This window comes from Peromyscus californicus, unplaced genomic scaffold, assembly GCF_007827085.1.
Source record: "Peromyscus californicus insignis strain IS unplaced genomic scaffold, ASM782708v3 Scaffold_6__1_contigs__length_162567912, whole genome shotgun sequence".
In the NCBI taxonomy this organism is placed as follows: Eukaryota; Metazoa; Chordata; class Mammalia; order Rodentia; family Cricetidae; genus Peromyscus; species Peromyscus californicus.
Window position 1 is genome coordinate 102,858,960 of NW_026294584.1, and position 144,179 is coordinate 103,003,138.

General features: G+C 48.4%; 2 protein-coding genes across 3 annotated transcripts; both read right to left on the reverse strand.

Annotated features, from left to right (window-relative positions):
• Positions 1–1,188: 1,188 nt before the first annotated feature.
• On the reverse strand, positions 1,189–106,161 carry Add2 (adducin 2). 2 transcript variants are annotated; one of them, XM_052722055.1, is made up of 16 exons: positions 105,904–106,161; positions 46,800–46,895; positions 43,489–43,705; positions 41,667–41,805; positions 35,468–35,619; positions 34,947–35,027; positions 31,811–31,960; positions 29,855–29,998; positions 27,144–27,242; positions 22,532–22,708; positions 20,365–20,622; positions 19,203–19,322; positions 18,684–18,773; positions 16,733–16,886; positions 15,536–15,661; positions 1,189–6,964 (listed from the first exon to the last, which is right to left on the reverse strand). In XM_052722055.1, the coding sequence occupies exons 3-16, from the start codon at positions 43,669–43,671 to the stop codon at positions 6,660–6,662; spliced, it is 2,178 nt and encodes a 725-aa protein (XP_052578015.1). In that variant the 5' UTR covers positions 43,672–43,705; positions 46,800–46,895; positions 105,904–106,161; the 3' UTR covers positions 1,189–6,659. The 2 variants fall into 2 exon arrangements, with proteins under 2 accessions (XP_052578015.1, XP_052578016.1); XM_052722056.1 differs by lacking the exon at positions 105,904–106,161 and adding an exon at positions 49,282–49,395.
• An 8,306-nt stretch (positions 106,162–114,467) lies between these two features.
• Positions 114,468–118,612, reverse strand: Figla (folliculogenesis specific bHLH transcription factor). Its single transcript, XM_052721549.1, is given in 4 exon segments — positions 114,468–114,703; positions 116,050–116,062; positions 116,716–116,868; positions 118,400–118,612. Coding segments are annotated over 4 exon segments (615 nt in total).
• Positions 118,613–144,179: the final 25,567 nt, after the last annotated feature.

The window sequence follows — 144,179 nt, forward strand, 5'->3', positions numbered from 1 at the left end:
GCCCCCTTGTTCGACCTGCTCAGGGTGATTTCTGCACAGGTGCACTTGACAGCTTTGGAGCAGGAGAGGGCCTGGGTGTCCTGCTCTCAGGTCCATAGGAGCCGGGGGAGGGGAGCTTTAGGATACCCAGATGGGAACAGAGGAAGATGGGACTCTGGTGTGGATGCTGAATGTGGGATAGACCTGCCTGGAGCATCTTCTGTACAGCATGGCTCGGGGTCCTGGGACCATGGATACAGTGGGAATAGCAAGGCTTCTGTTTGCATCTGGGCTTCACCAGGTGTGAACTTGAGGCCTTGCAAATCCCCTTGTTCAGAACTCGTGGCCTCATCTGTAGAGTAAGTAGCTGTAGAATCAGCCTCAGACTTACAGGGCTAAAACTAGAGGCTCTCCCCAATATGTTCAGGTAGTACCTGGCCTATGTGTGTGGATGCTCAATAAGGGCTAGGTGTTCCCCACCCTCCTCTGTGGTGTGGCATTCGTGCGTGTGTGTGTGTGTGTGTGTGTGTGTGTGTGTGTGTGTGTGTGTGTAGTTCGGAGGTTGACATCAGGCATATTCCTTCAATCACTTACCTTATTTTTGAGACATTGCCTCTCATTGAACCTGAAGCTCACTGATTCAGTTAGACTGGCTGGTCAGTGAGCCCCAGAAATCTGTCTCCATCTTCCTAATGCTAGGGTTACAGGCACAGCCAGCCATACCCATCTTTTTTTAATGTAGACGCTGGGAATTGAACTCGGGACCTTGTTCTTGTATGGCGAACACTTTACTGACTGAGTCATTTCCCCAGTTCCTCTTGTGTATTTTTTTTTTTTAGTACAGAGGTAGGAGAGGCAAAAGGAGCTTTCCCTCCTTCACCCTCCTCCCCAGGCTTGCATCCTTTCCTCTTCTGGAGTGACTTCTTTCTCCCTAAGCCTCTGCTGCTGGTCTGACATCTGCCTCCATTCTGATCCCCACACCTGCAGGTGCAGGGCGAGCCATCTCAGTGGCTCCATCTTATCTGCTGCAGCTGTGCCAGCCCCACCCAGCATCTCCTCCCACATCAGAACTCAATGGCAATCCTGTGTTCAGCTTTCTACATGTGGAAAAGGTTCTCTGTGTGACCCACATGTCCATACGTGGGCCCCTTTCTGACTTCCTCCTCCAGGAGCCCCAGGTAACCGACAGAGATGGGTCACACACAGTGGGAAGCCAAGCACATCTGGTTTACTAGGGTAAGATCTGTAGGTGAAATAACAGCACACATAGAGAAACCCACGGGCAGAGTCCACCCCAAACACAGTCAGATACCAAAGCAGAAAAAGGCCTTTGGAAAGTTCTCATGAAAATCAAAGGGGAGCTTTGTTGCTCATAGATTCAAACAGAAAACCATATAAAACCAACCCATAAATATATATATTATATATGTATATATATATATAAAATTGCAAAATAAAACCCAGAGCCTAACCATCCAACGGCACGTCAGTGGCTCAATGTGTTAGCATACAGAAAGGCAGAACCGTTTGTGGGGAAGATGTGTGATCTCGGGGGAGGGTGGCATGTCACAGCACAGAGTATTACATGGAATCCCTCTTCAAAACCTCACAGTACTAGGAAAAGCCAAACACAGACAGCCTATGTACAAGGGAAGACAGGAAGTCATACTCTCATGTGACGATTGTCTGACAGACATTTCACCAACACCACCCACAGCATTACTTACAAGACACTGCACTCCCTGGCCAGCCTGGGTTCCCGTGACCCTGCACCCCATGGTACCTGCCTCTCCCACTCTTCTCAGAGAGGGAGGACCCTGGGACTCATCACCTTTAGCAGTTTAAGGAATTTAAGACAGGGAAATCTTGTGGTATGAGTCACCAACACAGTAAGACCCACAGGCACAAGCTGGCATTGAAATGAGGGTCTGGGGCTTCCCCAAACTTATTGCCATCATACAAGGGTCTGTGATGTTTCCCAAGTGAGACCCCCCTGGCTTAGGTCCAGCTGCCACCCTGGTTCATGTTAAAGGGGCCACAAGATGGTTTGCTGAAGGGTGAAGAGTTTAGGTCCTTCCCAACATTCCTTGAGTTTTGGTGATGTCATCTCTACCCAAGAGACAAGGGAGGGATCTTCAGGGTCCAGCCTCGCTCAGGTGCATGGGACAGAGAGGGTGAGGAAGGGGCTGAAGACCTGACTCCCATGGAAGACTCTGCCTTCCCAGGCTAGCCTGCATTTGAGCCCCTCCCACATCATGAGCCCCCTCTGTCTCTGGTCCTAAGTTCTCAAAGTGATGACCCAACTTGTAGAAGAATCTTGAAGACCACTGGCACAAAAGTCAATTTGGCAAAAACCTAATGCAACCCCTATGTAAACGAGGCAGGACATGACTTCCATACTTTCTAGGGACACCCAAATACTGAGTCTTGTCCCTGTGAAAAGAAGCCTACCAGGGCACTGCCAGTGCAAAGATGACCCTTTGTCCACTGAAGGACACCCCACTGTGTGAGATCCCCACAGACTTCTGCACAAGGTGGCTTCCCCAGTAAGGGGCAGAAGGGAGTCAGGAGCCTTGGGAACAGGGCTCTATATGTGACCTCTCATTTCTGACAGGAAGAGCACCTCATCCTGATTAGATAGGGCCCTGGGAAGTAGTCACAGCACTGTGGGGGCCTCTTTACATTGGAAAAAGAGGGTGTGCACACAGAAAACAAATGGACATGTTTCGAGAATTTCAGTTGCTTCTGGACCCTTCCTTTTCATATTAAATCACCTGTTTCAGACCACATGCGGAGCAGGCATAATGGCCTATTAAGCTGTGATGTACCCTATCCCATCCATGGGAATAGAGAGCAGATAACTGGCATTTCACTCAGCTCTCAGGTTTTCTGAATTATATGGGGGTCCTAGAGAGTTCAGTTGGGCTTAGTGATAAGAAATGCTGCAAGAAGCCTCATGGCCTCTCTGGCCACAGCGGATGGTAACTATGCCAAGAGCCCAGGGTATTTGTGGGACCACATGTATAAAATGAGCAAGGGGTGAATGCTTCAATAGTCCTGTTCGGCTATCAAGAACTCATTACATTTGGTTTAGAGCTAAGACATAAAACTCACACCTATGAAAAGGCCTGGCACAGTGGCCTCCAGAGGGCCGTGGTCCTGTCCCTAAGCAAACGTTCCCAAGAAGTCCAAATGTAGCTCTAAACTTTTATACTCAGGGGCCCATGGTTCCTTCAGACATATTTTAGCACTTCTGCTCACATCAACAAGGGCAGTGGCCCTGTTGCCACGTTGCCATCCCACAGGGGCTAGGTTCATGCATAGTCTCCATGATTGGGTGCTCAGAGCAGTGCCTTACAATGGGTTTGTGAGAGACTTGTGGTCCTCATCCATGTCCCTCACATCCTCTGTCCACAGAGCAAGGACTTGATAATTATTACCAAGTGGCATCTGGCTCTTCCAATGGTTTAAGAAGGACCAGACCTTGGGTCGGATGAAAAGAGGCCAGATCCAGGCTGGAGTGCAGTGTGGGGGATGGTCACACAAAACGGGTAGCCCTCACAGATCACAACTGCTCCAAGCATGTGACGTCACGGGAGCCAGGATTGCCTCTGTCCTACTCCTGTACACCTGGGTGTGGAAACAGGTCAAGAAGCCGCTTCACTTTTCCAATCACACTGGTCACACAGTAGCACCAATATACTTCTCAGTAGCAATTACAGGGGCTCAGGGAGAAACAAGCTGATAACTGGTAAACTCTGAGCTTACACACACCCCTCCCCATCAGTTGAACCTTGAAACAACTTTTACACAGAGCCAAAAAAATGCCCTGTCCGGGCTGCACAGTCGTTTCTACAGTCCTCAGAGCTGTGCACGTCCCATCCTTTATGAACAAGGGAAGAAGGAAATAGATGAAATGTCTTTATACTCCCATGATCTCATCCAAAATCAAAATAGGGCCTGAGCTGTGAACCCAGCGTTATTAGCTCGTTGAAATCTTCAGATGTTTTTAATCCCAAAAATTCCATGAGAGGAATTCTAAGCTAGAAACTCACTGGTGCAGTGGGAGAATACAGCAGATCAGGCAGCAGCCTTCCCCACACACTCCCCATTGGGTCACCAAAGGGACTCTACAACACACTTCTATTTATGATTCTACCCTAATTAACAGCCCTCAGTGTCCTGGACATGGTAAAATCCAGGTCTTGCACACTGTCTACAAGTCTTCTTATGACCCAGCCCTGCCCACCTGGGATGTAAACCACTTCTATCACATTTCTCATAATGCTCTGACAATTCCATGTGGCCCAGAAGGACAGAGTGTGGAGTCCTATGCTCTCACATCTGTCCACTTCTGCTGACTTGTTTTTCCCAAGTTTCTGTTTTTAAAACCTAATTCAGCCATCAGTTTTCTGGAAGGCTTCCCTGGGTCCACCCACAGGAGACTGGATGGTCAGTCATTGCTGCCCTGGTTCACCTGTGTACCCTGCCTGCTCTGTATCTTGTCTACATATCGCACATACTCACAGATGAGTGTTTCCTGAACATACAAGGAATAAACAGATGGGTGACTATGAGCTGAACTCATGGCCTTGACCCCAACGGTAACACTCCAGCAAAGCTCTGACATTTTAACCTAAGCAAGCCTCGCTGTCATAAAGGTAATAAAGGGAGCGTGTTGGGCACAGACAATGGACTTCATCCTGAGCACCAGCTCATAAATGCTGCCTCTTCGGGGTTGACACCTCTTATCTTTTTTTTAAGTGTCTGACACAAGTGATAGTTAATGAACATTCAGAGAAAATGAATGAATAAATGTGCGATCTTATTCCTAAGAAGGCGGCTCCTGCAGGAAGACAGAAGTCTGAGCATTCACACACAGGGGCATTGGGTTGTCTATCATTAGACTTGACCCAACCAGGAAGGAAGCAGAACAAAAATGGGACCTGGGCAGCAGTCACAAATCAGCACTGGGTTCTCAGATCTGCTCAAGAGACAGCCAAGTGTGGTGGGATTTCCTGCTGCAGCCAGAGGGCTCAGCTCTCTGTTGTCAGGGGCAGAGATCTCACCACCACCCAATCACCAGCAGCTGACTGCATCACTTAGGGCAACAACAGGTGATCTGTCTAACATCGTGGCAAGTGCTAATGCCACACAGCCAAGACCAGTTGCAGAAATGGCTAATGGACCAAAGCCACTGTCCATTTACCACAGTTGGGAAGAGCTTGGCTCAGATTGACCTGGGTTCAAACCCAGCCTTCAGATCTTGCTCAGCAAGTCAATTGCCCCTGATGGGGTTCAGTTTCCTTACCACGAAAAGGGAGGAATGGGGTATTAAGAGGGCAGAGGGTAAAGCCTGTATGGTGTCTGTAGACAGCAAGTGTGCAAAGTGAAAAGTGAGTCAAGAAATTTCAAAAATACCTTTACAATAATCAGGACAAAAAGAGAAACGCTCTTTGAAGACGCTGTGCTTTAGGAAGATGGATTGTCTTGGAGCCAGAAGTGCTCATTAGTCAACACTACTCCTTGGGAGGATATGGAAAAACGGTGTTGGCACTTAATGTAACAGCTGTGCCTATCACCAAGTCAGGGATGCAAGAGAGTGATGGGGTTGGGAATGCCAGGCATGTCTCTGAAAGCTGGTGAGAGAGAATTAACCCAGAAAGGCTCATTTCTGTCCTTTGCTGGACCTTCAGTCATTCAGAGTTGGGACCCAAAGAGCCAAGGTCAAGGTTCCAAGAGTAAGATGCTCTGGTCTATGGGCTCGGGCTCCTGGGCATGCGGGAAGGCCAAAGGACACCTGGCTGCAAGGCAAGATTGAGGCAGGTGCTGCCCTGCAAACCATGCAAAGCCAAAGTGGCATGTGACCCCTTTGCATAACTCAACACCAGCATGAGATTTAGATGTCCTCAACTTTCTGCCCTGAGCATGAGACTTTTTCTTATGCTATAGTTAGGTTGAATTTTGTAGCCTGTGAGATGTACAATACTGACAGGCCAGGAGCCTAGGCTCTTAGATTGATGGTCCCCTGTCTACTCATTAAGCTGACTTGGCTTGCCCTCTCTCTGTCTGTTCTTAGGTTCTTCCATCCATCACTCAATGGGTTCCATGTCAAAAGCTCAGGATTAGTGTTTGGAAAAGTACAAGCTAGCCATCAGCCTGGGGATCAGAGATTAATTTCTATTGTGGGGAGGGGAAGCAGGTCAGTTTGCCTGGTTACTTTGAGCAGGGAAAGGGACCCAAAATGGAAGAGAGAAGCATGGCTTCTTGCTGTGGAGACAGTTCCATCAGCAAGAGGCAGGATTCCTGGGAAGAGATGGACCTTACTCAGAGGAAGCCTTGGCCTATGAGCATTCATGACCATGCCCGGTGCTTGGCCTTCCTGCCCTGGGCTCAGGCTGGCAGGTGGTGTCCTAACAAAGGCAGCCCAGGACTAGGCAGTGTTGAACAGAGGACAGAGCATAACCATGGGAGTCAGGAAGCTCAAATCTAGGGTGGGCTCTGCCACCAACTAACTGTGACTGTGGGCAGGACACCTGGCTGCTCTGGGAAGGCTGGCTCTAAGCTCCCCTCTGAGTGTGATCCCAGGTCCTTCTCTATCCCTCACTGGCCCTGTGCTCCAGGGGCAGAGTTGGGAGAAGGGCAGGGAAGGAGGGCAGGGATGCAGCAGGAGCCACTGATCAGGATTCCACCTTCTCCTTCTTCTTGCTCTTCTTCAGGAAGGAGGGGGTTCGGAATTTCTTTTTCTTTTTGGAGGGTGACTTGGAGGGCGAGCCCTCTGGGGACAAGGGGCCGCTCGTAACTGACTCGGTTTTGTCCTTCTGGCTGTCACCATCAGTGTCAGCGTTGGTGGTCATCTGGCCCAGTCCTTTGCTGAGGACCTCTTCTGCACTCGGCTCCTCCTCCTTCCCGTTAACCACCACCCCTTCCGGTTTCGCTGGCTCGGGCTCTGTGGTGGCTTCACCATCTTCTGTCTTCTTGGCATCTAGGAAAAGACCAGAAGACCCAACCTATAAGATTTCATGCAGGCAAGTGTTCTAGGGGAGTTCTGGAGCCAGGGGTGGGCAGGCTGGCTTGAGGTGGGAGCAAGGATCCTGGAACAGAGGAAGGATGGAGTTCTCGCCTTACACCACCTGCCTTGGGGAACACACCCTGGGCAGGTGGAACTCTGGGTTCCTGTCTACACATTGAAATACATGTTGGTTTCTGAACAAGCATTTAAATTCAGGTACTGAGTGAGAATGAGGAGGCGTGCCCAAGGGAGGAGAGAAGCCGTGGACTGCATGTCCTGGCCGTCTCAGTGGAAGCATTGTGGTAAGCAGCCCCATGGCACCAATCAAAACATGATGATCACAGATCTTCATACCTATGCAGCAGCAGGGAACTTGGGAAGCAGTGTCTTCCCAGGGGGCAGAGAGGAGAAACAGGAAGGACCCAACGTTTCCATAATAGAATCTGTAGCCCAAGGGGGTCCTTCCATTTTAGTGGCTACCAGGGCTCAGGTCTCTGGGATCACTAGGATCCATACTCAAGCGCAGCATGCTTAGATCCCAGGCACTTAAGTCCCCAGCTGTCCTTTCTCCCCAACTACGCAGGCTTTGAAACTCCTGTGTACAAGATCTGGTCCCACTGCCTGGATGCCTCCCAAACAGATCAAGCCAATCAACTGTCTCACCCATTCGGAGGGCCTGATCCAGTGTGGACCCCTCAGCCATTGGTTCATAGTTCATGTGTTTCCATTCATTTGGCTATTTGTCCCTGTGCTTTATCCAACCTTGGTCTCAACAATTCTCGCTCATATAAACCCTCCTCATTCTCATTGATTGGACTCCCAGAGATCCACCCAGGGCCTAGATCTTGTGCTCATTGCATGAGTTGGCTGTTTGAAACCTGGGGCCTATGCAGGATTGTTTGGCTTGGCCTGGGAGGAGGGGACTAGACCTACCTGGACTGAGTCTACCAGGTTGACCTCAGTCTGTGGGGAAGGCTTTGCCCTGGAGGAGATGGGAATGGGGGGGGGGGGGCGTTGGGGGGAAGGTGAGGGGGACGGGAGGGGGGAGAACAAGGGAATCCGTGACCGATATGTAGAACTGAATTGTATTGCAAAATAAATTAAAATAAATTAAAAAAAAAAGAAAAAAAAAACAAAAAAAAAAAAACAAAAAAAACAAAAAAAAAAAAAAAGAAACTCCTGTGTAAAGAGGAAGGAGGGAAACTAACGCCCACCACAGACACTGAAATGCAGAAAGTGCCTTAAAGACTGCCTGGCTCCCTCTTCCCCATTTCACTGCTCAGAACAGAGAGCTATACAAGAGCAGGCTCAGGACCTGACTTCTGCCCCCACGTGCTTCCCATCCGTGGGTTGAGAGGCCTGCCGGTGTGTGTACAAGGGTACTGCGTATGCTGAGCACTGCTGTGTGGTGTGTGAGAGGTGAGCACTTGAGTGTGATGTAGATTGTGTATGTGTGCATGTGCGTGATGTGTGTGTATGTGTGTGATGTGTGTGTGTGTGTGATGTGTGTGTGCATGTGCGTGTGTGTGTGCGTGTGCGTGTGATGTGTGTGTGCGTGTGTGTGTGTGTGTGTGCGTGTGTGTGCGCGTGTGTGTGTGCGCGTGTGTGTGGTGGGATTGTGGGTACCTTTGAGTTGGAGCACCACCCTCAGAAGGATTGGCACATGCTCTGCTATGTAGGAATGTAAGCAGAGGGGAAGGGGAAGCCACGCTGCAAAGTGACTTGTGCCTACAATCTGGGTGGATGGGGGATGGGGGTGAGTTTGGGGCAGTCAGAACAGGCTGGCTCAACAACCTGGCGAGCTCTTACAGTGAGGCCTCTCGTTCCTTCTCAATCCGGCATGCCAAAGTTCTTCCAGGCCTGCCTGAGCCTGGGTTCCCTTTTAGTATGGGAGACTGGCTGATGCTTCCCATTCATTCCACTTTGCAGACTGGAGCCTGTCAACACCTGCAGTCTTGACTCCTGCAACCTGAGCTCTGTCTCCTCACCTCCGTGTGTATTCCCACAGCTGTCAACTGGCAGCACACCGCAATGCCTCACATCCGTTGGGACATGGTCCTCTCCTCACTCTCTGTCTCCCTCCACCTTCCACTCGGTCTTATCCACCACCACTCCCTTGACCCTTCCCTGTCACCTGTCCCCTGTCTGGGGAGGGCCCCTCTCTCCTCTCTGTGTCCCCAAACCTAACCTCATACAATAGATCTGTTTGAATGTTTGGTCTTCTTCAATGTCTTTCCTGACCTCACCCCCACTTCCAGGTGGAACTTCTATCCTTCTGCCTCCACCATAGAAACTTCTAGCCCCAACTTTGAGGTGATCACACATGTCTATCCGAGTATATCATCTCCCCACTCTGCACAGGAAGAGGGCGAGGCTGTGCTGATTATGTGCCCAGCTCCTGGAAGGCACCCAAAGAGCATCTATGGACCACAGATGGCAGACTGCATGAGTGCACAGGTGAACGTGGAAACTGAATGCGTCACACACTGTTACCTTGTTCACCTCATCCTCCATCATGTCCACCCCAGTGCGAGTCTTCCAAGTCAAGATGGACCCACACATGCAAACACACCCCTCCCAAGTGTTACCCTTTGTCCTCTGGTTCCTTCTCCTTCTCTTCCTCCCTCCCTCCCTCCTTCTCTCCTTCTCTTCCTCCCTCCCTACCTCTCTCCCTCCATCCCTCCTTCCCTCCCTCCTTCCCTCTCTCCCTCCCTGACTCTCCAGCCTCCCACTCTTTTGCAGTTCCACAGCAAAAGCCTCATTTGAGTGACACACTATTTCTCAAGCTCCAGCATGGCTATCATCCCCTAAGATGATTCTCACTGTCTGCTAGAGGAGCTCTGCTTTCTGCTCAAACTGTCATTTGCTGCCCTCATGGTGACTCATGGCCTCCCTGTCATTCTGTCCTTCCCCCAGGCACCTGTCCGTGTCTCTTCAGCCATACCAACCAGCCTACAGATCCAGCCCTTGGTGTGTGTGTGCTGTCTTAAGACCGCAACGTTAACAGAGCATGCCCAGTGTACCCACCACCACAGGGACAGAGACGACTGGAGAGCTAGCTAGAGAGGTGGGGCAGGCTTCAGATAGAAGCAGGTAATGAGCTCCTGGGAAACACCAAGGACTGCCTCTAAGAGCAACCCCCCACCCCCGCCCTGTGTGAGCAGCTCCAGAAGATGAGGTTAAAGAGCAGCTGAGAGAGAACCCAGGAGACAGGTGCAGTAGGAGCTCATGTTTGCTTGAGTGGGGTGCTTGGGGTGCTCAGGGAATAGGGGACACTTGGAGGAGGGAGAAGGGACAGATGCTATGAAGTTGTGAGTTCTGTCTAAAGAGGATGACCGGGAAGATCTATTCCTTGCCACCCCAGCCTCCAACCACTTTATCTCTACCTGTGGCCCTGTGATGGTTTTGTGTTGGTTTAGCTGAGTTAAGGAATAGTGGGTTAAGAGCTGCTAAAACATTTCTTTATCTACTCTATCAACATGGCTGGGTGTCAGCCAGCCCATCAAGGGCCCAACAGAACCAGCAGGTGATGGGAGAACTCCCTCGACTTGGGCTAGGATAGCTATGTTCTGCTTCAACAATGTTCCAATTCTCAGAGCTCTGGCTGAGGGTGAAGAAAACTGCCAGATTCCCTGGTTCACAGCTTACGCACCCTATGGTGTGATGATGCAGCCTCCATAGTCCCATAAAGCAATGTCTTTCCTTCCAAATCTGTATGTGTCCCACCGGCTCTGATTCTCTGGAGAGCCTCACTTCGGTCCCCTTCCAGGAATGTCCACTCCTCTAGCTTCCTGGCCTCCACCCCAGCACAGCCCACCTCACTCCTGCCCACAGTCCAAGTCCACATCTCCCCAAAGTTGGGCTCCATTACACTCTGTCTGTGCAGCTTCCCCTGAGATCGACAACTACCTTGCCCTCCTCTGAGCCCGATGCCGAGTGCCCGTTTTACATTGCCATGTGCCATCTTTGTTCTCCATTCAGAACATGAACTCTCTCTCGTTTCTATGTGGCCATCTTCTGGTCAGCAGCAACATGGTTGAAGCTTTCTCTGTGTGAGGCCAGATGCCGGTTCCACAGAAGATACCTGGCCTCTTCAGGAACATGCTCATCTCTCCACCCTGGGTTAGACACATGACTGCTGGCCTGGCCTGAACTCAGACAGCAACAGCAAAGGGAGATAAGGGGATGGCCTGGAACTGGGTTTGGGGAGGTGCTTCTCAACTCAACACCAGCCAGACTGGCCTATATTCCAGTGCATGCAGGACTGGTGACTGCCATGCATGGTTTATATTTCCCTAATGAAAAGAATGCTCTTCACCATTGCATGCAGAAGCCAAAGAAAGGCTCATTAAAGGTTGGGAAAAAGTATTATTCATGATCATTGCTGACGCAGTGCCAGGGTATCGTGCTGGCCCACGAGGCACCCAAAGCACAGAGCAGGGAGCAGAGAGCTGGCAAGCAGAAGAGCCTGGTGAGGCTCTGTGAGCAGGAGCCTGGCCAGCAGAGCTCTGCACCAGTTTCTGTCCTCATTTAAATTCCAGAACATCGGGGTTTGAAAGAGTGGTCCAGATTCAACTTGTGCAAATGCAGCCCTTCTCCATGTTAGGCCCTGAAGCAGACAGTGGGTCACAAAGTGTGTGTGTGTGTGTGTGTGTGTGTGTGTGTGTGTGTGTGTGTGTCTGTGTGTCTGTGTCTGTGTCTGTGTGTGTCTGTGTCTGTGTGTGTCTGTGTCTGTCTGTGTGTGTGTGTATAAATGTGTGTTTTTTGCCTCACAGGTTAGGCAAGTGCCCTACCATTGAGCCGCATCCCCACCTCTCTAAATTTCTGTTTTTATCAAGTCATCAGGCCATTTTGACAAAAAAAAGACCATTGGCTGTACATTGGGACATTGGGGTTCAGAATTCGCTCCTTTTACTGGCTCACCTTGGCTGAGACTCCAAGTTCCCCCAGTACTGGATATACTGTTGGCATGTGGGACAGTCAGACCCTAGTGTGCAGAGCCTCTTGGTGTTGACAGGCTCGTGCAGGCCCTGTTGGCTCCATGACTTCTGGTAGCAATTAGATGCAGGAAGTGCTGCAGGGCTGGGCTTAAGCCAAAGACCTAAGAAGGTCTAGAAACTTCTGCCTGACAGCTTTGGGAGACATAGGCCCCCATGGATAAAGTCCAATGACACCAATGGAAAATGTGGAGGGTAGGAAGAGTGAGAGTGGACCACAGAGACAGAGACCAATTCAGCCGTCCCAGGGTCTCTGTTGAGCCCTGCTTCTCCCTGTCCCCACCATGGTGCCAGCGGGGTGTGTGTGTGTGTGTGTGTGTGTGTGTGTGTGTGTGTGTGTGTACTGTCTTGGAAGTCCTGGACTAGCCGTGCTCACAGCTGATTGTGTGTGGTCTTGGCTGATATCACACAGGGCTGCAGATCTATTAAGCTAAGCCCAGTCAACTCCAGTCAGTTCACAGAAGAACTAGCTCCCTGAGGACCATGATTGGATAGTGATCTGATGCTACAGAGCTAACCTGCCCAGGTCTTGGAGGCTAACAGAATCAATGACTAATAAGTTCCTACAATTCAAAGAGCACAGTCCTTAATAAGAATGGATTGATGTGAGCACATTGCAAAATCGCTAATTTTCTCCTAACGCACACTCACTCTCTCTCGGAGGCCCACAGCTAATGTCAGCTGTCTTCCTCGATGGATCTCCATTTTACTTATTGAGTCAGGGTCTCTAATTGAACCCAGAGCTCACCGATTGGCTAGACCAGCTCTGGGGGTTTGCTCTGGGGCTCCTCTGCCTTTGTCTCTTGAGTTCTGGGATTACAGGGCCTGCCACGCCTGGTTGGATTTCATGTTTGTTCAGCAAGCACTTAGATCCATTGTTGCCATTTCCCCAGCCCTCTGAAGTGCTTTGAGTGGCGTGTTTGAAATAATGGATTAATCTGTGAACATCTGACATGAAACGGGAGCTAGTTCTTTGCAGCTCAGTCCGTGAGGGCTGCGGTCAGTACGAATAGCATCAGTCAGGGTCTAGTGAAAGAGAGGAAGTGTCATGGTGAGCAGATGTGGAGGAGGAGAGGCCGATGGAGCAAGATTCAGATTCCAGAACATGATGCGGACTGACATTGGGAAACTCAGCAGGAGAGGACCTGGAGCACAGTGACAGATGGTGGAAACAGTCACCCTTCATCTGATGGATAGGACACATGTGGGAACACAGCTACCATGCCGGAGTCCATCCTGCCTGCTCCGAGGACCTGGTCCAGACCACACAGCCCCACCGCACTGCGGCTCCCACCTACATCATGCTGTGTCAAGGTAGCCATGCTCCTAGCTGTCTGTGGCAATAAAGCATCTTTAGAGAAAACTATAGCTGTTGTTATTCTACAACCCAAAGTGCAATGGGCCCCATGAAGGGGGAAGATTTGGACCAGAGAGAACCAGAGCTCTGGTCATAGTGAGTGTGGTACACAATGGTGAGTGGATGGCGGTTCCAGCCATCTGTAGTGGTATTTGCTCCACCCATGACCTTGGGCTATATGGTGGCGGAAGGAGGCGGTGCTTCTTGTCATTGTAGGATTGTACATGACCTCTTAAAGGAAAGGGAGAAGGGTCATGAGCCCTTCTCCCTGCTTTCTGCCTTCTGGTGTGATCGAACTGCCAGGTGGATTTGCTCCCGGTTAGATCAGAGGATGACTTCAGCTGTCTACTTGGTTCTGTATTCATGAGTGTATTTTCTCAATTTATCCTAATAAATTTCCCTAATACTTCTTAAGCAGACCCCGTGGATTTCTCACATTATCCATCCACACTCTTCCTGTTTTCTGTCCTTCTCAGGAGCTGACAAGAATCCCCTGATTTGTGCCCCTTCTACCATAGCCCTTCTTAGGCTCGCCCTGTTTCCTCCCTACAGCCTGCATGCATGGACTAACGGACAGACACAGGCCAGGTCCTCTGCCCATGTCTAGGAGGTATCTGAGGGCCTGAGAGAAGCCAGGCTCTGCTCAAAGTTCTAGAGAGGCTCCTTAGAGGTGCCAAAGTGGGGCCAGTGGTTAATTCCTGTTGACCATTACACTCTCCTGCAGCTCCCTCTCTATGAGACTTGTTCTCTCTCTCTCCTCTCTCTCTCTCTCTCTCTCTCTCTCTCTCTCTCTCTCTCTCTCTCTCTCTCTCTCTCTCTCTGTGTGTGTGTGTGTGTGTGTGTGTGTGTGTGTGTGTGTGTGTGTCCATATCCCTTACAGGAAGCCTAGTCCATGCACAGCACAGGTGGAATTGGTCATGAATTTTACATCTAAGAGGCTTTCCAAAGGCGGGGCTGTGAGATGCAAGAAGAAAACCTTGGGGGTGGGGAACAGGTTTCTTTTGAAAAGCTCCTCCCTCCCTGTTGCAAGGGCCAGGTAAGTTAGGAAGTGGCCTCTCTATACTTACTACAGAGACAAGTATTCAGACTCAGAGGAAAGTCCTTTGACGAAGGCACAAATGGGGAGAGAAAGGAAGACATGTGGGCAAGTTGACAGCACACCACGAGGAGACACAGTGATCACATACAGCCAGTGGGGAGCAGGGAAGGACATCCACGTGGGGCTCCGGCCTCAAGCAGATGGGCTTTCTCCAGCAAGGCTGGGCCTGTGCCAGGCAGTGATCGACTTGGAGAGGAAGCTCGGGGTGGAGGTGCTACCAGAATCACACATGCGACCCATCACCTAGGAAGGGGATCCCAGCAGCCCAGCAGAGCCTGTTCTCTGGGTGGCATGGTGTCCTCTCTGATGTTTCTCAGGGACTCTGTGAGCAGCATGGAGGTGGCGAGGGACCACAATAGCATTGCTGCCATGTATGCCTCAATCCTAGTTAGGTCCTAGTTCAAATTATTCCCTCACTTCTTCAAAGTGGCTGCCATCAACAGTCCCCCTAGACACAGAACTGTAACAAGGAGGAGCATTTGACATACAAGACAACTGAGGCACAGAGTGGGTCTCTGAACTACTCAAATCAGCAGTTTGGTTGGGCCTGGAATTCTATTGTCTAAACTTGTGTCTCTCTAATGACAGTTTTTAGCTGCTTCCCGTTTTAGAGTGCCCTGGACAAATGCTGAGGGTGGGACCCAGGCCACAGAACCACCTAAGTTCACCAGGGGATCCCAGTGCTCAGTTAAGGCTGGGAACGACATCATCAGGTTATGCCCGCTGAGAAATGCAGAGTCTCAGGCCCCATCTCAGACCTGACAGAGCAGAGCCTTCATTTTAAAGAGATCCTTCCCCACACCAACACCCAAGGACCAGATGGGGCAACTGGCCAGCTGGGGATGGGGAGGCTGTGGGCCAGTCCTTTATCTCTGCTTGGAAGGACTTTGGCTGAGTCAGCATCGTTTACTAGTAAGACAAACCAAATCTTACCCAGATTGCCTAGAACTGTCTGAGAGGAAGCGTTTCCCATGGGAGCAAGGCCACCCTCCCGCTACAAACCCTTACCAACTACCAACAGTTCTTTCCAGCACACAGACGACCCACTCTCCCACACAGGTGTCTTTTGAAGCCGGCTCAGCTCCACTCACCCTCTGAAGCCTTGGAAGGAGAAACTGCTGGACTCTTGGTCCCGGCTTTTGTCGGGCTCTTCACCGGAGATGCAGGTGTGGACTTTACAGGTGAGCCAGGCTCTTCTGTGGCTGTGTCCTTCTCCCCTGAAAATAACAGAAACCCACCTTAGCACAGAAGTCACAGAGTCAAGAGGGGCGGGTGAGCATATAGCCCAATGCTTTCTACTTAGTCTCTTCTGGCTGGAGAGTTATTGGGCCCTCCCTAGTTCAGATCTACCCCTGCTCCTTCCTAGGGAGGCTAACGGGGACAGCCAGAGTTATACTCCACCTTGTCTACCACACAGCTGCCCCTGGGAGGAAGTAAGGTGCCAGAAGAATGCCACGTGCCAGACCAGCACCTGGCTCTGCAGGTGTTGCTGCAAAGGGCCAGCCCCAGAACACTTCCACGGATGGAAGCAGAGCCCCCAGCCATTGCTGGGTCTCCTTAGGAACACCCAGAGCTTTTTCACAGTAGCTAGCTTGCTAGTTAAGTCAGCTGATTCACACCTTCCTTCCAGGCAATCCCTAGCACATTTTCCTATTTTTTTTTCCAGCTGGCACATTCGAACTCCAAACAAGGCAGGAAGCAGTGCTTGACAAGATGTCTAACCCCGGGTGAGAAGTGGTGGTGGAGCCCCCACTCTGGGTAAATTACACCTTCGTCTAAGTGGGCTTCAGGCCCCAGGTGCTCCTGGGCAGAGTGGGAGGGTGAGGGGATGCCTTTCTAGCCAGAGAGGGATTTGAAGTAGAGCCTGTGGTGTAGATGACTTGGTTCATTCTAGCCCAGAAAGGAACAAAAGCATGACCCAGCAAGTCAAGACACCAGGAGTTTCAACACAGAGGGACTGGCTGGACTTCAGATTCGGAAGCAAGGAGAGAGGCATCAGCTGATAGAATCTTGGCTACCAGGCTGATAGACTCACTCCAGACTTGATGTGACTGTCAGACCTATCTCATTACAGCTAACAATTCTAAGTACTTTATAAGTCCTAACTCCATCATAGCCAGTGGAGCAGGGCCATGAAGTCACAAAGGTGCCTGCCCTTGGAGCTGTGAGGTGGTGGGTCATGTTTAGCTATAGTCTGCTAATAGCGCTATTTGGTGATGGGTCAAGAGGAGTCTGAGCTCTCCCCTGCAGGCTGGCAGGTCCTGCAGCTATGGCTCACACGGATTTACCTTCCTGTTCCTGTTCTAGTTTCTTCCTTTCCACCTCCTTCTTGTACTCCTCCAGCTCCTGGTCGGTGAGTTGGCTGAAGGGGTTGGGCACTGTCTCCTCTGATTCATCTTTGGTATCTGCGTCATCCTTGGACATCAGTTGGCTCTCTGTAGACTGAAAGTTAACCAGAGTGTGTGTTGCTCTCTGAACGCTGTGCTGGGGCCCAAGCTGGAGCTTCTGTCACACTCAGGTGGCAGTCAGCTGTCTTGCTAGGGAAGTGGCAGGTAGCTCCTTGGAACCAAGCTTGGGGCCTTGGGGTAGGGTTCATTCATTCTTCCCATTGCTATAGCCCCCTCACACTTTGTAACTGTCCTGGTGAATATGGGGGTCCACCCTTTGCTCTTGAAATGAAATCCAAAGATGCTCCCAAGCAGAAGACACATCTTTATTGCAATCCCATCTATGGACACTTCCAAGCCACGACTGTGCGTACATTCGGTTGCCCAGAGTCAGTCAGACAAAGTCTAGCAAGCACAGCATTGGCTAGAGCAAGCAGCATGCCAGGCCCCTCCCCCACTGCCCCTCCCTGTCTCCCAACAGCAGTGCAAGCCACAGTACACAGCGTTAAAACAGCAAGACACGGGGCGGGGGTGGGGGGGGTGTGGGGGTGGGGGTGGGGCTGTAGCATTCTCAGTCCAAGCAGTGAGTCCTGGAGTTATAGTGACCAAGGGGCCAGATCCTTCATCGAGCATCTTCAGCTGCCTGTTCAGCAGGCCCTGGCAGAGGCACTGGCTGAACCTCTGTTTTGCACCTTGGTGGAGTCCCTGACTCAGATCTGACTAGCCAGGACACTGGTAAGCTCCAAGAATCATCTGGTCCCTCTTGCTCAAGGGGAGGACCGAACCACAGACCCTCTCCCTAAGTCAGTGTCCTTACTGCAGCCCATCCAAAGGCATTGCTCAATATCCGTGGAGGAAGAGCACAGAGTGAAGCCCCAGGGGAGGTGAGCCCAGAGCACCCAGGGTTTCTGGTCACAGCTCATGGGCTTCACGGCTAAGGGAGACAGTCATAGGCTTATTGCAACCAGTTTCAGAGTCAATGGTGAGTTTAAGACAGATCCCAAGGAGGGGGAGGCAGGCTAATGAGAGCTCTTGCTGAGAAGGCAGAGCTGCTTTTGAACACTCCTGCTCTGTGCTGACCTTTCACCCCTCTGGGATCACAGGCCGTTTCTATCCTTGACCCTGTGGTGTGTTCAGAGTTCACTACTTGGCTGAGTTGGGAGGGTCAGGAGGCAGGTGTGAATGCATGACTTGCTGCTGCCTGATCTGTAAGCACCACATCACATTCACGTCGTGCTCTACGGGCCCTGGCACTTCCCGCTTGTTACTGTCTAGGAGAGTGTCACACCTTTTGCAAGAGCCATGGACAGCCATGATGCCAACTGCACAAGGCGGAATTGCAATGCCACTCTGCTGCCAAGCCCTAGACAAGATGCCATCCCATCTCAAACATAGAAAAAAGCGACTTCATGCTTTCTAACTCTACCTAGGTTTGTATGGACACTCCTTACCCTCCCCACCCCATAGGCACAACAGTCCTGTCCACACCCCTCTCACTGTGCCCTGGAACTCTAGTCAGATGATGCCACAGAAACACTTGGGCCACCAGAACTCAGAAGGATACTGAGAGAGGACCTCATGGGGTCCAATGGCGGGAGGTGTGGGGCTGGCCAGCAGCCTTCCCATGAGCAGATGGGCTATTACTTGCTGCTCCCTCTCCGGTGCACCCAGGAGTGAGCCAACATTGTCCCCCCTGACCTCACAGCCACCCGTGTGGTGGCCCTTCACTATGCAGCAAGAGCCCGGCACCTAAGATCATGGGGTGAGCGGGCCTGAGGACTCAGGGGTCCCACTGCCCAGCCCCAGGAGGCAGATATGCTTCCCCCTCAGGTGGGGGTGACTTCTGCTGTACCGGGCTCCGGCTCTTCTCGGCGATGACGCTGGCCAAGAGCTGGGACTGAGGCCCTGCAGACTTTATGTCTTGTCGGTTTTGTTCTCGAATCTGTGTGGAAAGGGGAGAGGAAGGGGTCAGAGCATGGAGGGGCCCTCTGGTGTCTAGTGAGGCCTGGGGTGGGTCTGACAAGGTCCTCTATGGCCAGCAGCCGGTCCTCTCTGTTCTAGCATGATCTGTCTGTCCTGAGAGCTGCTGCCATACTTGGTCCCAAGCAACTCTGAGTTCATGAAAGGCCACTCTGTGGATATGTCTCTCAGACATACCTAATGTGTAAGGCAAGTGCCCTGCTGCATAAATGGGTTACAGAAGACCACAGGACCTTGTAAGTCCAGCATGAGGCACTGGGCCCAGGATGTAGTTCACACATTTTATAGTGTCATATCAGGGTTACTGGTGAGTTCCCCCAACCCAGGAGCTTGGCTTGTGCTTCTGGGACCCCAGATTCCTTCAGAAAAGCAAGGTGGAGAGCAGACTCACCTTGTTCCTCATGTCCAGCACTTCTTGGGGGTCGGTGTAGAGAGGCACAAATTGGTTTGGGTTTTCGATCCGTATGGGCATGCCGCTGCTGGACTTCTCCACCTCGTCAGCTTTCATCCACTGACAAGACAAGGCAGGTGAGTAAGAGTGGAGTCCACAGGCCAGCTGGGGTGGGGGGCACCACCATGGGAGGCCAGTCAGTCAGAGTGGAGTCCACAGGCCAGCGGGGGCGGGGGGGTGGGGGGCACCACCATGGGAGGCCAGTCAGTCATGCAGAGTTGTTCTCTCTTTGAGTCAGAGCCGAGATGCGTGATAGATGACCCAGGAAGGAAGGCCAGTGGGCCATAACGAACATCAGAGAGGAGGGGCTGAACCTTGGGCAGGCCACCCCTGGGCTTCAGGTCCAGGTGACTGGGTTTGCATCTGGTAGAGACCTATTCTGACTGGCTGTGGCCACTTTTTTATTAATGAAAACTCAAACACAGTGGGACTGGAGGGATTGCCCAGTGGTTACAGCACCTGCCATTCAAACACAAGGGATTTGGATGGGTGGAGAGCCCCCCCACCCCCATGACTCCAGCCATGGAAGGCAGAGACAGGTGATTCCCAGAGCAAGAAAATGTAACCATAATATCCAGCTCTAGGCTTATCTTCAAAGAATAAGATAGAAGAGCTATTGAGGATGATTCCAGACATCCACCTTGAGCCACATACATGTGCATCCATGTACATGCCAAAAAAAAAAAAAAAAAAAAGAAAAAAAGAAAGCACATTGACCTGTGAAAAACAGAAAGGAAAAAAAAATCAAATAGTGGTCTGTGTGAGTGAGGAAAAAGGGAGAGGAAAGGTCACACATGCTCACCGGCCCTCCTCCTGGGTTTGAGCCAGACCCTAGGCCAGTGTTGGGCGCCCTCCCAGGAGTTTCCCGAAGGCCCCATGGTTGTGGGGTGAAACACAGATCCTAGTCTCTCTTGAATCTGTCCTGATGGAAGTATTTCAGTTCTGTTGCCCTCTGGAAGAACCTGCCTCTCACACCCCAAACCTCAATAAAGGGGTTCAAGAAAGAGGTGTTAGAGGCTCTGGGGCCTGAGCACAGCCTACAGGAACCTGGAAGACTGCACAACTTGTTCCCTTCCAATACAACCCATCCCTGACCTCTCACCGTGGTCTTAGGCCGGGGACTGCCCATGTTCCTCTGCACCTCGTCGGCCACGTTCACCCGCAGGTAGGTGTTGGGCGTGTTAAGCCAGCGGGTCTTCTCCTTCTGCTGTTTCTGGGCATGCTGGCGCAGGGCAGGGACTGGGGCACCATCTTCTTCAAACACGAAGGCAGTGACTGTGGCCGGGATCTCCACTTCACTTTTGTGTTTGGTTTTCTCTTGGACAAAGGGGTGCCGGTATGTGTAGCCTGTTCTGTATCCCTGAGAGGACAGAACCAGAACCAGGTGTTGTGGGGGTTAGAGGGCCACACCTGGACTCAGTTCAACCCTAATTATCCACCAGACAACTGAGAAGCCAGGCTAAGGTCACAGGACTTTTAAATTGAGATGGGCCTGCCCACTCAGGCTCATCATCCCAGCTGATCAGGAAGCTGAGGCAGGAGCATGACAAGTTTAAGGCCTGCCTGGACTACAGAACAAACTCAAGGCCAGCTAGGTAACTTAGTGATCCTCTGCATGAACAAAAGGGCTGGGAGTCAAAGCTCCATGGCTTGACTCATGTGAAACCCTGAGTTTAATCTCCAGCACACACACACACACACACACACACACACACAAATAATGAGTCCTGCTTAATGCTAATGATTTTGATGAATTTGTAAGTAGTATTGCTTTCTACTACAATAATAATAATAATAATAATAATAATAATAATAATAATAATAATAATTTTGCAGTGCTGGGGTCTAACATTATGCAATACCAGACACTCATTCCATACCAAGCCATCCACTCAGTATCCAATGTTTTCAAAGTAGCTAACATGAAGATAAAAATAACTTAGATTTAAAATTATAGATAGATGTGTGTCCTTGTGTATATTTGTGTGTGCATGTGTTTGCAGGTCATAGAACTGGAAAGGGGATCATGAGTGAGGAGGAGGTACACAGGGTAATGCATGTATGTCACAGGGAAGCAGAGGTGGGGACTGAGGGAAAGAAGAGGAACAATTAGAGGGGCAATGGGTGGGGGCAGCAGTGAGGTGGGAGAAATGAGAACACAATGATGCGTAAGTATGACGACACCATGAGGAAACCCGTCACTTTGAACGCTAACCTTAAACATTCATTTTAAAATAATGTCAAAATAGAGCTGGGTGAAGCTCCTCGGTCATTCACAGCACCTTTCCCCAACATTCCATAGTGAAATCTATCTGATTGCGTCAGAACCCTCCTTTCTTTCTTCTCGGAAACTTTAAATGGAATCTTCTGCTTCTCGAAGCTTTGGGAGGATTCCCGTAGGAAGCCACCCACAGTCCTGGTGCTTGGTTTAGGGGCAATGATTCAGCACACAGATGTTGCCAGGACTCCCCATCTCATCATCAAATGCACGCTTCATCGTTATAAAGCCTGCCTCGCGGTCAGCCTAGCAACAGGATGAGAAATGACTTGGAGGGAATGACAGGAGGAAGAGTATTAATTATTGCAATGACCTTGACATGATAAAGTCAAGTGACCTTGAGGGTGAGGAAGGTGAGTCGAACAGGAATGTCCTGAAATGGGTTTCATTCCTCACCTCTCTGAACAGTCCCAGCTCCCCACTGTACCCCTCCCTCTTGTGCCTGAAGTCTCTCCTCTGAGTTTCTGTAATATCAACCCAGTCATTAGCTCCTAGAAGGGGCATGCTGTCCGCTTGTACCCTTTAAGGAACCAACCATTTAATTCTTATGGGACTGTCTCTTTCATTCACCGCAACAAAATAATGTAAAGTTCCTGCTTGGAATAAGGAAGCTAGCTGTGTGATGGGCTTTCAGTAGAAACACTGTGACATTAGGGATGGAGCAGGATCAACTCCAGAGGAGGCATGGGCTAACGGATATTGACGATGATGATGGTGAAGAGCTGTGGATATGAGGAGAGGCACTCAGACTTGGCTGAACTGCTACTTCCCTTGAAGAACACAGACAGACATGAGGATGTCTCAGCACTTAGCAGAGGGAGGCACGGCAAGCAATGGAGAAGACTGTTGTTCAAGTGAGCACAAACTCAAGGCCTTCACCAACTGAACCATGACAGAGGCAGTTCTTGCATGTCCCTAGTGTTTTGAGCTGCCCGGTCCTGTGGACTCGGCCTCCAGGGAGTGGTCTGAAGGACTACACCAGAAAACTCACTAAGTTGTCCAGCATCCTCATGAGGGCTTCGAACTCATGCTCTCCCAGCCGGCTCTTCTGCATGGGCCCAAAGGTGCTGCCTGCCCACTGCACAGAGCCCACCTCATGCGGCCTGTGTTTCTCTTGCTCCAGGAGGATGAGGTTCTCAGTTCCTCCAGCGCTGGACAGAGCCGACACCTGCAGAGAGATCAGAGCACTTAGTCAGAGGTGTATGAAGCCCTTAAAATGGCTGTGGTATGCACAGGGGGCAGTGGGCCACAGAGGAGAATTCAGGATCCAGAAAGGCCTAGGGAACTTGAGGGAAATATCTGGACACTTGTTGGTCATGCACTCATTATCATGGAGCAAAGTATTAGTAATTCCTCTTTGGGTTTAGTTCTTAGAGAACCCAGAGTGAAAGAAATAACAAGTGTTAAACCCCAGGAATGAAACAACACAGAGGACTGAATTGGTATCTGGGATATAGCACACCTAGTACCATAAATGGTACCTAGGATATAGTACCCCAGAGAAGTAATCTGTATCTAGGACATAATGCCTCCAAAGAAGAAACGCATGCCCAGGATGCACTGCAGAATTGCAGTTATTTCTGGGGAAGATGATGCTGGAAAGGGCTCCAAGGGGGAACTATTCATTGTTTTATAAACAAGGTCTCATGTAGTCTAGGCTGGCCTTGAACTTGCTATGTAGTCTAGGCTGGCCCTGAACACCTGTGTTTCCTGCCTCTACCTGCCAAGACCTGGGATTAAAAGTGTCTGCTATCATGTCAATCTGGATCTTCAATCATTGTCTGTAATATTTTTTCTTCAAGAGGAAAATATCTGAAGCAAATGGCCATAAGTACTTGTTAAACATGAGTGACAGTGTCATCATCGTATTCTATTTGTTTTTCCTTATGTGTGTGTGCTGGTCAGCTCTAAGTCAATGTGATATAAGCCAGAGTCATTTGGGGAGAGGGGATCCCAATTTTGAAAATGCCTCAGTTAGATTGGGCTAAGTCTGTGGAGCATTTTCTTGATTAATGATTGATGTGGAGGGCCCAGCCCACTGTGGGCAGTGGTACCCTTAGGCAGGTGGTCCTGGGTGCTCTAAGAAAGCAGGCTTAGCCAGCCATGGGAAGCAAGCCAGTCATCAGCACCCCTCCATGACCTCTGCATCAGCTCCTGCCTCCAGGATCCTGGCTTGAGTTCCTTGATGATGCAGTGTGTGACCTGAGAGTTGTAAGATGAAATAAACTTTTTTCTTCCCAAGTTGCTTTTGGTCACAATGTTTTATCACAGCAATGGAAAGTAAACCAAAACCGTGTGAAACATAAGATCTCTCTCTCTCTCTCTCTCTCTCTCTCTCTCTCTCTCTCTCTCTCTCTCTCTTGTCTCTCTGTGGTCTCTCTCTCTCTGTCTCGACACTTGAAAGGAATAAGGGGAGGGGACTCTTAGGCCAATGACCTTTGTCAAGAATGCTCATGGCATAGAAAGAAGCCAGAAGAAGTTTCTAGTCTTTTTATCTAAGATGTATGTCCATATCCCCATGCTGGGATGATCAGTCACCAGGTCCAGTGTCAGCATGGCACAGCCAGGTGTGCTGAGTGTCGACGGCTCCCCCCACTGTCAGAGCTCCATGCGGGGGGTGGGCAGTGCAAGTGGCTTCTGGCAACATACTTAACTATCAGGGCAGAGCTATGTGTACAGAGCAGGCAATTTAGAATGATCTTAAAAACACGCATGCATTTGACCAGCCTCTGTCTTTCCCAATCTCATGCTTAGCTAGTGGTTCAGTCTACTGAGCCCTGCATCCCTGTCACCCAGAGGTTCTTTGTCAGGTTTGGCTTTCAGGGAGGGAGAGGGACATCTAAGCCCGTGTCACTACAGCAGTGTGTTAACACGCTCACATCCGAGAAGACTGCCCCCACACAAGCTCACTTCCAGGAGGTGCCACTCTGATGACCTAACCCGAAGTGTCTGATGTTTCAGGACGGGTTGGGAGTCTGGGTTATGGTTTTGCTGGTGTTTGTTTTCACCAAAGATAAAAGGGTCTATTTAGTTTACTGACAAATGCATGCACATGAGCTCCACGCATCTAGGCAGCACCTTGAGGACCTGGCGTTCCCCTGCACCAACAGATGACATCACGCTATTTCTTGAAGGTGAGCTCATCAGACTCCCCCAGGTGAGCCCCGTCACCCTGGGAGAGGAGGACGCCACAACACTTTCCAGTGCCTTATTACTCAAGATATATGTCTGCGTGTCTTTAACTGTCCCCACTGTCCCCTGCTGCCCTGGAGAGAGGGAGGGTCTGGGTGTGTTACATCACCTTCTCACCATGTGCCTTTGGGCAGCTGTTTACCATATTTGTGCTTCAGCTCCCACCTCTCTCTAGTGAAAATGGCAATGCCCTAGCTACTCATGAGGAATCTTTTAAGGTAATGTGGTAAGTATTTAGAATGTTCTGCAGCCTCAGGAGCACCACATGGATGCTGTTGCTAAGTTAACAGAGGATGAGAGGTGGCCTCCCCTGGGACTGGCTGTTAATGGAGGAGGAACGAGGGAGAGAGCACCCACAATCTTGCCCAAGCTGCCTCCTTCCATCTCTTCCTCCAGCAGTTTCCATGGCGATGGGTAGCAGATGGAGAAGAACTGCCTGTGCTTCCCATCTGCCTCTCCTCAGCGAGCAGGGAGCTGCCTCTCAGCGAGTAATGACCCACTTTTCCAGAACTCCAAACTGATAGGCAAAGAGAACATTGGGCCCGGGAGAGCTGAGCAGGAGCTTGGGCTTGGGCCACAGACATGTCCACAGTCACATTCACCTGTCCACCAAGGTCACCGAGGGAGGGAGCGGGGCCCATGGTGGACACAGAGCTCCAGAGATGGCTGCCCAAGTGCAGTCCTGGCAGTAGCTGCAGGCCGTGGCTTCTGCCCTCACGGGTGCCCTATCCTTTGCTTTTGCTCTCCCACGTCTCCTAGCTCATCCCTTCCTCTAGAAGCCTCTCCATCCTTGAAGCCGACAAAGAATCACTGGAGCTTCCTCGGTTGGTTGCCAGAGGGATGTAAGTGGGCAAAGGCACATGGAGCCAGTCCTGGGCAGAAAGTGACAGCAGCTAGGAGGCTGTTAGGGGCCAGAACTAACTAACAGCTCTGCCCTATGGCTGCAGGTCAGAAGGTTAAACCGCCCAGGGGTCACTTGTGGGTCTGAACCTGGGAGAGGCCTCTTCACTGTGGATCTACAGGGGACACAGCAGCAGCTCCCTCCAGCTGTGCAGAAGGCTGGGATATCTTTGCAGAGAAGAACTTTTCCAGTGTGCTATGCTCTCACGGGAACACCTGAAAAGGTGTGGTAGGGATCCCTTTACAGTCCGATGTGAGGGAAGATAGAGTCTTCCCTTGATAGCAGAGGTTCTGCCAGTTCTGACTTCAGTCAGTGGCCTGAGCATGGGGCAGCCTTCTCAGTTGAGGGAGAAGGCAACACTCCAGAGACATGACCTGGATCCAGGGTCCCACAGTCTCTAATTCTGACCATTGCTGGTTCCTGGGATTCTCACTCCGTTCCCTGTAACATTTATTCATCTCTGGATTTACAGTCACCTCTGAAACACTGCTCTAAAGCCCACTGGAAGGGCACCACAGGGCCCTGGCACCCCCATAGTGCTGTGCTGATCTCTCCCTTCCCCAAGTGACACGGAGAAAGGCAGTGATCTTCCTTCGGCGCTGCTTTGCCGGGCCAGGTAGAATAAGGCAGAGAGCTGGCTTGTCGTGGAACTGCAGCCTCGGCATCTGTCAGCTAAGCAATGTCACCAGCTCTCCTAGCCTGGAGAGTCATTCCTCCCAGCAAACTTTGACTCATGCCAACATGAAGAAAACAGGCTTCCAGAGGGCACACCTCTGCCCCAAGGATACACAGCCAGGGCTGGAGATGATGGAGCTAAGAAGAGCCAGGTCACGAGTCTATCCAGGGCTGGGTGAGCCCCACTCCCAACCACACCAACCTGTATACCACAGAGTGCACACTCTTGTGTGCTGACCTGCACCATAGAGCTGCCTGTACCAGCATCCCTGCTGCCCTAGGGGCTCTGTGGTCACTGACGCCTCCCACCTAGCTGTCCCTTTCCAGTGAGGGGACTGGGAGATGAGCTGGCTCTCTGCATACCCTTGGGGGTATCTTGGCTGTTCTGGTTGCTATGACAACACTGACTGGCTCTCTGTCCACTCCTCTTTCCATGCCTGACCACACTCCTGGCCTATGTACAGCCACCCGCACTCCATTCCAACCCCTGGCAAAACAAGAGCAACCTTTTTCTGTGTCCCCCAGTACAGCCCGGTGTAACAGCCACACTGGGTGACACAGGTGTGATAGGGCTTTTGTGTGTCTTGTGATGGTTTCCCCACCCTGGCCTCAGGTGCCCTAGATATGAGTAGTACCAGTGAGATGGTGTGATGGACTTTTCCAGGACGTGGATCCCACTGTAAGCAGGAAACTGCAGGAGTTAAGGAAAGTGATGACAGGCAGTTTCAGGGAGTTAGGCTCACAGGAGCCCACCTGACAGCTAGCAGGGACTCCAGTTCCCAGGCACCGCATCAAAGCCAGCTCCTGAGGTTACTTCCCAGAGCGCCTTACATACCTGTACCTCACACGCAGCCTGTAGGTGGAAGACCTTATAGAAAGCCTCCTCCACGGTGTCACCCAGGGCAACCATGCCATGGTTTCTCAGCACCAGGATCTGTGGAGGAGGAAAGAGCCCATTAAGGTTAAGCCTTTGGAACTCCCCTTCTGGGCCAGCAAGATGGCTCAGTGGGGAAAGGCATTAGTCATCAAGTCTGAAAACCTTGGTTTAATACCTGGGATCCACGTGGTGGAAAGAGAGAATAGACTCCTGCAGATTGTCCTCTGGATTTCACATGAGCTGCGGTGGTTTGAACTACCCCACCCCCACCCCAATACCCCATGCACACAAACTAAATGAATAAATAAAAATATATAATAAAATCAACTTTAAAAAAACAAAAAGCTTCACTCCTAAGAGACGTTCATCTTACCAAGATCAATTCTTACCCAAGCTTGGAGCCCCTTCCCCAACTCCCTGCTCTTCCTCTGTAATCAGGAACCCCACTGCTAATCTAAGTGCAGTCTGAGTCCTGTGCACCCAACTCCAGGAAATAGAAAGGGCATTTGAAACTGATTCTGTGCAACTCAAGTAACTTTCAGGGGCAACGCTTCGGTTTGGGGCCTTAGAGAACTCAGAAATCTGAAAAGGCAGAGTGAGTGTTAAGTAAGCAAAATCATTTGTTGCTCAGTATAGAACTCCGACCTCAAAAGTAACCTTCTGCCCCATGACTTAGTCAGCTTTGGTCAAATCCAAGAGGATGATACTCTGAGAAGAGGCTTTTCAGGAACAGGCAGCCATAGGTCATCTCTCTGGACCTTGGGGTTTCGCTCCACAGACCTGGCTCCAGTGTCTACAGTTCACTTCAAGTCAATTTTTCAAAAGAGGAGATGGAGAAGCAGAAAGTCTCCTGGCTAACTGAGGCAGATTCTGGGCTAGAACCCGGGGGTTCCCAGCCGTGAAACAGTTCCTGATCTGGCAGGGGCAGTGAGTAAGGGAGTGAAGAGACCAGAAACACGTTTAGATCAAGACTCCCCAAGGGTCAAGTTCTCCTTCCTTCTCTGAAAGAACTATTCATGGTTGGTTTTACCCTCAGCAGCTTGGAAGCCAGGCGAAGCCCATGTGGGAGTTGAGACAGAGATCTATGGATTCAGTCTGTCCCTGCAGAGGGCTCAGAGCATCTCATCCTCTCTTGCTAAGAGTGGCTGGAGTTCTTTCCTCTCAAATGCCAGAGACTTAGAAAGAGCTCAGGGCTCAAGTTCATAAACAGAAACACCAGGAACATCCTCTCTTAGATTGCCATAGCCCACACACTGCTGAGGAGACTCTGGGACTGCTGGGGGAGAGTAGCAGGCTCCCCCGCAAGGTAGAAATGGGGAGGCAGGGACTCAGGAGAATTAAAGTGGCTGCCCACTCAGACCCTGTTTCAAAGCCCCTTTCCAGTCCGAGACAGCACCTCAACTCTGTGCAAGCGGAAGGCCGTGGTTTCGACTTAAGCCAGGCAACAATGCACTCCTGCTCTCCTCTATCCCCTGGTAACTAATGAATGAATACAGTCAATTTTGATGAATTAATAGAGCACCCAGCTTTGGGGGGACTGTAGAGAAACAGCCCATATATTAGACATAAGGAAGCGAAGCAGGCAGAAGGGATAATCTTTGTGGGAAGCAATCGGGCAATATGAAGTCAGACTTATAAAGTATGTCCTTGGAAATGTCTAAGGGGACCCTCCCCAAACCCGGAGGATTATCTGGAAGGGTTTTCTCCCAGGTGTTGTTTCTATTAAGAGGAACCTGGGCGGGGAGGGGTGGAAAGCATTCCCTGTAAGGTCCAACCACAGAGGACTACTCAGGTAAGTCAAGCTATTCATACAGTGAGGTATGATTTAACAATCCGAGTGATGGAGGAAACAGACCCAGAAAGGCATTTGGTGTGCGTTGCTAAGGGGAAGGGGAACTGATTTCCTGGTTGCAGTTTGTAAGTCTACGTAAACAGCCTTAGAGAACACACTAGCATCCCAGAGCAATGTGGGAGACATGGCTTTAAAAAATTATTTTCTTTCTAAAATAAAAAATCATCTATAGAACTTGGAGGCTGGAGAGACAGCGCAGTGGTTAATGGTGCTTCCTGCTCTTGCAGAGGACCCAAGTTCGATTCTGAGCGCTTGTATCAGGCTGCTCACAAACACCTGTAACTCCAGCTCCAGGGGATCTGATGCCCCCTTCTGGCCTCCACATGCATTGTATATGCACAAATAAATCTTAAAAATTATCTACAAAACAAATATTCTCCAATGAGCACATGTTGCTTTGGGGATGTTAATGCTCTCTCTCTCTCTCTCTCTCTCTCTCTCTCTCTCTCTCTCTCTCTCTCTCTCTCTCCTCTCTTTCTCTCTCTCTCTCTCTCTCTCTCTCTCTCTGTATGTATGTATGAGCCAGAGGTGAATATTGGGCATCCTCCTCAGTTCTTCTCCACCTGATTGTTTTGAGACATGGTGTTTCATTAAATCTGGAGCTCACCGAGTCAATCAAATTGATTGGCCACACAAGCCCAGGGATCCACCTGCCAGCACTGGGGTTATAGGTACATAACTGCCATACCCAGCTTTTTATGTAGGTACCGGGGGTAGAACTCGGGTCCTTGTACAGAACACTCTTTACCCTCTGAGCCAACTCCCCAGTCTCATGACATTAGCCTTACCACTCCCCAACACCCTCCCAGAAACAAACCTTGCAGGTGGGTCCAAGGCACTTCTGCAAGTTGATTCGATCTGCTTCCTGCTCCATTTCCCCATTGAAGTCATAGTAGGCCATGTCTCCCACCAGCAGGGCATTATGGGAGACAGGCAGGAGGCCACACTTCATAGCTGACACCTACAGGGAGACAATAGTTGCCTGGCACCTGCAGCCCAGGCCCCAGGGTGCACTGGCCCTCTCTCCTCAGAGCACCGCAGGCCAGCTCTGCTCGGGGGCCAGGGAGCGTGGGATGGTCATAGGAGGAAGACTATGCTCTACCCAGGCCCACTTTCACAGTGAGGGCTCTAAGGGCTTCTATCACTCGCGCATCACTCCAACAGCTCCGAGGACTTCTGGGCAAGCAGACCTGAGGAGGCCCCTGCTGCCCAGCCCCAGCTCTGTTCTTGTCTGTGACTCTGGGAGGAGGCAGGAGTGGTGGAAATGTTTCCCCCCATAGTATGGTCCTGGGGCAGTATGAAGGCAAGGATCCAGGGCTAAAACCTGAGTTGGTTCCTGGGCTTGCTAGGTTTATGTCAACTCAACACAAGCTGGAGCCATTTTAGAAGAAGGGACATCAGTTGAGAAAATTCTCCTACCATATTGGCTTTTGGGCAAGCCTGTGGGCCATTTCTTGATGGATGATTGATGTAGGAGGGCCTGGCTCACTGTGGGTAGTGCCACCCCTGGGTTGGTGGCCCTGGACGCTATAAAACAGGCTGGGCAACCACGTGGAGCAAGCCACTGAGCAGAGCTCCTCCATAGCCTCTGCACCAGTTCTTGCCTCCAGGTTCGTACTCTGGGTTCCTGCCTGACTTCCCTGCATGATGGATTACATGTTGTAAGAGGAAACAAACCTTCTCCGCCCTGTTGATTCTGGCCATGGTGTGTTATCAAAGCACCAGAAAAGCAAACACATACAGTCTCCTGCTCCATTTCTCATGAAAAGCAAATAGCATGGTGAGGTGCAAAAGGGCCTTACTATCTTGCTCCACTGCCCCAAATCAGCCCAAGACTGCAGACTTCAACAAACATACACCATTGAGTCATGGTCCCGATTGGGGGAGGTCTATGCCGTGTGCTCTGCCCGACAGGTATGTGGTCTGGTGTCAGCAGGAAAGGATGATGGCCAAGGCAATGCCCAGTGTCTGCCATTTCTCCCAGTGATACTGCAGTGTTCTTTGTGCACATGGATCCCTGTGATTGCTCCCTCTCCTCTCCCCTAGGTTTACTGGACCCTTCCCCAGATCTCAGCTGCCCTGAACTAAGAAAAAGTCTGCAGACTCAGTTTCCACCAGCTTATTGTCCTGTGCCAAGGTTTCTCATCTGAAGAGAGGGGGTCATGTGGGTCATGTGCGGACAGGCCAGCATGAAGCCCAACAACATTGCCTTGGGTAGACACTCACGGAGCAGGCGCCTGGCTGTGTTCCCAGCTGTGGCTACAACAGAGTGGGAGAGTCTGTGAAATGTGCGTTCCTCGCCTTCACCTCTCACCAAGCCCTTGGTAAGTGAAAGGAAGGCTGGAATAGAGCCCTACACTGAAAATTCACTGTCTTGGCCTGAGTTCCAAATCTTTCCACAATCTTTATTTTTAACATTATCTTATTTTTTATTTTGTGTGTATGGGTGTTTTGCCTTCATGTCTGTCTGTACATCACATGTTTACAGTGCCTACAAAGACCAGAACAGAGGGTGTCAAATTCCGTGGGACTAGGGCTGCAGATGGTTGTGAGTGGTCATGTGGGTGCTGAGAATGGAACCAAAGTCCTCTGGAAGAGCAGACAGTGCTCTTAACCACTGAGCCATCTCTCTGCCCGCTTTGCAGAATTTTTAAATGATGACATTGCTAAATCCCAGAGGATATCTCCTCAGGGAGAAACAGGTGCTCTGGGCTGGCTGCCACAGGGAGTCTGGCACTGGGTGGAGCTCAGGGGGCTGGGAGGCCTTCCTTACCGCGGCTGTGGCAGGGGTGTGCAGGTGGATGGCACAGCGCACGTCAGGTCTGGCGGCATAGATGGCTGAGTGCAGACTGAAGCCTGTGGTGTCCACGGGGAAGCAGCTGCTGCCCTTCTCCACCACCTCTCCCAGAATGTTCACCTTGATCTAGGCAGTGAGGAAGAGAACAGACTCAGCAGCAGGCAGCAGGGCTCCTGTCTTCTTCCACACATGGACCCAGTGCGTCCCCTGCCCATGTCTAGGGGTACAGACAGGAGTAATGGCTGGCCTTGGTGTTGGGGGACAGCAACATGGAGTCCTGCCTGCAGTGAGTCTTAAGGGGTGACAGGTGGTGATGATTCTGCAGGGAAAGTGGTGGGGCAGTTTCTCAGACTTTATTATGCGTTACTTCAGGAGCTGTCAAAATAGAATCTACACAGAGAGGACTCAGCACGCTTAGCATTTCCCCACACGATGTCTAGGCTATGGCCCACAACCCCACGCTGAGGAATGAGCTAGAGGACAGTCAGTGACAGAATCCTCTAGCAGCAGCTGAGGGGATTCTTAGACGCCAGCAGAAACCTTCCCAGAGGACGTCACGTCTAAGCTGAGCCATCTCATTGTTGAAACATCTTAACATAAACAAAGGTAAAGAGGATGACATACTGAACACCTTCCACCACTCACGGTAAAGGGAAGGATTTTAAGGGACCAATGGAAAGAAGTCACTCCACAAGACTAGCAGGTAGCTTGGCTAAAAAGCATTACATACAGTATGTGTGTAAAGGAGACATCAAGGGAGAATGGAGGGGGGAGAGGAGTGGGGGTGAGTGAGAGAGGGAGTGAGCAAACAAGAGAGAAACAGAAAGACAGAGACACACAGAGAACACACAGTGAGTGCTGGTGGGAGAAAGAGCACATACATGCACGCACACACACACACACGCACACACACACACACACACACACACACACACACACACACACACACAGAGTGAACCATGCTTGTGGCTGGCTGTGGGGTTCCTACTTAACAAATGGATTCACAAAGCATCAACATCAGGGAAGGCTTTCTGTGACTGATCAGACAAGTGGCCTCCTGAGTAGACATGGTAGGATGTTTCATCCTCGAAGTACCCCGACCAACTCTCCCAGCACACTGCAAGGCCCACCCCTCAAAGACCCAAATCACCCAACACAAACCCAAGCTCTGAGGCAAGGTCCTCCTAACACAGCGGTTCTCAACCTTCCTAATGCTGCAGCCTTTAATAAAGTTCCTCATGTGGGGACCCCCAATCATAAAATTATTTAGTTGCTACTTTTTAACTGTAATTTTGCCTCCATTGTGAGTTGTAATGTAAATATCTGATATGAAGGATATCTGATATGTGACCCCCAAAGGGGTTGTGACCCACAGGTTGAGAATTGCTGTCTTAACACTTTAATGGGCATACAATCTAGTCCCCAGGCACTCTGCAGCCCTGGGCTCATTTGGCTACAATTATACCTTTCACACTAACAAGCTAGATTTTAGTTTCTTAAAAAAAAAAAAAAAATTGCCATGCAGTGGTTATGTTCACCTTTAATCCCAGCACTCAAAAGGCAGAGGCAGGTGGGTCTCTGTGAGTTCTAGGCCAGCCTGGTCTACAGCAATAGTTCCAGGACATCTAGGGCTATGCAAACCTTGTCTTGAAAAACCAAAAAAGAAAAAAAAATCACTGTCACTTTGGCCCTCAAAACAGAAGCACCTATAACATCCCAAGTTTAACACACAAGGCGGTTCCACAAATGGCCCCTCACTCCATCCCCAAAAACCCACAGACAAAAGGGAGACCAAAGGACAGTGCCATCTTGGTGTGGGGATGGGCACACCATTGGCACTGTGTGCTTAACTGCATAGGACGGGCATCCAACAGACCCCTGCTGCAAGCCTCTCCATGGAGTGAGTTTTACAAAACGAACCTGGCTTTGGAGTGGCCTCACGCTGGCTGGGTGTGACGGCAGCTCCCCCAGCTCATGCTCCTGCTTAAAACAAGGGCTTGTGCTCAGTCTGACTCCCCAGTTCCTCAAAGCGGCCCAGTCAGACTCCCCACTCTGGGAAGGCCCTTCTCTGGCTCATGTATACCTTATCTCATTGTTGGACCTGTGACTTGTCTCATTCAGGAATCTCCACAACCTAATAGGCTAGCGAGCAGTCCTCCAGCGCCTCTGTCTAGATGAGAAAGCACGAACTCTGAGGACTGCCTGGGAGGCACAGGCTTGGCTTAGCCTCTGCTGCTGAGCAAATTTGTAAAAGAAGCCAACTGTTATGCAGGGAGTGAGGCTTTCTTCCTTACCAACCACATTCCCCTGTGGAGGGTGTGAGCTGCACATCCATACACAGTCACCCATGGTCTATCCATACCCCAGGCCACCTCAGCCTGCTGGTGACCCCCACGAGTCTGTCTATACCCCAGACCACCTTCTGCTTGTGATCCCCCTCAAGTCTGCATCTTGGGGTCAGACCCCTTCTGAACATACCGCAGCCAAATGCCAACTGCCTCTGTCTCCGCGACACTGCTCCCCGACCCCCAGCTCCTCATCCTCCATCCCAGCTTCCAGCCCAGCTGATTACAGGCCCACTAAGCATGCAAGCCCAGAATTTCTTTCACAGATCAAAGAGAGAACAGAGCATTTGTCCTGACGTCTGCTGGTCTCCGTCCACACCTCTCAGGGCAATCCAAGAAAGGACACAGATTGTCTTGCCTCCACCTCCAGAGTCCAAATGCTGATGCAGACTTGAAGTCTCTTGTTCTCCTGCTCCAATGTGTTCCCATTCAAGGAAGCTTTCCTCATAGCACGTGGTCTAACCCCAAAGGAGGAATCTACCCAGGACTCCAGGTCACCTCCCATCCCCTCCCCCGTTCCCCTGTGTTTGCTGTCTGCACCCTGATCACATCATGCCCGAGGCACCCCCTGTGTTTACTGTCTGCACCCTTATCACATCATGCCCGAGGCACCCCCTGTGTGCATGCATCGTCTCTGCCCAGGGAGAGTGTGAGTTCCACAAAGACCAGGACAGTAGGCTCTGACTGGAGATGAACCTGTTCCTCCAGGGTCCATGGATACTGTCACCTTAGTAAGGCTCAGCCCTGAGACGCAGGCCTATACTTACCAGGCTAGATGCCGTGACCTCACTGCAGGAAACCCCCTTGGGGCTGATCAGGAAGTGGTCCTGCTCCTTGCTCACTCTCATCTGGGAAGACAGATAGGAAACTCAGGGCCAAGCAGAGAGAAGGAGGAGACACTCTTTAAATCCCTGTCTCCCTGGACTCACTGCACCAGGGCTTTCTCCAGTGAACCCTCCTCCACTGAGAGATGAAGAGGTTTGGTCTTTATCTGAGCTGTGGAAATGGAGCTTCCAGAGGAATCTCACAAAAATTAGGAAGAGCCCTGGATACAGGAATCCAAAGGGGTACCCACTGGGCAGGTCCTTTATTCTGTTTATCCTAGTGGTTAGCAATCTTGGAAAAGGCCAGCGGATTTTAACCAAGGCCCACTAACAGTATTTGGCCACACTGACCAAGGCCCACTAACAGTATTTGGCCACACTGAGGGCCAGGAGTCTTCCTCTCAGGTTTTGTGGGGATAGGAGTTTGGGAACTGGGGGCTGGGCACAGGGCACATGCTCCTCACCGTGACATAGGTGTCGCTGAGCTGCGCCCAGCCATAGAGGTCCAGGAGGCGGTAGACACTGCTGATCTTGCACCGCATAAGCCTCTCCCCCTTGGCCAGGTTCAGGGAGTCAGCAGTGTGGAGGTCATTGATGGGCGTCATCATGGAGAAGTCTGCAGGGAGGGGAGGGAACAGCACATCTCCCTGAGGACGGGAGTCCCTACCAGCCAGCTTGCTCCATGCCGCACTAGATCTCACTGACTGATGCCACCACTGTGCACAAAACACTCCCTGCCAGAGGATCAACCAGCCCTCAACTCACACCTAGAGGAAGAAAGACTGTAGAGTGGCCATGTGTGGCTTCCCTCAGCTCAGCCGAGTGAGACTGGTGTTGCTTTTGGAGGAAAGCCATACCAAGAGCTAGGGATATAACTTGGGTGGTACAGCACTTGCTTGGCATGCACACATCTCTAGGTTTGATCCCTAGCACTACGTAAAATATAGTGATACATATCTGTAATCTCCACATTCACTTAGGAGGTGGAGGCAGGAGAAGTTCAAGGTTGTCCTGGCTACAGAGCAAGTTTAAGATCAGCTTGGGCTACGTGAGACTCTGTCTCAAGGAAACAAAGAAACAAGCAAACAATAACAAAACAAACAAAAAACCCAAAGCCACATCAAGGCTCAAACCCGGGAACAAAGTGTTCTTGGAATTTCAAGGTTGCATAAGCCCTAAACAGGGGCATTGGGTAAATGTAGGAAAAGGTTTCTGAGTGGGAATGTGTGCAGATGAGCGTTAGCTTTACGGGAGAAGCCGCTGCTCAGAAGGCTGTCACCGTGTCTTGAGTGACCCTGTGATAGAACGTATTCTGTGGCCTGGAAACAGGGCACATAGAAAGCCACATCAGCCAGGAAGAAAGTTCCTCATCTCCCTCCCCCCCAGTCATATTTGAGGGCCACGGACCCCAGCCGAGGCTGGCTAGAGCGCTGCTGTGTAGACCCCAGCCAAAGCCGGCTAGAGAACTGCGGTGTAGACCCCAGCCAAAGCCGGCTAGAGAACTGCGGTGTAGACCCCAGCCGAGGCCAGCTAGAGAAATGCGGTGTAGACCCCAGCCGAGGCCGGCTAGAGAACTGTGGTGTAGACCCCAGCCAAGGCTGGCTAGAGAACTGTGGTGTAGACCCCAGCCGAGGCTGGCTAGAGAACTGTGGTGTAGACCCCAGCCGAGGCCGGCTAGAGAACTGCGGTGTAGACCCCAGCCGAGGCCGGCTAGAGAACTGCGGTGTAGACCCCAGCCGAGGCCGGCTAGAGCGCTTCAGTGCTGGTAGCGCACATGTTTCTGTTAGGGCAGCAGCCACAGGGTCATATGTTACTTTTTTCTAGGAATTTGGGGGAAAGGCTGAGAGATTTGGAAATGGGTCTGGGCGTGTGTGTGTGTTAGAAATCTTGTCCCCAGAGCACCCCAGATGTAGGAGCTGAAGGCCAGTCTATCGCCTTAACCATGGTAGTCACTGCCTGTGAGCTTCAGTGGAGCAGAGGGAGGCACACGAGTTAAGTGGCTGGAGAGCTCACTGCTGAGAGCACGCTGCTCCTGTAGGGACTCGAGCTCCGTTCCCAGCACCCATGTCAGGTGTGTACATGTGCACACACACACACACACACATGAACACACATCACATTTTCTTTTAAAAAATAGACTGGTTAAATAAAAATTTTAAAGGTCATATTATTCTCATACTGGAAGTTGGGAAAAATAATCTTTTCTTGGGCAAAGACAGCCATCTTCAGGTCATTTTATATGGAGTAAGGTTATGCAGGGAAGTAATAATGACTGTGGATGTTTATACTCTGAGTGTTATTTTGTCAAGACTGTGGGTATGGGGGCACACTTCTGTAATTCCAGTACTCAGGATGTTGAGGTAGGAGAATCAAGGCCAGCCTGGGCTACCCAATGAGACCCCATCTCAGAACAAAACACGAAGTAAAAAATATCCTAAGAGAAATGAACCATAATGAAATGGAAGGCTCAACCTTCACTTTTGACAAAATCTAATAAAAATGGAAATCTAGATTAAGTAGAGTGTCCTGGAGCTTGTCCTTAACCATAGATCATTTAAAAATAATTATATTAGATTGTAAAAAGCTCTCACTAAATCCTTGACAGGGAACTTAAGCAGGACATGTTTTCTAATTCAATGAAGCCTGACATAACAGATCTATAGAAGATCATGCATTCAACTGCTCAGCAATGAGAAAAGACAGCTCATGGAATAAAAACCAGGTCAACTGGGGTTGCTGCTCAGTATGTGCTTGACATGTGGGCAGCCATGATTCAGTGCCAGAACTATCAAACATAAACAGGACCAAAGCAGCAGCTGCAAAGTGTCCATTGCATGAAGCCAAATGATGCTCAGAAGTTCACAGCCCCAAGTGTCTCCAGCACTGAGCTAAATATGAAAATATACCAAATTCATTTTATCGTAGAAAAAACACAAAGGACAAAAGCATCCATAGAAAAGGTTCTGGTCAGCTCTTGTCTGTCAGATACAAATCTGGACACATCTAGGAAGAGGGACTCTTATCTGGGGAATTGTGTCCATCAGACTGGCCTACAGGCAAGTCTGTGGGCACATTTTCTTGCTTATAATTGATGTGGGAGGGCCCAGCTCACTGTGGGTGGGGCCGCTCCTGGGCTGGTTGTCTTGGGTTGTTCAAGAAAGCAGGCTGAGCAAGCCATGGGGAGCAAGCCAGTAAGCAGCACCCCTCCATGGCCTCTGCTTCAGTTCATGCTTCTGGGTTCCTGTCCTGCTTGAGTTTGTGCCTGACTTCCATCGATGATGAACTGACATGTAAGTCAAATAAAGCCTTTCCTCTCCAATGCTTTAGGTTGTGGTATTTATCACAGCAAGAGAAAGGAAACCAGGACAGAAACCTTCTGGAAAATAGGAAGTACGAAACCAAAGTGGGCCAGGTGTGGTAACGTGCCAGGTGTGGTAACATCCACCTCTAACCCCAGCACTTGTGAGGTGAGGTAAGAGGATTGAAAGTTCTTGGCCAATCAGAACTATGTGACTAGACTCTGTTCCTCATCTCTTCCCACAAAAGGCTGGGACATAGCTTGGGGGTGCAGTGCTTGTCTAGACTGTACAGAGCTCTGGGTTTGATTCCTGTGGTTGGAAAAGAAACTAGTAATCAGGAAAAATTTTAAGACCAATAAGTAACTCCAAGAATTAGTGTATAAGACCTATGAATAAACAAACATGAGTTACTCAATAAGGCAAACTGAGAACCAACAATAAGGAGAATATTGTAAGTCACTTGGTTTTAAAGAGAATCCATTGAAATAGATAATTTCATATAAAACATATGTCCAAAATTTAATGACGCAGCAGCAAAATAAAAATTTAAAACTCCAGATAAAACCGATGGGGGCAAATGTCAAGAATCTCGGAAAATGTTCCAGATCTGGATGACTTTGCAAGTGAGCTGCGAACCTTCAAGGGCGATGATCCTGCCTTGTTTAAACGCCATCAGGGCAAGGAGAGAGGTGGAGTCTCCCCAGTTCCTGTTATAAAGTCATGGCTGAATGCCCTGGAAGTGGACTGCTCAACCTCACATGAGAATATGTGTACACAAATCCTTAGCAGATTCTAACAATAAAACTCAGAAGAGGATTTTTTAAAACAATGAAGAAGGAATCAGGGCCAAGGTGATGCTTAGTTAGTTAAGCAGTTGCTATGCAAACAGGAGGACCTCTGCTTATCACTGGAACCCGTGTTTAAAAAAAAAAAGTCAAGTATGTTGGGACACATTTGTAATCCCAGCACTGGGGAGGTAGAAACAGGGGGAGCACTTGGACGGCCAGCCTAGCTGACTTAGAAAGTTCCAGACAAGTGAGAGAACAGGCCAGTGAGAGACCTTTCCTCAAAAGATGTGGTGAGCTACTCCCAAGGATCAAACCCTAAGGTTGAGCTCTGGTCTTCACATGCATGTGTGCTTACATGTAAACTTGCGTGCCTGTACACACACGTACATGTGCACACACACACACACACACACACACACACACACACACACACACACTCGTGTGCACACACACACACACACACACCAGAGACCAGATACGTTCCGTGTATTTCAAAAGAGCCCAATATTCAGAGATCTATCACTGTAACTCACTGTGACAATTGTTCAAGCGGGAAAAAAGGAATCAATGCCCCAAACGCATTTTATAAAACTCAAAATCTATTTCTGAGAAAGAGCTATGATGAGCTAGAAGTAAAAGACATTTTCTCAACGTGATAAAGAACAATGATTGCAAACTTTGTGGTTAAAGAATTCCTCCATTAAAGTCAGATGCAAGACAAGGGTGACCATTCTCTAAATTATTAAACATTCTAAAGCCCGAGGGAATAAAACCAGTAAACTAGAAGAAACAAGCCCAAGGGCAAAATGCTAGCAGATGGAGGCAAAACAACGTTTGCAGATGACTTGATTTTCTATATACGAAACGCAAGGCCAGTTAGACGGCTCAGGGCTAAAAGTGCTTGCCACCAAGGGCCTTACACAGGGGGAGGAGAGAACCAGCTCCCGTGGGTGGTCTTCTGACCTCTGTCCTCACGCTATGTACACATTCATACGTACGTACATACATGCATACTACGTACGTTAGTACAAACACACACAGACATGAATGAAAAGTTAAATAACATGTTCTTAAAACTCAAGAGAATATGTGTGTACACATTCAAGAAAAAATTTGAGTAAAGATTCATTATGACAATGAAGTTATATATTATTTCCTGGATGGGCTTAAGGCACAGTCAGACTGTATAGAAATAACTAGTAAGCTCTCCTGGTAGATATTATAGACCCAGCAGAAAACATACCTTGCTTCTGAAGATTCTAAGCCAATTCTCGAAAATAATTTTTCAAGGTTGAGATAAATGGGTGACTAACTACAGGCCTTTGTCCTGCGGTCTAGGCCCGTGGCCAAGGGGAGAAGACAACAGAAGATTGTTCTCTCAGCAAATAATCTACAACATGAGAAGTGCTGTGACTAGAGTGAAAAGGCAAAGGAGGAACTGAAAACAAAAGCAACTCACATATTCGGCATGTCAGAGGGAAGGAGCATTAATTATAAAGATTAGAAAACTTATAAAAGATAGTAAGAGGAAAATTGGCAAAGTATGAAAATAAACATTCCATTATTTAAAAAAAAAAACCAGTTGAGGTTCTAGGTACAGCCTGTCTCAGGGGAAAGGAAATGGTCAGTAACAGTCTGAGAAGAGGTCGAGGAAGGTGGCTCCCACCACACTCTGTTCAGAGCAAGGCTAGCTCTTTCTCCAGGATGGCCAAGGGACACAATCTGCATCATGCACATGTAATTTAAATATGTCTTCAAGCTCATATTTAAATTCCTCTAGCAATTCCTACAATTTATCTTTGGAGGACAGTTCAGCTATTTCAGTATTTTCTCATTATAATTTATCTTTAAAAGACAGTGGTGCATCAAATAATTTACCAGGATGTTTACCACATTGCAGTTCATAATAGCAAAAAGCTGAACACAATCTAAATGTCTAACAGGGAGCAACTGATTCAATGGCATGCAACCACAAAAATTATATTGCAGAACCATATTTATGAGGCAAAAAATATGCCATTACAATTATATGTGTAATATGATTATATTCAATAAGCTATCTATTAAAAGAAAAAAGTTGGAAAGATACATCAAAATATTGCTAACAGTGATTTTGGAGTTCTCAGAACACAGTGGAGTGGGTTTTGGCTTCTCTTTCTCTAATGTTTTCCTTAGCTCCAGCCATCCCTCTATACATCTGAGTCATATGGAGTGAGGGCAGCTTTGAGGCTGTGGGCAGAGCTGCACATTCCAGGAAGGAAGCCCACACATAGCCATAGCTCCTCTCACTGCTCAATAGCCACCATCCTGGCTGGCCTCCTGGCTCCACTCATCTCTTCTGGTCCCCTGAAGTCACCTCCATCCTTCCCATTCCTGGCATCACAGGCAATTCTCCTGTGGGTCTTTAATTCACAGCAACATCAGAAGCAGAGCCAGGCATCTCTCTGCCCAGGCCTGCTAATGCAACTGCAGCTTGGCCATTGCCTAGCAACCAAGCTGCTTCTGGTGCTTCCTCCTCCCTTCTCTACCTCATCCCTCCTCCTCTGCTCCTGGCAGACACCCAGACACCCACATACTCATGGAAGAAGCTGGGAAGACTGCGTGGGAGGTGCTGGCCATGAAGTCCGCGATCTGTCGTAGCGCCCAGATGTTGGAGGAATTGTTGCCCTTCTTCATCTGTTCCTGGATGAGACCTTCCAGCTCCTCCCTGAAAGACTGCAGCAGGCCAAGGGGTTGGTGCCCAGTCCTCATGGAAAGCTAAGAGCCCAGCAGGTCCTCACAAGAGGTTGAGGCCCCACAGACCCCTGAGGATTGGTGCCCAGCTCCTCACGGCAGGACTGAGGACCCTGCAGATCCCTAGGAGCTGAGAGCACAGCAAGCCCTGAGGGGCTGGTCCCTGAGCTCCCCACAGGGGATGATCTCCACCCACTCCCCTCCTGTAGCTCCTCACAGGAGGACAACTCCTGCAAGTCTCCAGGGGTCTGGTCTTCCAGCTCTTCAGAAAGGGCTAAGGACCCTGAAGGTTCTCCAGAGGTAGGTTCACTAGGCCCTCAGGTACCTCCTCAGATTGTTGTATAGGTTATTAAGGAGACTGTGGGGGTGGACTTGGGCCCCCATTTTCTTTGGAGGTAGTCCAGATTCCAGCTCCCTTCTATATGAATAATGGCCAAGGCCATACCAGGCATGGCAGAACTTCACTTTAGATAGAACTAACTGGATGAGAAAGTATGCCACCTCCCTCCCCCTTAGCACATCCAGGGCTCTTCTCACACTTCTCAGTTTCTCTGTATTCTTAAGGAAGAGAGAGGAGATGGAGAAGGCCTGGAGGACTTCTGCAGTGGCTCCCACTGTGGTGTGCTGCATGCACTAAGCTCTGTGTTCAGCCCGCTACACTGGGAACTTCTTATCTTGCTGGCCAGGTGGTGGGAGGAAACATGGGAGGAACAGGGAGCTCTATGACACTGAGGATCCTCTGGAAAGGGGAAAGAAGCAAGGCTCCTGAGCGGTCCCCATAGCCTGCCTCACCCACGAGCCACGGCTGGAGCTGCTCCACTCCGCACCCTTCCTGCGACTCTGCGTGTCTGGCGGCTGCCTCACGCCAAGGCCTTTAAGAACCTGCTGGCTTCCTGCAGGCCCTTGACACAGTGTCACGGAGCCCCGGCTCATTCCTTCCCATTCCTCTGAGCAGTGTGTGTGCTCCTGGTGAAAACTGCCCACAGACTATGGGATGCCCTGTTCCAAAAGACCCTGGAGAAGTCAGTTTCTTCCTGGGCTTCCCAGCCTGCGTCCTACAGAGCCCCAGGCGCCATCTTCCTAGTCCTCCCACCCTCCCCTGCTCTTCTTCCCTGTCCAGAGGTCAGCAGCACTCTTACCTGCTCAGTCATCCATCTCTTGAGTGTACTGCCTGCCCAGGGAGTGAGCTCTGAAGCCAATCCAGCCAGGTCTGCAGACTCTAGGTCAGGCCGGCTCCTGTCCCATTGTTTCCCTTAACTCCCTTCCTCAACCTTGGCTGGACATTCAGACTCTACATGCTGCAGTGAACAGCATACTCCACGCTCCTCAGCAAAGGGTACCCTAGGCCAGCCCCCTTCCGACCCACCCTTCAGTTTACACAGTCTTATCTGTTGCCTGTTGCAGGAAAGGAGAACTGGAAACCGAATCTCAGATGTGCCATCGGAAACTGGGGCAGGGGTCTTACCTCCGCCACTTTTTGAACCAGAATTTATGCACACCCCCAGGGCTCCCCTTGACCAATGGTTAGGGAGGCAATCAGATAACCCCATGGCCAGGCCCATCTTGTTCAGCAAGCCTAAACTTCCAAGATCCTGAATGAGGGAAGAGGAACCACTGGTCTTTCAGGTCCCTGGGAAACCAGCCCTCCCTGCCCTGCCCACTCACGGGGCTCTGCAGGATCATGGTGACCCTCTTCTTCTGCTCCATCAGGTTGAAGTCCTGCCGCAGGTCAGCCGCGCGGTTGCGAAGGCGCAAGTATTCAGGGTCATCCTCAGAGAACCGGTCAAAGTAGTGCTGTCCTTGAGAGGGTGGCGGCGAGGACGCCTCAGGGACCGTGTCCTCGCTCATGTTCCTGCTAGGGCTTCAATCCACTTCTGGAACCCTGTAGAAAAAGGCTATGTGGGACAGGCTGGACACAGGCTGTGCTCCTAGAGGCCAGCTGATTGCTGAGGCAAAAGGTGGTGTGATTCTCCATGCCCTGTGGCTACTTCCAGGTGAGAAGACAGGTTGCCTCCTGGGATGATGACCCATAGAGGCTGCTAATGCGCCATCAGCTGCTGGGCAAATAAGGGTCCAGCTTAACTGATCATGTGGAGTGTTAGAGGAGACTTCCTGGGGTACAGTGGAAATATAGCTTGTAGCCCTTTCTGAGTCTCTCTGTGTTGGGTCCCTACATAGTAGGGCAGAAGCCGCATCGGTACCCATGGCACTTCAGTAGAAGGCTGACCTCATCGTAGTGGGCTAGAGTGTAGTTCACAGGAAAAGTATTTGCCTAGCACATCTAGGCACTGGCTGGGGTCTATGCTCAGTATCTTGGACAAATTATATAAAGAACTTTTTTGTAGGCCTCTTCAAAAGCTGTAGTCGAGAAATTCACTAAAGAACACTACTGCCAGGAACCAGGATATAGCTCAGGTGAGAGAGTGCTTACCCAGCATGCTCCGGGAGTTGGAGTCTACCCTCACCACTGCATAAATGGGGCATGGGGGCACATACCCACAATCCCAGTATTCAGGAGGTGGACACAGGAGACTCAGGCATCCAAGTCACTATCGGCTACATACAGAGTTCAAGTCCAGCCTGGGATACATGAGACTCTGTCTTTTAAAGAGCCCTGCCATGGGTGCCATCTGACTGATCCTATTGGGCAGATGTTTGGCAACAAGAGATGGGATGAGGAACTGGGGTTAGGAAAGAATGGAGAGGAGGAGGAAGGTATGGAGGAGAGAAAACTCTCTTCAAATTCAAAAACAGACTTGGCAGGATGCATGTCCAGCACAGAGTACTTGGGGGCATCCAAACAGATTCGTCCCTTTCCTCTAAGTCAGGCCTATCTGACCTTGGGCTTCTCCAAGCCACAGTCATCTACAAACTTCAAGCTTGAGAACCTCACATTGAGTTACACCAAAAAAGTAAAATAAAATCTCACAGTGTTTTAAATAAGCTTATGACTCTGTGTTGGACCTGTCCAGAGCTGTCCTGAGCCTCATGTCTGTTCTAAATGCAGAGAGGAGCCTGGGGCTGGGGGCCACTTCTGGTGAGCAGGTCTGGACTGGAAGTCAGATGCCTGCACTTTAACCAGCCCTGTCCCTTGCCACCTGGATGGGCTCAGGGGTCTCTTTCCCTCTCTCATGGGGTGGGGGGAGACACAGGATGACCACTGGGCTCCCTGTCAGCTCAGACCATACATGGTTGTGGAAGTTGGAGACAGATAGATCCATGTAGAAGAGACAGGAGGATGGAGGACCTGGATGTCCTGGGACAAAGGAATTTCCTGCCTCCCTAGCCCTAGAAGCCAGTGCTGAACACTGTGCCTCCACTCTGCCCTCATCCAGCTCATCCCTGGACCTCGAGGGTAAGAAGGGATGGGAAGACAGGTACAGAGGACCCATCCCACCCAAGCTATGAAGACATGTGAGGGGCAGCAGATTCTCTGGCTTATAGCCAGAAGTTCTCCCATGGGTCCTACCCACTCAGCGGCCACTGTGCCTGGTACCACTGTAGCAAGCCAATCTCCATAGCACTTTCAAAGCCTTGAGCCTTGGGTCTTTTTGAAGTAGAAGCAAGCACCTCTGCCCCATGAATACCCTGGTATGATCATGGACATATGAGCTACCTACACCCCAACACACATCCTCCTTGGACTCTAGGCCACAAGTTCCAGAAGCACCAAATTTCCTGCTTCTCTGGGCCTGGGGTGCTCCTGACTTCAGTCCGTTCTGTCTCACAGAAAGACACTAGTCGGCTCATCTCCACGGCAGAGCAGCTGTCCTGCCCTGACTGGCTGCTCTCTGGCCATCTTCCTGCTCAGAGCTCAGCCCGTGGTTCCAGATGTGAAAGTGAGGCACCCTTCCACAGTGCTGGTGGTGACCAGTTACCGGAAGATGGCTTAGTGGGTAAAGGCAGCAATGCTGAAACAAACCCGTCTGGGTTCAAATCTCAGCAAGGTCACTTAGAACCTGTGTGGTCTTTGGCTAGTTCACCTAACCACTGAGCATCAGTTAAGGGATAGCAGAGTTTGGTATGTGAATACTTAAAACATGGTACATGGCCACTGTGATCAAGTCTTTGACGTTAATCTTACTAGGTGCCTCTGAGTGGGGTGTAATTCTCTCCCATTAGGAACTTCATGAGGAGAGGCAGTGAGTCATCTGTAAGCACACTAAAATAACCATAATGATGTGTTTTAGTCCAAGAAGCCAATTCAGTCTTGAGTTCTATTAACACAAGGAACACAGGAAGGAAAAATGATGCATCAGCCCAGAGATCACTGGGCCAGCCATGATGGAGGCAAGCTTCTGGGATGCTGCCCCAGTTCCTGCACCAAGATTCAAAACTCCTTTGGAATTTGTTAAATGTCCAAAAGATAGGATTTTTTGTTATTCATCATGAGCTCCTTCCAAGGAAACTGGAGTTTGTGCTTAAAAAAAAAAAAAAGGTGCTATGGGCCTTCAGATAGCTTCCAGGGAGAGTCTGGTCACCCAGAAAGACCAGACATGGACCACAATTAGAAGTTAAGGGTTTCTGCTCCATACCATAAATATGCATGCACACATTCTCATATTCATATTCTCTTTCTCTTCCCATTATCCTCCCTTCCCCCTAGAGGTTGAGTTCCATTAAAAGACAAATGATCCATGCCTTTGCATTAAAGCTCCCTCTGTATACTTAAGGGTGCCTAGAGGGCAGAGGAAGACTGCAGACACTCAAATTTTTATGGGGGCATGAGAAAGGATATCCCACCAGCAAGAGCATCTGATAAAGAGGAGGGGGCATTGGCTGACATTTTCCCAGAGTCAGTGTCTCTAGGTGCTGCAGAGGGCTCCTGCACCCCTAGGGATGGGACCAGGTGTGGAGTGCTAATAGTCTTCGTAGCTCCTAGTCAGAGAGGGGAGTTCAGAGCAAAGACTTGAGTGTCTAGAACATCAACCACAGTCTACTTCCACCATGGCCTCCAAAAGCCATCGACCACTTACCAGTGGGCTGAGTCAGGCCTGTCCAATGTCTGTCTTCAGTACCAGGTCTTCACCAGGAGGGCTGGCACAGCCACACGTCACACATTCAGGTGGGAACTGTCAACAAAAGAACAGACATCAGTACTTGGCCACACTGATCGCTGCTGAGGCTCGTCACCTGACTTACCCACAGATGCTAGGACCCACTGAAGAATGATCTGGAAATGAGTGTTTAAAAGCGAATCATGACTATCAACAGGTTAAGAAGGCTCCCATCGCCTTTATAACTGGACTTGAACTTCCTTTAAAACCACCAAGCTGGGCTGTAAGGCATGAAGTCTCACAAGAAATTCCAGTCTGCGCTTGCCCAAGAGAAGGTGTACTCAGACACAAAAATGCTAAAGGACCTTTTCCACCCTCGAATCCCATTGCCATCTTAGTATCAGTCTGCCCAATGGACTGTGGCTTTGGCCAGTCCATACCATGGCCTCTCTGTGCCTGGCTGGGTCCACCTCTCTGCTCCGATCAGCCACTGCCACCAAGCATACCAGAGAGGCAACCTTGACTCTTCCCTTTCCTTGTCCCGTGGATTTCAGCCAAAGAGATCTTGTAGTTTTATGTCTGTTTGTCTCTGCCCCTCAATGGGAGGTGGCCTGTGTGACCCTTCCTGTCTCCTGATCACTGTCCAACTGGTTGCCAGAGTCACTGTCCCAAAATTGCAACCTGGTCCCTGCCTGCCATGGTCCTGCTGAAACCCAGTACCCTTTGACAGCGACACCAAGCTGGTGTCTTTAATTCCTGCTCCTTCAGTCAAAACTTAGCCAAACTGAGATTCTGTTACAAAAATGGCAGGCATTCCTTTTTTGACCAAATATAAAACTATAATTATGGATTTGCTTTTTAAAACCAAATGCCTGCTCCTTCTGTGTTGAATTCAATCTCATTGACCCCCCCCACCAAGGGGCCCACTGGCATGTGCTCTCTCTCTCCCTTCCCTCTCTCCCTCCCTACCTCATCCCCTTGGGGAGGCCACCTATAGAATGAAATCACACCCTGAGGTGACATTCAGTGTCTGCTCCACCCTCTATTCCCATCATGCTCTGAAACTGCTCATAATTCTTGGGGACAGTGGGGTCTTCCGGAAGCATCTTTTCCTCTTGACCTTCTCCGGATACTCAGGTGTCTCCTTTCTGGGGAATCTGTCCAATCCAGCTGTCACTCACTTTCACTTACTGTTTTCATTCATCTTGCAACCTAACAGCAATGGCTATTACCCAGAGTTCCTAGCAGGTAGAAGGGGTTGTGATTTTGATATTTCTCTGTTCTAGGTGTTGCACAGGACTGGGTAAAATGGGTGCTGGATAAATGATAACTGACTAAGCAAACATCTGACTAATAACGCACTGGGAAGTAGGGTCAGTTCAACAAAGCATCACCAGGTCTATCCAGGCCCCCAGGCCCCAGAGTCAAAGAAGGCCTAAGGGGAGCCCACAGCACACAGTGGAGAGACAGAAGCCAGGCAGCTCCTTACAGAGAAAGGTGACAGGTACCCTGAGAACTAAGTCACAACCTTGTAAACACCATGCTCTTTTGATACCCAGCCCAGGGGCTGGCCCCTCAGGCCAGTCTGGAACAGAGTCTAGCAGATCGCCCACCACTTCAGTGGGGTGTCTCTGGACCAGAACAGTCAGTCAGTCATATGCTCGGCACACACAGCCTAAATGGTCATGAGCTGTCCTTCCTCTGCTGGTCACCACTGCCACAGGTTCAGCTGCCAGAAAGCCCAGCCCTGCCCCCTCCCAGGTCAGCTCTGAGCAAGGCCAGCCACAGGCACTTGCTGAAAGTCTCAGGCATGGCATCAGAACTCATAATAGCACAGCCTTAATCCTGCCAAACAAGCCCAAGCCCACAGGTAACACTGACCCCAGGGGCCCAAGAAGCAGGTAATGTCCACACCACCCACCACATCACACCCCACAGTCCTCTCACTTTCCAAAAGCCCCTTACCCCAGTTTTGACCCACAGGACCCTTGCTGTCCACACAGGAAGCCCTGGAGCCCTGGATGCCCCCCACCCACTGTGGCCAGATCTTTGCCCTCCACAGCTCCAGGCCTCAGGAGGCTGGAGGCCCAGCTGTGCTGCAAGTCACTGCCAAGGGCATTGTCCTCCCTGTCTGACTAAAGCAAGTCCCAGTGGTCCCTGGAGGGTGCACTGGCTTCCTGAGGCTGGAAAACAGACAGGAGCCCACATAGCCAGACATCGTTCAAGTCTGAAGATTAAGCTCCGTGTGCCTTGAGAGGTGGGTGACTGTCTCCTGCCACCTCAGTGGGGTGTCTCCAGATCAGAACAGACAGTCATAATGCTTGGCACACAGAGCCTAAACAGCCATGAGGTGCCCTCACCTTGCTGGTCACCACTGCCACAGGATCAGGGGCCTGAAAGCTCAGCTATGGGCAAGGTACTTGCTGCAAGCCTCCTACATGGCATCAGAACCCACACTCACCGATCCTCCATCCTTGGAGACTCCCACAAGTGGAAGAGGCAGCGACCGTGGCCTTGCTGCTGTTCTGCAGAATAGATGTGGGCAGTGAAATGAGAGACTCAGCCACACCCTGCCTGCCATGTTCAGATAAAGGCAGGACCATGGGGGACACTTATCACCATCTCTCACACCACATGGTTCCACATTCTTCCATGTTCTGCCTCACATAATAACAGCTGTGGTCGTTTAGGACCAAAACGCTTTTTTAAAAAAAAGAAGAGGAGGAGGAGGAGGAAGGAAAGAGGAGGTAAAGTTGACGTCAGTCTTCTGAAACCCTGCTGGCTGGAAGAAGCTCTTCACTTCTGCCTGCCTTGGGGGCACCCAAGTACTGATTTCTGGGTACTCCTTATGCATGCTCTTCTAGAGAGGCCCAGGAGAATGTTAAAAGCTCCTGGCTAAGGGCCTCACACCTAAGGGGCTAGTAGCTATGTTTCCCATCCACCTGTTGCTGTGAATGACAGCCACGGGGCTAGATTCCCTTTGTTCTTCTCACTGTGCAGCTGGAACATTTGGACTGGTTGTGAGCTTCAGGGGCCAGGAGTGAGCAGAAACTGGAACTGGACTCAAGAGCAAGACACCCAGGAGAGAGAGACATCTCCCAGGGAGGCATAGTCAGACTCTTCATTGAAAATGAGGGTGCCTATTACACAGAGAAACGCAGACACATATATGCGGACATATAGTCAACTGGTTATCTTGATACTGGGCCTGGAAATGATAGCCTGGCCTGAAACAGACCTTGTCCAGTGCTTCTTGAGATAGAATACTGGAACCTCTGGATTCACGCTTAGGAGAATCAAGGTCTTGACTTAGATTTTAATGACAGCTATTATTCAGTGCACAGAGCTGTGAAACCCAGGAGCTGCTGGGGCTGGGCTGGTCCTTCTCCCCAACCCTACAATGAAGAGCCAGCGTCTTGGTTTTCCAGTCAGGAACCTGAGGCCTTGGGAACCCGAGTGACTAGATCTGGGGCTCTAAGCTGATCGAGAACAGAGCCTGAGTTTGAACACATCTGATCGACAGCTTGTTGTCTCTTTGCCGCCCCCTCCCCTCACCATGAAGGTGAGTAGATGCCACAGACCAAGTAGAATGGTGGTAGTGGGGGTCTGACAGGAATAGAGACATCAGCCAACAGCCCCAGCCCAAAGTCCAGGTTTCATATCCATGACAGAAGCGCCAGCATCCAGTCTGGAAAGGAGAGTCTGGTTCCCACTCCTGGCAAACAGGCTCATAACTGAGCTGGCCCCAGCTCAGGAGGAAGTGGCCATTAGGAGGCAGGGGTCAGGGAGGCACCTCTAGTACTCACTTTGAGAAGGTGGGCTGCAGGGGTGGCAAGTAGCCATAGACCACCCATACATCGTACCATGGCTGCTGGGTCACTCAAGTAGATGGAGTCATCTCTGGGCTCTGCTGAACCTGGACTCAAAGACAGTCCTCTCACAAAATACCCACCGTGTGCCAGGCCCTGGCCAACTGCTAGAGATGTGAGTAGCAGAATCCCCAGTCCTTGCTCTCAAAAGGCCTTCTCAGGGGGTGGGGGCCATTACATCTTTGGTGGTGTGGAAGTGAACAGTTCTCAGCATGGAAGCTGTGCAGTTCCCAACACTGAGGCACCAACACTGGGCTTTCACACACATAATAGGCACCTCTACTACTGATCCCCAAGCCAAGTAGCTTTCATGTAGGAAGCTCTTGGTTTGCAGAAACTGAGAGGAACTAGCAGACTGGCTGGTCCTGGCTTTCCACCCACCATCCCTCCAGGGAAAAGGTCTGCTACCTTGGGAACTATGCAGCTAAGTACAGAGGCAGAGTGTCCTCTGAGTCACCATTTCTCACCTCTGCTGTCTGGCAATCCACCCAGGCCTAGGAGGTAGTCACCCTGCCTACCCTTTGCATTCAGGCATGAGTGCTAAAGGCCAGTGCAGCAAACCTTAAAAGCATTCAACCTGACTAAGAGCAAACACTGCAACATTCTTATGTGTGGCCCAAGCTGACGGCGCTGCTTAAGGTCCTGTCTCATAACCCTTCCTGCTCCTAGCCAAGAGCTCCCAGGAAGGGCTGCCCACCATGCCTTCTGCCACTAACACAGCAAACACCCCTGGCCACCAGAGGTAGAAATAAACACTTTTAATACATGGAGGTCAAAATTGTTGAGTTTTTGTTTGTTTAATTAGGGTGTATGGATGGGTAGTGTTTTGTTTTCACCAATTGGGCACAAGGGAAAATTATATAAACATCTTTAAGAGGTGAAAGGATTTAAGATCGTGGGGGTGTGCTCTTAAAGAGAATTGTGGGATGTCAGGCATGTCTCCTCTTTTACACCCAGCCATGAAGGGAGCCTGCTCCTTCATCATGGGCTCATGCCATGGTGCACCCTGCTGTCACAGACCCAAAGCAATGGGACCATTCAGCCATGGGATAAATCCTTGACAACTGTGACCAAAACAATCTTCTCTTTTTTATTTTTTTAAAGCCAATTCAACCTGGCTAACACTTACGAAGAGTCCAGGTGTGTTATCCTTACCATTTCACAAATGTTGTCCTCTTTGCAGGATGCAGAGGACCAGAGGAAACAGTCCGGGCAATGGATGCAGCCCACCGAAGGGAAGGCAGACCTTGGAGCAACTGATTGGAGTTTCTGAGCCTGCTCCTACCCTAACAATGCTCTCCCATAACTCCCTTTATTGCTCTGAGACTACCGCCTGTAAAATCTAGACTTTTGCTTCCATCCCACTGACCACCACGGGGTCCCTTAGGATCCAGGTATCCATGTGTGGGATCTCTGTCCTTATTTGTCCTCTCCCTAGTGGTGGCATTGATAGTTTCCTTGCCATCTCGCTACCTTCAAGATACTTTTGTTTTTCTTTTACTATAATTTCAGGTAAGCTGAAATCAAGTCCCCTGAAACACCCTTAAGGGAAAATAGCTCCTAGTAAACATTATCAGGAAGCCACATGCCTTCTGGGAGCCAGTGTAATGTTCACCTAATCATCCCAACCGTTCACTCCTCAGGACAATTTTGACTCTAACGAGGCCACCTTGAGTTAGAGACTTAAAAGCACAAATATGAAGGAAGCTAGCCCACCCCACTCCTAGCTTAAAACTTCAATTCAACCGAGCTCATTTGTAGAGATGGGGGGATTGAGCTCCGAGCAGCGGACTCAAGGGAACAAGTAACCAGTTGAAGCCACAAATCTTAAAATATGATCTTCCATTTTAACTTCCCAAGAGGCCATAAAACTACTGATGAGATAAAAGGAGGAAGAAATGAGAGGTGAACAGAGGGAGAACAAGAGGCAGATACTGTGACTCAAGGCAGCCTCACCCTCAGGACATCTCCTGGTGGAGAAAATGACACAGGAGGTGAGTCACACAGGCTGGCACAGACAATAGTCTCAGAAGCGGGGGTTGGAGGTAGGGGTGGGATGTAGGGGAGGCACCAAATTTGGTATGAGGGTAAGCTGTAAAAATAACCACCAGCACTACCATGTTCACCTAAATCACAGCTTAAAAGAGGAAACACCCTTGGTTATAAATTACATTTGGTTAGAAGACACATCCCAGTTTCAGAGATTATTTAAATGAGGGGGAATGTGTCTTAGAATAGATAAAGCATGAGAACCCGAGTTATAAGTCAGTTGCCGGAGCTGTGGAGATGGCTCCGGAGTTAAAGTGTTTGCCTCCCAAGCATGAGGACCAAAGTTCAGACTCCCAGATCCCAGTAAATGTTGTGTTTGTGGGGGTGGCCATCGGTGTGTAACTCCAGCCTTGGAAGGCAGAGACAGGATCCCCAGAGCAAGCTGGCTATCGAGATGAGCCCTATCAGTGAGCTCTACACTTGACTAAGAAATCTGTTTCAACAGATGAGGGGAAGAGCGATGAAGGATAGTTTCCAACACCAACCTTGGGTCTCTGAGCATGCCCCCACACACCTACACATGTGCAAGCACACACACTAAAAAGAAATTAGTGTCATCATAACCCCATGGTAGGGAGCACGCCATGACCAGGTGAAGAAACTAAGAGATGCCAAGAGACCAACAGCCCATGCGGGCTTGAGCAGTCTTAGAAGCATGCATGGGTGCCTGTGTGTAAAGGTCTGCTTCTGCCCATGCGGGCTTGAGCAGTCTTAGAAGCATGCATGGGTGCCTGTGTGTAAAGGTCTGCTTCTGCCCATGAGGGCTTGAGCAGTCTTAGAAGCATGCATGGGTGCCTGTGTGTAAAGGTCTGCTTCTGCCCATGCGGGCTTGAGCAGTCTTAGAAGCATGCATGGGTGCCTGTGTGTAAAGGTCTGCTTCTGCCCATGCGGGCTTGAGCAGTCTTAGAAGCATGCATGGGTGCCTGTGTGTAAAGGTCTGCTTCTGCCCATGCGGGCTTGAGCAGTCTTAGAAGCATGCATGGGTGCCTGTGTGTGAATGTCTGCTTCTGCCCATGAGGGCTTGAGCAGTCCTAGAAGCATGCATGGGTGCCTGTGTGTAAATGTCTGCTTCTGCTTAATACTGCGTCCTGAGGTCAAGGACACGGGCAGGCTTGATGTCCCAGCTCCCACTCAGGTTTTGCTTGTCTGTTTTCTGATGAGAACGCCACTTCCTCTTCTATAAAACAGCAGCACAATATCACAGGTGAGGAGAGCCTAGTATGAGATGAAGGAGGAGACTGACTCACCACCCTGATCTCTGATTTGCGGAGCTGAGGAAGCCACAGACAGAGCTAAAGATACAGCTCCCTGGAATGCATAAGACCATGGGTTTTCTCTCTCTCTCTCTCTCTCTCTCTCTCTCTCTCTCTCTCTCTCTCTCTCTCTCACACACACACACACACACACACACACACACACACGGGGGAGAGGGGGAGAGAGAGAGAGAAAGAGGGAGGGAGAAAGAGGACAGAGACAGAGAGACAGAGAAGGGATGGGGGAAGAGGGGAGACCAGCATGCGGCAGTTGTTCTACCAGGGGCAATTAACATCCCAATTTCCTCTGGGATTCATTTCTGACCTGCATATTCCCAACTTTGGGTGAAGAACAAAAAAAAAAAAAAAAAAAAAAAAAGAGGAGCACTAGAGGGCAGTAAACTAGAAATCCAAATTGTCTTTCTTCAGGAAGACCCAGACCCAGGTCAGCCCATCAGCATCAGTGTGACCATCCTGAGGATACTGTTGAGCCCTTCTCTTTGGCTATAAGACTGTTGAAACAATGGTCCTCAAAACTGGCATTTTCCCCAGGGTTTGCACAGCTCCTAAAACTTGTCAGACTACTCTGTAGGAGAAACTAAGGCAGAGAGTATGATGGGTCACTCAGGCAACAGACCACAGCTTGTCTAAGGCTGATGGCCTCCTGAGGCCAAGTGGCTGAGTCTGGCTTATTAGGGCTGCTGGGGCCTAGGCTCTGACCCTAACAACCCTGGAAATAATAGCTAAGCTCAGTACTGAGTGTCAGCTCTGTGTGTGTGTGTGTGTGTGTGTGTGTGTGTGTGTGTGTGTGTGTGTGTGTGTATGTGTGCTATGTGTGGAGTCAGGGGACAAGTAGAGTCAGAGAGTCCGCTCTCTCCTTCCACCATATGGATTCTGGGGGTCAAAGTCAGGTCACTAGACTTGGTGGCAAACGCTTTTATCCACCGAGGCATCTCACTGGCCCAATGGCTTACTTTTTCTAGCCTCGGTTTCTTCATTTGTACACTGTGGACAGGGATAGCCCTCATACGATTATACAGAAAGCTCTGGCTTTGCACAGAGCCTAACAACTAAGAACTCAACCAAATCTCAGTCTAGAGGCTGCTGTTGAATCATCCCTAGTGCAGCAGCTTACTGGCAATTTAACCGTTTAAATATAAAAACAAATCACTGCCCAGACTCCATCTTGCCAGTGAGCACGCACCTGGGCTGGCTACCCCATCCCATATTCTCCAGGGAAAGCCAGCATTGCCTTTTATACCTCCAATGCATCCAGACTGTCGGGGCAGAGGATGAGCTGGAAGCCCCACAGCCCATTCTAGGGCTCACCAGCAATGAACTATCAGCTCAGAGTCTGAAATGAAATCAGGCAGGTGGTGTCTGCGGCAGGGTTTCTGCACTAAGGACACAGATTTGGGACAGCAGTGCATTTTAATGCTCTTCCACCTTCTCTTCTGAGATGGACTGTCGTCAGAATGTCCCCGTGTTAGGACTTAATTGCCATGGCAGTAGTACTAAGAGGCTTGGCCTTCGTGAGATTATTGGGTCAGGAGGGCAAGGTGCTCGTGACTGGCTTAGATTAGGTCGTAACCTCCAAAGCTGGCTCTTCTCCAAAGGATGCGTTAGGCTGACTTGTCTGCCTGTGTGTGCTTCCTTGGTGCGGGATGCCTGTAGACTTCACCTCCAGACCATCGGCCATGTGAGCCTCTGTTGTAGCTACGTTCCGGTGGCCATGATAAATACCCTGACAAAAGCTCCTGATGAAAGGGTGGGTTCACTTTGGCTCACAACTTGAGGGTACAGTCCCTGATGGCGGGGCAGGCATGGTGGCAGGAGCTTGAGGCAGCTGGACACATGGCATCCAAACTCAGGAAGCAGAGAGTGATGAATGCTGGTGCTCAGCTTGCTATCTCCTTTTTATGGAGTGTAGCAAACCCAGTCCAGGGAACGCTTGTCCCTGACTTTAGGTGAGTCTTCCCACTTCAGTTAACCCAATCCAGATAAGCCTCCACAGACAGGCCTGTCCAGATCCTCTCAAGCTGACAATCAGTGTTAAGTATTGTAACTTCTATTCTTCATCAATGGCTCAGTCTCCAAAATTCTGTTATAGTAGCTGAAAATGGGGCCAGCTGCAATGCTGTTTGCTGGTGAACTCTAGGATGGGCTGTGAGGCTCCAGCTCATCCCCTGTCCCTACAGTCTAGACACATTGTAAGTATAAAAGGCTATGTCCACCCAGCTCCTGACACACTTGTGCCCTGGGACTTCTGGCTCTTCTTGAGAGTCAAGTATGGAACACAAAAGTGGGGGGTGAGATTTTTAAGTGTGATAAAAACCAAAGTGTAAATGGCAAGCAAAGACTGAGACTCTTGCAGGGTTAAAAATGAGAGGACCAGGACAGGAGACCTCTATCTCTCACTACACAAAAGGAGAGTAGAGCTTGTGAGATGAATTCAGGGAGGGGTGACATACAGGGGAAGACACAAATGAAGTGTGTTAGCATGAAGCAAAGCATAGATGGAAAGAATCAGCCAAGAGACAGACACACATTAGCTGCCTGTGGTAATCTGAAAGAAAATGGCCCCCATAGGCCCATAGGGAATGGCACTATTAGGAGGTATAGCCTTGTTGGAGTAGGTGTGACATTGCTGGAGGGAGTGTGTCACTGTGGGGTGGGCTTTGAGGTCTCATAAGCTCACGTCATGCCCAGTGTGGTATACAGTCTCCTACTGCTGCCCATGGATCAAGATGTAGGACTCTCAGCTACTTCTCCTGCACCATGTCTGCCTGCCATGTTTCCTGTCATAATGATGATGGACTAAACCTTCAAAATTGTAAGCCAGACCCCATCAAATGTTTTCCCTTATAAGAGTTGCTGTAGTCATGGTGTCTCTTCACAGCAATAGGAACCCTAACTAAGACACTTCCCATGTAGCAAGTGTGAACTGGATGGCTTCACGCCATCAATTGCTATTCATGGGAATGTGCACCATGGTGAGAAGTGAACGTTATTGAAATAGAATAAACATGTTTATACTTCCTCCAGCTCTACAGGTCTATGGGCATGAGGGACCCAGCAGTTGTAGGACCTTAAACAAGTCCCTCTGTCGCTGTGAGCCTCGTTTCCATTGAAATTGAAGGGAAAACATTGGCCTGTGTTTCTGGGGGACCTCTTCATAAGGAAAACAAGAATTAGCTGCCAACTTTCCAATAGAGCTATGCATAGTCAAAGCATCTATGTCTGCTCCCTCCCTGGCCTTGACATCCACACACATCATTGGTGGGCTTATCCAGTGATGTGAACATTACCTCATAAGGGTTTAGCAGGTGCAGTTAAGGATTTTGTGATGAGATTATCCTGGATTACTGAGCTGGACCCTAAAAACACCATCACTGGAGAGATGTTTTACAGTGAGAGGAAAAGGTCATGACAAGGAGGCTGTGATCATTAGTATTGATTACTAACTTGACTGGATTTAGAATTACTGAGGAGAAAGACCTTTGTGTAGGTCTTAGATTATGTTACCTGAGCTGGGAAGACCCACTCTAACTGTGGGTAGCACCATTCTATGGCCTGGGGTCCTGAGATGAATAAAAAGAAGAGAGTGAGTGAGTACCAGCACTCAGCTCTCTGCTCCCTGACTGAGGAAACAATGTGACCAGCAGCCTCATGCCCCTGCCACCATGGCTTCCCTGCCCAAGACAGACTGTGAGTCAAAATAAACCCTACCTTCCCTAAGTGACTCTTGTTATAGCAAGGAGAAAAGTAACAGATGTAGTGGAGTGCTATCGTGGCATGCACACGTACACAGCTCTGGTTTACTTCCGGGTACCAGAGAAACAGACAGACCCAGAGTGCCACTATGGCAGAAAATATGAAGACTAAGGATCACTACGGATCCAATCAGCTGCAATTCTGGACCACGGTTTCAGCATGTGGAAGCTCTGCCTTTAGCAGTGGGTGAAAGTTGCTGGCCTTTGGTGGCACTTGTCCCTGGGCTCAGTCGATGCTTCTGAATTGAACAGCCACTCACCCAGAAAGTGCTAATGGATCCTGACAGCTCTAGTTCATCACCCTTGAGCAGGTCAATCAAGAGCCAACTTGTTCTTTTCCTTTCTTTTATATAAAACCACTTTGCTGTAATGAATTCACAGATGAAAACATCACACAGAAAGAAGGAAGTCACTCAAACACGTGCCCATTCCAAACTCTATACATCTCAGCAAATATCTACACAGTTAGAACGGCCATCCTGAAGCATGGCACTCTATACAGTTAGAACGGCCATCCTGAAGCGTGGTACTCTATACAGTTAGAACAGTTGCCTCGAAGCATGGTACTCTGTTTAGGCTTTTATATTCTCTCTAGGCTTGTTTTTGGTTTTGATAGGAAAAATTTTAAAAGAACTTCAGTGCCCCTGGTTCTTGGGGGCCTGAGGAATTCCTGGGAGAATTAGGAGCCTATGTTACTAAATTCTGATGAACTTGATCTGACCCATAAATCATTATTAAATCAATTGTCTTAATGTTTTTGTAAAATGAAAGCACTTGGCCCACTGAGATGACTCAGCAGGTCAAGGCACCCACCACTTAAAGCCTGATGGCCTGAGTTTGATCCCCGGGACCCATATGATGGATCAAGTTGTCCTCTGATCCCACGAACCACCATACACCCTCAAGAACACACACAAATAAACAAATGTAACCTTTAAAAAGGAAAAAATAAGCAAAGCACTTGACCCAAGAAGACTAGAACTGTATCTTGGGCTCTCAGACATCTGGGCACTTGTAAGAGTAACGGGCAGGAAGAAGAGCCACTGATACAGGGCTGCAGGTTGAGATGGAGTGAGTGGCCTCAGCCTTGTCATAGCCTGTGATTTACTCTTGGAAAGTGGGAACAGGAATGAGCAGATGGTGCAGACACTCACGGCTCACTTTCCTCTGGACTGTTTCCTCCAATCCTCCCAGGTCATTCCACACACACAGAGATATCTCTAAAATGCTTCACAAAAGTCGTCTAAGAAGTTTCACTGTCCAAGTTCCAAGATGACCACAAAGCAGATAGATCAGGAACTAGCTCTCATCCACTGGGAGCTATCATCCTAAAGAGAGGGAATCCATGCTTGGTATTGTAAATACGGCAAAAAAAAAAAAAAAAAAAAAAAAAAAAAAAACCACGGCTAGGGAAGCCTTAGGCTCTAGGACAGAACTTACTGATGTCTTTCTCTAAACAGTCACATTGTCAAACTGCCTTCTAAATACTTATGGTTTATGCATCTCCCCAGCTGGCTCAGAGAAGCTTCTTCCTACAGTGAGCAGGGGTTAAAGCATACTCACAACTCTCAACAGTGGGCAGTGGTTAATGCAGACTCACAACTCTCAACAGTGGGCAGTGGTTAATGCAGACTCACAACTCTCAACAGTGAGCAGTGGTTAATGCAGACTCACAACTCTCAACAGTGAGCAGTGGTTAATGCAGACTCACAACTCTCAACAGTGGGCAGTGGTTAATGCAGACTCACAACTCTCAATAGTGGGCAGTGGTTAATGCAGACTCAACTCTCAACAGTGGGCAGTGGTTAATGCAGACTCAACTCTCAACAGTGGGCAGTGGTTAATGCAGACTCACAACTCTCAACAGTAATTCACTTTTCATTGGGGGTATTCACTGCTAGGTTGGCCATGCCCCAGTGAATGTACACATGAGCAACAACTAATAGGACTCAGTGGGTTATTATTTTTTTTAAAGGACATGAAGTTGTGAGGGAGATGTGTTGAGTGGGGTACTGAGGGGAGTTAGAGGAAGGGAGCAGAGGTGGATATGATCAAGATACATTTTATCCATGTGATACATTTGAAGAATAACAAAAAAAATAGGTATATAAGAAATCTTGCTGTGGCCCACGTGTTTCCCATTTCATGTTCAAGAAAGACAAGACCTTAACTTGCTGCCATGAGTCTCTCTGGTCACTCATGCCCATCTTTAAAAGCCACAGCAGAGCTGTCGGTGTAGCCTCACAGGACACAGCCTCCTGTGACAACATCATGTTAATCCATCATGCACTGTCTCAGCCATGGTCCTTGTCGTTTGGTCCTCTAAACAGGCTTCCAGACACGAGAAGCAATCCAAGCTTGCCAGGACATAACCAACCAGTTTATGGCCTGCTTCCAGGCCTGTTTCCACATCCAGGGAGGGGAAAAAATGCTATAAAACAACCATTTCCAGAAGGCCCCAGACGTGTTTCTTAATATATGCAGCAGAATTTAAGTCCTCAGATTTTCAGACCAGATGGTTTTACAACGTTGCAAAGTAGTTCTGACTCCATCGTTATTTAAAAATGCTGTGCATTTTAAATACACAGTGCTTCTGCTAATTAACACTTCATAATTTCTCAAGAGTCCCACAGGCAATTGCTACGATTTGTAACCAGTGCAAGATACTGTCAAAAAAAAAAATCCTATTTCTTTTCTGAATAGCTGCCCTGGGATGGAAAATGTGAAATATCTCAGCACTCCCTATTGTGTGAAAGGAGTGATGTGAAAAGTCAAGCGTGACTCCCTGAAGTTGTGGGTGACGTGTAAGCACAGCATCACATCAGGTCCCTGTACACAGATGCACTTCAAGACAGACTCCCACTGTGGTCCCATAGCCAAGACAATCACAAGAATATGTGTAAGTTAAACAGCCACTAATGAGAACAAGTGCATACATGCACATACACAGACACATGTACATGGATGCACACATGTGCACACACATGCACTGAGAGCAGAAGGCATCATGGCCCAGCCAGGCAAGCTGACCACAGGTATAGAAGGCAGTAGAGGGGCATTTCTTTCAAATCTCACTGAGTGTCTTGGTTACTTTTCTGTTGGTGTGTTAAAACACCATGACCAAAGGCCACACACAGAAGGAAAGGTTTACTTGGGCTTACAGTTCCAGGGGCTAAGAGTCCATCACGGCAGGGGACCATGGCAGCAAGTGGCAGGCATGATGGCTGGAGCAAGAACTCACATCTTCAATACAAGCAAGAAGCAGAGAATGAATGGGGCATAGCCTGAGACTCTCAAAGTCCCCTCCCCACTGCCACCAGTGACACACTTTCTCCAACAAGGTGGCACCTCCTAAGCCTACATAAGCAGTGCCACCAACTGGGGACCAAGTGTTCAGACACCTGTGTCTACAGGGGACCTTGCTCATCCAAGCCACCACACAGACACATGATTAAAAGCCGGGGAGGGAGGGGACATGGGAAGGGAAAGGCACCCGTGATCCTAAAATCTGGATGAAACAATCTTGCCACAGAGAGTCAATGATCCCAGTATGATTAACAAACTTTGCTGTGAAGGGCTCCTACACAGAGACAGTACTCCTTTTATAGAAAGATACTTTAGATAAGAACGTTAAAACAGCAGTGAGCATGCGTAAGGCCTAAGCATCTGTGACTTTCAGTATAGCCTACTCCTCTGCAAGGCGTAAACCTTTAATTTTCTAGGAGTCTCATGAGCAAGATGAAAATCCCTACTTATGGTTAAAAAAAAAAAAGATGCCCTGTGCAGCCCTTGTAACCCATGTTTTCACCCTCTCGGATTATAATCCTATCAAAGGTACTTTAGAAATCATACTGTGACATCAGTTACTAACAGGAGGAGATGGAGGAGGTGTGGAGGAGAAGGTGGAGGAGGTGGAAAAGGGTGATGATGAGGTGGAGGAGGCAGAGTAGGAGGTAGAAGAGGTGGAGGATGAGGTGGAGGAGGTGGAGAAGGGGTGGGGCAGTGGAGGTGGAGGAGGAGGTGGATGAGGTGAAGGAGGAAGGGGATGATGTGGAGGAGGTGGAGGAGGGGTGGGGCAGTGGAGGTGGAGGAGGAGGTGGATGAGGTGGAGGAGGAAGGGGATGATGTGGAGGAGGTGGAGAAGGGGTGGGGCAGTGGAGGTGGAGGAGGAGGTGGAGGAGGTGGAGGAGGAAGGGGATGATGTGGAGGAGGTGGAGAAGGGGTGGGGCAGTGGAGGTGGAGGAGGAGGTGGAGGAGGTGGAGGAGGAAGGGGATGATGTGGAGGAGGTGGAGGAGGAGGGGGATGATGTGGAGGAGGTGGAGGAGGAGGGGGATGATGTGGAGGAGGTGGAGGTGGTGGAGAAAAGTTCCGGAGACATACTTTGAACAATGTAACTTTGGAAGCCAGCAAAATCGTCCACAGGGATATTGTTAGGCTATTACAGAGGACTCTCTTGAGAACCCTTGCTCCACCACACACTGGAGTATGTCTTACCCTGTCCTGAGCACCTCTCTATTTACCCCCTACACTTAAATTTCGGTTAAAATTTCTTCTTAATGAACTACAAGCCTGTGTCATGCTGACTCCTGAAGTTCTTTCCAGCAGCAAGGCAAGGTCAAGCATGCCTACTTCACCAGAGTGAAAGTCCCTCATCAGAACTCCCCAGGGGGCAGCGAGCAAGCCATGGAGCTGTGTCACCTCAGGCCCTACTCCCGTGCACATCATGAAGCCACTACACAACCCCTTCTCCCTCTGCCTGGGGTCTGAGCACAAGGTGGCTTATTTGGCTAACATATCTCCTCTTTATAGCAGCCAGTGCCCTGGGGAAAGTTGGCCAGACATTTGCTCATCTGTCTGACATCAATGTGACCCAAGGAGACAGTGTTCTTCCTAACATTCTAATGATGTCACGGTGACAGGATACTCATAGGGAGCATGTCATAGCTAGGGAGACCCATGGAGGAAGATAAAGGTCTCCTTACTGTAATGTCACAGGGAACTCTGGGGAGAATGGGCTCATTAGAAGCTGATGAGCACCAAAAATGAAGGCTCTGTCTGGTCCACCTACTGGGACAGGCTACAATCACCCACACCTACCCTCATTTCAGCAGAGCTTCTCATTGTGGGAGGAGGTCTGGGCAGAAGGCAGGACACAGATGAAACCATGAGGATGCGGCAGAAACATCTGCACTGAAATATCCTCAAAGCAGCTGAGAACGAGAACGAGCTGTCACTGAGTTTAAACTAGATGCTCCCGGGGAGCAGAGCTCACCTGACGTCGACCCCCACTGTGTCTTCAGGTCTATAGGAGCCAGAGTGTACTCACTGGAACTGGCCTGATGGAAGGATGGTACAGATGAGGAGGGGATGTCTTGAGGCCTCTCTAATCACATTGTTGCACCCTCCATCTCTCCATCCATGCATTCACATATTTGCAGTCTCCCCCACTGGACCTCTGCAGGAAGACCCCACAGACAGGCTTGGCTGAGCTGACTCTGCTGTCTTCCCTAGGCAGTGTCTGCCAGCTGACATGTGTCCTGGTGGGCAGTGTGAACATCTTCCCTAGGCACCACCAGCCTTAAGTTTCAGAGATACCACCCTGGAAGACACAGCACAACCCTCCTTAGGAGGTTTTCAACTCCTCATTTCTGAAGCACCATAGGCCAAATAAAACTGCTAACATTCTGTTAGACCCAATACCCCGAGATGATATTTTGCTTTATTCCCCTTTCTGTCTCACAGGGCTCAGAGCTTGGCAAGATGCAGACTGCAGTAAGAGGCAGCCATAGTTCTGTAGGACAGGAGAACAGGGTGCTATGTGTAACCTTGTTCTGAACCAGTACATACACATACATGCAAAGTGGAGCGCCTTTGGGTCTTTGCAGTTTGCAAAGGCATTTGCCCTGCAGGTTTATCCAGGGACCACTACCATGCAAAGCCACACAGCTCCCAGCACCACCATGGGTGATTAACTTTTCTCCAACTGAGAGGCACAGGATTTGACAAGGAGCTGAACTAGTGGGGACTTCACACTCATGAACTTGAAAGCACTCTCTGGTCCCTGGGTATACATATGCCTCACAGATCCAGGGTGCCAAGCAGGCAACTGGGGACTTTGTGTCAAAGGGAAAAGCATGGGACATATATACAGACAACTGGGAGCCAGGTCCCTGATTACCTGATTGAGACATCCTTAGATGGGCCCTTGGGGAGGTGGGAGGGGGAAAAGGGAGCAGGATCCTGTCTAGTCAGAGCAGCCGAGTCCCAGAGGTGAGGGGTCTCCTCCAGACAGAGAGTTCTGCCAACTCAAGCCCCCTCTAGGCTAATAAGCCCAGTGTTTGTCTGGGAAAGTCAGTGGCTCTCTGGAATGTGCGGGAGACAAAGGAATTGGGAGGGGAGTTTAGATGCCTCAGTTCATCCAACCCCCCCCCCCCCCCCCCCCCCCCCCCCCCCCGCACCCAGTAATGCATGGGATACAATTGGGCTCTGGAGCTGGGACTGTCACAAGAAGCAAGGCTCCCTGAGAGGACTGGTGGAGAAGGTCCTGGTGTGGTGTGTACACCGTTGTTGACACATTTGTCGAAGCCACTGTCTCCCACTAATTTCTTCTCACCTCATTGCAGTCACTCCCGCTCACAGCTCCCATCTGTGTGGTTCAGCATTCAAAACTCCAGCACACTGACACAGACAGAAAGAAACATGACATCCGTAGGCAAATGGGCGCTGTTCTGAGACTGAGGTCTGGAGCCAAAGTCTGAGGCCGTCTCCTTGAGCCTTGCCACGGGCTCTGAGTCTGTAGAATATTTCCCTGAAGCAGATGTTGCTTTTGCAGGCAATATGAAATCTCTGCTGGCTGCCTCCTCCTGTGATCCCTGAACACTTCTGAAAGAGGCTTTAATAATGCATGGGAAGGGAAGGCACCCATGAATTAAACACCAAGCCACTACCCAAGATGTGCCGCCCCGATGCTGCCCTGCCTCCACACTAAGCTGATGGGCCAGCATTGTGCCTGCAACTTCTGGTCTGTATCAAGAAGGAGGTTTGGCCCCCTAAGCCTTGTCTGAGGATGCCATCTGACAAGTGCAGATGTAAGCCTGTGCCAGCTTGCCAAATGCTGGTCACACACAACTCTTGTGGCCCAGGAAGAGCAAGGTGCTTAGCTTTGAGAGTGGCAGGGAGGGTTTAGTTCATCTGAGTGACATTGTAAAGCATGGTACCAAAAGGTATGGCTGGCATGGCAACAAAAAACAAACAAACAAAAAATATTAAGGATCAGAGGCAATGTGGTGGGAAGAAACAAAAGTCTATGCCTAGATTCCCAATGAGCAGATTATATAACTGATGTCCCTGGGCCACCTGGGAAGGGTTTAAATATTGTTAATACAAAAGGCTTGGCGCATCTCCAGAAATGGCTGACTGAACGAATAAGAAAGGATTGCCTTTCTTGTCCCCAAGTCCCAGAGCTTTCCATAGTAGACACACAAAAGCCTACCCCAAGCAGCCAATGAGCAGACTTCAGCTCCGTTGTCAAGGAAACCAGTCTGCTCTTAGCTCTAGAATTAGAAAGCCTGTGCCTGGCCTCCACAGAGCCTCCGCCCACCCCTCCTGATCGCCCACCCCTCCTGATGGAGCCTGCCATCTCTTCCCCACCACACCCCTGCACTTGGGGACCCTTGCTCTAGCAAAAGCCCTGACATGTTGCTGGAACAGGTGCTCCCGTGACAGCCCAAGCTAACCAGCAGCTGTGTGCATGGGCTGCACACGGATAAGCCCCCGGGGAAATGGATGTCTTTACACAGAAAGGCAAGAGTCTGGGACCAAGGACAGCAGCTTGACCTGAGTTACCAGGAACGGCCTAAAGGAATGGGATTTATTACTCACGGCTGTCCCAGCGCTTTCTTACTCCGAAACCCCTGCCTCACACTTCAAATGGGAGCCTCAGCCACAGCATCCACCAACGGGCTAAACCCACTGCTGCGTGGGAGGGAGGGTGTGGCTGGGAGAGATCTTTGGGATCAAAACACTCCCCTGTGAGAGGTCCTCAGAGACTCCGGAATAACGGAAGCTATAAGAAGAAAGGGGAGAAAAGCCAACCAATGTTACTAATAGCAAGTGAGGGAGAGGCAGGTTGGAAGGATGGAGGACAAGACACGGTAAGACAGCGGCTGGCAGCCAGAGAGGGAATGTGCACGAAACGTAGGTGCAGGGGAGAGGTTAAAGGAGGCTGTGAGAGGGTGCCTCTTAGGTCTTTGCTTGGTACACTGAACCCTAGGGGTCCACAGTGGACCATACAATCGTATTTCCATCAAGTGGTCAACTTCGGGACTGTAGGGTCTATGTTTAGACATGGTTTAGAGATACAGATGCTCAGCACTGTGTGTTCAGTACTGTAGCACCCTCCATCCAAGTTGAGTACTTGGAACACCCGCCATCATTAAGTGGCATGTGTCTGTACTTGACCCTCCACATCCTGAGCCAGTGTATGTCTCTCCTTAGTCCTGCATTAGCCCCAGTGTGATGCATGTTACATCTATCCTTTTGAGCCAAGAGCCCAGAGGAATCTCTCACCAACCCATCTTTCCTCACTACACAGCCTTGGAAGAACAGCCCATGTTAAAGCACTAGGCCCTGGTAACTAGGGGCTGACTGGGTTTGTCTAGTGCTCGTGAGTAAATCAACTCTTATTCTGGACAATGAGAAATTGTCTGCAGAAGTGTTCAGAATTTAGAGTTAGGGGTGTAGTTCAGTTAGTAGAGTGCTTGCCTAAAATACATGAAGTGCTAGGTCCAATCCCTAGAATGTCACACAAACTGGGTGTGGTGGCACATGTCTATAACCCCAATACCAGAAAAGTGGAGGGAGGAGACCAGAAGCTCAAGGTCATTAGCAGCTACATCAAAAAGTTTAGGCCTAGCCTGGCATGGTGGTGCTCACCAGTAACCCCGGCACTCTCGAGGCAAAGACAGGAGGTGGGATGTCCATGAGTTCTAGGCCAGTCTGGTCTACATATCAAGTTCTAGGCCAGCCAAGGCTACATAGAAAGACATAGTCTCAAAAAACTGAAAAGAAAAAAAAAAAAGAGGCTAGCCTGGGCTCCAGGAGATAATAAGGAAAGGAAGGGAGGGAGGGGAGGAGGGAGAGAAAGAAGGGAAGCCGATTCAGAATTCTGAAGTGATCCTGAGAAAGAACTTGAAGACTTCACCTCTGGAATCTCAAACATATTCGTCTGGGTTTCTGCTGTGCACTGTTCTGCTTTCCCAGCAGCATCTCATGGCTGCCTTGTTATCCTTCCTAATAAAGACAGTGCTGATCACCTTTTTTGTCAGCACCAAGAAGTCAGAGAGACACCTGAGCAGGGAAAGGAGGGCTCTTCCTGCCGGCAGCAGGGCTTTGGGAGGACATTTGCATAATGATTAATGGAAAAGAAAATGACTCTTTGTCTGGTAGGACTAGACTTTAATTAGACAGACATGCACCTGGATCAGTCCTGAGAGGATGCCGTTGTCATGGGAACACAGTTCCTGCAGTCCCCAATTTTAAAAGTTCGAATCCTTTGCTAGAACAGTTAACAATACCCCAAGGAGCAGAAGGCAGTTCTGAAAGCCCCCTTTTTGTTTCCCACTCGAGGCCTTCCACAGCCAGCTACCCACGGGCCTTTCCCCAAACTTTAACCCTCCCCCAACCTCTGTGTGGAGCCTGGGGTCTGTCCCTACTCCCCTTCCCCTCCCTTTCTCACGTGGTCATCCCGGCAACCTCAACACAGGGGAGCAAATGTTTCCCCTTTCCCTAGCCACCCGCCCTCCCTGTCCTCTCTCACGTTCCACCACACAAGACAGGCATGGCCCTCCTTCTTCAGGAGGTGGGACCTGCACAGGGCACAGGGGACAAAGCCAAGTGGGTGTCAAAACAGCCAGGGTAGTGAGAGGAGAGGCAGAGAATGTTCAAACAGATGTCAGAACAGAGAGTCAGAGGGCAGAGGCCCAGGTGGAGCTGACTGGTGGGAGGCAGAGCGGCTGAGCAAATAAAACAACAGTTTTCCTGGGGTCCACTCTCATTCTACGTTGTGTATGGCACCAGCCAAGAAGACAGAAAATGCCACTTGTCTGGGCCAGCCAAGCATCTTTAAGCATCTTTGTAAAACATCCTTCTGGCTTTATGATGTAAGCATGGTAGTTTTCTGAAGTCTGCCCCCACATTCATATGATGTTTCTAAAGACAGATCAGTTGTTTAGCTTATTGTATAACTTCTAGAAGTTTCCCAGTTATGAAAACCTGATTGATGTATTCCTTATTTTAGAAAATCTGTTTTGCTATATTCTTAATTTTTTTAAAAATGTGAGGTTGGGGGATGTCTCTGTAGATGAAGCATTAGTACTGTAAGAGTGAGGACTGGACTTCGGATCCTAGAATGGTGGCAGACTCTAATCCCAGAAGCAGAGATGGGGGATCTCTCCCTGGGCCTAGGTAAGCTTCAGATTCAGCAAGAGATGCTGCCACAATAAATGAAAAGTGGAGACTGACTGAGCAAGGCTCCTGGTGTCAGCCTATGGCCTATACACACACACACACACACACACACACACACACACACACACACACACACACACACACACACAAAGAGCGACTACTTAAATAACATGACTTTGAAGGTGCACAGGGTCAATAGTCCCCTAGGATAGCTGTCCTAGTTAGGGTACTATTGCTGTGATGAAACACCATGGTGAGGAAAGGGTTTATTCCACTCACAGTTCCACATCACTGGTCATCATCAAAAGCAGTGAGGGCAGGAACTCACAGAGGGCAGAAACCTGGAGGAAAGAGCTGATACAGAAGACATGGAGGAGTATCACTTACAGGCTTCTTCTACATGGCTTGCTTAGCCTGCTTCCTTGTAGAACCCCAGGACCACTAACTCAGGAATGGCAGCACCCACAAAGGGCTGGGTCCTCCCCCATCAATCACTAATTAAGAAAACATCCTTCAGGCTTGTGTACAGCCTGATCTCATGGAGGCATTTTCTTAACTGAGGTTCCCTCCTCTCTGATGACTTTAGCTTGTGTCAAGTTGACATAAAACTACCAGAGCAGATGCTTATAGACATGTAATTCAGGAGAGAGAGAGAGAGAGAGAGAGAGAGAGAGAGAAAGGCCCTATGATACATATCTTGTTCTGTCTTGAAATGGTCATACTCCTCAAAGTCCCCTGCTCTATCTCCCTGAGGATCCTGGCTACAGTTCCTCACTTCATCAGGCCCAAAGATACCAGGCCCCAGCTAGCCAGCCCAAGGCTGTCTCTATCCTCATGCCCTTCTTTATAGGTCCTCCATGTTTTCCTTTGTGTGTGGACAGCTCTATTCCTTTAGGGCCAGAGAGAAGGATGGGGAGAGTATTAGGGGGAGCAGAGAAGGGAACGGAGCTCCTCACTTGCCAGCTGAGAGTCAAGAACACTCCAGCATAACCACATATGCTCAGAAGGTTGCCGACACGGAGACAACATGCCTTCTCCGTGCAGATGTTTCAAACAAGAACGTCCAAACAGGGAACCATGTTTAAGGCCTAAGTATACATGATCTTCCAGTCGTTTGTCCCCACTCCATTTTGTACCACAGGAATCCCTTTACAGTAAATGACACGTCTTACCCCCCTTGTGCAACCCATGTGACCCATGAGTTCTTTTTCTTTTTAGATTTATTTTATTTAAAATTTTGTGTATGTGGAGGGGACGGTATGTGTATATGAGTATTGATGCCTATGGAGGCCAGAGGCTTCCGATCTCCCAGGAGCTGAGGTTACAGGCAGTTAGTTGTGAACTGCCCAACATGAGTGGTGGAACTGAACTCAGTTCCTCTGCAAGAGCAGTACACGCTCTAACCACTGAGACTCCTCTCCTCTCCAGACCTGTGACTCATGGTTTTGCCTTATCAAATTGCAATCTTATCCAAGGGATCTCCAGGGCCACTCTGAAACCTCACTTATCGAAAGTGTAGAAAAGGAGATAAAATTGGGATAATGACCTTAGAAACCCTCCGAACTACGTAACTCACAAAGCCTCTGAAATTCTGCAGTTACTGTAAGATGGTCTCTTGAGAAGTCCACGCCCACAGTCCTTTTCCTAAGGGCCGCTCTCCCCCTCGCACTTGTACTTAAATCTATGTTGAAAAATCTCTTAATAAACTCCAATTCTATTCACAATGGCTCACCCTGAAATTTTTTTCTGTGGCAAAGTCAGGAATCCCAGCTTCACTGGAATAGAGGTCTCCGAACAGAACTCAAGGAAACTAAGACTCATTCCCAGACTTCCAACAGCTCGATCAGGACCATAGCCAGGCTGTAGTGGAGCTGAACCGGGGCCTGACCCATCTAAGTGCAAACCTTGGTCTCGAGTCCAGTTGTTTCCGTAACTTAACTTTGAAGGACAGACACTGCAGGGGATTGAGAGATGGCTCAGTGGTTAAGAGCGTGAACGTTCTTGCAGAGGACCCCAGTTCAGTTCCCAGCATCCACATCAGGTGTCTGACAATCACCTGTGACTCCAGCTCCAGGAGAATACGACAGCTCTGGCCTCTAGGGGCACCAGGACACATGTGCTCATAGCCACACACAGACATACACATAACTAAAAATAGAATAAAATTAAAAATCAAATAAGCGTTGCTTAGAGAGACCATTCCAATATGTGAGATCACAGAAACAGAACCTCTCAAACGGTCCAAGAAACTCCAGTTTGGATGGGATCTGAATGACAATTCATGACCCACCCCCTAAGCATAGATGTTTCAGTCAAATCCCAATGTCAGCTTGCACACTGAAGGTGCAGCTCATGAGAACTCCAGGAATAGGGGCTAGTGTTTACCTCCGAGCCAAATGCAAACATCGAACTCTACCGCGAGACACATGAGATGGAAGGAGGGATGGGAACAGCATCTGAGAAAGCATTCATCTTTCTTCACTCTGGGAAGACACAGCTCCGGGCTGGAAGGGAGAGCCGTCCTCTTCCCTCAGCCAGCCTCCCAGCTCAGGCAAAGCCTCCACCACCAGAAAGCTTAGCCACCTTCCCACCGTGATGAGGCAGCCACTCATCAAAAGGCCAGAGCATTTTCTGCCATATCGCCTCCAAGCACATCTCACACCCCTTCCTCACCAGGACAACAGTGTCAGCCATGCCACATGACCACGGGGAGATGGGGCCTCCAAGGCTGTACTTCAGCTACAGCTTTGAAGATATTAATGAGAATGGCCTATGACAAGGAGGGATGTGAGAGGCAGACAAAGCCCACAGGGAGCACAATGAAGTCACAGAATGTGATTATAAATGATCAGCTGGATAAATACAAAGCGAAACTCCGAGTTACACCATTTATATCAGAGACAATAAAATTCAAGGTGTACAGCTTAGATCCTGTGGTTGGACATGATGGCACACGCTGGTCTTCCTAGCACGCGGGAGGCACAGGCAGTAGTTCTAGTTCAAAGCCAGACTGGGCTATGTAGTAGAAACTCTTCCTCAAAAAAGGCAAAAGGAGCCAGATGGTTCATACCTCTAATCCCTGGAATAAAGAGGCTGAGGCAGGAGGACTGCTGTGAGTTTAAGACTAATCTGTGCTACAAAGTATGACCCTGCCCCCGAAAGAAAATAAATCTGATAATAAAAATTGAATAATTATGTATTGAATAACTTAGTGTTGGGAGTGTATATAAACCTACACTGGAAAATCAGGGGAGAAAGTACAGTCACAGACAATGGACCACATTAATATGCTTGTCAGTTCTTCAAGGATGACAGAGCTTGGGGGAAGGGGACAGTGGAGAACTGGAACAGCCTGATTAATAGATCTAAGAGGCACTCCCCATTACCTCCACTCTCACAGGACGGAGTCGGACAACTGACAGACTGCTTAGCAAGATGCACAGTGAATATTGACATTAGAGTAAGAAATTCAACACACAGCTGAGCAAATGCTAAAACACTTCATTAATGCCTCTTTCATTCTAGAAAACGTACTTGTCCAAGGGGACAGAGTGGGGTTTTTGTTTTGACAGTTTTTTTTGTTCAGAGTGGGGTTTTTTGTTTATGGATTTGTTTGTTTGCCTGTAAATATGAACACAGTGAGTTCTTGCCTCCTTTGCAAGCCATCACCAGCTTGCAAAGAGGTATTAAACAAAGGGATGGGTTCCATCCCCAGCACAGCATAAACCAGGCGCGCTGGGCAAGCCTGGAATCCCAGCATTTGGGAGGTAGAGATCAAAGATCAGAGGAAGGCCCCCCAAGAATACATAGCAAGTTTGAGGCCAGCTCCAGCTACGTGAGACCCTGCCTCAAATAACAGCAGCACCAGAGGGATACTTTGTCCTTCAGAAAAAGTAACAACAACAAAAAAGTTAAGTGGCAACCTAGCTGCATACGGGAAAGTAACAGAAGATATAAGGGCAGGCAGGGCCGCCAAGAAAGTTCCCTGCTCACAGAAAGGAAGCTAACGAACCACTCTCCTGGGACAGAGAACAAATGGTCAATTTTGAGACTCAAGATGCTCGACATTGAATGTAAACGCTATGGTCCTATGCCATAAATTTACTTTCTGAGACACCCAGTCCTTTGATTAAAAGTCTAATATGCAGAAGAACCTAGCTGAGAGGGAGAAAGGATGGTGTTTAGTACAGCCAGCATATGGGTGAAGAGAGAGGCTCACACACCTGTGTTCCCAGCATGTATCCATCCACCTTCTCCTGCAGGAGAGGATCCAAGTCCCCCATCCTTTCCAATTGTGATCAATGAAATACAAACACAAAGGTATGGAGAGATATGCTCAGCAGTTAAGAGCACTGGCTGTTCCTCCAGAGGACCCAGGTTTGGTTCCTGACACCCATGTGGCAGCTCACAACCATTCCAGAGAATCTAATGCCTCTTCTGACCCCTGTGGGCTCTGCACACATATGATGCACATACACGTTCCAAAAAGGAATGGATAAATAAACCCTAAAGAAAATACAAATGTGAATTCTGCTGGGAAGAAGCATCTCAGAGCCCTTCCTCCCGCTACAGCCTCTAGTGACTTCTAGATGAAGAAGAGTCATCTGTTCAGCCTCAGTAAAAAAGACTTGGAACAGGACACACCTCTCCCTTTCTCCTCCATCCTCACTTGCTGGACTCAAACACCATGGAGATCCCAGGGTGGCATGAACTGCCATCCTGACCAGTAGCCTGAGTGGGGTCACAGTTAGCAGGAGCAGTTACACAGCGTAAGATACAGAAGCCAGGCATCTCGCCACATCTGTAGTCCTAGCTATCCAGTCACCTGGGAGGGGAGGTGGGGAGGATTAATTGCTCTCAGGAATTCAAGGTCAGGCTGGGCAGCATAATGAGACCCTGCCAGAAAATTAAAAAGTAAAATGAGGGCTGGGGACGTCGTTTGGTGGTATAACACTTGCCTAGCATGCACAAAACCCTGGGTTCAGTCTCTAGTATTGCAAAAAATAAACTATCTAAGATACTTTAGATATTAGAAAGAATAGAACAGACCTAAGGAGAGAAGAAAGGAATAAATTAGAATCATATAAACTAATGAAAAGTGATGAGCATGCTGGCTCATGCCTTACACACCTCAGATCAGCACTCAAGATCAAAGCAGGAGGATTGCAAGTTCAAATGCAGCCTGGGCAACAGAGTCAGTTCCAGGCCTGCCTGTGTTCCAAAGTGAGATCAGTTCTCAAAACAAAGCCAACAATGAAGAAAATCAATGAAAACCAAAAGAGAAAACTAAGAAACTCAAAAGCTTGCTTCAAATACAGATGCAGACTCCGTGGTTAGTATTAACTGTCAATTTGATAGACTCTAGAATCACCTGGAAGGTGGGTCTCTGGCATGGGTGAGTGAACAGAGTGGGGGAATTACCTTGGTTCCTTTCTTTGTGGTGGGAAGACCTACCCACTGTGGGGGGCACCATTCCCTGTCTGAGATTCTGACTATGTAAGTGGAGAAATGGAGCCGGGCAGCAGCATGCATTGCATTCATCCTCTGCCTCCTGATTGTGGGTGGAACATGACCTTGCCTCAAGTTCCTCCTCTATCTGTTAAGTTGCTTTGTCATGGTGTAATTTCAGGGCAACAGGGAAAGTAAGGAATACAGATGCATCTTAACAACTTAGTAACGAAGCAGCAGACATAAAAGAGGAAAGTGGGAATCTCTGGCCAGCTGTGGAATCTAAAACAGACAAGAAACACAGCCACCACGGTGTGTCTCCTGGACTTCAGCTTCTTCCAGGCAGAAAATACACTGCAGTCCCTGTCTAAGGAAACCTGGCTAACAGTGTTTGTGTGTCCCACCACCATACATCATCGAAACTGCTTTAGAGAACCCTAAAAATGAGGTTCTTGGCTAAATTAGAACAAAAACATTATATTCAAGTTATGCACTATTGTTCAGGTTTGCCAATACACCTTGAACTTATCCCACATGGGGAAGCACATGTTCTCTTATCTCACAGGCATGGTTATGGTGTGATAAAAAAGCACACTGCCGGGGCTGGAGTGATGGCTCAGAGAATAAGAGCACTTGTTGCTCTTGCAGAGGACCCAGGTTCAATTCCCAGACCCCATACGATGGTTCACAACTATCAATAACCCAGTTCCAGGGGGTCCAACAGGCACACACGTGGTCACATACATGCATGCAGGTGAAACATTCAATTTTTTTAAAGGAGCAAACTGCTGAAATACTAAGACTGCTGCAGGCAGTGCAATCCACCTGAGCCAGGGCTGTGACTCTGACTCAGCTAAGCTGATCAAAATGTCACAGTGAAGTCACACTGTAAGACAAGATAGAGACCTACATCCAGCAGACCAATCAGAAGTAGGAGTCAGAGCCATCCTTTGACCAACTTAAAGGTAGGTGTGGACAGTGGGGTGCGGTTTTGTATTAACCACAGGTTGCTCTAGAATGCCCGACACATAGAAGGACATGTGCCGAGGAGACTGTAGCTGCATTTCTGTTCCATCTTGCTGAGTTAACAGCCTCAGAAGGATGTGACAGAAGCAGCTCGCTGCTGCTTTACACGTGTGGATCAACCTTCATAGGGCAGAAGTGGCTTCAAAATACTGAAGCTGAGAAGACAATGGCTTGTTCCTTCTCAGTAAGTATGTGACATTTCAAAAAAGCTGTTAAATCTCTGGAAGATTTCCTGGGTTTAAGTGAAAAAACAACCCCAGAGTGGTGGCCTCCAAGAACTTGTATCTGCATGACACTTAGGTGGACACTCTGGAGGTTTGCAAGGCTCTTCAAAGCAAGGTTTAACTTGCCAAGCAAATCGAGAGATTGGCTTTAAATGACACATCCTGCTTTGGGCAGTGAATCCTAGAATTGGGATTTGTTGTTGTTGATGTTTTAGAGCAGGCCTCCTTTATATGCATGTGTACATATATATTTATTCGTTTAGTGTGTATGTGTGCAGGTGCATGTGCACAAAGAGCTCCACATGTGCAGGTCAGAGGTCAACTTCCAGGGTTGGTTTTCTCCTTCCACCAAGTGGTTCCCTTTGAACTCAGGTCATCGGCCTTGGCAGCAGGTGCCTTTATCCTCTGAGCCACCTTGCCAGCCCCCATCTTTGATTTTTTTCAAGGCAAAGTGTTAAGATAGTTTGCTTCAATGAGACAAGAAGACATTCTTGTTTTTCTGATGAGAAACTTTAACTAAATACCCAGACCCAGGAGACATAACAAGAGTGACCTCTTTGTATCTTTGGGGATCTTTACTACATCAAATAATCTTTGATTTGGCAATTTAGGATCCTAATACTCTTGCTCACAAATTCATGGAGCATTGGAAATTAAAACACTCACACTTAACAGTCCAAGCAAAAATACTTTAGGTAATTATAAAACTCTGATGGCTGACAGAGGTGAAAGCTGAGGAAAATTTTAACACTGCTGTGGAACATTACATAGTATCAAAAATACATCGAGAAGAATTTTCTTCCAAACATGATTTAATTGGCAGAGAAGCGTGTTCAATCTACAACAGAACACTTGTATTAAAGAAACAAACTCTGTTACTAGATGTTGGCAGTTACTTACTGAGAGGGGAAAAAAATTAGCTGGTGAAGCTATCATAATGAACAAGCCAGGCAACATCCCAGCAAATGCGGAAGTTCATTTGGTTTGGGTAACATGCTCGGGACACCAATAAAGGTATACAACTGTCAACAAGACAGGTACAACGTTCCTTGTTCTCTCTCCCTCCCTTCTTCTCTCCACGTGTGGACATGCAGGCATGCACTGTGAGCATGCCATGGTGTATGTGTAGAGGTCAGAGGACAACTTGTGGGAGTCGGTTCTCTTGTTCTACCGTGTGGGTCTTGGGGCTCAAACTCAGATTGTAAAGCTCAGTGGCTAGTGCCTTTAACTGATGGGCTATCTCACTACTCTTGCTTTTGGTTTTTGAGGGAGGGTCTCAGCACGTAGCTCAAGCTGGCCTCAAACTCATGGTCCTCCAGTGGGCTGGGATCAATAGGCATGTGTTACCATGCCTGAATCCTGCAGTGGGGACGTGTTCTGGGAAGCATGTCACTGAGGGATTACATTATTGTGCAGACACCATCAAGAATATAAACATGAACTCAATAACACATCCTGCTGCATAGCCAGGCCTTGTCACAGTATCATTGTACACATTTATCTATAAATTAAAGTGTTGTGCAGTTAGAGAATTCGGCCTCCTCATTAAAGCAGGTAGACGGCTTCCTTGAGGAAGTGGCAGGTGAGCTGATCTTGTAGGAAGAATCAGTAGTGAAGCAGGAAGAAAGTGCTGGCCAAAGCACCAGCATGTGCAAAGGCCCTGTGCTGGTTCAGAGCATGGTGAACAGGAGCCTTCAGAAGGTGCCTAATCACCATTAGCTATCACCTTGGCACAGCCTAGAATCATCTAAGAGGAAAACTTCTACTGAGAAATTGCCCAGATCAGATTGGCTTCTGGGCATGTCCGCGGGGTATGGTTTTGATTGTTCATTGGTGCATGAGGGCCCAGCCCACTCTGGGTGGCACCATTCCCTGGTCAGATGGTTCTGGGCTATATAAGAAAGCTAGCTACTCATGAGTCTAAGAGGGAGCCAGCAAGCAGCATTCAAGTTGCTGCCCTGACTTCCCTCAGTGACGGAGTGTGACCTGGAAGTGTAGACCAAACAAATCTTTCCCTCCCTGAAGTTGCTTTTGGTCAAAGTGTTTTATCAGAGCAGCAGAAATCAAAGTATAACGGAAAGCTAGAGCAGTAACAGCAGAGCAAGGAGCATGGAGAGGCCAGCAGTGGTAGCATAGGGAGCCAACTGTGCTGGATCAATTTCAGCCATGCACTCAATCATCTGGTAATCAAACATTCATTGATACCCTCGGTGTGTCCAAACACTGCTCCAGGTGCTAGCAGGAAGCATTATGGGTACGAGCCTTAAAAAGTCTCAGAACCTGTTCTCCACATCTTACATCCAAATCCGGATAAACATCTCTTGTTTAAAAGCTTGGAGGGAGCCAGGTATGGTGGTACATGTCTTTAATGCCAGCACTCAGGAGGCAGAGACAGATGGATCTCTATGAGTTTCAGGCCAGCCAGGGCTACAGAGTGAGAACTTGTCTCCCCAAAATAAAATAAAATAAAATAAAATAAAATAAAATAAAATGGGGAAAAAACAAACTCTGAGGGAAAGAAAAGAGGGATTTCAAAGTGAACTGCCTGAGACAGCTCACCCCTGCCCTACCCCCACCCCAGTTGTGTATAAGGTTGTGGATTTGTCCTTATTTTCTTTGCTTCACAAAGAATAGAGCTAGAGATGTTGTGGCTTATGAGAGGGAGGGGCTTCATCTCTAAGTTCCAGCACAAAGCCTCATACTCGATGAGGAAGGGGAAGACCCTGTCAGAAGCCAGACAGCCTTCCGGTGCCCTAGGGAGAGCAGCTCTGTAACCCGCCCCTTCCCTGAGAAAGCCCCACAGACACTTTCCATACTGAGGCTGTATATACCATGCAAGTCTCTCTTGTTTACTGCTGTTGCTAAGAAAAGTCTATTTTAATCTCAATTCACTGATACAAACTACAGGTTATATAAAATGTAAACGTTGAGGGAAAGCTGTAAATAAGACACACTTTTTTCAGAGCTCACATTGTAATGAGCTAGCAAGCACGCAGATATGAAGTCACCTGTCTCGTCTCAGCAATTAGAATAAAGGCTTTTGCACTTGAAAGGAGTCTTTGGGGTAGGAACGTTCATCTTGATTTGTCTGGCCCTGTTTCAGTGTCCTCCCCTCTGAGGCATTTTCTCTCATCTTTGGGGGGCAGAATTAATAGCCTCTCCCCTGTGTTCTGAAGCCCTTGACGGCAGGAACAGTTTGTAGAGGTGACTTTGGGGGTGGGGTGCCTCGGTTGTGGCATCTCCAAGCTGTGCAGCTTAGCTTCCTTTCCACTCTGGAGTTAAGGAGGATGTGCATTGGTGGGCTGCACCTGCAGCTGCTGACATGCACAAGCCTGTGAACGGGGCAGGCATCCCAAATGTGGGCCATTAATCCTCACCATCCCCTTGAAGAAGCAGGCCCCCAAGAAGAGAGGGGAACTCAAGAGAGTCGAGGACACTGTCCAGTCACACCACTAGTAACTAGGGACAACACAGGTTCTGACTCAGGTGGCCTGGCTCTGTCATCTCTAGAGGAGAAGGATGGGGACCAGTGGCCAGGAGGTCAGGTCTCTATTTGGTAGCTGATTCCCTAGGACACTGGTCAAGTCCCCTGACCTCTAACATCCTCACTCCTCACCTAGCCTGCTCTTACCCACATTCACTGGCAGGCTAGTTCCCCCTGGACTGAGCAACGGCAGTGAGTGAAGCTTTTAGATGGACTTACTTAGGGACCTTACTCCCATCCTGTCCTTGTCTTCTGCTAAGCCACTGCCCTCCCTTGTCTGTCTTCTGCACACATCTTGTTTTCCAGGGTCAGTCTCTGTCTGTGGACCAGTGGCCGGCAGTGGATCACAATTCAGACTGAACTTGGGATGATGCTTCCTTTGTGTTCAGTGGTATTGCCATTTGATGCTTGGTTTTTCTTTCTGTAGTAACTATCCCCATGGGCAAGGACAGCTGCTTGCAGCAGCTTTCTTTAGAGGCAAGGCTGGGTGTCCTGTGCTTTCTTGGAAATATATAATGATGCAAGATTGGAGTGAGTCTTTAAAATTTTTTAACATGGTATTCCTGACAGAGAAATTGTGATTTTCTTGTCCCTGGACCTCAGAAACAGCAGCCATGGAAAATGGCACCACGCCTCACTTATAAAGACTATTCCTGATCTTGCTTGATGGCATGATGTGGGTCCAGCCCTCCTCTTCACCCTGAGTCTCCAGAGGAGAATTGAAAGTGTCACTTGGTCAAGCACCAAGGGGCTTCTCTTGGCATCTGTGATATCTCCAAATGACCCTTGACACTATGGCTTGTCAAAGTAAAATAAGGTCTGCCGCAATCACTGCTGTCCTCCCTGCTGGCCATGTGTGTTTTTAACAAGGGAGAGGGGACCAGAAGGCAGCAGGCCACCCTGGATACAGGACAGGGCATTTCCTGCCTGGGAACAAGGATTTACTCTTTGGCTTCTCTGGGGTGACTGAATGCTGAAGACCCTCTCACTGGCAAGGTCTGAAAGCCACTCTGCAGCACCTGTTGTCTGAGCAAGTGACACAATGGCTTTCACGGCCTTAAATGCTGTCCCGAATAGACAGCCTGGCTCTTCGGCTGCATTCTGAGCAGACCACATTCAACCCAGTGGCAGCAAGTTAAGGAGCTTTGGTGGGGGGGGGGGGTTTTCTGGAGAGCTAAGTTCCAAATTCCATTAAACCACATTAGAAACGAGCTCCTGAGCATAAGCACACATCAAGCCATTAAATAATTCAGGGAGCTCTCAGAGAAGCACTCAGACTGCCTGAGCTGTGCTCAGTTAAGATGTTTGGCAGGTCAAACCTGGCAGATGACGCTAGGAATCTACAAGTCATAGAGGATGCATGCTCCTGAGAAGGGCGGCTGGTACCACCCACTTTTGCAGGGTAGAGAAATATCTGCCCGTGTGCTACTACCTCACTGATATTCACCTTGATTCTGCCTCTCCAGTAGAATCTGTCCTGTCCAGACCAGAGAAAATGTGCCCACTTAGAAACTACATATGCCGCTGTACCCTAAAGTCAGAAGCAACAACTAGCTATGGTACTGGTTCAATAATGTACCGACGGATCTCAGTCTGTTTTCCTGATGAAATACCGCTGGCTTTCTCTCACACGGCCTCTCCTCCCTGTCTGGAAGGCAGATAGCTTGATGGTGCAGCAGGGGAAAGGCCATTGCATGCTCAGCAGGGCGGGCAGACTGGCCTGGCATGTCAGTGCCATGGTGAGGTAGTAAGCCTGTTTTCTAAGTTCTGGCCTCCTAGTCAGAGAAGAAACTCCTACGTGGCTAAGCCCCAGTGGCTGAGTTTCTGCTTCACACGGCTGGAGACCAGCCTACGCTAATATAGAGCACAACGCAGATTGACAGTTCCCAGTCCGACAGCTCCGGGATCTGCAGAGTGAACACAGGATCTTCCCGAGCTGTGTCAACTCTAGCTGCAAGGCAGAGAAGGGCGGGGTGTGGCTTCTCAAATGCTGATGACCACAGAGACCTTTATTTCTTCTGTCCTCTCTGGGGAACAGTCCTCGACCAATGTGTCCCAAGTGTCCCAAATGTGCTGTTGACCGCCACTCCCCTACTCCCCCAATCCTGAACTACAGGAACAGCACACCCTCTTAGGATACACAAACGTAAATCCTTAGCAAAAGTTGAAACACAAACCCGTTGTAGCTTGACACACTAGTTTGACTCGTGTCTATTAAGAATTCATGTCCGTCTGAAACTGTCAAATATGTCTTTACTTAGAATTAAGGCGCACATGCATTCAAAGTAAGATGAGGCCATGGTGGGTAAGAGCAAGTCCTAAACCAAATGGCCAAAGTCACAGAGAGATGTCCACAGGGGAAGAAGAATGTGTGATGATGGCAGTAGAGGCTGGTATGATGCAGGGGTAAGGTCAGAGGTCAAGAAAGGACAAGGGTCACTGGTCAGGCAGCAAAGCAGGAAAAGACAGAAGAATCTTCCCCCAGAGCCCTTGGGAGAGCCTGGCTCTGCAACCGTTTGACCTCAGACCTAGAAGCCAACAGGCTGCTCTCCTCTAAAGCTTGTCCATCTGTGGTGCCCAGCTGAGGTGACCAGGGGAAGCAAATCAACCTGGTAACCTGTCACCAAGGCTAAATCACTACAATATTTTCCTGTTTCCAGGGAGGAGAACTAAGAATCAGCTTTAAAACCCAGTGGGCTAGAGAGCCCACCTCCCCACACCAGGCTCCTCCACTAAATTAGCTCTTGAAAAAAATGTGTGTATATGCTTTCTGTCAGTCTTCCTTGAGACCAAATAGGTCCTTGAGGATTCACATCAAGAAAGGGGAAGTTAGGCAGGCATGGAGGTGTGCACCTTCAATCCCAGCACCTGGGATGCAGAGGCAGAAGAACTATGTGAGTTTGAGCTCAGCCTGGTCTACATAGAGTTCCAGGCTAGCCAGGGCTACACGGGGGGGGGGGGGGGGGGGGGGGGGGGGGCAGCGCACCGGGAGAAGAGGTATGGAGCGGGAAGGGAGGAAGAGGGAGGGAGGTAGAGGGGGAGGTGAGATGGATGGGGGAGGGGGAATGGAGGAGAGGAAGCTGACTGTTTAAATAGATGCCATATATACCGTGCCTTGCTTGTTCCAGCCAGGGCTTCCTCGCTCTGGTCGTCAGCCACCTCATCTTGGTAAGGATTGGAATGGTCCCTCTTTATGGCCCCTCTCACTCTGATGTCATGGAGTCCTGATGAGAATGTGTCATATGTATGACAACTGAAACATGTTGCATTGACCGTGGAGATGGGCAGGACTGTCTGTGAGGAAACATCAGATGTAGCAATCTTTGGGGATACCTGGGGTTCCGTTGGGCTTTACTGAGTTCACTTGCACAGGCTTGCCTCAGCTTACAAGGCTGTGTCCCCTGGTAGAACCGTCATGAGTCATTAAGGTGAAAATGCTTTGAATCACTCTCCTCCAATGTGCTCAGCACACTTACATTAGCCCACTATTGGAGCAGTACCTTAGCACATGAAGTCCATTTTCTGATAGCCGATTGGCCAGCTCATGTCACTGACGGGACCTCACACACTGGAGGGTAGAATGGGCTGTTGGCTGCTGTGATTATTCGGTGAGTAGGAACTGCAGCTTGCTGCCACTGTCCAATATCTTAGGGCAATGTGGCATTATCTCTAGCTTGGGAAAAGATCAAAGTATGGTTCCTGCCAAACTGCACCATCGTAAAGTTTAAAAATCTCACTGACTCACTGTAAGGTCATAGAGTCTTCCTTCTTGTGACCGCTCTTAGAACTGCATTGGGGGAAGGGATGTGGTGGCGTTTGCAGATGTATTTGCTGTGGCATAATGAAAGTTCTGAGAGGGACTTGGATCTTTACAGAGCACTCCACAGGCATCAGCAGGGCAAAAATGAATGTGTCTTCCTTTCCCAATCATAAGGAAATATTCACTTATAAAACCAGGTTTGGTTTTGTTTCTATATTTGCAAGACATCTTTATTTTATGAACAAGTTCCCTAATGATTTCCTTTATAGCAAGTTCTCCAATCTGAAGAGCCCAAGTTCGCTGAGATGTTGCTTGCTGTCTGAACTGGGCCCTGCACTGTGACCATGTTGGTAGCTTTGGTGTGAACCAAACCATTTCCTAACAAACTCTGTGTTATAGTTAGTGTCAGTTGTCAACAAGACACAAACTTGGACACACCTAGGAAGAGGGAATTGCAGTTATGGAATTGCCTCTATCAGTTGGCCTGTGGGCTTGTCTATGGGGCATTTTCTTAATTGCTAATTGATGTGGGAGGTCCCAGCCCACTGTGAGCAGAGCCACCTCCCACCCCCACCCCACCCCCACCCCACCCCCACCCCACCCCCACCCTGCAGGTGTCCTGGGTTGTATAAGAAAGCAGGAGGCCAGTAAGCAATGTATCTCCATGGCTTCTGCTTCAATTCCTGCCTTGGCTCTCCTCTACTCTGGTCTATAAAGTGTAAGTAAGTCCTTTCCTCCCCAAGTTGCTGTTGATTCTGGTATCATAGCAACAGACAGCAAACCCAGAAACTCTCATCCTGATAAGCAGCGCAGAGCAGGCCGCTCTCAAACTGATCTGTATTAGGGAAACTGAGGGAAGGAGTGTGTTCTGGAGCTCAGGTGTGACACCCCTACCTCCACCAGCTCCCCATTCCTCCCAAAGATGCCTGAGGCACCAGGCCCCAGTGAGGTAAGTCACACAGTTATCACACAAAAAGCTCTGGAGCCTTAAATGCATGCAACTCTTGTCAAAAATGGTTTGATGAAGCTAAAGAAACTATCAGTTCTGTGATGCTCAAACGCATTGGACATTTGAAATGTAATTCGTGCCCAGCGATGGATGACACATCTTTACAGTAACACACTGTCTCCCTGGTTCCCCAAGTATACCAATAGGTATTGACTGCTACATGTAAGGAAAATAAAGCAATGATTGGGCTTTTTTTGTTGTTTTGTTTTGTTGTTTAAGATTCGGGGGTGGAGCACATGCATGCACCACAGCACACATATGGAGACTGGATGACAACTTGTGGGAGTCAGTTCCCTTCTCCATCACATAGGTTAGGGGAATTGAACTCGGGTTGCCAGGCTTGGCAGCAAGCGCCATTACCCCTAGTTTTCTCCCCAGACTGACTGAATTTGGTTTATAAAGTTATAAACTTGAAGGTCTACAGGGAGCTCCTTAGCTACAGTGTTTATTAATTTACTCAGTTATGGACCCATTTTTCTCGTCCAAAAAAAATCAGATGCCAATATCATGTTCCCCAAAAGGAGCTGCGCTGTGATGATTACATTTTCAGTGCATATAATGTAAGCACATGGTGTGAGCAGAGCCCAGCGTGTGGGAGGTACCTCATGAAAGCTCCAGTCTCTGCCGTCATCATGGGGCTGAGTGGGAGGATTCAGGGTATGTTTGGGAGGACTAAGGTCACAGCATTACTGGCAGGTTGGATGAAAAGAAAAGAAACAGAAACCAAGGACAGCCGCAACCTTTCTGGCTCTAGCAACTGGGAGGATGGCAAGGGAAAACCCAGAGCCACTGGCTGGGAAGTCAGGCGTGCACTCACCAGGACACTGTTAGGTTAGGTCTGAGACGCCTGGAAGACAGCGGTGTAGAAAAGCCTGGCATGTGGGACCACCACCTTGTGTGCTGTGTGAAGGGAGAGGTAAGATCCAAAACATCAGGCCTTTGAGAGCTTAGGGGATGTATGGAGCTTCAGGCCACACTCAGACTTGGGGAACCAGAATCCGCATTGGAGCAGTTTCCCCAACTGACCCACAGGCAACAGTGAACTAGCCTTCAGGGGAGAGAGCTAAAGCCAAGACCTGGGTGAGCTCTCGGCAGGGAAGACCGGGCACTAGACACAGTCCTGGAGCTCACTCACATTTAACCTTCCTCAGGAAGGTGGGACTGCACGGGGAAGAGGGATGTCCACTCAGGCAAAGGGGAACTTAGGGAACTTGGTGGCCACATAAGAGAATGTTCTAGAAAGAGGGTAGCTATACCAGTGCTGTCGATTTTCATTATGTTGGTTAGTATGGGCAATGATCCATCATGGTAGCCTTGATGGGAGCGGTCTCCATGGCAACGAGAGGACAAGTCAATGCAAGCAGAGGTACTGTTGGTGAGACATGGAGAATATAGAGAGAATGGGGTACTGCCATGATGGGAGATAGTGGGAAGAGGAGGAGCTGGAAGGAAGAGCTGCTGTAGCAGTGCTTTTGAGGAGAGGGAAAGGGGTCTGGCCCCAAAGGAAGGGCGGGCCTGTGGGCAGAGACACTCAACCACAGGGGTAGGCAGGGTGTGGGAGAAGCCGGGAGCTCCTAGACCATGATTCTAGTTAAGAGGAAGTCAGGGGCACCCAGAAGGTGGTGGGGGTAGGAAGAGAAGAAGATTTAGAAAAAGGAAAAATGCATCTGCCACTTGGGAAAGTGAAAGAGTAAAGGCCACAGACCGCCAGGCAGTACAAGGAGATTTGGGGGAGGTTTTTGGCTTCATTTTTTAATCTCCCATGATTTGCAATCGAGCACTTCCTTTCTCCAAAACGCTCTGCGCTAATGCTCCAAGACTTAAGCAGTAGTGAGTGCATCCTTCCCTCAGCTCCCATCATTCTCCTACACCTTCCATTAACGGCTGCCAGTGGGCAAAACAAGGCTGAGCAGAGGAATCGCCACAGAAGATAGAGATAAGAGATACAGGAGGGCTCCTCTCCCGAATCACAGGGAAAACACAGGTGTCTCAAGGGACAGAGCCTGCCTTTCCTCCTCTCCTGCATTTCACAAGAACCACAAGGGGATCCCTGGAGACATAAAAACAGATTCCGTTCATTAGTTACCTTTGGCTGGGCTTTGCACAAGCATGAAGCCCAGAATGCCTCCAGTTACTGACTGTGGTGGTTTGAGTGAGAATGGCCTCCATAGGCTCATCTACTCACGCACATGGTCCCCAGCTGGTGGAACTGTTTGGGAAGGATTAGGAGGTGTGGACTTAACTGGAGTAGGTGTGTCACTGGAGGTGAACTTGGAGGTTTCAAGAGCCTACACCAGACCCAGTTAGCTCTCCCTCTGCCTCATGGTTGTGTCAGATGTAATATCTTAGCAACTTCTCTAGGCATCTCCAGCACCATGCCTGCCTGCCTGCCTGCTGCCATGCTCTCTGCCACAATGGTCATGGACTAACCCTCTGGAAGTATAAGCAAGCCTCCAATTAAATGCTTTCTTTTACAGATTGCCTTGGTCTTGGTGTCTCTTCACTGCAGTAGGAAAGTAACTGAGACACTGCCCTTCCTGCACGAATGCTAAACTGAACAATCACCATACCTGACAGCACTCCCTAGTCCAGCTACATATGCCCCTTCCTGGGATGTGTCAATTAGGAAGTTCAAGGCCTGACCTTCCCAGCACACTACTATCCACAGCTCTCTCCCCATCCTAGGGACCTGGGAGCTGTCAGGGTTCCTTGATGATATCCTTTGTACCTGACAGCCACCTCCCTCTATTTCCACTCCTTTAAATACTCGATTGCGTGGTGGGGATGTAACTCAGTTCTTAGAGAGACTGCCTAGCATGCATGAAGCTCTGGATTTGACTCCCAGCACTCAGGAAGTAGAGACAGGAGGATCAGGAATTCAAGGTAATCCTTAGCTACACAACAAATTTGAAGCCAGCTTGGGATGTATGAGACTATGATGTTTGAATGAGATGCCACCCCATAGGCTCTGATGTTTGAATACTTGGTCCCCAGTTGGTGGTTCTGTTTGGATAGGTTTAAGAGGTATGCTCTTGCTGGAGGATGTTTGTCAGTGGGGGTGAGTTTGAGGTTCCCAGCCATTCTCAGCATGTTCTACTTCCCGCTTGCAATTCAAGATGTAAGCTCTTAGCTACTACTCCAACAATGCCTGCTACCTACTGCCTGCGGCCTCTAATCCACAGTCATAAACTCTAACCCTTTGGAACTACAAGCCCAAATAAACTATTTCTTCAATAAGTTGCCTTGGTCATGGTGTTTTATCACAGCAACAGAGAAGTAATTAAGCCAGAGACCCTGTCCATCATCTCAAAAGCGCACATCTCCCATTGACTGTCCCTCTCCTTGTGATTGTTTTGGTCACCTTTTCCTAGCTGCTGCTCCCATCCCCTGTGACATCAGCTCCTGGTGGTCATCTTCCTCTCATTGCCACCTTTACTTAGTCCTGATGACTCCGGCACTCACAGAGTGAGCCACCCCACACTGCCTCTTATCTCCACCGTGTCTGGATCGGTCCTCTTTCTTTCCTCCCATATGCAGGCACCCCCTCTCACGGCGACCTGAGTTTCACATCACCAGTAAGGCCAGTCAGCACGGATGCCGGTGACCTATTCCTTCACTGCCTGTGCTCTACTCTTCCCATCCTCTTCTCTAGCTGGGTTAACCCCTCCCCGGCACAGCACCTCTAATGGCCATTCTTCTCACCCGGCAGAGCCCTGCCCTTAGCTAAAATCTTCTGTGACCTTCTTCCTGACCTTTCTTTGAGCAGCTGACCCTTGTCCCCAGCTGCACAAAGGAGGCTGGCTTCGGAATCCGCTCCATCCCTGTCTGATACTGTTTTTACCACTCCATGCAGCCTGTCTTCCCAGCATAGACTCTCCTAAAGGATCAGCTCCCTCTGATTATCTCTCCAGGTCCCCACACCTTCCTTACCACATTCTAAGCCTATGAAGTCACCCAAATGACACAATAAAAATGCCTGTTGACACCCTGCCTCACTAACCACCTGAGTCAGCCCCCCCACACCCTGCTTCCCTCAGCATGGGGCATCCTGGCTACTTGGCCAGAAACAGCCTCCTCCTGTCACTGCCCTGTTCTGCCTCAATATCTCTTCAGCAGAAGTGCTGGAGCTGTTCATCTGCTGTTTCCAGATTCAGCTCCCTCTCTCGTGACTGGAGTGTGAAGCCTGGTCCTGCCAGACAACCCCACACCTGAGACCACAGCTGCACACAGGGGTCCAGTGAACACACACCCACTGGCTGATGGATGTGCACAGCCATGCCGCAGTGACAAATCATTTATTATTGTTAACACATCTCAAGCAAATTTAAATGTTCATTCTCCTGGACATCCTTCATGCATGCCCCCTTTCCCCTCTCTGCAAAAATCAAAAGGTCAATAGAGGGCTACTCTCTGAGCCAAAGATAGCCTTTTCACTTTCTCTTAAGATTTCTTTTTATGAGTATGTGTGAAGTCCTGCACATATGTATATGGACTACAAGTGTGCCTGTACCCTCAGAAGTCGGAAGATGGGATCCAACCCCCTGTAGCTGGAGTTGCAGATAGTTTTGAGCCACCAAGTAGGTTCTGGGAGCAGAATCTGGATCCTCTGCAACAGCAGCCAGTGCTCTTTAACTACTGATCTGTGTAGACCAGGCTGAGCCCAAACCCAGAGGCAGGATTGCAAGTGTGTACCACCATACCCAGCCATGACACACATTTCTAAAGATACTGACTCAGCTAAAACTATAAAAATGGAACTTGGAGTGAACCAATAAAGCAGAGTCCATTGCCAACAGACTGAGGACCTCACCCCAGCAGCCTGCACAGAGAAAGGACCAGAGACCCTGGATCGGCTCTTAACTTGGTCTGAGTGCCACTTTCCTCTGAGGCCACTCCCTACATCCTCCCTTGGTGCTTCCCAAACTCCTGCTGCCCCTTTGAAACTAAGGAACACACGAGCTTTCCTGAGCCTGATGACCTATGAGAGTCAGTGTATATTGCTTAAACATTCAGAAAGACACTCAACATTGCTGATTGTTAGGACGTGAATTAAAGCCACATTGAGATATTGCTCTCAAAACTAAAAAAAAAGAAAAAAGAAAAAAGAAAGAAAGCTAATATATGCTAATATATACAGAGAGAGGAAGAGGAGGAGGAGGAGGAGGAGGAGGAGGAGGAGGAGGAGGAGGAGAAGAAGAAGAAGAAGAAGAAGAAGAAGAAGAAGAGAGTGAGGGAGAGAGGGGAGAGAAAACAATACCAAATGTAGAGTCATCTGGCTGTGTCGAGTGGCACAGTCATTTTGGAAACTATTTGGCAGTAAGAGTTGAATATGCATGCTTCCTTCAAGGTGTTTACCCAGATAGCTGGAATCTCAGGCTCACGTGTATACCCACAAAGACAGTAGCTTCATACCCACCCCAAATGAAGATCATTCAAATGCCTTTTATTATTTTGTTTTTGAGGCAGTCTCTCACTGTGTAGCCCAAGCCAGTCTGAAATGAACCAGTTCTTTCCTCAGCATCACGGGTGCTGGAATTAGGGGCGTACGCCTCTCTGCCCAGGCCATATGACCTCCATGGGTGCGTATCTAAGAAATTGTGGTAATTCTGTCTAAAGGTATATTGCTGAACAATCAAGAACTGTCAGTGGGCTGGGGAGATGGTTCAGTAGGTACAGAGCTTGACACACAAGCATGAGGCCTGAGTTCAGATCCCCAGGACCTACATAAAGCTGGATACACTAGTTATGTATGTAATTCCAGTGTTCCTATGATGGAATGGGAGGAGACAGAAGATCCCGAATTTTGATTGAAGTGGCAGTTATATGATTCTATATGTTTGTAAAATTCACAGAACTATACATCTAAGAAAGATACAATCTGATATAGGCATATTAAGCCCAGGCATCTAAATTACAAAGCGAGTTTCTATATGATACAGGGGCAACAGTCTTTTTTTTTTTTTTTTTTTTTTTTTTTTTTTGGTTTTTCGAGACAGGGTTTCTCTGTGTAGCTTTGCGCCTTTCCTGGAACTCACTTGGTAGCCCAGGCTGGCCTCGAACTCACAGAGATCTGCCTGGCTCTGCCTCCCGAGTGCTGGGATTAAAGGCGTGCGCCACCACCGCCCGGCTACGCCACCACCGCCCGGCGGCAACAGTCTTAATGGCTAGCAACAGAACAGAGAAACAAAATGCCTTTGGAGTACAGGCATCTGGGCCCACTGCAGCAGCACAGGAACCAGCAAGTGCTACAGCCAGACCTTGTGTCTGGAAGTCTTGTGAACCATCTATTCCTGCCACCCAGAGCTCCGCCTTGAATAGCACTCACAGGACCACATGCCAAATCCACAGCCACCTAGCCCTTTTGATCAGTAGAACCAAATTACTGACATCTTGAAAAGGCAGGCCACATTCTTGTGGCCCGTCCGAGTGTCTCCTCCACCACTTTACAGCTGTCATGGCGAAACACACATGGAAACCTTGTAACATGGAGTTACCGAGTGGAAGCATAATCTTCCTTTCTCAAAGTTAGAATCGCACTTGAAAAGAAGATCGAGCAGATGAGAAGTTGTTGCAGAACATTTGTACACTGTGTGAAGATGTGCTGCTGTGATCAGTGTAATAAAAAGATGAACAGACAATAGCCAGGCTGGAAGTATAGGTGGGATTTCCAGGGAGAGAAGGAGATGAATCTAGGCAGGAGAGAGATGCCAGGAGATATGGAGAGGAAGCAGGAGGTGCAAGATGGAAGAGAGGTAAAAAGCAATGTGATAGAATGTAGATTAATATAAATGGGTTAATTTAAGTTACAAGAGCTAGTTAGAAACAAGCCTAAGCTATAGACTGAGCTTTCATAATTAGTAAGAAGTCTCTGTATCATTATTTGGGAACTGGCTGGCAGGACAGAAAAACACATTATAAGAAGTACTGGGAAGTCTCAAACAGGGACACATGACCAAGACAGACAGAGATGGCAGCATCCCCACCTCTGAAGCAGCAAGCCTGCCCCCAGTCCTGTTCATTTCCCAACAGACTTGGTCTTTTTCAGGATGCCTCTGTTTAGTCATAACACCCCAAGTTCCCAGCAGAGACAAAGCGTTTCTGCCTAGGTTGCAGCTCTTGATCCCCCATGTCATCGACTTATTTGAGCATTGCTTGCTGCATGCCTCAGCTGCAGAATCTATGACTTTTTATCTCATTATTAATCAGCTTAATAGATTTATCCTCTACTGACATTGGAGAGTTTTCTCATTGTGTTTAAAGTTGGCAATGTTGAACATCACAGTTCAATGTCAAATGCTCATGTTTATAAAACAGAAAATAAAATAAGACAGGAGACATTTTAAAAATAAAAAATAAATATAAATATAAATATAAAAAATTTTAGAAAATAGGCAAAATTAAAGAGCTACTACAATGGGCCAGGTGTTGGTGGCGCATGCCTTTAATCCTAGCACTCAGGAGGCAGAAGCAGGCAGATCTCTTTGAGTTGGAGGCCAGCCTGGGCTACAGAGTGAGTTCCAGGAAAGGCTCCAAAGCCACACAGAGAAACCCTGTCTCACAAAAACAAACAACAACAACAAAAGAATGACTATAATGGACCCCAAAGACCTGTTAACTAGCATCTTCAGAATAGAGGGCAGTTTACCCTGGAGTTCCATTTATACCTCCTGTTCTGATGTCCTTATGAACTGTACCTCCTTCCACCTTGACACTGTCTAGGTATAGATAATGAGATATATTCAGCCCAACAACTCACAACCCTACATTCCCTTCTCAAGCCATGCAAAATATTGCTTTGAAACAAGTCCTAGATATTACACCATTTCAACCATAAAAATAGTAAACATGTTAGGTGGAGTTTCAATTACTGGATACCCTCATCCTGACATATCCACAGCCTGGAAGAAAGTGTAATAAATACAGTCTTCAGAAGGGACAGTCTCACAGACTGAGACTTTAGCGGAGTCAAGCTGTGTAGCAGAATTTCAAAGCCTATGTTCAGCTGTAAGAACCTGGCTAATGTATTGGAAATGAAGATTTTAAAAATTATTTTTTATTTTTTAAGACAGGGTATGCATAGACTTGATGGGCCTGGAACTGTGTAACCCAGACTGTCTTCTGAACTCACAGAGATCCGCCTGCCTCTACCTCTCAAGTGCTGCAATTAAAGATGTGTAGGACCACACCGGCTAAACGTATTTTTTGTTAGCATACAAAGTATTAGATTTTGCTGTGGGATGTTCTGTATGGCAAATATGTTAATAAATAAAACACTGATTGGCCAGTAGCCAGACAGGAAGTATAGGCAGTACTAACAGAGAGGAGAATTAAGGGAACAGGAAGGGAAGGAGGAGACTGCATGCAGCCACCACCAGGACAAGAAAGATGTAAGGTACCAGTAAGCCATGAGCCATGTGGCAAAGTATAGATTAATAGAAATGGGCTGAATATAAGAGTAAGAGCTAGACAATGATAGGCCTGAGCTAATGGTCAAGCAGTTTAAATAATATAAGCGTCTGTATGTTTATTTTATAAGTGGGCTACGGGACTGCTCAGCTTGGCGGGACCCAGAGAGAAAACTCTCCAGCTACAAGATTTCATTATGGAATTTTTCCAGACAAGTCTTGTTTTTCCTCATTTTCCTCCTGTGCCATCATCCCAGTAGCCTTTCCATTTTCACATCATGTATGATCTTTTACCGCCCACCCATCTATCCTTTAATACCGCAAGCTCCCCTCTCCTGGTCTCCTATCCAGTTTCATGGTCTACATACTCTTAAATGCCTTTATTCACATACGCACAAACATTAAAAAACAGGATCTATATATGATAGTGAACATGTGATTTTTGTCTGAGTCTGAGTTACCTCAATTAATATAAAACTTCCAGATCCATTCATTTTCTTGAAAGTTTCATGACTTCATTTGTCTTACAGCTGTTTTTATGAACTACCCATCAGCTGATGGACATCTAGGCTGATTCCATTTCCTGACTTCTTCAAACAGAGCAGAACTGACCAGAGGTGAGTGAGTGTCTCTGTGCTAGGAGACGGAGTCCTTTGGGTTTGCATCACAGGTAGTGTAGCTGGGTCTTATGGTAGTTCTAGTTTTCAGTTTGTGAGATTTCCCTGATGGCTACACTGGTTTGCACTCCCGCCAGCATTAAGGGTTCCTCCTTCCTCACATCCTGACCAGATTTATTGTCATTTTTTTTTAACTTTAGCTGGTTCTGACTAGAGTGATACAAAATTGCAAAGCAGTTTTAATGTGCTGTCCTAGCTAGGATTGCTCTTGCTATGATTAAACACCATGACCAAAAGCAATTTGGGGAGGAAAGTGTTTATTTGGCTTACACCTTCACACTGCAGTCCATCACTGAAGGAAGTCAAGACAGGAACTCAAGCAGGGCTGGAACTTGGAGGCAGGAGCTGATGCAGAGATCATGGAGGGGTGCTGCTTACAGGCGTGTTCCCCATGGTCACTCCACTTTCTTATAGAACTCAGGACCACCGGCCCAATAGGCTGGGTTCTCCTCTATCAATAACTAGTTAAGAAAATGCCCTACAGACTTGTCTACAGCCCAACAGATCTGAGGAGAGGCACAGATAAACTTCATCCTGGACATTCATGGCAGAGAGCAGCTCTATAATTGTGGGAGGAGGGAAACTCAAAAGTAGATGTGGGTTGTTTTAAGATACTAACTGCAGAATTAAAACCACAGCTAGAAGTTTCCTTGATTAAGGACCCGGGGTGAGCACAGACAGCTGATCCATATTACAACGCCATCATTCTCGTCTGACTTGTCATGTATGTGCCGGGCATAGTAAGTTATGCCTCTAACCCCAGCCCTCAGGAGCGGGGGAGATTGGGAGTTTGAGCCCAGACTGATTTACAGAGTGAGACTCTATCTCTAAAAAACAAACCAAAATAAAACAGTGAGAGGGCAGGTGAAGAAGAAAGAAAAAAGGTCTATTTTTAAACTAACAGAAAGGAAACGTGGCATGGAAGGGTTAAGGTGCTGCTGTGTAGCTATGGCAACAGATGCAGCTGATTTAGCACACACGAGGGTGTTGGAAAGAGCAGAGAGAAACAAGAGAAACGTGGTGTCAGGAGAGAGGAAGAACAGATTCTAAATAAAGGGTTGCTGAGATCACCAACACAGGGGCTCTCTCATCTGACACCGTGTGAAGGAAAGAGCCCAGCCACCTGGAGGGTCCTGGAATCCGTCACTGTAGAATTTCTTCAACTTTTCTTTTACCCCCTTTTTTTTTAAAGATAGGATTTCACTGTGTAACTCTGGCTGTTCTGGAACTTGCTATGTAGACCAGGCTGGCCTTGAACTCACAGAGAACTACTGGCCTCTGCCTTCTGAGTGCTGGGATTAAAGGCCATGCCCAGCTTCAGATTTTTTAGTGTTTTTATTTTTATTTTTAAATAATCATACACCTTACTGGACACCATTGGGACTTGTAGAGCCAAGTGCTTTCGTGTGTCTCCTTCCTACCCCTTCCCTCCCTGTTGCTGCACCTGCTTGTACCACCCACCCACACATTATTTTCCTCTTTTGTGTCCCATGTGAACCTTGGCCCCACCCCATCCTTCCTTATCACTCTTGGTCTCCTTTCTAGGTTTTCAGACTTTACTTACATGTATATGTGTTTACATATATACATGTATACATTAAAGGCTAGGATCCACAGAGGAGTGAAAACAAACAGTTCTTGTCTTTTCTAAGTTTGGACCACCTTGCTTAATATTATACTTTTCAGATCCACCCATTTTCCTGCATATTTCATTTTTTTCACTGCTGAATAACATCCTATTGTGTCTATGTAGCACATTTTCATCACCCATCCATCTGCTGATGGACATCTGGGCTGGTTCCATTTTCTGGTTATTGTGACTAGAGCAGTAATAAACATGGACGAGCAAGTGTCTCTGTGGTAGGATATGGAGTCCGTTGGGTATATGCCCAAGATCACTGTAGAATTTTTAAATAAAAAACCAAATCTTTCTGGGGCTCCATGCCGAATGAACAGTGCAGGAGTGCTGAAAATTAAACTCATAAAATAACAAGCGGAAAAACAGCCCACAGTTATACGAAACTGTCTTCATGACGTCTCCATACACCTTAATGGTTAAGAACTCTGCTCTTTGAGAAAAAAAAAAAAAAAACAATTTATTGGTGACATTCAAATGCATTGAATGGATTTTTCCTCTTCAATAAAGGGATTCACAATTGAGCATAGACATTTAACTCCCTTTTCTGAGCACCACAGAAATTGCCAAAGGAATGTAAAAATAGGAACAAACTCACATCCCTTTGGGTTACCAGGAAGCGAGGCAGGAACTGTGGGGGACTAACATCTTTGGAACATGGTTCCTCCCACCCCGGAACACCACATTCTGTTTCTTAAGTCAATATTGGTAGTTCACATTTTCTGTGAAAACTGTCCATTTTGTCAAGAGCTCACACACATGCAATCAGATAACTCAACAGGCCTGCTGTTTTAAATCCTTTCCTTATTATTCCACATGCTGCTTCCAGGCTTCCGAATTTGCACCTTTTTTTGTCTTAATTAGTCTTGCCAAAAGTTTGTGTATTTTACTGACTTTCTAAAAGAACTTGCTAGACACAAAGTGGGGGAGGGGCTGTGAGGAGGAGGAGGGCAGAACTCAGGAAAGGTGGACGGTGGACGTGTGGGTGTGGAGGTGTGGGAAGGCAGTTAGGTACATCTCCTGAGCATAGGAATGCACAGATTCCATTTCTGTTTCAAAGATTAATTGTGGGTGTAGGGAGGTTGAGTTTGAGGTGGGGGTGCGATTGGGGGGAGTAGAACTGAGCATTCCATGTTCCAGCTAAGAGCCGCATGAGCCAATGAGACCCAAGAGACCCCCCACCAGCATGCCAAGAGAGATGGATGCAACCTTGTTGGCATAGATACTAGAGTCTAGCTGGGTTTCTTGGGAGCTAGGCCTGGAGTCACTTCTGGGAGCCAAGAGTCTTCCCTGTGGACCGGCCTTCATGGGGGAGGAAGGAACCCTATGATCTCTCTAACCAGGCTGCATCATGTCCTCTCTTCTCATTTGAATTGCTCCCTCTTTGTGAAAGGCCCAAGGTGACCACAAGCGCTGACTGGCCTTCTGTGAGCATAACAGATGTGGTGCAGGGTGCCAAGCAGTCCTGAGAGATGCTGCTGAGAAAAGCCAGAGGGATTGGCTACCTAGCTTAGTAAGATTTTCTAGCCACTTCCAGGCTGGGCCCAGGGAAGACCATTCAGATATTAAGTGAAATTTGCTTTGTGACAGCCACATTCTAAGCATGGAGCTTGTGGGACAAAGGCCTATGTCAGACCCAGTGTGTCAGCCATTTTGGTAGTTTAAATGTAATTGGCCCCCATAAACTCATAGGGAGTGGCACTATTAAGAAGTGTGGCTTTGTTGGAGTGGGTATGGCCTTGTTGGAGGAAGTGTGTCACTGTGATGGTGTGCTTTGAGGTTTCCTATACTCAGGATACCACCCAATGTCTCAATCAACTTCCTGTTGCCTGCAAGACGTAGGACTCTCAGCTACTCCTCCAGCACCACATCTGCCTGCATGTCGCCATCTACTTTGTCATGATAATGATGGACTGAACTTCTAAAACTGTAAGTGAGCCCCCTCAATTAAATGTTTTCCTTATAAGAGTTGCTGTGGTCATGGTGTCTCTTCACAGCAATAAACACCCTAAGACAGCCATGTTTACATCTGCACCAAGCAGCATTTGTTAACGAATAGTTATTCTCAGCTGCCCCAGCTGAAATGATAATCATTGATCTTATTCACAGCTGCTAGGTTACAACTCAGCATGCTGCAACTCTCTCTAACCATGGGTCTACCAATCTACTTAAAAGAGCTAGTAGAGTTGTGTGGCTTCTACCCTCACCCTTGACCCACTGACTGTGCCACACAGAGCACCAAGCCTGTGGATTACTCTAGAACTCAACTAGACTTCTCCCCCGACCCATGTAACAGGAGGACCTGTGTTAAATCCACCCATATGAAAGCTGGGTGTGCTGGAACATGCTTGTAATCCCTGCACTCAGAAGGCAGAGACAGGAGGATGATACCTAGGGTTCACTGGCCAGTCAGCCTAGTGTACTTGGTGAGGTCCAAGCCAGTAACACATCCTATCTCAAAAGACAAGATGAGAAGCTCATGAATAACAACATCTCAGGTTGACTTCTGACCTCCATACAGTTGAACACACACATGCACACACACACACACACACACACACACACACACACACACACACATCCACAAACTAAAATCATGGAACTAGAGAAATATCTCATTATGGGAGAACTTACCTAGCATGCCCAAGGACCAGAAACTAATGTCTCATGCCATGATGTAAAAAGGAGCCATCCCAGTGATGTGACAGATACCACAGTCTAGGAAGACAAACTGGTGCAACTGTGAAAGCTTAAGAGAAATTTGACCTGCTTTGCTTGGGGATCCCAATGTAAAGAAGAAAGCAAGTAAGTAGTTCCTATAAGAGACAGGTGAGCAGTTGTCTGTAGGCTTGAGAAGCAAATGGGATCAGTAGGAGCACAGGGCTCATGGCAAGCTATGCCCTTTGTTGCTGATTGGTCAGTATAGTGGTCACTCAAGCCTTCATTTTAGGACTGTTAAGTTGTACCTTAGTCCATGTACTTTCCTATGTTTTCTATGTTCTAAGGTTTATTTTTATTTTATAATTATGTGTATGAGTGTGTGTGTGTGTGTGTGTGTGTGTGTGTGTGTGTGTGTGTGTGTGTGTGTGTGTAAGAATCATGACCATAGAGGCCAGAAAAGGGTGTCATCCCCTGGAGCTGGAGTTACAGGTGGATGTGAGCCACCCTATGTAGGTGCTGGAAATTGAACTTGGGTCTTCTGCAAGAGCAGCACACACTATTAACTACGAAGCCATCTCGGCAGCTCCCATGTTTTCTAATCTTTTTTAGAATAAATCATCACTGAAGAACTGGGGTAGAGCGGTGGTAGATGTTTGCCTAGCATGTGCAATGCCCAATACTGCACAAAGCAATCGACTAGTTAGTCGTCGCATGGGGAAGATAACTAACAATTTCCTGGACTTTCTAGCAGAGTTTTCTTCTGCATATGAGTATATGGTGTGTATGAGTGTTTTCATGTGTGTGGACACACGTGTATGTACAGGTATGGATGCACGAGGCTAATGTTGGAGTCTTCCATGGCTCTCCACCCAGCTAACTGAGGCATGGTCCTTCAGTTGAAACTAGAGTTCTCTGATGCAGCTATTCTGGCTAGTCACCTTGCTCTTCAGTGCCCTTCCCAGTTCTGGATTTACAGGCGGTTCACACCCACTCGGCATGTACGTGGGCTCTCAGGATGCAAACTCCAACCCTTCCCTACGTGGGAAGCGCTTTATCCACCAATCCACCCCCCAACCCTGAGTTTGTTCTGGTTTGTTTGTTTGTTGATGAAGACAGCAAACATCTTCCATAACTTGGAAATTTCTAGAACCCTAGGAGATGAAAAATAATATGTAGAGTATTAAGGTGCACAGAGTTTGATGAAGAATTACAAAAGTATTGTTATGTGAAGGAAACATTAATTCTTACACAATCAAGAACCAACAACACATCACATTCTCTGAAAAAAATCCGAAAAAGAATTAGAAGCAAAGATTGAGTCTAAGGAAGAGAGTGAGCGCGGAAGCCTGTGTACTCAGTGCAGACACCGAGCACAGTTAGGAGCTCAATGTGAACGGACACACGCGGTATTAAAAGTCAAACAGACGCCAACTGGCCATAGAGCCGAGAACTTCCTAAGGTGAGAAGTTAAATGGGTGTGAGGGAAGAGGAAAGAAATTAAAGTAGCAAATCTCTCATTGTTTGGTAAAGAATAGACACACACACACACACACACACACACACACACACACACACACACACAATTTCAAGACTAGTAGCAAAATAACTGCAGAGATACAACCTCTTTGATTCCAAGAACAAGGAGGTCTTAGGCTGCATTTAGGGAAAAAATAGTGAAGAAATGAGTCTGCAATTTTTTTAATGTAAAGTAAAATTTTAGAACAACAAAGCTGTCACACACACAATAAATATTAATGTTTATTGATATTGGTTAGAAAAATCCAATTATAATGTTTTAAAATAGATAAGAGCTAAGAGGTAGCTCAGTGCCAGTGTGTGTGCAGAACATGGATGAGCCCAAGGTTCATTGCTAAGCATGAAAGAAAACACAAAAGGCAAAAATCAAAATGACATGGAAGAGTCGGGTGTGGTGGCTCACACTGCCATCCCAGCAGTCAGAAGACTGAGGTGGGGTGTGCTAGCTCAAAGTCAGCCTGGGCTAACAAAACTAAAAGCAACCCCAAAATGACATGGAAGAAGAAAGTTTTAAAATTTAAAATAACAAGCACAATCCTGGGGAAATAACTTTTAAAAGCAGGGTCCTGGTTTCATTATCACACAGTAAAATTTGAGACAAAACAAAGCACACAATGAAACAAAGACATTGGGCCTAAAGATTCAGTATCAGTGAGACGTGAGAATCACAAGTCTTGAGTCAAGAAAATTGGGTTCCCTAGAGCTGTCCAGACTTAGTCCTGAAATCCTCCAAGAAGCCCCAGGCTAGGTAACCAGTACCCACACAGCACCCCAGGCTGGGCAGCTGGTACCCACACAGCACCCCAGGATGGGCAGCCAGTACCCACACAGCACCCCAGGCTGGGCAGCCAGTGCACCCAGGCTGGGTGGCCAGTACCCACACAGCACCCCAAGCTGGGCAGCCAGTACCCACACAGCACTCCAGGCTGGGCAGCCAGTACCCACACAGCACCCCAGGCTGGCTAGCCAGTACCCACACAGCACCCCAGGCTGGGCAGCCAGTACCCACACAGTACTCCAGGCTGGGTAACCAGTACCCACACAGCACTCCAGGCTGGGCAGCCAGTGCACCCAGGCTGGGTAACCAGTACCCACACAGCACCCCGGGCTGGGTAACCAGTACCCACACAGCACCCCGGGCTAGGTAACCAGTACCCACACAGCACCCCGGGCTAGGTAACCAGTACCCACACATCACCCCAGGCTGGGCAGCCAGTGCACCCAGGCTGGGTGCCCAGTGTCCCACACAGCACAGTACTAGCAGTGCTGGTTAGTACCACTGTGTTTATTGTCCACGATAACCCACCAGCCCACTGTGTCTGTAAGTTCTGCACACAGATTCCACCAACCTCACACTGAAATATTTCATTGAAAAGAACTGGGGCTGGAGAGATGGCATAGCAATGAAGCATGCTTGTTGATCCTATGGAGGACCCAGGTTTGGTTCCCAGCACCGCCAGGCAGCTCACACCTGCTTTCCTCTGGCTCCAGGACATCCAATACCCTCTTGTGGCCTCCCAGGGCACTTACACACATGTGGTGCACATAAACTCATTCAGGCACACACACATAAATAAATGATTATATAAAAAATCGTGCCCCTATCATGCAACCCAGCTGTCTTGTTCTGGGTATGGATCCAAAGAAAATAGCACCATCACATCCATCATATCAAAAACACACCTTACACCCACCACATCTACCACAGCACTACTCACAAAGGCCAACATACGGAGCCAACCAAGGTGCCCGACCACAAATGATTGGTTAAAGAAAATGCCACATGCACACACTATGGGGTGCTACTAAACCATAAGAAAGAATGGCGTCCTGTCATCTGCTGCTAAATAGAACTAAAGGCACTATGCTACATGAAATAAGCAAGACTCAGAGAAGCCCTGCATGCCCTCTCTCAGGAGTCTCATGTGGGTGTCTTCATTTTTTTCTTCTGTTTTTGTTATTTTGAGACAGTGCCTCATGGAACCTAGACTAGCCTCAGTCTCAGACTATGTAGTTGAGATGACCTTGAATTACTGATCCTTCTGCCTCTATCCGACCAGTGCTGGGATTACAGGCATGTACCATCCCATGCCTGGTCTATGCAGTGCTGATGAGCAAACACGGTTTATTGCCAACTGAGCCACTTCCCCAGACCTTGGTGTCTTTTAAAAGAGACAATTAGAGCCCGGCGGTGGTGGTGCATGCCTTTAATCCCAGCACTCGGGAGGCAGAGCCAGGCGGATCTCTGTGAGTTCAAGGCCAGCCTGGTCTACAGAGTGAGTTCCAGGAAAGGCGCAAAGCTACACAGAGAAACCCTGTCTCGAAAAACAAAAGAGGACAATTAGAATGCATAATAGTGACGTTCAGAAGCTGGAATGTGTGAATTGGAGAGGCTTAAAAGGAGGTTAGGAAACAGGTACTCAGACACAATTGATAAAAGAAGTAAGTTCTGGTTTCCATGGCACCATAAGGGGATGACAGCTTGCAACAACCTATTCCAAGTTTCACACTAGCTGAAAGACGGGCTAGAAGGCTGCAGACTGGAAGCCATGAGAGGGTGGAAGCATTATTGCCTTTTTCATCAGAACACACTGGAGACATGTGGGAGCACCACGGTGAGCCCACCAAGAAGCATGCTAGTACATGGTGGTCAGAACCAAAGGGCCTCTCGGGAGCTGAGTGCATCAACTATCTTGATTCAATAATTACTCCATGTATAGAGCAATTCACTGCACCATACCCCATAACGTAATATAATTAAAATAATGATTTTGGAAACTAGGTAGATAAGAATAAGATTGTGCTGTGGGGTGATCCTTTTATATGCTGTGAATATGTATTACTCTCATTGGTTAATAATTAAGCTGTTTGGCCCAAGGCAAGGCAGGGTAAGTTTAGGCGGAACAATCAAATTGAGGACTGGGATGAAGAGGGGTGGGGTCAAGAGAGAATCGAGCCAGCTGCCCAAGAAACAAGACGCCAGAGAACCAGTAAAGCCATGGACCATGTGGCAATACACAGATTAATAGAAATTGGTTAATTTAAATATAAGAGCTAGTTAATAATAAGCCTAAGCTAAAGGCTGAGCATTTTGTAGTTAATATAAGCTTTTGTGTGATTATTTCGGACCGGGTGGTTGGGACAGAAAACTCCACCTCCACTTGCAAGATTGTCAATAATTAGTTTTAATTGATACCATTGAACTTCGTGTGTCTTTGTCTTCACTGTATTTGATACCATCTGTAAACTGTTCCCATGTGGTTCATCAGAGAATCAAGGCTAGGGTAACTCTGGCCTTTCATGCCATTCCATGGGTACCATCTGAGTGTGAGGGACTTGGGCGTGGTTGAAGACAATAGTCATTTTTGGTGCTACAGCCTGAAAAGTCTTTCAGGCTAATCCTTCAGCAGACAAGTCGAACATTGGAACACTGGTATTGCAATTTCTTTTAAAGATTCAGAATTGTACCTCAACAATCCTGGCTGTGTCCCAGAACATAGTTCAGAAGGCTTCAATGAGACAGAAATCCCCCTTGAAGGGTAACAATGCTTCTCAGGGACTCAAGGGACAGCCCAGTTGAACTTTGGCACCTTCAGTAAAATATACCTTGAATATGCATATTCTCATAATTCTTGAGTAACTAAAATGCCCGTAGGGCCAGCGAGATGGCTTAATTGGTAAACGCACTTGCCAAGCAACAAGTGTGGTCACCTGAATTCCATCCTTGGGCCCACATGTTGAAAAGAGAGAACCGACTCCCACTAGGTGTTCTCTAACTCAAACATGTGGACTGCAGCTCCTATGTACACAGACACATAAACACATGGACACACTAAACATGTGTAATAAAAATTTAATGCCCAAACAAGCCAGGTGTGGTGGTTCATGTCTGTAATCCCTGCATTTGGGAAGCTGAAGCCAGAGTGTTGCTATGAGTTCGAGATCATCCTGCTGCTGCCCATGTCAGTGAGTCAGACCAGCCTAGGCTACGATGTCTCAAAACAAAACAAAACAAAACAAAAACAAAAAACCATCTAAACAATACAACAATTAAATTTTAAACTGTCTCACACACAATCTGATTTACTGAAAGGAGTAATAGAGTCTTGGTGAAAACTAAACACCATTCTGATTTTAACAATGGTGGGCGTGGTGGTTCAAGCCTGTAATCCCATACAGCAGGATTGAGACCAACCTGGGCCACAAAGTAGTTCTAGGCCAGCAGCAGGTATAGGCTAGTGCTACAAAGATTCTGTCTCAAAGACAAAAGAATGGAAAAACGATGCCTCAGGCCATTTCTCCTCACTGACATTGTTTGCACTTGACTTTGACAACGGCAGTACAGACATGGCTCACAGCACGCCTACGAAACAATGCTAATAGCCCCCCTGAACACACAGCCACTTGAAGATAATCAGATATAATTTAAAATTCTGCTACCAAGCCACCCTGGAGTGCCTACATAAACCGGTTGCTGTTTCATTTTACAGCAATAAAAATAGTCACTGCTAATGTCTAAGGAGTGTCAGTCGGTGTCCTGAGATTCCCACGTATAAAACTCATCAGTCCTTAGGAAAGCAATATCATACACTTAGTCTCTTGTTGTCATCAGGGGGCTCTGAGAACAGAGAGGCAAGTTAACTTGCCCAAACTTCCACAGCTAGTAAGTACAACCACCAGGTAGTTGAGCTCCATTTCACCATTGTACCCGCTTGCCTGGGTGTAAAGTACTTAATGGGAGTCAATCCATCTGCAGTAATGGAAATCCAGGCCAGTTATTCAACAGGTGCAACTTCTACATCACACTTGCGCTAAGCCAGCTGCTACTAACAAATGGCTCCAAGTTGGTCTATGGGAAGGTGCATTTGGCATGACCCTCTTACTCCTTACCAATGGCAGTAATCATCAGGAGCTGTTCCTCTGAGCCTGGCCAGCCTCTGCCCTGTACAGACCAGCCTCGTCCTCTTCTGCGCACTCTGGTCAAACGCCCCTCCCTTCGCCCATACTGTGACTGATTCGTCAGGCCTGTGCCCTGCTCTAACAGGGCAACGGACAACAAAAGCCTGGCCCCAAGACAATCTGGAACACATTTCTCATTATGAATTAGCTAAGATTATCACTAGGATAAAGTGACTCATTTTAGAGAATACATAGGTCCCTGGAAATGTATATAACCAGGGATGTGAGAGACCTGAGGTCAGACCAAGCCTATGGAACTTGCCCCCTGCCTGACAAGGGGAGAATGGAGCACCTCGTCCCACTTGCTGTGTCTGGGAATGGGGCCTTGTTGGACCTGGAATACAGAATGGCTCTGCTCCCCCTGCTTCTCTTAAGAAGTTCTCCTGTCTTATACTCTGGAGGAGTGATGTTTTGTGTTTATCCAAGACAATACTTAGCACAACTTGTAATGATGCACTTGAGAGATTCCTTTGTTACTGTGCCTTCTTGCATGTGTCCTGAAAAGCTATCAGGGTGGAGTCCATGACTATCTATATCACCTCTTTGTTTCCAGAACTTCTCACCAAATCAGGGGGCTAGTAGGTTCTTACAAATGTTCACTGAATAAACAATGAATGAATATGTTCACAAATAAAACACAGACATGTGGCCTAGTCAGCTACCTTCCCCTGAGTTCCTGGAAGGTTCCTCAGCTAGCTTTAATTCTATCTTGCTTCCTTTATACTTTGCTAGGTTACCTTGTTATATTTTATGAATCCTTGTAAACTGTCTCAAATCCCTTGTGAAACAAGGTTGGCGTTAAATATATTTTTCAATGTCACATATATATTTTAAACTTTAACATAAATCCTCTGCCAACACACAAACACATACACATGACCATCTGTACACTTTAAAAATAGCTGTGGTTTATCTGAGCCTCATGGTGCAAGCCTGTCATCTCAATGCTCGGAAAACTGAGACAGGAGGATGATGAGTTTGAGGCCAGCCTAGGATACATATTGAGAACTTATCCAAAAAAAAAAAATTTTTTTTAAGAATCTGAGTTTTGCTATCTCCAACAATATAGTAATGTTTAAAGTGAGTTCTACCCCAGGCCCAGGACCCATGAACACAAAACATCACTCCTCCAGAGTATAAAACAGGAGAACTTCTCAAGAGAAGCAGGGGGGCAGAGCCATTCTGTATCTATACATGGTTCGATAATACGTATGGGACAAGCCCACTTCTAATCAGACTGGGTGCTTTGATGGACAAGAACGAACATGGGGCTTTCAATGAAACTGCTGTAGATTTTGGATCAAAGGATGATTAATCTGTGGGTTTTTAAAACGTACTGTGCCATCTTCACAGTGAGGAGTTTGTCACTACTTGTACCTCAGGTCGGGAAGAGAGAGGGTGCTAGACAAGGTCCTGGTCCAAAGGTACCAAGCGACATCTGCCCACTTTACATAATGAAGGGCAGAAGGCACTCACCCTGGGCTGGGGGTGTAGCTCAGTGGTAGAGCACCTGCTTAATGTGCTCAAGGGGTGCCATCTCCAGCACCACCAAGTAGTGTTTTGAAAAGAGCAAAAAATATTCAATAGTCCAACCCCCTAACCCCAGTTATCCTCATGCTAGTGGGGGCGGGGGTAGTGCAATTCTGACACAAGGCTGCTTTCTCCGGCCATAGCCATTTAAGCGCCTTTACTCCGGGTGCTGGCCAGGTATTCTTTCCATACATGAAACATAACTTGTAAATGCTGTTCATGCAAATACCGCTCAAAGCGCAAGTTAAACGCATGACGGCCCCAACAGCTCCAATGCAGTGGAAGGAGCTGAGCCACTCTCTCCCTGTCCCTCTGCTCTAGCAAGGATGGAGAACCAGCCCTTCCTTTCCCGGAGTCAGAAATCTCCACACAAGAACCTAAGGTTTGATTTCTATTATTCATAAGCTCATCTGAGACGCTTAGCTCTTGATGACAAAGTGTCAAAGGAGGAGTGGGCATGAAGAGAAGGGTGGTAATGATTTGTGTGTCATAAAGACAATTTCTAAAAGAATTTGACAGTGTGGGCTGAGACTTGCTTTTTATATGTTTATCTGTTCACTTCTGACAGGGGATGGAGAGTAAGGGCAGAAAAGGAACGGGCCTGAAAAACCCAGACAATAGGCCAGTTGCAGGCCTGACTGGCATCCTAAAGCAGTCGCCCTGCCCTACCCTGCCCTCCCTTCCCCCAACACCTGGCAGGCTGTGGTTGTGATTTCAAAACAAGTAACTGCTGGACCCTGGACCCAGAGTGGGCTTCTCTGCTTCTCCCTGGGGTGCAGAAGGGGAGGAGAGGAAACACGAGAGAAAGGAAAGGTGGGCACTAAAGATGAACTATCTGGTAGCACCTCCTCAGGGACAGTGGCCTCCCCCACTCCACCCCCAAAGCTTTGGGACGACATCAAAACCCAAACTCTGGGCGTTCAGATGTCAATCTCCCATCTTCTGCATCTGCCCTGCCAACCCCATTGCATGCAGCCAGGCAAGCGCATCTTGTGAATCTGGACCCCAGTGCGCTCAGCTGAGCAGGCGAGCATCCTGCATGAATCCGGCAGGGCGGCGGCTCGGCTCGGGAGGCCCTCCAAGAAGGCTACACCAACAGGCATCACGGACCCAGGAATACCCCATGTCCGCATGCAGGCCCATCTCCAGAGCTCAGTGTGACAGATCCGGAGAGCCGCAGGTGTACCCAGGCGTCCGTTCCTGCGCGGGCGCAGCCACTCCCCGGCTGCCGCGGAGCTCGCCGTCATTCTGTGGCTCCAGCATCCTGGGGATCCGCCCGCCGTAGTGCCCACCCTGCTCCTTCTTTGGTGCCCTACCTCGCACGCGGCGGCCTCGCATCCATCCCCAGCAGCCCCCAGCACTGCTGGGCGGTGTTCTTCGGCTCGGGGACCCGCTTCCCTGGCGCACAGCTACTCTGCTGCGTGGCGCTTCCCGCGCATCCCGCAGCTCGGGACAAAGGCCCTAGATCCGCGTCCCCGCGGCCAGCGCTGCAGTCAGAGTCAAGTCCAGAGCCCGCAGGAGGCTGGAAGAAGTGCGAGCTCCCGGCAGTGCGCGCTGACAAAGGGCCGGACGAGTGCGCAGCGCCCCCTCCAGAGCCCGGCTCACTGCAGCGTCCCCGCCCGCCCGCGCCCTGCAGCAGCCTGGGCCCAAGGCAGAGCCTGCCCCTCTGGAGTAAGCCACACTTGTCTCACACTCAGGGATATTTTATTTTTATTTAGGGTCTCAGAAGGATATCTTGCCTTTGGGAAAGTAACTTTCAGTGTTGCTAGTTAATGACAACGGGGTGACCGAATTCCTAACTAGATTGATTCTGATTCTGACCTCCTCTTCAACTAGGCTGGGGGCTCACTCTTACAACATGCACTGCCTCTGCCTCCTCTGGCCCCTTGCACACCTTCCTATCCCCTCCCTGGAGAGACCCCAGTGGCTGAGTGGGGAGCCAACTTTAGACCTGCCACTACCCAGCATTGTGACCTTGAGGACCCCACCTAACTCTGTGAGCCTGTCTGCTGCTAGAAAGTGACCCGAATCTAAGGTATTTGTCACCTAGGCCTTTTCTAATGCTTGTGGCAGGATTGGGAAGTAAGATGTCCCAGGCAATCAGGGCCTTACACCTCCAGCCTGCTTCCTCCAAACCCCCTAAATGCTATTCACTCCTGAAGCTTTTAAAAGTATGCCTATCAAAATGATCCGCCTCCAGAAAGCCTCTGGCCACTGATGTCAAACTAGACCCGGGCAGCTCTGCTCTTCTGAAGTTCCCAACAACAACCCTCACAGTCCCAGCACAGTTAGCAGTGCCCAAATCTCCGGAAGTGGCCCAGGAACGGACATTTGTATACATGTTCATTGGGGGGTAGGGTGCATGTACACATGGGTACATGCATGTATGAAGGCCGGAAGTTGATCTCAGGTGTTTTGTTTATCACATTCCACATTATTTTACAGCATCTTCCACTGAATTTGGAAGTTGCTGTCTTGGCTAGGCTGACTGGCCAGACAGTAGCACAAATGTGGAAACACATGATGCCCGTGTTTGGCTTTTACTACAGTGTTGGGGATCAGGACTCAGGTTCTCATGCTTTCTCAGCAAGCATCTTACCTACCCACTATCCTAGTAAGCTTGGTTAGCTTTCTATAGTCTAGGGTGGTGGTTCTCAACCTTCCTAAGCTCCTCACATTATGGTGCTCCCCACCATTAAATTATTTCATTGCTACTTCATAACTTAATGGAGAATGTCTTTCTGTATGCTGTGAATATGTGTTCTCTGATTGGTTGATAAATAAAGCCGTTTAGCCTATGGCAAGGCAGCTTAGAGGCAGGTGGGAAATTCAAAGAGAAAGAGAGAGAGAGAGAGAGAGAGAGAGAGAGAGAGAGAGAGAGAGAGAGAGAGAGAGAGAGGAAGAAGGCAGGGGGAGACACCATCCTGCTGCCCAAGAAGCAACATGTAATGGGACACAAGTAAAGCCACAGAACATGTGGCAATACATAGATTAATAGTTATGGGCTAATTTAAGATATAAGAGCTAGCTAGTGAGAAGCCTGACATAGCCATAGTTTAAAAATAATATAAGCCTCTGTGTGTTTACTTGGGTCTTGGGACTGCAGGGCTGTGGGAGCTGGGTGGGACCAGGAGAAAACTTTCAGCTACACATAACGGTAATTTTGTTACTGCTATGAATCGTACTGTAAATATCTGATATGCAGGATATCTGATTCACAAACCCCATGGGGGGGGGGTTGAGACTCTCAGGTTGAGAACTGCTATCCTCCAGTCATCTGAGAGAAAAGCCTCTATTGAAGGATTGCCCAGATCAGATTGGCCTGTGGGCACGTCTGCGGAGTGATTTCCTTGATTGATAATTGGTGTAGGAAGGCTCAGGCCACTGTAGACAACTCAATTCCCTGGGCAGGTGGTCCTGCCTGGCCTATATAAGAACTCCGGCTGGTTGAATGAACCAGCCCGCAACATTTCTCCATGGTTTCTCCTTCCACTTCCTGCTTGAGTGCCTCTCCTGACTTCTCTTGGTAGACTGTGGTCTGGAAGTGTAGCTCAAATAAACCTTTTCCTCCCCAAGTTGCTTTTGTTCCTGGTGCTTGTCATGGCAATACAATGAAACTAGAACATTCACCAAGCTCTCTCCCTCACCCACACATATTTTAAACAAGGACTCTGATGATTCCCTTGCATACAGGCATATGAGAATGGGCGTTCTAGGACTAGGACTGTGGTCCAGTGGTAGAGTGCTCGCTTGATACACATGAGGTCCAAAGTTCCAGTACTCAGTAGTACAGAGGTGGGGCAGGAGAGGACTGAGGCAAAGTGGAGACACCCACAACAACAACCCCACAACAGCCGGCAGGCATGCAGCTCAAATGTCAGAACAACTGTTTCTCTGCAGTTCTCCCTAAACCCATACACCATGCCCCTGGTTCCCATACCTCTCCACCTGCACAGCTTCTCATACATTTCCATGTTGGTTTCTGTCACTCTGCGTTAAAACTTGACAACAGAACAAAGCCACAAGGATGAACTCTCCCCTTTCTGGTATCTATGTCCAGAGCTCCACAACCAAGGAAGTATGAAGTACTTGCCCCATCAGAACTCCAGGGAATCTGGGAGCCCCTTTTTAGAATTCCCTGAAATGAAAGGTAAAGCAGACTCCCTTCCTGAACAGAACCTCAACAGGAAATCAGGGACCAGCTCCTAAACCCTCCCAGCTGTCTCTGTAACACTGAAATCTCTCTTTCTGGACACTGGTTTTCTCAAACCAAGACCCTCCTTGGCTTCCAGCACTGTCCAAAGGCTTTATGCATCATTTTCCTCATTCAGTCCTCAGAAGAACTCCAAGAGGTAGGCAGTGTTATCATCCCCTCTTAACTGAAGAAGCTGAGGCAAAGCAGATAGGAAATTTATCCAAGACCACACAGCTAGTTCACGGATAGAGTCATGATTTTAAACCAAGCACACTGCCCCAGAGCTTGTGATGGCCTCTACTTCCCAACAGGAACAAGAACAGGTTTTCTGAAACTGCCCTAGAAGCTGGCCGTGGTTGATAATGTCTATAATCCAAGCATTTAAGAGCCAGAGGCAGGAAGACTACTGAAAGTTTGAAACCACAGATTTGAGACCAGCCTGAGCTACATATCAAGTTCAAGGCCACACAGCGAGACTCTGTACCCTTTCCCAAAGGCAGAACTGGAACAAAGTGGTGGCAGCTCTTCTCTACTCACTCAGACGGTGACCCCCCTCCCAAGCCATCACAGCATTTTCAAAGCAGGAAAAAAATCAAATGTGTCCCTCTTCTCCTAAGGCTTCAGGACTCACTCAAATGTCTAATAGGAAGCAGGAATTGCCTCAATTCTACGTTAGCAGCCTGTGAAATCTCCACTGGTGTTGCAGGCATATTCACTCAATTCTAAAGTCATGTTGAAACCAACCATGTAGAAATGTTGTTGGTGCCAGCTGTCCCAGAAGCACCCTGAAAGCCCAACATGCCTGGCCCTCTTTGACCAGGGACCGAAGAGCTCTGGACACCCTAGGTCAGACCTGGACACCGCAGCTAGGTGACCCCCAGAGGCCAGATGCACTTTAAAGCTTGATTTTCTGACGGATTTGCAGTAAGATGATTTCTCGGATGCCTGTCAGCAGTAGCTGTAGGGAGAGGAGGTGGCTGCGTAGCAGGCACACCGCACTTTCTTATGGAGCTTCTAAGATGGCTTCAAGGATCCCTGTCCTCCTGGGATTCATCCCTGAGTTGCTGGTGGGACTGATTTGCCTCTGACCGACCTCTTCAGCTAAGGAGGATGCCATTTTAGAGTTTCTATTGCTGCAATAAAACACCATGACCAAAAGCAGCTTGGGGAGGAAAAGGTTTATTTCAGCTTACAGCTTGTAGTCCATCATCCAGGGAAGTCAAGGCAGGAACTCAAGGTAGGAACCTGAAGGCAGGAACCCATGCAAAGGCCATGGAGGAGTACTGCTTACCTGCTTGCTCATCATGGCTTGCTCAGCCTTTCTTATACCACTCAGGACCACTTGTCCAGAGGTGGCACCACCGCCAGTAAGCTGAGCCCTCCCACATCACTCAATCAATAAAATGGCCCATAGGCCAATCTGGTAGAGGCATTTTCTCAACTGAGGATCCCTTTTCCCAAGTGACTCTAGCTTGTGTCAAGTTGACAAAATACAAACCAGTCCAGATACCTACCATATGTGGTTCCAGTCGTAAGAGTCTTCTCCTGTGACAAAAGAGTCTTTTGGTTGCCTTCGTAGCATGTATGCTTTTGTTAGGTAAACATTTTGGGAAGGCCTATATGGTAGAAAGCTGAGGGCAACACCATCTTCACCAGCTAGAAGCACTTAGTCCCAAAGCCCTAGAAGAAATTAATTCTGCCTACAACCACGTGTGTATAAAGGCAGATCATTCTCCAGTGGAGCCTTCACATGAGACCTGGAGGCAGAGGACCAGGTGATACCACATCCACACTCAACTCCCTACCCTCAGAAACTGTGAAGAATTTAATGTGTTGCTCTAAGGGTGACACTTTGTCACTCACATGAGGACAGGTAACCACTGCAGAATCCACATCCACTGTCCCCCAGTTTGGTGTCTAGCAGCCTTCTTCAGGGCATGCTAGAGTCACTGAAGAGGTTAGCACCCTGGCATCAGCTCCCTGGCTGAGTATTTGAAAGACCCCAAGAGGCACCTTCTACACTGTCTCTCAGCCATCTGCCCACAGCAGTCACCTGCTTGGCACGAATCTCTCGGGGCTTGCTCCTCTTCCCTAGGTCTCTCTTGTTCCACTGTGGGTGCTTAAACTCAGACACAACCATCTACTGCTAAAGCAATTTGCCACTGCACACCAAAATTAAAGGTGGGCATTTTCCTGAGATACAATCTCCATAGTTTTGTAGGCCAAGTCTGAATATGATTTGGAGCCCTGTACTCTGTAAGATTCTCAACTGGTCACAAATGACAAACAGTGGCAGGACAGTAGCCACACCCCCATCAATGCAACCTTAACACAGCAAAAAGAACTACACCAGAAACTGTTTAAACAAATCCCTCCCAAGCCTTGAAATAAATCCAATTCCTACTCAGACTAGGTACTTGGCTTCTCGTGGCTCATGCCCAACCTCCATCAATAAATGGGTGGCTTTAGTCCCCAGGGAACCTACTCCAGCCCCAGAAGCTAAAAATCCGACCCCCACCCCTGCCTCAGCAGATGCTCATGAGCTTCATTCTGATCCTGCCTCCCAGGAATGTTGCTGATCTGGCGCAGCCCGTCCTGAGCCCATCTCTAAATCCTCCCAAATGCTATCGCTGCCAGCCCCAGGAATTCCGTTCTCCAGCTCCTCTCTGAAGGCAAAAGGAAGAGAGCTACCTGTGCAAAGCAAAGCTGGGAAGGCCACAACCTACATCCTGAGCACTCTGAAAGAGTACTTCAGTCTAGAGAGCCCTGACAACTGCCACAGTGTTCAGTCAGGGTACCCAGGGAGTATTCGGGAACCCTATGCAGTGCCTTTTAGATAATCTGGGCTGAAACCTGAGAATTTTATAGTCAAATAAAAGCTAGCTCAAAGGGCTGGGGGTGGGGGTGGGGGTGACCCATGAGTAAGGGCGCTTGCTTTGCAAACACGAGAACTTGATTTAGAGTCCTTAGCACCCAGCGTTAGTGGGTGGAGAGAGGCCACTGTTAAGGAGTCACAGTACAGTGCCTGCCTACCTTGCACAAAGCCCTGAGTTTGACCTCCAGTATCCACGTAAGCGGGATCTGATGGCATATGTCTGTAACGCCAGTACTGAGATAATGAAGGAAGTCTATCAGAAGTTCAAGGCCAGCCTGGGCTACACGAGATCCTGTCCAAAAACAAACTACTCTTTTTAAACTTCAGTGGATAAGAAATTCTTAATTAAATGAATGGAATCCTAGAATGCACCTGCACAAAAAATGGTGCTTCTTACAATCCGACTCAGAAGTCATCCCTGATGGAAGCCACGTGTCCAGTGGGAAAAAATCTCAAATATGCAGTATGTTCTTTGTTCACAGAAGTGACATGCTCTTGGTTAGCTAAAATGACCAAATAGTGCGAGGCATGCTGGCATGCGTCTGAAATCTCAGGACTCAGGTGGCTGACACAGGAGGATCATGAGTCTGAGACCAGCCTAGGCTACACTGCAGGACCTTGTTGCAAACAAACAAAACAAAAAACAACCAACAAAAATAAAAGAAAATCCCAGAAAAATAAGTCTTTTTCCTTTTTCTGAAACAAATTCAGGACCTGTTGTCCTTAGAAAACAAGGACCTCATCCATTTGCTGTGGTGCTGCTGAGTCCAGGCTGCTCTGCCATTACCCAGACTCCCATCTGGCCCAGGCTCAAAGGACTAGAAGAATGGCATGAAAACATCAGAATGAGGGTCATTCTGGGGAGCATTGTGCTTGTTAGCTTAGGCAGGTGGGGAAGCCTACGGCGGGGGATGGGGGTGCTCTTCCTCTCTTTCAGGCTCAGTCATGCCCATCCACTCACACATGACAACAGGAATCGTCCCCTACCATGGACTTACAAGAGAGGTTTATTTTTTTGGTCTGTGTAGGAGTGTATGCCTGCATGCATGTATGTGTACCATGTGCACGCAGTACATGTGGAGACCAAAAGAAGGCATTGGATCCTTTGGAACTGGAGTTACATGTGGTTGTGAATCACCATAGGGGTTCTGGGAACTGAACCCAGGTCTTCTAGAAGAGCAGTCAGTGCTCTAACCACTAAACCACCTCTCTAGTGCTGTGGATATTGCTCTGTATAAATAAAATGCTGATTGGCCAGTAGCCAGGTAGGACGTATAGGCGGGACAAGCAAAGAAGAGAATTCTGGGAAGTGGAAGGAGATGCTCCAGCTGCTGCCATGAGTACCAATATGTAAGATACTGGTAAGCCACAAGCCATGTGGCAAGGTATAGACTTATAGAAATGGGTTAATTTAAAATGTAAGAACTAGATAGCAAGAAGCCTGAGCCATTAGGTCAAACAGTTTAAATAATATAAGCATCTATATGTTTATAAGTGGGCTACGGGACTGCCGGGGCTTAGTGGGCCCGAGAGAGAAAAACTCCAGCTACACTCTAGTTCCAAGAGACAGTTTTTATTTCAATTGGCCATACTAGGAACATCTAGGTTAAGCATAGACTCAGGAAGTCTTTAGAAAGCCAATCAGAATGGGAAGAAAGTCAGCTGGGTAGACAGAAGGCCTAGGGCAGAGCACTGTCTCTTCCTGCAGAGCTGAGCTTCCTGTGGCTCAGTGGAGCGAGCAACGACCATCTAAGTGAACACTAACCTGCCAAGTATTGCGTCAGATACTCTCCATCACCTGAATCTCCATTAGTCTATACACAAGACAGATACAATTACTGTTCCTGCGCTACATGTAGAGCAATTAGGGGTCCAAGGTTCAGTAGCTTGTGCAAGGTCACACAGCTAGCAGATGGCAAAGTAAGTGTCTGAACCTCAGCAGTCTGTCTCCAGGCTGACTTTCAACTGCCATTTAACTGCTTCCCATGACACCCTCTCTCCCTCTGTGCCCCTGCTCTTCAGTGAGCATGTTGGTGACAGTAGCTTGGCTCAGTCAATGTCGAACATTTTTTATGTCAGTAATATTTGCTACATGGCATGGGTTAGATGGTCTATAACCACAGACAAAAACTGGTCCCTTGAACCCAGAGAAGTCACACTCATTACTTACAAAATGTGACCTTGTAGCCAGCCCCCACCAAACAAACAAAAACAAAACAATCAACCAATATCACCTAAAGGCGCATGGCAAACTATATATGTCTTTTTCTGGAGACTAGAAGAATCCAGAAATCCTTTTGTTGTGTTAAATAAGGGCCTGAAAGAAATAAGCCACAGGGGTTGGAGAGGTGGCTCAGCAGTTAAAACTATTTGCTGCTCTTCCAGAGGACCCAAGTTCAGATTTCAGCACTCACTTTGGGCAGCTAACCACCACCAGTAATCCTAGCTCAAGGATATCTGGCATCCTCTTCTGGTCTCTGTGGGTACTGTATATATACATACATACATACATACATACATACATACATACATACATATACACACACACACACACACACACACACACACACACACACACACACACACGCATGCATGCACACATACCTTTAACAAAAGAAGGAACAAACCTTCCATGTGGGCTGTGTGGCTCTGGAGGAAGACCTTCTCCCCATGTGCCTACTGATTAATTTGGGAACACAATCATCTCCAGACAAGCAAACTCCTTTCCTAGATCATCTCATTTTAATCACGTTTTACATGGAAAATAACCATCTCAGTAAATCTTTTGGAGCTTTTCAAATTATACATGACTATTTTAGGAGAAATCTTTCATCAGACTCTTGATGAATGAAGTAACTCCTAGTCACAGGTGCCGTGCTCTGATGACAGGTGTATAATGGCTCACTGTGGCCACCGTATGCCCAAGGCCCCTCTTCTTCTTTCTTCAAGTCACTTGCACAGCTGGTAGGCTGGGTAGCGTTTCCCAAGAGCCCTCTAGCCGAGGACACATGAGGGTCAGAGGGTCTGCTACTGTGGGTCTGTTCCTCTTCTGGTCTCTGTGGGTACTGTATATATACATACATTATAGATGGAGAAACATTCGAGAAACTTAAATGTAGTAGAACTAGAAGGTTTTTGTGGGTTCCTCGGAGCCTTGTTTCTAGAGACCATAGTGATTGTCAAACAGTATAACATGCCAGTCAGACATTTTAAGATTTAAACCAACACATTCTAAACTCCTAAATCTGAAGGTTTCATTTCACGGATAAAGAGAGAAGAGGCCCATCAGGCTGCCCTGATCTCTCACCTCAACGCTGTGCAATAGCAAAGTGCGTTTAGCACCGTGAATGGACCGAGCCCATAACTTCAGTCATGTTAACACACAAGGGGGAATTGGTCATGGTGGCCTGTGCCTGCTCTCCCAGCATGCCAGAGGCCAAGGCAGGACAATCACAAGTTTGAGGCTAGCCTGTCTCAAAAAACCAAACCAAACCCATGAAGCAAAACCCACCAGCAAAAATTAAGATAGCCGCCGCTGCCGGTGTGTGCCCTGTCTTAAGGTTCCTATTGCTATTCGATAAAACGCCGCAATCAAAGGCAACTTGGGGAGGAAGAGTGTCTATAAATCTCAGGCCACACTCCATCACTGAGGGAAGTCGGATCAGGAACTGAAGCAGGAGCCATGGGGGATTGTTGCCCAGCCTGGGAACACTTGCCTGGGGGCGGGCACTGCCCACAGTGGGCTGAGCTGTACCACACCAACCATCAACCAAGAACATGCTCCCCCAGACCTGCCTACAGTCTGGTCTCATGGAAACATTTCTTAGGTGAGAGCCCTCCTCTCAGATGATTCCTGCTGGTGTCACTGACAAAAAAACCAGCACAGTGCACAAACACTATCACTGTGCTTCTGTCCATTGCGACCAACAGAATAACCCACTCCTGTGGTATCCAAGGATCTTCCTTCCCAGCGGACACCTGAGTAGGATTTGTGGACCCCCCAAAAAAAGACCCACAAAAACCTTCTAGTTCTACTACATTTAAGTTTCTCGAATGTTTCTCCATCTATAAGCCTCTCCTCTTCTGCTCTTGGAGAAGGCTTCCACCTGATCATTTACTTTCTTTATTCCTATGACCCTCCTTTCTATCCTCACACTACCGGGAGAGGTGGACTTGAAGTTGGCTTGAGCCCCAATACTTACTTACACTGCCCGCCGCCACCCCCACGCCCCCACCCACCCCCACAAGCTGGCTTGCAGCCTACTTCCTCTCCCCCTTCCAGGTGCTGGGTCTGGCTTCTCCCCACCTTTGCCTCCCCAGTCTCTGTATCTTCAACACCCTCTACCCTCATTTTCCGAGATGTGCTCCTCGGTCCTCTTCCTCACTGGTGACTTGGCTCTTGCTACTAGCACCATTTCAGGCCTCGTTGTGAAGCCCTTTGTCTTAGACTTCCCTTCCCTTCCCTGGTGACAGGTACTCTTTCAGGCCCGTCCATGAAACAGACCACGGACCAGCCCGAACCACCTCCTGCCTACAGGGTGCTTCTGAGCTGACTGACCCTTCTGATATTAGTGACACTCTGGTGCCTCGTGGATTATAGAGCATGGTCAGCAGATCCCGTCTAGTGGCTAATCTGGCAGCAAACAGCCGCCACAAAGAGCTTTGATGGAAGCCTCTCCTGATACTCCAGCTATCAGAGTCTAGCAGGCAGGTGTGCTAGACTGTGCCAGGGAGGCTACAGGTAGATGAGCGTGCCTGGGTTCAAAGCCAGTCCTGACACTTGCCTAAATGGCCATGATCTATATTTTGATTGCCTCCAAGTGGGGTTCAGATAAAACAAATGTTGACTGTTTTCTGTAAACTGCCTAGCATGGCACCTGGCATGTAGAAATGGCTCAAACATGGCGGCCACTACCCTTCTAAACTACTAACTTTCATTGTGGCAAGGTCTCCCTCTGTAGTATAGAAAGGCTTTGAACTCATAACAGTCCTCCTGCCTCAGTCTCCCGGGTGTAAGACTCCCCCACACCCAGCTTTAGAATTTTTAACCTCTTATACCTCTGAGGCCTTTGCTCCTTCCAGAACACAGCCGAGCACCCGTATGTATTCCGACGCACCTTTCAGGATGTCAACTTTGCTGGGCTTCCTGCTCTGCGGCAGAAATGGCACCAGCGCCTTCAGCTTGGCAAAGCCACGGTTGAGATTTTTTATCTAAAAAGCAAAAAGCTACAGTGACACACTGATATATTGCCTTGCACAGACATTTCCCAAAGCACAGAAGAGGAGATGTGAGTGTGACCCCACTGTGCTCTCTAAATGAAAATTAAAAAGTAGAGTGGTCTTGAAATCCCAGCAGGGTTAGCTTTCTAGCGTCTCCTGAAAAGCATCCTTCTCGGTTCTCAGCCGTCCCCCAACTCCTGTGAAGTCTTCTGCCTCACATGGTCCTTTCCCACTGCATTTCCAGACCTTCATTTCTGAAGGGCTTGGCTGAGAAGTTCAGGAATACTTAAGTAGTAGGCCTAAAGGGGCACTTCAGTCCTTCCTCTCTTCAGTTCCTGCTCCAGGGTCACCTTTGCTACAGCCAAACCCAAAGATTACCCAGAGCCAAAGGAGCCCCAAGCCTTCCCTTGACTCCTTTGGGACCAAATTTTGCCTGAGATACTAAAATCTACCAGCAGGTGCCGCTCTAAACACAGCCCACCACAAATTCAGCGATGGGGAGATAGATACTAGGCTTGTTTGACTTCTTGCGGGGTGAGGGGGCCAGAGAGATGGCTCCGGGGGTAAAAGCACTTGCCACAAGAGCTGGCAGCCTGAATTTGAACCCCAAATCCCATATAAAGATTGAAGGAGAGAACCCACTCCATGAAATTGTCCTCTGACCTCCACACGTCACGTTACTACCCCATAACAACAACAAACAAACAAACACACACACAAAGCCTTTAAGTAGCTTCCATGAGGGCTGGAAAGACAGCTCAGAGATTAAGAGCATGTGTTGCTCTTGCAGAAGACCAGAGAGTTCGGTTTCCGGAGCCAAACACAACTGCTTATTACAGTTGAGCTCCAGGGCCCTCTCCCAGCCCCTGCACTCAGATGCACATGCACATAATAAAATTTTATAAAACAGTAACTTAGGCTGGACAGATGACTCAGCAGCTAAGAGTACTTGTTCTTGCAGACGACCTGGGTTAAATTCCCAACAGCCAAACATGGCAACTGTCTGTATTTCTAGTTCCAGGAAAGCCAACTCCCTCCTTTCTGACTCCCAAGTACACACACGATGCACATACACGTATGCAGAGAAAACGCTCACACAAGATACAAGCAGATGATGTTTAAACAATTAATAAGTAACATTAACTTCCACGAGAGGCCCCAGCCACCCTTTATTTGAGGTCGGGATGCACCAGGCAGGGAAAAGGACTCAGAGGAGCCCTTTAGCACCCACGCTGCACCTACAGATGTGAGGCCAAGGCTCCGATACACTGTTTCTAAGGCACCTGTCCCGGTGCAGGGTCTGAAATTGGCAAGGGGCTCCCTCTGCTCCCTCTGTCCCCGAACCATCCAGGAGGGTCAGCAGGTGAGGCAGGCGCTGCCAGGGCCCCGAACGCGCAGCTGCATGCAGGTGCAGTGTAGGCAGGCCACTGGGGACCCGGGCCGAGCCTCGCGAAGACGAAGTCACCCAGGAGGGCCGCGAGGGAACGCAAGGGGTGGGAGGGAGGTGGCCCTGGACCCGCACCCGCTCGCGCTCTTTGGCGTTGGCCACGCGCCTGCGCTCCAGCACCAGATGCAGGTCGTCCGTGGAGGAGTAGCCGCCTGAGGGCAGCCGCTTGAGCCTACAGATGGCGGCGAGCCGGGGCAGGGGCCCCAGCTGGGCCTGCAGCAGCTCCTCCAGCATCTCAGCCTGCGGGGTGGCCAGGAAGGGCTCTGGGGCCGCCAGGGCTGTGTCCATGGTGGCACGTCAAGGCCACGGCCTGGCCAGGGCCTTGCACCTGCTGCGCCTCAGGTGCGCCAAGCCGCGGAGGGCGGGGCACGCGGAGGGCACGAGGTGAGGGTGGGGCGGGCCGCAGAGGCCCATGGGCAAAGGCCTTACCCCCCGCACACTTGACACCTGGCTGTGGGGGGCGGGTCGCGGCGGGGGGCGGAGCCTTGGGTGGGAGGGGCTTGTAGAGGCCCTGGGAGAGCAGGAGGAGGAGGAGGAGGAGGAGGAGGAGGAGGAGGAGGAGGAGGAGGAGGAGGAGGAGGAGGAGGAGGAGGAGGAGGAGGAGGAGGAGGAGGAGGAGGAGGAGGAGGAGGAGGAGGAGGAGGAGGAGGAGGAGGAGGAGGAGGAGGAGGAGGAGGAGGAGGAGGAGGAGGAGGAGGAGGAGGAGGAGGAGGAGGAGGAGGGAGGGGCCGCACGCTCAGGTTAGGGTCCAAAGGCTTTACACCTGTCGCGCCTCCTTGAGCTATACAAAGCGGGACCAGGGTGGGCCTGCAGGGACCAGGTGAAGAGTCCCTTGAGAGGCCATGGTGAAAGGGTCTTCCACAAGAATGAGGGCGGGAAAGGATGGAGCTAGGGCATGGAAATCTGCAATCAAGCGAAGGGCCTTTTACACCTGAGCCTGGAAAGATGTCTCCAAATCCTCTCCCTGAAGCCCACTTGGTGGAAGGAGAGAATCGACTCCCAAGAATCCTCTGCTTTCCAGTCATGTGTCGTGGCACATGCACCCACACGTATTCACACACGGGCAAAAATAAATAATGAAAGAAAAAAGGCCTTATAGCTTGAGCTCTGGGTACGAGTGTGGAAGAGCAGGGGTAACAGAGCACATGGAGGGCCATGGTCTATGTGCTTATGCCAGGTTCACTGGGGAACACGAGGCTCAGGGAGGAGCGGCCCGTGAAGGGTCGGCCCTGGGTGGGTCCTGCAGAAATTACTGACCCATAGGCCTAACACCTGTGTGGAGGCAGGACGGGGCATCTGGGACCAGGTGTGATAGTGGTAAAGTGGTGAAGGACCTTCACCTGCCTCACCTGGGTTGCATGAGGACCAGGCAAGGACATGAGGGGCAGAGAGCTCACATAGAACTCTACCATCAAGAGATCTTATACCCTCAACACCTGGGGCACTGGACTCTAGGGCAGGGTGAGAGGAAGGGTAGGAAGATGAAGGGGCCAGTGCGTCCTTCAAAGGGTTCTGATCAACAGTCCTACCTTTTCTCCACCTCCTCCAGGATGAAGGGGCAGGACTAGTCGCTACATGGAGGACCATAGCTGAAGAGCCTTTCACCTGGCCCACCTCACAACTCCTGTGTGCCAGGCCCCGGTGGAGATGAGTGGAGGTCCATGGTCAAGAGACTGACTTTGTTGATATTCCTGAGGGTGCAGAGTAAGAGAAGAAATGCCTCCCTGCCTGCCTGCCTGTGCTGCCCAAAGTGCTGTGGACCTGAGCAGTCTGCCTCCCCAGAGAGTGCCCTCTAATACCGCCAGGTGCTGATTGTGAACACTGGGTCACAGCACTGTCGAGGTTTGTTTTCTTTCTCATACACATACTGGGGTTCCTGTGCCCAAAGTTCTGATTTCATGGGTGTAAGTTCCCGGATGCATGCTAAGGTATACACACAGGTACAAAATACACGGTGAAACATTGAAAACGAAACTGCCAAAAGGGAGCCCAGACAAAATGCTTGCCCAGCACTGGTGAAATCCTGGCTTCCATCCCCAGCCCAAACTACCAGGCTGCAGACAAAGTTCCCAGCACAATAGCAAAGATCCCCCGAGCCCCAAGAAGGCCCCCTTGTCCAGGCCTCACACTGGACACTTGCTGCAGCTTCTTTCTCGTTCTGACTTACCACTTCCATTAGTTTTTCCGAGCTATTTTAATTCTTTTTTATTTTTATCTTGTATTTGAGATTTCATCCTGCACTACCTGGAGTAGGTCTGAATTTCTGAACACAGTCATCCTCCTGCCTCGGATTCCAGAATACTGGAGTCACAGGCATGTCAACCCATACCTGGGCAGTGGGGAAGAGATTTTAAAAAATGAGATAAAATTGGGGAAGCTGCTTATTCACTCGGGGAGTTGGAAGGAATGCAGTAAAGAGTCAGCCTTCTGCTCTCCCTGGCTCCCTTCCTGCATCTTCACCACATGCAAGCTGAGGTGACTGTCTTGGCCACACCACCACAGGCTTCACAGTGGTCAAAAGTGTGTCTCCAGCAGAAACAGAGAAGGAGAACAGACACACAGACGCTGACCATAGTTCCTCCCTAGGGAACAGCCAGAGATCATTTCCTCACAAGGACCCTCAGGACAGACCCTTCTTGTTCTCCACGTGGGCCTTCAGAGCCACAAGGCACAAGACAATGCCAGTGCAGAACCCTGTGTGTGCTTTAGCCACAGAGGAGCTGTTGCTCAGACAGGGATGGGAGCCACAGGAGAGGACATGTCCAGAGAAGTCTGGACTAAACTTTGTGCACATTCTAAAGCTCTGAAGCATTGTCTCCCTATCTGCTGAGGGCCAGACTAGAGAGAACTCTCCTCGGAGTGAGTAGGGAGAAAGTCCATCTTCACCACAGTGAGCTCTGCACATGTGGACAGTGGGATCTATGTGGAAAACACAGTGAGCACTGCACACGTGGATGGTGGGATCTATGTGGAAAATACAGTGAGCACTGCACATGTGGATGGTGGGATCTATGTCGGAAACACAGTGAGCATTGCACATGTGAATGGTGGGATCTATGTCGGAAACACAGTGAGCACTGCACACATGGATGGTGGGATCTGTGTGGAAAACACAGTGATCTCTGCACATGTGGACAGTGGGATCTATGTGGAAAACTTGGTTCTAAACTCATACTATACAGTAACTTGTCTTTTAGAGAGAGGGTCTCATGAAGTCTAGACTGGCCTTTAACTTGCTGTCATGGAGGATGACTTTGAACTCCTGATCCTTCTGCCTTCAGCTCCCAAGTGGGGAATCACATGCATATCCTCCAGGCTGGGTTCTATGCAGTGGCTCCAATTCCCACATTAGCCCCAAGAGGGTCTTCTCTAGCCACTGCCATGCCATAGAGGAGGAAACAGACACAGGAAGCTGCTCTTCTAGCTACAAAAACCAAGGTGGAGCTGTACCCATCCCTCTTGCCTGGCACAGCCCATGAGGTAAACTGAGGCTCTGATAGCAAAGATGGTTCTAAACCAGACAATGTAGGAGCTCTGCTATTGTCTAGACAGATGGAGAGGACCCAGGCAGAAGGTGGCCAGAGTGCATGTGCAGGAGGCTCTCAGAGCATTGAGAGGAACTGCTGAGGGGCATGACTCAGTTCAGGTGACCTTTTCAGAGGTGTAAGAAAGGTGCCCAAAGGCCAATCTGAGGAGAGCCCAGACTGCCAGTCCCGGGATCTGTAGGAGACCCAGGGCAGAAGATGACAAGAAAGGCAGGACTTTGGGGAGACTCAGAAGGCAATAGGAAGCTGGGGAGAAGGTTCAGTCAGTAGAGTGCTCAACCTCAGGAGCCTGGAGACGTCGGTTTGGATCTCTGAGGTCCACGGAAAAGCCAGGCACCACACTAAGCCTTGCTCATGTGGCAAAATTTCAGGCCACCTAGAGACCTTGTCTCAGAATGTAGACGGTGCCTGAAAACCAACACCCAAGTTTGTCCTCTGACCTCCACACCTGCATGTTGTGCACACATGCACCCACACGCAACCACACACACCCACACCCATAGCAATGCACACCTCCAAAATGGTAATAGGGTCCAACTGCTTTGGGCACTCGAGGAGTGAGCTAAGAAGCAGCTGAGGAGTAGATCCTGCAGCCCTCAGCCTCATCCTGCAGAAGGAATCCACAGAAGCATCCCTCTTCTGAAGCTCACGGGCCTTCCCACCTCCCAAGTGCAGCCCCGCCTCCTCACTCCTCTCCCTGGCACTAGTGCCCTTTGACCGTGGTAAGAGTTTCCCAGGGCAGCAGCAGAGCCATTGATACCTGGCTCTTGTGGGGAACTCTGTAGGAGGGTCCTCTATTAGGTAGGGTGAGAGTGCAGAAGCAAGGAAAGATGGTCCTGGGACTGAATAACAGGACTGGCCAAGAAATGTAGCACAGAATTAGAGTATGGGGGATTGATGGGGAGACTGGTCAGGGGACAGAATACTGTACACTTTCTTCTAATCTGCCAGCTGTCCCCACCCCCATAATGGTGTTCTGGGGTCAGGAAAATTGTTGGAGACCCACACTGTCAAGGTTCAGGTCTCAAAGAAGAGGTGTGGAGGCGGGTGGGGGGGTGGGGGGAGTGAATTGGGATGGCTGCCCTCACATTTATTGAAAAAAGGCTACACCTTTTTATACTCAATAGTTTAGCTACAGGTAAGAATGAAATGAGACTCAATGATTCAGGGATGAAAGTGGCCATTAACTTCAGTACAGCATTTTTCCTGGGACAAAATTGGTAAGTTCAACAAGTATCTAAATGCCCATTGTTCTCTAAGGTTTAGTAATTCCATCAGGAGTCCTCTTACAACATTGTAAGGGCCACAAATTCATCCTACCAGAGATAAGGAGAATGAGTCCCTTTAGCAAGCAGGAACTTCCCTCAAGGCCCTGAGGGAAATGGAAGCCCTTATCCAAATGCCTGACCTTGGGAAAAGGACTTCCCTGGGGACCAGACACTCCACTACAATTTAAGAGTAATTTTCCTTCCTCAAGGGGCAGGATGCAGTGTAAGCACTGAGCAGTTCCCTAATAGTGTCCCTTTGTGTCTTTGTCTTACTATATGGGCCTGTTCCCCTCAAATGCTCCCCAAATGGTGTCATACTCCTGGTGTCATACTCTTTTCCTTCTATACAGTATCATTCTGATTCCTCTACATTTATTAACTGAACTCTTGCCCTTAATGGCCTCAGGCTCTGGATCTGGATTGTATGCTTCATCCTTGGGGTCAGGTGTGTCCAGTTAGTAAATCTCTAACTTTCCTGTTCATGGTGTAATCAGGAGGACTCCATGGTATACCTGTGTGCAGAGTCAACACCCTATATGGTTCAATGGTGGTGGGTATTTTGTCCAAAGAATTATTTTGTTAAGGAGGCTATCATTTCATACATTTTCATCCCTCAAAGTCTGCACAAAATTTTCCAAAGGAAAAGGCATAAGCGAAGTCCTATAACATAGTGAGAATCATGAAAATGAAGGTAAAAGGTGCTGGAGAAGTGTGATTCACAATGTGGAAATGCTGGAACTCTGTCAAGCAGTAATCACTGCCATGCTGTCCATGCCTTATTTCTTCTTCTTAACTGTGCAAATTGTTCCATGGACATGTCTTGATTTTGCACTCTTTGTAAACTTGTGGGAGGATTTCTACAGATAGTTATTGTATGAATAGACCACTGATAACCTTGGCAACAAAGTTTCTGGGACATATTATGATATATGTGTTTATTTATAGAAAATTTGGCAGTATTAAAACAGGGCCTAATATTGAGAAAATGTCAAGAGTGGTTTTTGTTTGTTTGTTTGTTTTGTTTCTTAGCTTAAGTGCCCTATTTCTGATACCTGAGTCTAAAAACACAAAGTATATTTGTAGACCAAGCTGGATTCAAACCCACAGAGATAGACCAACCTGCTTCTGCATTTTGAATGCTGGCATTAAAGGCATGTGCCACCACATCCCCCTCTGTACAAAGTTCTGTAAGTCAGACCAATCTCTATTCTCTCTTTGTTCTCATGGGTGTCAGGAGAATCCACAGCTCCCTCAGTAAGAGTGGGTGTTATAATGAGCTGGAACAGAATGCGCCATGGTAGTTGTTAGGATTCTGGCCACTCCTCCAGCTGCATGACTGCACATGAGCAGTTCAGTAACTAAGTAAGGGGTCATTAGTGTGCTGCGTGATTATGTAAATGTGTGCAGCCTGGTCACACAATCTGCGCATGCGTGGCATGCTCCATAAGCCCACATGCACATGTGCAGGGGGATCCTTAAAAAGCTGGTCACAGACTCCTCTCCTCTCTTCTGCTCTCTCTCCTTCCCCACTCTTTCTCCCTACGCATGTCTTTCACAGGCCTGGTCACTCTCTTCTGTCCCCCTCCCCAATAAAGCTCTGATCCTGGGTTTTGTTGTGCCTCATGACCTTTCCTCATAGAGCAAAAGCACCACATTTAAAACCAACATTGGTGCCGTGACAAAACAGGCTCTCCCAGTGCTTTGCATCTGGGACCCTGTACTGAGGTTTATTAGATCTACAACTGCCCGCTTTTTTTCATTTGCCCAGCCGCCGGGACTGCTACTCACAACACTCTGGCTGTCCAGATTGGTGAGTTTTCCCTTTCCAATCCCTCGCCATTTCCCATGACTGTAGCCTGAGATATATTTCTCGTGTTGGACCCCCAGGGTGTCCTTGGGCTGCATACCACAACTTGTTCTCTCTTGACGGAGCATTGAATGCTGTCTGGACTCCCAGGAGGTTCTCCAGTACATACGCCCCCCCCCTCAGCCCTTGCCCCTCCCTTGACGAAGGTTGGGGTAACTTGTGCTGTTAATTTATGCCGGTCCACAGATTATCTACCCTCAGGGATGCCCGAGATGGGGGTCTTGGATCCCATTTGTTATTTTTGTTTATTTATTTTTTCTCGGCTGCAGTCATGGGACATAGAGGCTTCCTCCTCTTGGTCCCACACCTCCTCTGAGAAATGCCTTAAATATCCCTAGAAATATGGCCATGTAATGGCTGCTTGAACCCCAATATTTCACTGGAATTGTCTAACTTCTGCCAGTGAACAGGCAAATGAAAAGAGTTACTTTATCCCCACACTTTTACCTAAGCTCTGAACCCTCCCTTTCTGAGTCTCTCTTTCCTGCCCACATGCAACCTGAACCTGAGGAATCTCTGACTCCAAAGAACCTTCACCTATCTGACCTCTGCTCTGTTTTCTGATACCGGGTGGGCTGCTAAGCATGGACAAGTCTGGAAGCAGGCTAGGATGCATGCAAATGAGTTTATAATCAGGACCCACATTGGGATCATAATAAGCCAGATGGATCTCTAGCCAGAGATCAGCTAACAACCTGCCTCCTGGCGGGTCTTCCTAAAGCTGCCCTCAAACCAGCAAACTATCAAAAAAAAAAAAAAAAAGTAATTCAAGATACAGAATAAAGTCTGTCCCTTGTCTTCCAGAGCTTCCTGACACCAGGGCTATGCTTAAGCATCTGGAGAGCAGGGCCTTGATTGCCAAATGCTAACACACACTATTCAAGCGGCTACATAAAGGTTTCCAGGTTCCTGTTTTAAATGTGATGTAGAAAAGGCCATGTGGGCTAGTGCATGCCCTGCCCCACTTGGGCCATCAATTGAACCTTGCAAAGTGCCACCTAGAGATAACTGGTCAGCTGACTGCCCTTGTGCACCTCATGGCATGGGGACATCAAACAAAGACCTCCAGCAGACCTCCTAGGCTTGACCGTGGGCTCACAGGGAACCCAGGATGCAGCATGGGGTGATCCATTTCCTTCCTGTTGGACACCACCGAGCCACTTACTCAGTCCTGAGGGAGTTTTGGGGTCCCACCTCTCCTTCTTGTTTCCCTATTGTCGGGATAGGGAGAACAGCCTTACCCTCCCCTCCCAGATTTAATTGTACTTTCAGGTTTACTTAATGGGAAAAGATTTTCCAGCTAAGGTAGGAGCTTTCATTTCATGGCTCCCTCCATGTGCCTCACTCCAGACCTGTCAGCAGTGCTTCTCCTCCTCATGCACAGTGACACAGACAGAGCCCTTCTCTCTCAGAATTTCAGGATCCTTGTCACCAATTCCAGAAGAATGAGGTCTCACCACACAAGCTTTTCTCTTCCTGGTTCCCTCTTCTATTCACTGCTCAGCTAATTGTTACAGGACCACCACAGAGCTGGAGTCCAGGGATCATCAAGTAAGAAACAGTAACAGTCCAAAGGTATTTACACCCCAGACCAAAAAGGGTCTGGGCTCTGCAAAAACAGACTTTAATATAACAATCTATTCTTGTTAAATGTCCTCAACAATTGATCACCTGTGTCTCCTGGATGCTAAACTAATGAAGGAAACAGGTGCCTTAAATAATCTGCCTGTGATATGGCTTATCTCAGGTAAAAATTAAAAACATGTTCCAAAAATCTCAATATCTCTCTCTCTCTCTCTCTCTCTCTCTCTCTCTCTCTCTCTCTCTCTCTCTCTCTCTCTCTCTAACACTAACCAATATAAGCAGAGTACTAAAGACTACAATGTCATGTCATGGTAACCAGCCCAAGACTTAAATTTTTTCATGGCTGCTTCTTCTATGTTCAAAATTTTTCCAAGTTCCAGAGAATCCACCTGGACAGGTCAGTGAGCTCCAGAACCAGCTTGAATCCACCTGAACAGCACCTTGTCAGATGATTCCCAAAGCAGCAGACAATTCCCAAAGCAGCAGATGGCCCCAGGACGCCTAACTACTTCAGAAGCCCCCTTCCCTACCCTCCCCAAGAGTCAACTGATGCCAACCAAGTCAACTGGAAGCTGTTTTTCAGGAGAAATGACACCCCTATTCCTGTTTACCCACTTTTTTATAATAAGCAAAAAGTTTGGAATGTTAAGGTTCTGCCACTCCTCCAGCTCCATGACTGCACATGCGCAGTTCAGTGGCTAAGTAAGGGGCCTTACATCTTACATCATCCATGCGCTGTGTGATTACATAATACTTGTGGCATGGTCATGCAATCTGCACATTCATGGCATAGCTCTGTAAGCCCACATGCACATGTGCAGGAGAATCTTTAAAAAGCCAGTCACAGACTCCTCCCCTCTCTCTGCTCTCTCCTCCCCCCCCATTCTCATTCTCTCTCTCTCTCTCTCTCTCTCTCTCTCTCTCTCTCTCTCTCTCTCTCTCTCTCTCCTCCCTCTCTCTTCTCTGCACATGTCTTCCACAGGCCTGGTCACCTTCTTCTGTCCCTTCCTTCTAATAAAACTCTGCTCTGATACTGGGTCTTGTCATGCCTCATGACCTTTCTTGCACGGTAAAAGCACCTCTTATTTAAAGCCAACAGTAATCAGCTTTCTTGTATGAAAACACCTGAGATAGCTAGTGTATAAAGAGGAAAGGTCTACTTTGTCTCATAGTGCTGGAGGCTTCAGTCCACAGTGATTCTGTGGATTTTTGTCCTGTGGTGAGAGAGGGTATCAAACACAAGGAACACTGAGTGGACCCATTCACTTCTGCATGCCCTGGACAAAAAGAGAGAGGGGATGCAGCTCAGGTGGCAGGATGCTTGCCTTGCACACACAAGCCCTTGGCTCTCTCTTTTCAGTGTCTCATCACCTGTGTGGTGCTTTGGGCCCATAATCTCTGGGTTTGGGAGGTGGAGGCTGGAGGGTCAGAAGGCAAGAGACATCCTTAGCTACAGGGTCAGTGGCAAGAGGTCTTGCCTTTCTAAAGACAGAGAATGAGAAAATAGTCTTGGGCCCTCAAGGGCATACTCCCAGTGACCCAAAGGCCAGGCACATTCTTAAAAGGCCCATAGCCTAGTAAGAGAACTCAGCTGAGGACTAAACCTGAAGCACAGGGAGTTGTGTTAGCTTTCCCGATCCAAATACAACATATGGATGGGTCTTTTTCATGTTGACCTTTGATGTTTACACAGGTGACTATCCAGTCCCTATGCTTGGTGCTGTTTAAGCGAATACTGTGTGACCTGTCCTGGTCCTCAGCTTCTACCATCAGCTTTGATAAGTATGTTGTGCCCAAAGTTCAAGCACTAAATTCTAGCTTGCACTCACTCTCTGTATCTAATTTTTATGTCAGTTTTTGTTCTGGTGCTGTACTGAAAGTGTTGATCATTCTTAGGAATTCTCTGGTAGAGTCTCTCAGTGTCACACGTAGACTCATAACTGCAAACAAAGACACTTTGATTTCTTCCTTTCTTATTTGTATCCCTTTCCTTTCCTTCATTTGTCTTATTGCTGTAGCTAAGACTTCAGGCAGAATATCGGATGAGAGCGGAGAAAGTGGGCATCTTTAATTTACTCCAGATTTTAGTAACAATGGTTTGGTTTTTTTTTTTTTTCCATTTAGCGTAACATTGGTTATTGGTTTAATCTTATAAAGCTGTTACTACATTGAGATATGTTCCTTCTACTTCAAGCATCTCCCAGGCTTTTATCACGAAGGTACAATGGCTAAAGAAACTCCAGTTTAATCTAGACATCCATCTTGGTCCCCACTAGCCATTTGCCTCTGACTCCAGTCCCTGGTAAGTTCCCGGGAACCCTGACTCAGTGACCTTCACCCAGAAATGTACAGCCTTGACTATCCACCTGTTATGATATAACTAACTTCTTTTTTTGGCTTCTGTGGCTTGCTAGGCAGAAACCCAAGAACTGTTTTGCATTGCCATGATCACTTAGCATGGCAGAACAGACCAGGTTGTGTGGTTTTTTCTTTTTTGTTGTTGTTTTTGTTGTTTTGTGGGTTTTGCCTTTAAGATTACTTTCCTCATCCCCCTTCTCACAGCAATCACAAGTTTGGCTCAGAGATCGTCATCCTGCTAGCAGCCAATCAAGAAATCATTTAATTGTAATTGGATTGGGCCTATGGTCTTTTCTCACTGGTCACGAACTCCATAACAAAGGCACACTGAATTTTATCAAAAGTTTTGGTGCCTGAACTGAGATGTGATTTCTAGTCTTGATCTTATTTCTTTGATTATTATGTTCATTGACTTGGGTATACAGAAATTTCATCTCTGGGATGAATCCATCTTCATCATATGGAATTACTGCTTTGATGTTTCCTTCAAATCCATTTGAAAGTATTTTATGATCAATTTTTGTACCTCAGTCCATCAAAAAATATGCATGTTCTCAGGTCAATTTAGCATGAGCATGTTCTCAAACTAACTTTGTGCATTCTGTCAGATTTAAGGTAAATCCATTTGGGTTTCTTGGGTGGAAGAGATTGTTCTGAACCTCGGGGTTCGGCAGACTGGAGAAATTTCTGTCTACATTTGGCACCCAAATGTGATTGCAAGAGTTTCCACCTGAAACCTGAGAGAACTTACTAAAATGGAGCTAAGAGCCACTTCCTGATTTGTACGTTGCATGGGGGCCATGGTACAGAAATACTGCTGTACAGAGATGCTTCAGCATTTAAGCTTGAGCACAGCATGGCAAATTCTCCCTGTGGTACACAGAGGTAGATTTAGCTTTTGCTAGTACAGACAAAAAAAAAAAAAACGGTTTTTGGGCTATATGCTGCTTGATGGAGGCATAGACCCACTGCTTTCCAGAGTTGGCAGTGAGCATGGCTCCCAGAGCTGGCTGTAAACATACCTCCTCCATGTTGGGAAACTGAATGGGGCGGAGTCAATAGCCAAAGTTGCCATGCAGCTTAGCAGTTTAAAATCTCTCCTGGCCAGAAAAGGATTATAGATATACAATAAGACAGATTCATATGGAATAAAACTCTCAACAGTTTACAGTGTGTGTAAAATTGTACATAGGCTTGGAAGAGAGGAAAAGGAATATAGACAGTTACATGAAGAAATAGATAGCTTAAAAAACAAAGTCTTTAAAGAGAGAGTAAAAGTAATATAAAAATTCAATAAGCCACATAAAGATGGAAATTACACAAAGAGTCTGGATACTGCATTTTTTGTGTTGTCCTTGGGATTTTTAACTGTAGAAAGACATTTGATTGTAGGGGCTTCTAAGTTAAACCAATATGTATATTTTAAAGGTATCTTGACTTCAAAAATCTGTGTCTAAGAATACGTTGCTTTGAAAAAGAGGTTCTGCTTTTGTTTCCACAGAAGATGAGAACCTGTGGATTGCTTCCAGGCTAATATAGTTTGATCAGCCAAGACCCCCTGAAAGGTCTCCGATGACAGCCATGGCCCAGATGATCCAACATCCAAAACAGCTTCAAAGCAAGTGGCTGAGACAATCCAGCCTCACAGACTACTACAGCCAAGATTTAACTATAATTCTTAATTTTCTCAGGATCCCCACAAGATTTCCAGTGCCCCCAGTCAGTAGGAAGTAGTACGGGAAGCTATGCCTAAATTCCCAAAATATTGTTTATGTTTATTTTTATTTAAAACGGGTTGATTATAAATGCAATCTCTTTCTAAAGAAGAAAAGGGGATATAGATATGATAGGATGAAAGGATAGATTATTGAATCTGCTTTTAAAGAGCAACAACTTGTTTGAAATGTTTTACATTGCTATGGATTTTGGTTTATTGATACAAATTTAAAGTTAATTTTGTTATACTGTATGTTTAAGGTATTATGTTTATGCAACTCATTTAAAATTATAATGTATAATTAAGAAATAAAGATTAATAACTAGTCATCTATAATAATCAAACTTATAGTTCTGTTAGTTAAGTTTTCTAGGTATACATAGACATATTTCAATTAGATAGGTAATCTTCAAACACTTCAAAGACCTACAGCATATAGCATTTAAAATGTTTTAAGAACTTAGACTTTTCTGAACATCAAAGAAACTCATTATGGAGTTTGTTTTCTTTGTGGCAAAAGTTAGCCACTGGGCAGGAAAATGCCTTTGCCTCAACTGCTTGACAGGATGCTGTATAAGCTAGACATGCAGGACCCATAGGAAGGTGACCACTGAACTTTGCAAGGCAAGATGGTCCTTCAGGTTCCTGCTTCACAGAGGAGGCTGCCAGACATTCTGCAGGACATGGAGAGAAGCAACTGACAAACTTTGCCAGAATGGGCAGAACAGTCCTTGTAATTTCCTGCTTCACTGAAGGCTATGCCAAGGACTCTAGGCCTGTAGGTTAAAGATGGATGCCCCAACATTGCAGAGGAACTTTGGATGACTGTCCAGGTGGCCAAATGTCTCTGTTGTTTCTGGAATTGAGGAGATTGTTTGCAGTGCACTTCCTGTTTCCTCCTGTGGTATTGTATCCTTCTGGGGTCTTTGATGGAACTGAAGACTGGATATAATTGCAGTTTTCCTTGGTTAGGATAGAAGATAGATTGGATGTGAAACTTTGGACTCATGAGGGTAGGATGGATGATAGATTATCTTTTATTTTTCCAAGTACAAATAGACTAGATATTGTAATTCTTGTTTGATAACTATTTTGTTGTATGTGGTTTTACTATGTTAAGATTAGAACCTTCCTTCTTGGTTGGGCAGAGAAGGGGAAGTGCTGTAGGACGCCTTTTTATGCTGTGAATATGTGTGGCTACCGTTGGATAATAGGTAAAGCTGCATTGGCCTGTGGCAGGGCAGGATGGGGTTGGGCAGTGCATTCAAGTTGAAGGCAAGACAAAGAAGGGTGGAGTCAAGGGAGATGTGAGCCTGCTGCGCAAGGAGCAACAAGATGCCACAGCCATGTGACAACATATAGATTAATAGAAATGGGTTAATTTAAGATAAAGAGTTGGTTGGCAGGAAGCCTGCGCCATGGGCCATACAGTTTATAATTAATATAAGCCTCTGAGTGATTATTTTATAAGCGGCTGTGGGACCAAGGGTGGGAAAGATTTGTCTGGATCTCAGGGCCAGGCAGGACCTGAGAAAATTCCATCTACAGGGTTTTGTGATTTTTGATAGATTTATGCCACATTTGCATATTATTGTGCCTATAGGCATTTGTACCATTTCTTCTTGAGGCCACATACTATTTGCTATAATTTCCAAAGGACTATTTCATAATTTAATGTCACTTTGGAATGTGTTTATTTATGTTTACAATCTTTTCAATTGTAAACAAACTTTCTTCCATTCACTTATGGCTTTTACCTTTTCAGTTAGCAATGCACTGATATTGGTCTGTTTTTCATTATGGGAGGATTTTCATTATTATAAACACATGTGGATTTAAATTTGACTAAAATCTGACTATCACCCAGAAGTTTAACTAACAACCAGCCCATTCATTCACTCATTTTTTTTGGTTTTTCAAGATAGGATTTTTCTGTATAGTTTTGTGCCTTTCCTGGATCTCGCTCTGTAGACCAGGCTGGCCTCGAACTCACAAAGATCTGCCTGCTAATTCTGAGTTTTACTTCAGCTTATGCAGTGACTATTACCATAAGTGGTTGTAAGGTACCTTCAGAAATCACAAGCTAAGGTAAACATTTTTATTGGTGACTACCATGAGTGTTTACAGTCTACTTAGGGACTTAATCCACTGCTCTGACATCAGATGTCCTGTCCTTTGGTTCTATGAGTAGGAATTCAGTAGTGAATTCAGAGATTTCCTAGGAGACACAGGACCCTCTGCTCAGTGCTGTGGAAATCTTGCCCTTGAGTTCTGCTCTCTGTTCTCTCTGGTACTTACTAGAGCATAAGGCCATCCTGTGCACAGCTATCATGATGCCTGGTCTGTGAGAACAGTAAAACTAGCTCTCAACAGAAGGATGGGTTGATACCATTTTTGGAAATTCGACAGGATTGTTAAAAAAACATTAACATCTTCGCTTCTCATGATGTTTAAGGCAAGACATTTTCTGTAAGAGAAGATGAAAACCACGGCCGGATCCCAGGTGGAGCTCCAGGAGTCCAATCGAAGAGAGAGAGGAGGGATTCTATGAGCAAGAGATATCAAGACCATGATGGGAAAGAGTACAGAGACAACTAGCCAAACTAGTGGAGACACATGCACTGTGAACCAATAGCTGAGGAGCCCCCATGGTACTGGACCAGGCCCTCTGGATAAGCAAGACAGTTGTTTAGCTTAAACTGTTTGTGGGGCCCCCAGGCAGTGGGACCGGGACCTGTCCTTGGTGCATGAGCTGGCTTTTTGGAGCCTGGTGCCTATGGTGAGACACTTTGCCCAGCCTTGGTGCAGGGAGGAGGGGCTTGGATCTGCTGCAACTGAAAGTACCAGGCTCTGCTGACTCCCCATGGGAGGCCTTGCCTTAGAGGAGGTGGGAATGTGGGGGGGTTGGGTGGGAAAGCTGGGGGGTGGAGGAGGGAGGACGAGGGAATCTGTGGTTGATATGTAAAATGAGTAGAAAATCTCTTAATAAAAGAAAACCCCAACCAAACCAAACCCAAACACGTCCCAGACAGGAATCTGTCTGTCAATACTGGACAGTTAAATAAATGGTGTCACTTTTAGTTATATTGACTATGGTCAGTGAACTTCTCTGAGCCTTTTACAGTGAGAATGGATATGAATGCACATCATTTGGGGGCATGTTGTAAATGTATAATGTTTACTTTTGTTCAGAAAGAGACTATGTATATGTGAAACTAAATACTATGAACAATGCACAAAATGTACATAAAGAACACAGAGGCCTGTGGGACAGTGCTGGAGGAGCATTGAACTTCCTGGTCTGCAGAATTGGAATTCTGCAGGTGGGAGCGCCACCTAGCATATCTGCACTACCTGCCTCGAGCTGCAGTGGGCGCTGCGGAGACAAAAGCCCGTTGGAAAGAGAAGCTCTTCTGCCTCTGCTCTTCTAAGGCTTCCCTGCAAGCCAGTGCGCATGTGCACCAGGAAGGGCGAGCCCAGCGGCCTACAGGTCGTTATTTGGGCACTGAAAGCGTGAGGGATCCGGACTGAGTTGAAGACACCCAGCCCTAGATACCAGCTGGAGATGGTCAGTCACTTCAAGGACGCTGGAGGCGGAGAGAGTCACTTGAGGGAGTTTCCGCTGTCATTGCCTCTGGATGGTTTTGCGACTTTCCTCACAGGTGTTGGTGACCCCCTTCTTGCGACTGTCTGCTCCCTTGCCCAAATTTCAAAAGTCCATAGTTCTATCTCCACAAATAAGGAGTCGCTGAAGCCTGGCGTGGCCAGACTGGACTCTCCCTATCCCAGAATTCGGCAAGTCCTTAGTGTTAGGTCCACAAACAAGCACAGCCTAAAAGCCGCTTTCCCAGACTTCAGTTAGAACTTCCTTTAGCTTCACCAATGAGCAATATCTAGGGGCAGACACGACTGTCCCATGCCCTTCCCCAGACTTCAGTAAGTCCTGTGCTGTATCTCCGGGATATCCTCAGAGTCTGGCTGCGACCCTGGAGGCTTAAGGATCCCAGTGCAGAACTTGACTTACCTAGTGCACAAGAGGCCTACATGGGTCCAGTTATCTACTCTATTTCCCTCCACGGCATTTTCTACACAGGAAACCCTAAATATGGTGAATTCTTAAAAACTGAAATAGAGCGGGGAGACAGCCCAAAGACCATAAAATATTTTAAACGAAAAGCCAACTCCTTGTCATGGCCTGTGACACTGGGTTTTACTGATCCAGGCTCCTCTGTGACTCCAGCCTGGACCTTGCCACTCAGTCCTCACTGTCTATGCTTCGGGCATACTCAATAAAAAAACCAGCTCAGCTCTCACTCTCCACACTGACCCCTGGCGTGACTGAACTTCAGGTTGTCTACTCCTATAAGAACTTGGAGCTTTCTACTGATGGAACTGATGTCAGTTATGTGGAGACTGGAACCACTGTGTGGTGAAAGTACTGAATTTGAGCACTTTTTAGTCAGTGTGGATGTATTCATTGTGACAATGTTTTCACTCATATTTACAGTTAGCATAGAAAACACAGTTTCCTTATATTTTCATGCACATAATCGTTACACTCTGCTCATATTCACTCTCCCACGAATCTCTTCTTTGTCCTTTGCACCTCCTGCTGGTTCTTTTATCCCAAATTTTCCACCTTATATGTTCATGCATATGTATGTGTATGCATATAAATGTATGTAAGTGTATATATTTAAATTTAGATTCCACAAATTGGCATGGATTTCACAAGTAGTATGAGAAAATACTTGACTTTCTTCTGTCCCCAGTCCTGTCTCTTATTACCCTTTCCAACCTATTAGACCCTTTCTTCTTCTCATATAATCCCCCTTCTGAACTCATGTCCTTTATGTCACCTTAGTATTTGATGTCAGGCTGAGTTTTATCAGGGATGCAGAAGTTCTGTCCATCCCTAGATTGGGGCATTGCTTATTGGTGGGGACTGCTGCCTTGTATCTATTTCAAGATGGAAACAGGAGGAAGGAAAGCAGAGGTGGTTATTAGAAGGAGGTGTATAGATTGAGCAGCAAAAGGCAGAGCAGAGAGAAAGGACATGCCATGTGGGCTTGGCTGTCCATCACAAAGACGCCTTCAATCCCTGAATGCAATCTGGCTAACCACAGACCTTTGTCACAGGTGGAAAGACTATGTCCAGTACACAGCAGATGCCTGGGGCTCCTTTTGCTGTTCTCAAAGTTCCTTTGGGAAAGGTAAGAGAAAGTTAATTCATGATTCTTTCAGAAATCTAAATTCCCCTTGTAGAATGCCAGTCCCCAACTAGGCCACTCTCCATTTACCCTTCCTATAGTAAAGTGACTGTGTGATATTACTTTACTAACCAGAGATGAAACTCACAGATCAGTATGATCTACTTTCATGTAATTTTAGGAAAAAACATCATTGTAATGACTAAACTGTACATAAGGAATAAACCAAATTTATGCTAATACCTTTTAGGGTGTGAATGCATAGGCTTGACTACACTAAAAACATAAATAAGACAATATTCCTTGAGTCAAAGGGTGTTTACTACTGGCAATTCATTGAAAATCCAAAGTGTGAGGAAGAAAACTTCAAGAATATTTATGAAATTGGCTTAGGTTCTAAGACAGACATAAATAGAGCAATTTTTTATTCCTATTTTAATGTTGACATTCTGAATTTACTCAGGTGTGGGACACAAATGAGCACAAAGCATACACATACATGTGCACACATGCACGCGCGCGCGCGCACACACACACACACACACACACACACACACACACACACACACACACACACACTGTATTAGTCTAGGTTCCCTAGAAGAACAGATCATATAGAAAGAATCTGTATATCTATTTGTCTGTCTATCTGTCTATCTATCATCTATCTAAATGGATTTATTAGACTGGGTTTCTGGCTGTGGTCCAGTTAATCCAACAATGCCTGTCTACCAACAGAAGGTCAAAGAATTCAGTTGTTGTTCAGTCCACAAGGTGGGATGTCTCAGGTGGTCTTCAGTGCATACCAGAAAGAAGTAAGCTCTAAGACTTATGAAGGAATGGATTTCCTATCAAGAGCAAGATTGAACAGGCAAATAGAGAGCTTCCACCTTCCATGTCCTTTGTATAGACTGCCACATAAACAGTTTGCTGTGTTTATGTGGATGGAACACTCTTCATGGGCAGAACAATAATTCCTTCAAGCCATAAGTTTGAACAACTGTTGGTTTAAAAAGTCTAATTATGAAAGAGAACATAAAAATGCTAAGTCATTGGGATCCCTCCCATGATGCCTTCTTCCTGATGACCACAGAGGGGACGTAAGGCCTCTTCTCCAACCTCTGGCCACAGCTGACTATAAGTCGTGGTCACAGAATTTAGTGTCAACCTGACTGGAGCATTATTTCTGAATGTGACCATGAGGGATTTCTAAGGAAACTGGTATGGATGTGGGTGTCTGGACTCTGTGGGCAAGGCCCACTCTCATACAGGTAGATAGCATGCAGCCAGCCAGGAGCTGCAGGGAACAGAAAAGATTACCTCTGTGTCTCTCCTGGGACATTCATGCTCTTCCTGTGTCCTTAGACTGCAGGTCTGCTAGGCTCTGGACTCTGGGTTGTGGACATGTGCTGGGTCCTCAGTCTCTTGCCTCAGACTGAGACTCACACAAGTGACTTCCCTGGTCTGTGTTTTTGAGACATGGACGGAGCCAAACTACTGTATTGCAGAGCTTCCTCCTGCAGAAAGCCTGTTGAGGGAATGCTCAGCCATATAGGCCAATCCCTCTAAGAGCTGTTGGCCCAGAGGAACTTCACTTAGATTCCAAAGGATGCTGTGGTCATCCTGGGGGCTAACAAAGAGACTTTTCTCAAGAGCAGGCCCCACAGAGGGTCTCCCTAAGCCAAAGTGTAGGAGTATGGCAGCCCCTTGAGAACCTGTAACTACAGAGTGATCAGTGTGCAGCTCTAGTCTAGAAAAACTTCCTGGAGTGAGAACAGGCACACCCTAAAAACCCTGTCTACCTTCATCCCCGTGCCTGGAAAGAGAGAGGCCTGTGATTGTTGCTGGATCCTAAGGGCTCTTTTCAAACACAGGCACTTGAATACAAACTCCAGCTGTCTGAGTGTCATTCCAGCACTCAGGAGACTGTGGATGGCATTAGTGGTTCAGTAGAATCTAGAGGAAACAGCCCATACTACTTCAAATCAGATCATTAAGATAGTTGTCTCTTTCCTCCCCTCTCAAGTCACAATGTGGAGTTCTGCTTATATAGTACTTTAGGGAACTAGGTCTCGGTCAGGGCAACACACCTCCTCAGATAGCTTTAGGTCATGTCTGGAGACACAGGTTTGTCAGAGCTAGGGACAGGGGTGCTACTGTCACCTAGTGAGAGGCTTCACCCAGGGATTCTAACCTCCTGTAACACATCAGTCACAGAACCAAGAAGTATGCTCTACTGTCTCAGAAATCTCGCTGGGGAGATGAGTGGAGTGGAAGATTTACTATGCTCTCAAGATGCTGACTTCTGTAAGTCTAAATGGAAAAACAAAACAAAAACCCGTGCTCTAGCTAGAAGTCTGAAATAGTAATTACAAAACTTGGAAGGTGTCACTACAGACTGGAACCTGAGCTCATCCCTACCCTGAGTTTGCTCTTCTGCAGAACAGAACTGGAGGGCGAGGCCCCTTCTCAGTGCACACTACCCTGTGAAGATCAAAGACACGCCAGGGAAATCCCTCCTGTGGCCCCAAGTTCCTCAGAGTCATGAGCAACTCTTTAGATCCTGGAATACTAAAGTGCAGACTAGACGTGACTGATAAGACCTTTCCCATCATCCCCTTCCTCAATCACCCAGTGCTCTTGTCCCTGGGGCTTTAGGAGTCTTTCCCTGATGACAGCCTGGAAATCTTGTATTCATATGCCTACTCAAAATGGTGGACAGCTCAGGAAGTCTTGCTGTGATGAGCCACACAGACAGGTGGTGACCATAGTCATTGGTGACTGTGATTACAGTGAAGGCTAAGAAGGAAACCTCTTTCCTGTTCCACTCGACAGGCCGCATGGTGAGCACAGGAATCTTGGTTCTGCCTCACACCAGCAATGCTCTTGTAACCGCCTGCCTAAGTAGAGAAAGGACAGCCAAAACACTCAACATTGTGGACACATCCTACTTAACTGCCAACTCCTTTGTCTAACAGCTGTGCCACGTGGGCACAGCCTGAGAACTAAGTCTCCTTCCTACTTGTGAGATTTCTGAGCCAAGCGAGACCACCATCTGTCCTTGTGTCTTTGAATGGAAGGCACCTGGCATGTGCAAGTTTCCTGGAACATGATTAATATGGACGACACTGTCAAATTCCCCTCCGTGAGCAACAGGGAGAAGCCCCCTACCCCCAGGAGTAAACAATAGAGACTTCTGAGAGCCAGGCTCAGAGAAGGCAAGCTGCAAGGAAGACTGAGACCAGCCCAGCTGCCTGGAACGCAGCCTGAAAAGAAACACAGCAATGGAGAAGCCTGGAAGAGAATTTTACAAGCTGAGCCACCTAGAAAGGACACTCTTCAACCTGATGAGCTCCTGCAGGCTGTGCAGTGTGCTCCAGATCGTCAACTTTTGTGAGCTGTCACCCATGCTGGGGTGGGCTTTGGAGACTGAGCTGATGGATTCCATTCTTTGTGCTGTTAGTTCTTTCCCTGTGTTCCTGGGGGTGGAGTCCAGGCCTCAAGCATGCTGAACACACACTCTGCCCATGAGCTACACCCAGTCCTAATCCTTTATCCTCTCAACAGCCTATAAAGTACCTAGTATTAGAATCCCCAGATGTCAGGAAAAGGGAGCAAGAGGGGTCAGCATCCTCTCAGATAGAAAGTGACCGGGTGGCAGATCTGAGAACCCGTTTCCAGTGCCCACTGCTTCCTAGACACATGGTCCTCACAGAATTCTAAAAGGAGAATGCTGAGGCTGAACTCCCAAGTGGGTCAGAAAGGACGGGAATTGTCAGCTCTGTGTCCTGCCTGCAAACATGGCTGTGATTTCTCATAATAGATCATACACAGAAGAGAGGTGCGTCCTGTTCATGGAGATGGAACCCCTCGGTGGGCAGAACGATATTTCTTCCACAACAAAAGGTGTCAGTGTGAGAACTCCAGTTCTGAAATGAGAAAAAGCAGACTCAAGGTCAGCAGCTCCGCCCCCAAGTCTCCTCCCCGTCTCCATCTCCTCTCCTCTTTCCCCTTCCTTTCCTCTCCTCCTCTCTAGCCTCTCCTTTCCTAGACCCCTCCCCCTCCATCTCTTTCCTCTCCCTCCTCTCCTCCCCTTTCTCCTCTTCTCTGGATGAATTACCTGCTCCATTTCTCCTTCCTCTTCTTCCTCCTCTGTCGTCTTCTCCATCAATGTCTCCCTGCTCTTTCTATCACCGTCTCTCTAGACGCCGATGGGGCGGGAACTCAACACAGAAATGAGTGGGAAGAAGGAAGTGTCAAGCAGGGGATTAGGTCTGTTCAGATGACTCAATGCTAGGAACAGAGGGGGTGAGAAATGTTAGAAATAGAGACCGTTAGGCCCTGACGGAGAACATCCAGGGTAGGAAAATAATTTTAAAGAAATCAGGATGCTTCGTTGCTTTCCCCACACTAGCTCTCTTGAGGAATTCAAAATTGAAGAGGTCTTGGAGCCAGAACAGAACACACCTAGGTACCAAATTCTCAGGACAAAGGAGGGGACAAGCTGGGGGCTGCCTCTGGTTTGGGCAAGGACAACATCAGGTGGCTTCGCAGGAGTGGATTTTAAGGAGAAAAGGGGGAGTCTGGCTAGGGTGACTTGGTGAGTCCTGATTGGACATGCTAGTCAGTTTAGTCAATGGTGAATTTTGATTGCTGGACCTTGGTGATCAGGAATGAGCTGGGCATAAGGAAGTGACCAAATTAGGGAATGGCCCTTGTGGCTAGCTTTAGATGGGAGAGGACAAGACCTGTCAGCACCATGTTGGCAATGCTTGGCCTGTCAGAGAACCCTTCATTCCCACCTTTTTGTTTTATTTCTGGGTCATTGCATGTCGAAGTGGGCACCATTCTTCTGGCTACTGCCTGCTGATCGGGGCAAAGGTCAAGGAAAATGAGTTATTAGTCGAAAGGGATTGAAGGTAGGGCCAGAGAAGGAGGAGGGAGGAAAAGTAAGAGGCTCAAGAGGAAAGTATAACAGCCAGGACGTTCTGGGTTGAGGAGCTGGAAGGAGTGAGGGGCAGCATTCTCTGGCAATTTCCTACTGACACTGGGGCGTCATTGTTAGGGACCCAAGGATGCTGGGATGTTGGCCAAGTCCAGGGAAAGTAGGCCATGTCAATCACTGTCCAGACTGCGGGACCATCTGAGGCTAGGGAAGTGTAGGCAGTGTTGGAGTTTGTGAGGCCCGACATTCTGGGGCTAGCCACTTTGGAGATGTCTGGGATACAGATTCCAAGGGAACACCTGAGGCTGATGAGTTGCTGGAGGAGTGTAGAGTTGATTTGAAATCTGCTGGGACAGATAGACTAGGGATGGAGGTGAAGCTAAGGAGTTTAAAGGAAATTTTTTTTTTTTTATTTTATACCAACTACAGTTTCCCCTCCCCCCCACCCCATCTCCTCTTGTCCTCCCTGATGCTCCCCACCCCACCCCACCCTGCCGCCTCCCATCTACCCCCTTCCCCACCCCACCCCACCCGACCCCTGCCGCCTCCCATCTACCCCCTTCCCCACCCCCCACCCCACCCCTGCTGCCTCCCATCTACCCCCTTCCCCACCCACTCCTCCTCCGTCTCCATTCAGAAAGGGGCAGACCTCTAAGGGAAATTTTTTTATCTTGGGTGTACCTTTGAAACTTCAGGCCCATGTTCTTAGTAGTTGGGGGAGGGGAGTCCCAAGACAAGGGAAAGGGGGAGATAGCCCATGCTCAGGAATAGATATTAGGCAGGGAAACTTAGGCTGTTGGTTCACAGGAGTACTTACTAGAGTCCATTTGACCTGTGGTCTGCTAGGCAAAGTAGAGGGGACGATCTGTTTTGTCCTCCTGATTCATGGAGCTCAAAATAAACTGAGCTTCTCTCAGTTTCTTCCTAGCTGGTCCCTCCCTGAGGACAAGATCCCTCTGCCATCCATGCTTAGCTCTGCCTGGTGTCTAAACAGTAACCTTCCAAGCTTCGTTCTCCAGCCTCTAACCCCTCTGCTTCCCTCCTGTCCACAGCAGACTCTGACTCCAGCTTCACCAAGAGTTCCCGTGACTACTTCAAACATGAGTTCAACAATCTCTGGGGGTCTCCAGCTCCTGCCTTCAATCCTGCCTCTGAGACCTGTGTGATTTCTCCCTGTGTGAAGAGGAGCCAGCCCCACGTGCCCTTCTGATGTGGTACTGTCCTCCTGTGGCATTATCTTAGCCCTCTTGTCTTCTCTGATGTAAAAACACATCAGAGAACCGCATTGCCAGAGTGGGGGTGAACCCCAAAGAGGCGACGTCAGGGAAGCCAGATGTAAAAGTTACATTTCAAGAAGGCGACACCCAAGCAGTGCTGAAGTACAGCATGTGGAGAACACACACACACACACACACACACACACACACACACACACACACACACACTCAGGAGGAGAACGCAAGGGAAGAGAGGAAGGGATGTGGGAGGAGGAGGGGAGCAGTCACAGAGAGGGAAGTGGAAATGTGGACCAGGCTCCTGGCAGGTTCCGGTTCCTTCTCAGCAGTGTATGCAGAGATGCTTGCTCAGTGATTCATTAGACTACACTGTTAGTCTGTCTGTGTACACTCACAAGTAAGCTACGCTTTAAAATACCAAGCTTTTGGATAACTAAAGGCAAGTCAAAGAAAAACAAAAACCAACCAACTAAACACCACCACCAAACAAAGCCCAAAAAGCTTGATCATGTAATTTCACAGTACACACACACACACACACACACACGAGTACTCTGTTACGTCAGCTCTGCCAAGAGCAGCCTCATCACTCTCCATTCCCCTAGATCCCGGCTGTGGTGATACACTGTGTACCCTAATAAACTTGCCTGAGGATCAGAGAAACAGAGCAAGCCAGAGTCAACTTCACCAACTCCACAGATCCTCAGACTGAAAGCCTCTGAGTCCTCATCTGAATGGGTCTCGGCTGAACTGCTGTAGTTCCTATTTCCTCATGTCTTATATACCTTTCTCCCCCCTGCCTTCACTTCCTGGGATTAAAGGTGTGTGTGCTTTCCAGTACTGGGATTAAAGGTGTGTGCCACCACTGCCTAGCTCTGTTTCCAGTGTGGCCTTGAACTCACAGAGTTCCAGATGGATCTGTGCCTCCCAAGTGATAGGACTAAGGGTGTGTGCCACCACTGTCTGGCCTCTATGTCTAATCTAGTGGCTGGCTCTGTCCTCTGATCCTCAAGCAAGCTTTGTTAGGGTACACAATATATCACCACACCCGGCCTCAATGCTGGGACAGACCATCAGTAGACTTTCCTTTTTAGACAAGGTTTGCTATGTAGCAGAGTTTGGTTCAAAAGTCATAATCCTCCAGTGTCACCCTCTAGAGTGCTAGGATCACAGGAGTGTGCCAGTACAGCCAGACTTATGTCTTCTTTAAACCTTGCAGCCTCTGCCCACCATGGTCTAAAACTCATTAAAGCAGAGTCCTCAATGAGCTCCAAGTCCAGCAGGAGATCTGAATCCTCTTCCTGCTGGAGCCTGGCCCTGGGTCACATCCTGAACTCTCTCTTCCATGTCCTTGCTGTGTGCCTTCTGTGAACCCCAGAACCAGTTCTCCTGCAGCCTTGTTGCCCTTTGGTCCCCCGCTGCGATCCCTGCTCCCTCAGTAGACCTCCTCCTCAGCTGCAGTCAGCTCCCCCACTTCCCAGTTTTCCTGGGCTAGCTCCTGCAGAAGCCTCCCAGTCCCTCTCCTGCCTTCACCGGGCTGCTCCTCCTTCCAACTGCCCGCAATGCCCCCCGACACACACACAGAGCTGATACCTCACAGGTGGAATTTAAGAATTCCACACACTAGGACTGAACCCCCCTTCCAAACTCAGTCCTCCTGTAGACACCCTACTCATGCTAGGAGAGGATCACTGCCATCCCCATGAGTCCAACTCTAAGCCTGCCCTCTCACAGACTCATCAACTTCTAGTCCTCATTCCCAGAATCTCTGAAATCCCCCCACCCCGCCCCCCCCCACACACACAGCCATCACCCTCTCTTTATCATTGGAGGGTAGCAGCTCCCAAACCTTACCTGACCTCCCCATCTCAATCAACCTTGCAGCTCCTTCATTTGAACATCTGGAGTCTGCTTAGCTCATGTCATTGTTCTGCCCAAAATAACCAGAAGAGGTCTCCCTTTACTCAAAAGCACCACTGTTCTTCCTGCCCACCCAGGGCAATGGAGACCACGGCTCTGATGGGTCGTATATCTGCCATCCTTTTCTGATACCAACCACAAATCCCAGTCCACAGGACTGCTCACTGATGCAGGAGCACAGTGAACCTGACCAAGGCTGGCCCCTC

Excerpts from the sequence above, each read along its gene's own strand:
- Add2 (XM_052722055.1), bottom strand. The coding sequence starts at position 43,671 with ATGAGCGAGGACACGGTCCCTGAGGCGTCCTCGCCGCCACCCTCTCAA. Across the intron at positions 19,323-20,364 it reads GTCCCCGGCCTAAGACCACG|TGGATGAAAGCTGACGAGGT; the intron begins GTGAGAGGTCAG and ends TTGTCTTGTCAG. Across the intron at positions 6,965-15,535 it reads TCCTTCCAAGGCTTCAGAGG|ATGCCAAGAAGACAGAAGAT; the intron begins GTGAGTGGAGCT and ends GTCTTTTCCTAG.